This window comes from Cyanistes caeruleus, chromosome 1 (assembly GCF_971803275.1).
Source record: "Cyanistes caeruleus chromosome 1, bCyaCae1.hap1.1, whole genome shotgun sequence".
Classification (NCBI taxonomy): Eukaryota; Metazoa; Chordata; class Aves; order Passeriformes; family Paridae; genus Cyanistes; species Cyanistes caeruleus.
Genome location: NC_141701.1, coordinates 76,682,548 through 76,826,726, shown reverse-complemented (window position 1 = coordinate 76,826,726; position 144,179 = coordinate 76,682,548). Strand labels below are relative to the sequence as shown.

The 144,179-nt window shown below is 35.5% G+C and overlaps 1 long non-coding RNA gene across 4 annotated transcripts; it reads right to left on the bottom strand.

Moving 5' to 3' along the window:
- Window positions 1–83,988: 83,988 nt before the first annotated feature.
- On the bottom strand, window positions 83,989–138,239 carry LOC111925633 (uncharacterized). 4 transcript variants are annotated; one of them, XR_015289443.1, is made up of 6 exons: window positions 136,693–138,239; window positions 124,721–124,797; window positions 105,042–105,106; window positions 90,626–90,865; window positions 89,021–89,116; window positions 83,989–87,689 (listed from the first exon to the last, which is right to left on the bottom strand). It is a non-coding gene; the product is annotated as an uncharacterized LOC111925633 (long non-coding RNA). The 4 variants fall into 4 exon arrangements; XR_015289444.1 differs by lacking the exon at window positions 105,042–105,106 and having other exon boundaries at window positions 131,255–138,239; XR_015289442.1 differs by lacking the exon at window positions 105,042–105,106.
- Between the last annotated feature and the right edge of the window lie 5,940 nt (window positions 138,240–144,179).

Below are 144,179 nucleotides of genomic sequence, written 5' to 3'. Positions count from 1 at the left end.
CAAAACTGAACACACATCTGTGTCTGCAATTGCAGAGGTTTTCCATTCAAATGCAAAACAAAAGGGGGCAAACAAATCCTCTGTTTTTCTCAATGACTGGGATAAAGAATGCTACAGTTGTATGCAATTGTAGGATTAATGTAGAATGTTGACCAGTTGAAGAAAAAAAATAAATGTGTTCTTTGTTTAGTCCTTTAGATGGCTATAATTTCCTATTTTCTCCTAATTTTAATCTAGAGTACATCTGCTGCTTAAGAATTAAATTCAAAGTAAATTTCCAGCATATGCCAAATCCAAGCAGAAATGGTAAACCAAATTATCCAAAGCTTTTTGGAAGATATACCCAGCTTTGAGAAAGGGGACTGTTAACTTCTTTGTGCAACTCATTAAACAATACAACCCATTCCAATTTAAAGTCTGTAGGCAGGATGATAAGAAATAGAAGCTCTTGTAGTTTTTATTTGTGCTGGATATCAGAGGAATGTGCAAGTTAATGCTAATAGAGGATAACTGTCCTGCACAAGCAATTAGAGCTATAGAGATTCTAATCACCAAACAAAGTATCTGAATGTGAAGCTGTATTAATACTGAAGCATCTTACATTAGACAGACACAACCCCATTAAAGCAGAATATTTTTTGCTTGTGTTCAAATCTTTTCTGCAGCACTGGCTACAGTTTTACCAGTCAAAAGAGAATAGCTACTGAACTGTTGCCAAATTCATAGTCCATTGAAACAGAAAAATATATCTGTAATCTGTACATCAAATATGTAACTACATAATTTGGTTTTAATTGGTTTAGAAGTATGATTATGATTATATTTCTTGAAGAATACTTACAGATATATTTCAAAATCTGCCTGCTTTTCTTATGTTTTAATTTGTTCTACATGTCCTTGTCAAAAAGAAATTAATTTCCTCCAGTGTGTGTGCATATGCCCACTTCAGTTAGTGATAAATCAAAGTGGTATCTTTAAGAACACATGAAAGTTACCCAGATACCAACCATTCATCAGAACAACTTGAAACAGCTTAAGAAAATTTTCCCTTATACTGTCATATATATTGATAACAAGACATATATAAATATTAAATCCAGCATCCTAAGTTAAAAAACATTTAATGATAGAAAGCACTGCAAATCCTTCTAAGACAAATATTATAAATGATTGTAACATTGTATCTGCCTTGTAAGTTAGACACTTGAACTGTATAGAATTAGTATTTTTGCTTAATTTTTACACACATGTTAATCCAGTCACACAGAGCTTTTCTGTAAGTTTTAGTGGGTCAATATAATCTTCCATATTATTTTTTAAAATAAGAGATATTTTGCAACCACAAAAGATGCTGCTTTATTATCCATGTTCTCTTTAATTTAAATTTTTATACTGTTTTCTAAAGACACTTTTACTTGAAAGATTCTTCTAGTCTCTTCCTCTTTATTCTGTGTTTTCCTTGACTGGGTCAAAAACTCCTGGATTGCTTGGCACAGAGAGTGGTGGTGAATGTACCTACATCCAGTTGTGGCTGGGCATCAATAGTGTTCAGGGCTCAGCATTGAAGCCAGTCCTGTCAAATATCTTTATCAATGGTCTAGAAGAGGAGGTCAAGTGCACCCTCAGAAAGTTTACAGATGACATAAGCTGGGCAGAAGTGTTGATCTGGTGGAGGGTAGGAAGGCTTTGCAGAGGGATCTGGACAGGCTGGATCAGTTGCCCAAGTCTCATTGTATGAGGTACAATCAGGTGAAGTGCTGGGTCCTGGATTAGGGTCACAACAATTCTTTCAGTGCTACAGGAAGACTGACTGGAATGTGGCCTAGTGGTAAAGGACCTAGGGCTGCTGGTAAACAGCCAGCTGAACATGAGCCAGCTGTTCCCAGGGAGCCAAGAAGGCCAAGGGCATCCTGGACTGTATCAGCAGTAGTGTGGCCAACAGGAGCAGGGCAGTGATCATCCTCCTATCTGGCAGTGGTGAGGCCACATCTCAAATTCTGTGTCAAGTTCTGGGCCCCTCACAGTAAGGAGGACATTGAGGTGCTGGAGCTTGTCCAGAGAAGGGAAACAGAGCTGGTGAAGGGTCTAGTGAGTAAGCTTTAAAGACTGGAAAAGGTTATCTGTTTCCAGATATCTTGGGCCCTTGGAATGAGCAGCAGAGGGTGAGTCATATCTTGCTCTGGTGAAGTGGTACCCTGACCCTCATACCCCCCTGCCCCCATACCTCCCTACCCCAGAGCACCTGTCAGTCATGGCACACTGGAGGCAGCCCAAAATTAGAGGCAAAATTAGACTGCATAACCCAGTCCATGAGTAGACAAGACACTGGAAGTCTCTCCTGGGAGGAAGGGCCAGGATGGGCCAAAAAGATTTAAGAAGGGTCACCACGAGGTGAGCCTGTTGTGCTTTAACCTTACCTTCACCTTGGAGTTTTACATTGCTGGAAACCAGGAGTCGATAGCTATATGTCTGTTCTTCTATAGCCTTTGCATCTTTCTGCATCTCTTTTTTTTTCTTCTCTCTTCTCACAGAATGTTAACATCAAATGGGTTATAAGATTTTCTGTGTTCAATGTGCCCAGTCTATGCTGTAATAAGTATTTATTCTTTTGCAAAAGTTCCTTAATTTTCTACAATTTGCCAGTAAAATTTTGTGTATTTTTACAACTTCAGAATATTTGGTTTGATTTTTGTCCTTTGCCTATCCAGAACAAAAGAACCTTGTTCTGGCCCTGAACATGAGTGATGGGGGTGTAACAGTAAGTCCTATGAGGACCAGCTGAGGGATCTTGGTTTATTTAGCTTGAAGAAAACCCAAGGCTCAGGAGGTATTTTATCTCTCTCTACAACTACCTTAAAGGATGTTGTAGGCAGCTGAGTTCCAGTGTCTTCTCCCAGAAAACAAGAAACAGGACAAGAGAACACAACCTCAAGCACCAAGGGAAGTTGAGGTTGGACATCAGCTTCATTGAATGGATGATTCAGCACTGGAAAGGATTGACTAGGGAGGTGGTGGAGTCATTACCCCTGGAGGCGTTCAAGAAATGACTGTACATGGCACTTATTGTATTGTCTAAACCTAATGATTCTACAATTCTATGATTTTACCCTTTCATGAAATCAGTGATATGGACTTGGCAAGATAATATATGCAGACAATGCATAAATATACAAGCTATGCATCAGAGAATAGTCCCCCTCAGGAAATTTGCCATTGGCTGCAAATTACAATAAAAAGTGGAGAGAGAAATCTTACAACATTTTCCAAAATATTTTTAGTCTGTTGAAACTTTAAACACAGATTTCTAAATGCACAATTTCTATGAAGGTTGTGATTGAAATCTGGGACATTATCTAAGAAAAAACAATAAAACAAAACTACAAAATTAAAACAATAGGAGGGTGAAAGGATAGATGAGAAAGAGTCTGAAAGGAGTACTAACAAGAGAGAGTCTGAGTTTAGAAGAAGCTGTGAAATCACATGACCAACACAGAAACCAGGACACAGGACCAAAGGTACAAAGGGGCAGCTGATAAATAAACCACAGAAATGTGACATCAGTAAGATTCTGTAATTTAAGACAGTGTCATAAGAATGTTTGAAGATAAAATATTAAGAAGTAATAAGGGAATAAATATTTGCATTGAGAAGGAGTTGAGGAAGATGAGGGGACTTAAATGCCATATGTTTTTTACTGAAATAAATAAGCATATAAATATAAATGGTAGAAATGGTCAGATATGAGAATGGTACAGTGACAGAAGTGCTTATTTAAGAAAATGAGTGGGAAATAAAAATAAATAGCAAATAAAATTATATACTATTAAAGATCCTTAATCTTCTATTTTACCACATCCTAATAACATCTGTTTATCTGTGGTAAGAATTTACACTAGAAAATGTTCTTGTTTCTGTTGAATATGTATTTATAAAAGTCACCCATCAAAGTAAGTAACATTCTATTTCAATTATTTATTTACCATATGGGAAAGACTGGATTTCTTTTATTAATATTAAAAACAAACAAACCCAACCAACCAACTAAACACCAAGAACCTTGCTGTGTCAGTTGTCTTGGCTGTCTAGGCTGCATTGCAGAATTGAAGATTATATTGATTTAGTGCAACAGCCAATTATTTAGACTGCTAGGCTGCTATGAAGATCATGAAATGATCATCAAGTTATTACCTTACTATACCTCTCCCTAGCACAGATGCAAATCTGAAAGACTAGCAGCTGACTTCAGCTAGTTGCTTCAGTTTTTTCCCCCTTTTGCACCATGCCTTTCCTCAGTTACTTATGCTTAATTGCCAAATTTAATAAAATCTATTTAATTCATAGTAATTTTGTCAGGTTTTATGGTTTATATGCGGAGCTACTTGTGCAAGGTGCAAAAGGAAAGGATTCCTAGTCACATCTGCAGATTGGGAAGTGATAACAATAACTGTAAGTTCTAGGAAATTAATGACACCTAAGGAAAGCTGTACTTACTCCATACCTGAAATCTTCCCAAGAATAGGTCAGTAAGATGATATTGATGATATATCCATGGAAGAGGAATGAATCATAGAAGCTGAATTCCCAGACTGTATCACTGAAAGGGAAAATGGGCTCAGACAGTCACAGAAGCAGAGACATTTAGTTTCTACCTTCTCTGGGAGAGAAAGGATAAAAAAGAAATCTGTACAAAAAAAATATTATATCTACAAGACTATTTATCTGGCCCATCTGAAAGCTTCTCTAAATTATAGGATCAAAAATTCACATATCAGAATGAAGGTCTCAGAGACTGTTTCTCTCCATACTATCATACATGCAACATGTTATTTCCAGCTTCCTTACAGTTCTTTTCTTGTTTGCTCCATCTTGAGTTTAGGCTCTAACCCTTGTCCCTTCCCCTATTAGGCATCTCTGTCTATCTCCACTCACAAGTCGTATCTACTATCATCATTCTAATGTTTATTATTAAAATCATACCTATAGTTTGAGTTCATTTTCTCTAAATACTTTTGCTTTTTTTTTTTGCAAGCAATAGTAGCAGATTCTTAATGGGTTAATTGTGCAGAAACTATCTATGATACTTTTTCCTTTCTGAGATGATGTAGATGAATGCTGTGAGAACTGAAGATATTTGAAAAAAAATTAATTGCCACTTAAACTATCTTGCATTATCTACATGCATTTATATTAACAGAAATCATGCGATCAAGTATTTTTTTAACATGTAAAATTCTTGACCAACACACCAGTAGTAATTGGCCTAACACAGAACTACTATGAAGGAGGAATATAAAAAATTTCAGTGATACACAATATTTTTCAGCAAGCCATTTAAGTAAAGCTTTGAGTCGTGCAGAGTATGAAATCTGTAGTTAAGGTTGATTAGTCTTCAGATTATAAGACCCTTTTATAATTTCAGTAAATAAGAAACAAATTTCACACAAGAAACTGGCTAAAAGCCTTTTGCTGTCAAATGGAAGTGCAAAGATGTCTGAAAGCATAGCCACAAGGCTGATGTAAATCATGTTTGCCCTTTCAAGCTTAACAATTAAAATTGACAATGGTGTTAGCATTCTCATTAAATTTTGAATAAACACCTAAAACTCCTCTAGAAACCTGATCAAAAAACAAACCAGAGATATCAATACCACTAGGAAAAATAGGATTTTAAGGAAAATTCTTCAAAATGGGAATTTTTTTGGAGATGGTCTTGAGAAATTAAAAAAAAAACCTGAGAAAGAACTATAGTAGATAAAATTTCTCATATTATAGACATTCTTAAATATGACTAAAGTCTAGACAAAATCTAAAAGTAATTTTTCATTTTTAGTAGGTTTCTTGTCCTGTAAATACCCCTTTTTTTGTATCCTACATACTTCAGTATCTTTAACTTAATGCCCTATGCAAAAAAAAGAACATTTATTTATTGCTAGGCTAAATTTTTACTCAAAACAAACAAACAAAAAACCAAAAACAAACAAACAAACAAACAAACCCACAAAAAAAATCCCCCCAAAAATAACTAGCTTTAAAAAGTTAAAACTAAGCTGGGAAATTAATGTCATGTCATCTGGACATACTATAATACTTGGTATTATACCTACATTAATAAGTCCAGTATGTTGAAAAGTGACAACTGTTTCAGTGACAGAGGAATGTTAATTTATTTATGCAAGCTTCAGGCCATATCTGTCCTGGGATGGGTTATTTCAATGTACCTACCTGCCTTTATATTCACACAATGGAAAATATCCTAAATTGTTCAATGTTTCACAATTATATGTTTAAGTCTATGTGATAAAATATAACCATGTTAGCAATCTACATATAAATGGATTAAACCTGTGTATAAATATGGTGGAAGGCTGCTCAGAAACCCTGTCTTTGCACTAACACATCACCTAGCATTGACATATGCTGAGAACCTGAGTGATTTTGAGCGGTTCAGTTGATAACAAATCAACTACCAGAGCAGATTAAATCAAGAAGAGCATTTATTATCTTCCTTTGTGCATTTAAAACCCAGTCAGCCAACCAACCAACCAACCAATCAACCAACCAACCAACTAACCAAGCAGAAAAAAATAGATGTTTCTAAGACATCACAGTTTCTGTTCTGAGCCAGAGATGTATTATCTCTTTGCTTGGTGCAGTATAGCTTTCCTACAGAAAAAGGTGAAACAGCTCAGCTTTTGAATAATTCATAAAAGGATTTCCTTCCAGACCTCCAAATATTTCACTTACATGCATCAAACAATACATTTATACAGAAGTAGTAATTTTAAGCACTCCAAAACCTCCTGTGATCTTTGCACAAAAGTTCACTGCAGGTATAGAATAAAATGAGGTGAAATATTCCCTCCAAAACTTATAGTATTAATAAGAATTTTTATGTTGTGGCATGATAAGTTTTCATTACAATTCTCTTGGACTGGTCTGTGTTACTCACAGGTAAAACATACTGAATTGCATGACCTCTGCAGAGTAAGACAGAAATCATGGTGATATCCTTTGTTGCAGTAATGCATGCATTGCGTGGTATGCTATAACATATTTCAAGTCTTAAAATTCTGATGCACTTCTTTCATCCACTTTGCTTAAACTGGTACTTCCTGTCTGTAAAGGGGCTGGAGGTTAAGCTTGTGTTTCTCTGTATGTGCTATTTATTAAACCATGCCTACCTATCCATCCATTTCCTATAGTATTCAAGTCTGCTGATTACAATAATACTGGAAGAACACCTAGAAAACTCAAAAATAACATCTCACATTTTTTATAAAAATACGCTACTGGACAGAAAAATGATCATTATGGTGTTCTGTGGTGTGGAATATCCCTTTGGTAAGTTTGGGTTGCCTGCGCCCCATCAGCAATGGTGCCTTCCAGTTTCTTGCACCTCCTCAATGGCAGAGCACAAGACAAAGGAAAAAAGAAGTCCTTCACTGTGGACTACCGCAGCATTTCAAATATCAAGGTGACTGGTTTAACTACTTCCTCAGCTTGTTCCCTCAGGACCATGAGGTACATCTCATTGCACCTATGGGTACATCTGAGCAGGTGCAATGGACTTGTGCAGTTTTGAGTTTCTTTAGATAGTAAAAGAACCTGATCTTCTGCAACATCTGGTTTTTAATTTTTCCAGTCCCTGCCTTTGCTTTCTGTGAGTCAGGTATGGTGGCTGGAGAACTTACTGGTAAAGACTGAGGCAAAACAGTCATTGAGTACCTCAGCCTTGCCTATGTCCCAGGTCACCAGATCTCATGTTTTCTTTCAAAGAGTGTCTATATTTTCCCCAGTTTTCCTTTTATCACCAGCTTAACTATAGAAGCTTTTCCTTTTGTCCTTGACCTGGATGACCATGTTTAGTTCTATCAGGACTTTTGATTTCCTAACCTGATCCTTGATGGCTTACACAACTTCTATTCCTCCTAGGCTATCTGTCCTTGCTTCCACTGTAGACTTCCTTTTAGTGTTTCTATTTGTCCAGGAGCACATTGTCAATCCATGCAAGCCTCCAGGTGTTTTTGCCTTTCTTCTTCTTTGCTGGAATTCATCACTCCTCAGCTTGGAGAAGGTGATCCTTGAATAGTAACCAGATTCCTTGGACCCCTTTTCCTTGCAGGGTTTTAGTCCATTGAACTCTACTAAACAGATCCCAAAGGGGAAAAAGCATTCTCTCTTGATGTCCCTGGGAGAAAGCTTGCTGTGCACCTTCCTCCCTGTCCTAAGAATCTTGAAAGCCACCATTCCATGGTCAGCTGCCCTTGAACTCCACATTTCTCACCATCATGTCCATGAGAGCAAGGTCCAGCATAGCACCTCTCCATGCTGACTCCTCTGCCACTTGGAGAAGGAATTTATCCTCAGTGCATTTCAAGAAAATCCTGGATTTCGTACGCCCTGATGTGCTGTGGCTCCAATAGATATTGTAGTGTTTGGAGTCCCCTATGAGGACCAGGGCTTCTGAATGTGAGGTTGATTCTATCCATCTATAGAGAGTTTTATCCACTTTTCCACTTTATCCACTTTTTCCTGTATTCCTTGTGAGGTGGCCCATTGCAGATCTTCACCATAATGACACCTGTCTTACTCCTCCATTTAATCCTGACTCATCAGCTCTTGGTCAGCTCCTCATCTATCTTCAGGCAGTGCTCCATGCACTCCAGCTTGTCATGGACAGGGATGTCAATACTGCCTTCTCACCTCCCTGCCTGTCCTTCTAAAGAGCCTGCATCCTTCCAACCCAACTCCAGTCATAAGAACGATTCCATGATGTCTCTATGATACCAGTAGGATCACAGCCCTACAGGCTTGTACACAGCTCTGACTTTTCTTGGTTTTTTCCCATGATACATGTTTGCATAGAGGAATTTAAGTTGAACCCCCAGTGAAATGATTTATTGGATGGGGTGGCTAGAATTCTTTTGCTACTGCCTTTCAGGTGTAGTTCTCCTGACCTGTGATCCCTTTCCAGGCTCAGGGCATCACTTTCTGACAATAGGATCAAAATGGTAGGAGTGGGATGGATAGAGCCCACTTCACCAGCTTGGTGAGCCAATGGTGCTCTTCTTCCTCTCTGGCAGATGAACCCCACCAGACTGCTGTAGACCAGGTTTCTCAAAGTAAGTCCTAGGGTTAATTAGTCAAACTCCTGGCTGTATATTTTTAATGGTTAACAAACAAATGGTTAATCTGGCTGGCCTTTTCAAACTCTCTCTCTGACCAGGAGGATTGATGTAGACATGGAGCTTATATATGACACTACAAAAAGTTCAGAACACAAAAATGTTGCAGAGGAATAGGGATGTAAAACACACACTCAACAGAAATGTCATTTAGAAAGTGACAGAGTTATGGCTCCACTGGAACTGCATGCAACTACAGCTATAGCTTAAAAAGTTGTGTGTCATTTTTCCCCAGAAGTGAATGATTGTGTTAAAATTACTATTCAAACTCAATGAATACATAACTTTAGAATGTTGTTACTGTACAAAGCATGAATTGATATCAGCATCTCAGTTTCATAGGCTGGGAATGGATTCATGAACATTGTGACTTAAACTGTTTATTAATATATGGGTTGCTAAACAAAAATACGAAGGAGAATAATTCTCCAATTGCTTTGTGTGGTACAATACATTTCTGTGAAGAATATTTACATTTATGAAGCTGTGTTTCGCATTTGGGTTTGCTCTTTTCTGGAAAACTAACACCAAAAATGAGGTATAGAATTATATCTGTGGTTTCTGTTGGAGACCCGGTGTCTTTTTCATGGACAGATAGCATCTTGGGTTGTATGAAAACAAAGGACATAGACAATATTAAAGATTCTATGACTCAGATTGGTATTCAATTTATCTGCATTAATATTAAACTGAAAGTAAAAGTATTGTGGAGAAGAAGTGCCTTATAACTGTGTTTCTGATCTTCTGATCTAATATACCTTTTAAATAGAAGACAATGTAATCTCAAATTACAAGAGAAATTTCAAAAGAAATAGTGTTCTGTCATGTCATTAGAGCTTTCTATGAAATAAGCATCTTGTGGGTTACATCAGAGGAAACAGAAGTTACTCTCTTTAGAGCTATTAGACACAACTTCAGTGTTTTATGCCTTTCAGGAAACTACACTCATTTCAGGTGATCTATAACTGCATGTGTTAATTCTCTACACGTTTTTATTTCCTCTATCATAATATTTTTAATAAAAGTAAATGATCTTTAAAATTATGACTTATAAAGTGAAATAAAGTTATTTCAGGCAAAAGTATTTAAAATCATTTATCTTTCTATTCATAAAACCCAATTACACAATAAAATATAATCTTGATGTGTAAGCATTTAAATTACTTGAACAAAATGGTCATTAGGGTAAAAAAGGTCTCTGTTACTTTTAGAAATTAATTTAAAAGAAGACAGGGTCAAAGAATAGAATCCAAACACAAGAAAATAACAGCAATGTAATTTCAAAAACTTAATTCATAACCAAATCATTCCAAACATTGACACTTTGAAAATGAAAAATTGTTTCAATGGCTTCTGGATTTTGTAAAGAAAGCTAACACTGTATTATCTAAATTATCTAAATGAAAATGGAAAAAACAGTAAGAAAAATGCAGAACATCCTTACTCCTGAAGCAGGTCTCTCAATGTTTTGCTTTAATTTACAATTATGTGCCTTTCTGTTGAATTCATATAAAAATTTCAAGAGACCCTAGAAAAAAACCTCATGTTTATAATGCAAGGCTCTGTTGAAGAAAAATCCTTTTATGTTACACCAATGTTTTCACCTGATATGAAAGAAAAAAAAAGTGGAGAATATGTCCCAAGTCTCTACAATGTATAGAAAAGAAAAATAAAAGAGTAAAAAAGAATTAAGAAAATGCTTAGTATTATTCCTGAATGAAACAAAATTATTTTTAAAAACATAATGACCAAAACATTTTGCTGTATATTTCAAACCAAGTGTCAGCAAGTTCCAGTAAATTACATGAAAAATTGCAAGGGGACTGCATTACTCTCCTCTCATTCCAATGAGACAGTGTGGTGTTTTCACATTGATTGACATTTGGGAAAGGAGTAAGAAATCACCCACAGAAGTGATTTCTTTTAGAGAAGCTGCTAGGAGCTTCCTCTGTGCCTGGAAAAGGCCAATAGTTGGCTAGCTCTGATAACTGACAACATTTTGCACCATTTAGAAATTAGATCTGCCTCTGTGAGATCAACATTTTAAAAACCACAAGCCCAGGAACTCTTCTCTCTGCTCCAGCCTCAAAAGGTAGCAGGGCTCTGGTGGGACTGGCCCCTGTCCCTTGTGGCCTGTGTGGCCTGAGGGAGGCTGGACCGGACCCCAGCAGCTCCCGGACAGGGGATGGAGGCAGCGGGACCCTGGGTCAGGCCACAGCACTGACATCTCACTGACACTAAATACCTCCAGCCCCTGACCTGCACCAATGGCTCCAGGCCAAGCATTGGGCGAGATTTAACCCTTTCATTACACAAATGAGACCTGCAGACATTGTTCCTCTCTCCAGCAAGAGAAAAAGAGTGACAACATGTAGAAAAAACATATGAAAACACCAAGGTCAGTGAAGAAATATTCAAGCCTCAAATGGAAAGAGAATGAGGAAATTCTGAATGGGGTGAAATACTCATTTGATAGGGCCAAGGAGATGGACAATGATAAACTGAAATATCCCCTTTAATTACTGAGAGAGTATGGGGGGATGAATTATTCAAACTGTAGATCTGAGCAGAGGCCATTGGTGAAGCCAAGCAGATGTTGGAGTAGCTGTGATCCCATGAGAAGCTAGAACAGAAAGATGAGAGTGATGAAGACTCTTTGCCCCCAGGGAGAAAAGAAGAAAACCTCTGTTCCCAGAGATGATCACAGAGACAGATGAAGAGAACCTTTGCCTTTGAACAACTCATCCATTAAATAATACCCCATGAGTTCATGGCCCATGGACACACCTCTAATAAGTAGTGAAAATGGAGGAATTTCATGATGCAAAACATTTTCCTGGGCAGCTGCTATTCATGGGAATAAAAAGCCACAAGAGAACTGTTTCTTGTGGAGAAGTCTCTATGGCATGGCAAGAGAAAATTCCTCTCCCTACAAGAACTGGTGAAAGGCTATTGTATAGTTGCTACTGATTTAACATCTCAGATTTTGCCACTACGTTGTCAGTGGAGAAAAGCAAAAAGTTAAGTAGGGGGAGGAAAAGTGTTCTGGAAGTTTTATTCAGATGCTTTTCATTCTTGTATTCCTGTTAATAAAGTTTTTTATACCTTTTAAATTTTAAGCCTGTTTTGCCCTTGTCCTAATCCATATCGCACAGCAAGAAATGAGTAAGTGCACTGGTGATTTTAGCCAGCACTAAACCCACCACAGACAGTATTACTCCCTCCCCCATACCAGATGAGGCAGCATCAGTACTCACAGATGCTTTTCTATCCTGTTCCTAGGATGACTAGTGATAAAGATCATGACCCTTCAACAGGCATATTCAGTGTTTCAGTAATATTCTTTTTCCTTATATTTTACTTGGCTTTGTTTTGTTTCAACAGAAGTCCATAATTTTATGTTTCTAGCCATGGAAGATGTGGAGGATAGACCTTCCCCTTCCCCTTCTTCTTCCCATCAGATCAGCTTCTAACATGCTTGAGGATTGTTTCATCCCCTCTATAGTCCTTTTAATCTTGTAACAAATTTAATTCCTCTTCATGTGCTCTCAAAGCCCTGATACTTTTCAGTGGGGTTATTGGACATTTTCTAAGGAATGTCCAAATCTCCTCTTTCTCAATGGGCAGTTCCCAGTACTTTCAGTAGTGTTTTCACGAAAGCCTTACCAGTCCAGAGCAGACAAAAAGAAAATGTACTCAGCTATAAACATTCCTCTGCTGCATATGACACAAGCACAGTCCGGTTAGGATGAGAGATCTGCAAAGGGATACTTTCTAGGCTTTTCTAGGGAGACAGCGTCTGTAGAAGGGCTCTACATACACCTCTTTTTCATAGGAGCTTTCTCCAAATTTCTTGTGGAGTATCTTTTTGTTTCTTTTTATCATAATACAGTCTTTCTTCCTCTTTCAATATAGCTGGCATTCATTCACCTCCTTGTGACATCTTAATTTTCTGATGTTTTTGTAAATAATTGTTGCTCAGGCTGTTGCTCCCATTTCTGTGCTATTAATTATTCCTGTGCAAAGTATTTTGTACATTCAGCCTGTTTTTCAGGCTATTTCCCAAACTATCCAGATTGCTTTGAATTCTAATTTTGTTCTTCACATCTGCAGCTTTCTCCAGGTTTCAAATTCAAATTTAGTAAGCATATTTTATATTTAATTTATATTTCAACATGGCCATTAATACTAATGAAGAATAATACATGTGCAGAGAATGAATTTGACGGAGCCTTCTCTTTTGACAGTGATGCCTATTAACTCTCTGGAAATTACTTTTTTCAACAAGTGCTGCCTCTATGCTATAAAGCAACCAATAGAAAATGTCCTTTCTTTAAGAATGTCCTTCTGAGACACTTTCAGAGGCACTATTTAAGCTCAAGATTTGATAGCTTTATGATGGTGTAAACAACAGAAGAGGAAATCCTACAAGAAAAACTGATGAACATCTCTCTGAATTCCATTAAACCATTGCTTTGGAGACTTACCTTGGCATAAGGGAAACAGATGCTTACAGTAATTGCTTTATATATAACTTGCCACAAGGTTTAGCTCTGTCACCTAACTGAATTATGAGGCCTTTCAAATATATTCAAATAAGGGGAAAAATATGTTTCTTTGAAATTGTGGTTGAACAAAAGCCTGAAAAGAGCTATAATCCTGGATTCTTCTGCTATTCATGTGACATTACTGCAGTAACACAAATTTTATTCCAATTTAGTCATGTGAAATGCTACAATAAATCCTTGTGTACTTGAAAATAATATAAAAGACCCTTTTATACCCCAGGTCTAAATATTGACACTGCATTTAATTCATCAACTATTCCTTCTCACCCTAAACTAAGAAACAACCTAATCCACTGAAAGAAAATAATTATAAAAAATACCATATATTGCCTTTTATTCATGTGAAACACAGTCCATTTTAAAAGATGATAAAACGAACAATTTTAATAACTTGCATCATTTTAACTACTAATATTTTTTTTTTAATTGTTAAATAAATTTACTGTGTTTTCAATGATTAGAAAGGCTTCAGGGAAAAAGAAGTGCCAGGGTCTAAAAAATTCTGTGCTTTTATTCTGAATATTTTGTGTTGGTTTCAGAACAGCTCCATCTTATGCTATGAGTTCCTTAGGTTGCAAAGGAAGGAACAGATAATTTCATAATTAATGATAAGCTTCCATATAAAAACTCAAGACCTATTGAATTTGTCAATGCAGAAACACTTAAGAAAGTTAATCTGAAGTAACTTTTAAAGTGGATTAATTAAATGAATTAAAGCCATGTATTGATCCTTTTATTCAGATTTTCAGTGCCTTTAATTCAATGCAGTCTTCTTCAGACTTCAAAGTGAATTAAACTAAATTAAATTAGGGACATTTTAATTCTGAATATGCATCTACATTGGGACTAATGCATTTTAACACATTTAGCATTTAACATGCACGGGACTGCAGAAACCTTACAAAAACTCCTACAGCCAGTTTCTTACTTCAGAACAGCTGCCTGTGCTCACACATTTTCTCCAGAGAGGATTCAATGTAAGATATCCTTGTCTTGCAATGAGATGGCATATGCTGGTCATTTCTTCATATCTTACTTTCACTTGTTGGGTATGTCCCTCTTATTTCCACACTCAATTGATTTGGACAAGCTTTCTCAAGCATGCAAGGCAAATACTTTTTGATGCAATTAGGTCTGAAAGAGTTCAATGATAAACTGACTTCCAAACACAAAAAAATGTTACTTTGGGTTTTTTTTTTCTTTGTGTTTATGTACTGTTATTCTGACTCACAGGAACAGTTCATTTTTTTAATAATCTTAGAAAGACAGTTTTGATGGAAAATTGTTCACTACCCCTGACCATGGTAATGACAATGCTTGTTCTCTTTTGTGAGAATGAAAAGCATCTCAGAAATGCATTACTGAACTGACCTTACTGGACTTGTTTTGGAGAGAAATTGCTCTGTTAGGCAAGAAAGATGAAATCTGAGTGTTCTTAAGTGTTTCTACTTATGTCCTAATTTAGGAATCATAGCCCCCAGTTTAACATTCCCTCTGAGACACTCAAAACCGTGCACCATTTCCTCACTCCCCTTCCTCCCTCCCCCCGTGGTGGGCTGGAAGAGAGGATTGGAATTACAAAAGGGAAAGATCATTTGTTGACATAACAACAATTTTCTGGAAACAGCAATGAATTAAGAAAATAACAGCAACAATACTAAAGGCACATTCTACAGGAAAAGAGGTGAATTATTCACATGTGATGGCTCACCCTCCCTGGAAATTTCCTGACTGCTCCCTCCTCCACCCTACCCAACCCAGAAGGGAATTCAACATTTCTCTGTCCCCAGAAAATGATGCAGGAACCTCTGGGTCCTGGTCATTCCCCTTACTAGGTACTGCAAAAATTAACCCTGTCCCAGCTGCAACCAGGATGACTCATCAGAGAAAAAAGTAGCTTAGAGTTGATAATATTTTTATACATAATTTAGGAGGGGATTCAGGAAATGATGTAAGAAAATTTAGTATGAAGAAGAAAGAAGAAGAAAGAAGAAGAAAATAGAAGGAAAAAGAAAGAAGAAAGAAGAAAGAAGAAAGAAGAAAGAAGAAAGAAGAAAGAAAGAAGAAAGAAGAAAGAAGAAGAAGAAGAAGAAGAAGAAGAAGAAGAAAAAGAAGAAAAAGAAGAAAAAGAAGAAAAAGAAGAATAAAAGAAGAAAAAAGAAGAAGAAAAAAAGAAGAAGAAAAAGAAGAAGAAAAAGAAAAAGAAAAAGAAAAAGAAAAAGAAAAAGAAAAAGAAAAAGAAAAAGAAAAAGAAAAAGAAAAAGAAAAAGAAAAAGAAAAAGAAAAAGAAAAAGAAAAAGAAAAAGAAAAAGAAAAAGAAAAAGAAAGATATACTTGGTTTTTATCATGTTTTTACTCTACTGTAAATATCTCTTCCTACATCTGATATGTAACCAGTGCATTTGTAAACTTGGTAAAGTTACTCTACAGTTGAGATAATACTCTTACTAAAATAGTAGGCAAATCTGTCAGATTTTGATTTGCATACAGAGCATTAATTTACAGTAGTTCAAAAATACAAACATAGCCTCAGAACCAGGAAAGTGAAATTAGGGAGGAAAATATGTCAAGAACTGTTATAAGCAAGTATATGTTGTCATTCAGGTTTTCATATAGTCATATGTAATTTCCATTAGCAGTTGTCTGCAGTAAGTACTTTGAAATTTAGAAAGCAGAAATTGTTTAATTGCCAGTGCTATTGAACAAAATCTGACAGAAGAGCTGTCCTATTATAATATCTAAAGTCTCTCAGCTATGTCCTTTATATCTCTATTAATTAGATGCACATGACTAAGACTTGACTTAAAGCATATATCTATTTATTACCTTAATGCACTAGTTAATGCAGCTTCTCTACTGCTTGTTCCTTTTGTGCAAGACAGTCAAGAATGTAGAAAAACTTTTTCAAACAAATACATTCAACTAAAAACTGCCCTTTTCTTTCAAAAGCTATTGTTATATTTTCATTTCTTCCATATAATTATGCTTTTCTGCTGTCCATCACCTCCACCAATGGATTTTTTGGCCTCATAGCGACTGATTATTTGAATAGAGTTGTCATGTGCAGTAATGGAATGATTTTCCTGTGAATAGAATTTGTTCAGACAGCTGAATTGGTCAGTCAGCTTTAGATCTCTGAATAGAAGCTTTCATTTGCTGTGTCAGGATGATGGTCTTAAAATGTGTTTTAATGTGACAAAAGCAGACCTTTGCATTTCAGACAAAATTTTTGTGTAGAGGCAAGAAACTTACTACTGTAAATATTTTCTCTGTGCAGTTATTTGACTTTCGAAAACTAGGGATTGAAGTTGTGATTTTTAATAAAAAAACTGTTATCTTGTAAAATAAGAATAAAAATAGGACAGGAGTAATATTTCTCCTTACATACTTTGAAGGCATAATGAATTATTGAAATATTCTGTTCAAAATACAAGTGAGTTCTTTTTTTAATAGATTTTCTTTCCTTGGTATTACAGGAAACTTTTGGGAATCCAAAAGTAATACTTAATATAAAGGAGCTAATGCGCCAGCCACTGTCTTGGCTAACATACTACGTGAAGAACTTCCAGAATTCAAAGCAAGAGTAGATGTATCTCAGACTCAGATCCCAATAGTTCTTTATAATGATAGCTTTTGATTGAGACTTTAAGCAAGTACAACCATAATGGATCCCAGAACACAAAGCAGCAGGGGGCTGGTATGGTTTTGTCCAAATTTTTGTGCTGCTGAGAGTCAAGGTCATGTCTGAATGGATTCTTAGTCAAAAGGATTTGAAAATAGCATGTATAGTTAATTTCTGTTACTGTTTTTGCCAAGAGATTATTTCTTTTTAGTTGGTTATTTTTTGGCCTTACATAGAAGATGGTGTTTCTAGTTACATGAAAGAGAAAACAAAAACGCACAGGGTCACTACAGAAAGGTGCAGGAATTTGTTCTCATTCATAAAAATTCAACAGTGAGAGGCAAAAGGAAGAGAAAAATCTGTAAGGTGATTTTTTATCTTAAATTAGCTATTCAATGGGCAAAACAAGAAAGTTCAATGCTGTTCTATTGCAATTCTATTACAGACAGAGGAGGAAAAGTTTTTTCAAAGTGAAGAAAAGACTAATCAAAGCAAGAAAGAACCAAGGAATTGTTTTCTTCTGGCATTAATATTAAAATCTTTGCTAATCAAATAAAAATATTAACAAACAAAGGCTGTAAATACTCTAAAAATTCAAGTGGGAAGGTGTATTTCTTAATGTGATCTCCGGAAAGAAAAAAAACAAACAAAAAACCTTTAGTTTTGGAACTTAGCTTGAATAGGAATACTAAAATGTCAGCTAAAAACTCTTAAGGTGACAGCATTTCAACTTATGAGTTCTTATGCCTATACTTCTGGAATGTAATAGACAGTAAAATATGTACCAGTATAGATCTATATTTTTTTTATTTTTTTTTAATGTAGAGGTACATTTACCATTAGAATGGCTGAACTTAATTCTGTTTAATACTACAATGAAGAGACTGCATCAAACTATTTAGTTTCTGATAAACTTTTAAGGATGCTTATTTGAAAAGTTTCAACATTATTTTGTGTATTTTCTCCTGGTCTGAGGAAATAAGCTAAACAAACTTCAGCTTCCACTGAAAGAAAAGGTCTTAATTGAATACAATTCAGAACTGTATTACATAATTGGTTAGAAAATTAATTTTCAGAATAACGTTTGACAGTGTCATTTCAGATTTGTAAACACACCAATGCATGTTAATGGAAAGCTAAATCAAACACCTGTATTATTACCTTGTCTTTATTTATATAGCAGTCTTTAACTATTTTCATCTTGTAAACATTTAAAGCAGTTCAGACTGTGGTACAGAAGACATAAAGTTGTTGAGATCCACTAAGGAAACTGCACATGGACCCTAAAGAGTGGACAGGCTGCAGTTTGACCAAAACAAATCAATGAGCGAGCCTAGAGTGCTGGAGGAGCCAGCTGTCCTAAGGGAGCTTTCATTTAAGCCATGTCCTGCCTAAAAAATATTTGAAGTCACTGAAGGAAATCCTCTGTCAGAGCTAAGAGTAAACTGGAATTTCATAGAAGAAAAACTCTCATCCTAACCAGTTTAGGGAAGGAGGGTGAGCAAAGCCAGCCTGGAGCCAGCCAGCTCCCAGGATCATGGAGACTGCACGCTGAGAGGTACTCAAGGGATCCTAAAGCTAAGGGAGAAAAAGTAAAGAATTTATTACTTTTTCTTTTTCTTTTTTTTAGTATTTGTGAAGAATACTAAGTACCACAACTAGTCTGAAAATCCTGTGTTCTGTGTTTTCACTGATGTGCATATCTTCATGGGGGAAAAATAAGTAATCCCTCTGGCTGAAATACAGTGCTTTGTGGGAATGCCTGCCAGTAAATCTTTGTGCCTAGAATTGCTAAATTCATGCTTTCAGAAATCACAGCCTGCAATTCACCTTCTTTTCATGATGTTTATAAATGTAATTCTCTTGGGGTATTTTTCTGCCCACTTGTTGTTTATGTTTGGGGATTCATATATGCTTTCTCTTGTCTTATTAATACATTAAAACCAAAATAGTTATTTAAACCCAAAACACATTCAAATGTTCCTTTTGTAGTTACTGACTTAGGGGACCCAATAAGTTCAAGAATCTTCCAATATATTAAAGTAATAAAAGTTATTTATCCAGTTCAAGAACTTAAATTTAAAAAAAAAAATAAATTTCTTTTTCTTATCACTGAAAGACAGATAAATAGTCATTAATTTGAAAGAAATTAACAGACCAATGTAATGTGTTCTCTTTTCTGATAAAGACACAAGATCTACCAGATTTTTGTAAAGTTTGAGCTAATGTTTTCAGAACAGTATCTGTGTTTTATTTTCACAAAGAAGTTAATCTCTTTATGAAAGAAAAAAATATTTTATTTTAAATTAATTTAATTCTATTATTTTTCATGAAAGATCTGTGTGGACCATTTTGCTTTATCTTGTCCTTTAAGTAATGGAGTGGTATTTCAGATAAACTGATGCTTTCAAAGTGTTAATGAAAGGCTTTTTAAAATTTGTTTTCTGTAATTTATTTATCCTTTGTAAATGTCAAAACCATTACAATTTTCTCACAGCTGACTTGTAATAACATCTTCTTGGACTTCTATATCAGCATTGTTTCTGTTTGAACAGAAGAAAATCATAAATGCATTTTTGTGCATGATAATTTTGAATTTTGGATTTATTACTGTTTTTAATTATTACATTTCATCAGCTCAGATTAATGAATTGGACACACCTTGAGAATGCTTCATTTGCAATTTTTTTTTCCAGGTGTTTTTCTCAAAATTTAAGCTAGTTCTTTTATGTTCTCATATTGCACTCCTTAGAACATAAAAAGAAATGGGAGCCTTAGGGTTGTCCTTTGTGCCATGTCGTGGCATGTTGACTTCAGATGGATTCTGGGTGCCCATGAAGCTATTCTATCAATCCCCTTCCCAGAGTGAAGAGAAAAAACTAGATGAAAAGCAAATTGTAGGTTGAGATAAACCAGTTTAGTTAAAAAAAGAAAGTGAACATTTTCACACACACAAAGACCAAACAAATGTGTTTATTCTCAATTTTTCATCAGCAAGTGATGTTCAGTCACTTCCCAGGAAACAGGGCTTCAGCACATGTAGAGGATGTTCTGGAAAGCAAACACTGTAAATTAGGAATACTTGCCCTTCCTCCTCCTTTTGTTAGCTTTTATTTCTGAGCTGATATATGGTATGGAATATCCCTTTGGATAATTTAGGTCAGGTGGCCTGGTTGTGTCCCCTCCCAGGATCTTGCCCACCCCCAGCCCCTTGATGTGGGGAATGTTGAGAGACAGCACTGATGCTGTGCCAGTGCTGCTCAGCTGTACCCAAAACTCTGGTGTGTTATCAACACCTTTCCAGCCACCAATGCAGAGCACAGCACTGAGGGCTGCTGTGGGGAAAGGAACTCCAGCTCAGCCAGACCCTATGCACTGAAGTATCATCATTCTGCATCTAAGAGCAGCAGGAGTCCCCCCTTTTCTAGCTCTTGTGCTACAATTACAGGAGTCTAACCTGAAATACCAAAATGCACCGATGAAAGCAACCACATAAGAATAGGTGGAAACAAATGTCTAGCACCCAATAGCTATTCTACTGTCTGTTGTCACTGTCATTCATGTCAGTGACACCATTAATATGCACACTGATGGAAACACTGTGCTTTCTGACAAAGTAATTCTAATACATGCATCACATTAATACAGTTTTGCTTTCTCTAAACTGTAATTACCTTGCTTTTTAACTACCCTTAAGTAATTCCACTTTATCCTGTTCCTGTGAAAAAAATCTTCAAGTGAAAGTAGAAAAAGAAAACAAAGACTATTTTTCGTAGTTATAAAATAAAAAAAAAAAAGTGTTATTAAAAGACTGTGGGGAAATTAATCTTCACTTATTTAATATTGTATTTACCTTAACAAGTCCTTTGGACAGCTTCAAGTTTCTCATCTATATTTCATTTGAAAACCACTTGAAACATAAACAAAATTTTAGCTGCTTTTTTTGTTACCAATCTTCTTTGGTTAATGCTTCTACAAAATATATAAATTTAAATTGCATATCCCACTGCACCGTATTCTCATTTCTTCATAATTTTATTTTCTAAACAAAGCCAACATGGAAACTCTTGGAAGGTTTTATTTTCTCTGTAACTGCCCAAAATTACTTTGGATGAGGCTTACAAAGTCTCCAGATATATTCTGTGTGTACTAAACATTAATTCAAACATCCATTTGCTGATTACATTCCATTCTTTTAAAAATATACAAAACTGAATAAATTAGCACCTCACCATTTTTATTTACAATTGCAAACACAAATCACATGAAATGACCAATGTTACATTATAAAGTCTGCTAATCCTTGTCAGGTTTCCTTTATATTTTTCCTTAATCTTGCAAATTCTGCCCATGGTAATTTCCCCCTTTTTGGGAAGCTTTTTGAAAAGCAGACCTCCTAATCTGTTCTGAATGCCAGATATAAGAATGACAATTCTTTCCATGGTGAGGGATTAAACTTGAAAACACTCCCTCAGCAATTTCCATTACATGACACCTCATGGGAATACAAGTTTAAAAAAATAACACCTTTGAACAGAATTGTTATAACACCTAGGGAAAGACCTTGACCACAAAGAGTTTAAAAAGGGATTTTCATTAACTCTCATCAGTTGCCTAATAGTGCTGATTTTTAGATTCACGGTCCAGTTCACAGAATCTAATAGAAACATCCAAGACAAGGAACTGCTGGATATCTGATATATTAGGACTTTTTCTAACACAAACATCTTCAGATGTCTAGATAATGAATGGATAGGTAGCACACAACTTGCAAGATATCTTTAATGTTCTGTCTGTGGGAAATGTAATTGCAGAGGAAGAATCTTCTTGCTTCATAGAAGATCAACATACGGATCACAGAGGTTGCATTACAGTTACACAATGTTGCAAGAGAGAATTTAACTACAAAATATGCCAGGGATCAGAAAAGAGGGCTATAACATCTTAGCTAAGTGCAAATGCTGTTTATCTGAAGCTGAGCTAAACAGTTGCATTTGTATTTTTTCCAAATGTGAAAGTGTCATAAATTATACACCGACCTCTTCTATGAGAATAATTGGATTAGCTTTTACTATATCTTCTAATCATCTTCTCAGTCTATAATCAAGATATTACCTTTATTTATTTAAGTTCTTAGTATCTAAGGAGTTTCAGTTCTTTAATCTTTGCAAAATAAGCATATGCATCTTTTCAATGAATGAACCACCATAGTTCTGACAGGATTACAAATCTCCATGCCATGCACTGTTGTCAAACTCCCACAGTCTTACTTCATATGAGGTAGTCAACAGTCTTTCCAAAGATTTCCATGAACAGCTGGTGAAGATGAAAATTAGTAATTCTGGCCCAGGGAATTCTGTCTGACTGCTCCTGAACAAAAGGTTTCATGGGAGAAACAAGTACCCCTCCCAGAAGAGAGAGACACAACGCTTAAGCAGAGATCCTGCTGCACCAAAGGAGGGTATCCAAGGGCTTCCAGGAGCACTGGAAGAGTTTTTTGACCTGGGAAAAAACAGAGGAGCATAAGAATCGTAGTTGCAATTTTGCAGAGCAAGGAAGCTGCTTTGCCTGCCTTATTTTAAAACATCTTTCTGAAAGCATGTAATGAATATCTCTGGTGCTTCGTTAGAGTCCTGTGGTAATGTTGCATGCTTGCATAGAGCACCTGAAAATTATGTCTTGGACAGTGTAAAGACACCAGAAAAACTGTTAATATTTTTCAAATTACTTTTGAAATTATTTTTTTCAATATTATTATTTCAAAACTAGTATTATTACCTTCATTTTTCTGCTTTCAATATCATTTATTGGCAGATACCTGTGTCTGAAACTGGAACACAGTTTATATCACTCTGATGTGCTCGGTATGGTGTAAAGATGGTGTCATTTTTCACTTTGTTTGGTTTGGTAACAAACCAAATTATCTCCTTGAAAAGAACTGTGCAGCAAGGCTTTTTTATCCCAGGTTTTCTCTCAAAAGCAGCAACAATAAAAAAATCTCCACAGAACTACCAGGAGTTGCACTGGTTCCAGAGAAATTAAAGCAAAGATAGAGATATTGCAGAGTTATTAATAACACACACCCACACCCCCACCCCACACACCCCTCCCAATCCTCAGTTAGGGAGGGTTTCATTAAGTACTGCTTAAGCTTTCCTACAGAATAACTTTCAGTGTCTCTGATTTACCACATTCAAGAGACTACAGGACAGTCAAGGGTCTTGTCCTTAACGTGTGCATCAAAATATACAGAAGGAAATTATCACAAATGATCACTGCTAACAACTAAAGAATTTAATTTTCTTCTGCCAAACGCTTTTCATTTTATAATTATTTTGGGTTTATTAGTGGTTTTTCAATACTTTTCCAATAGATCTCAAAATCTTAGTAACCTCTAGCCTCAAGGAAGCCACCTTCCCTATCAAAAGAAGACATACTCCGGCACATTTCACAGCCCCATCACATACTCAGTATGAGAGCCTCAAGTCTAAAATATTCAGATATCAAATAATCAAAAACAAGTAAATATTAAATGGATCAATATGACAAACAAAGCTCCTGAACAACTGGAAATGAATTTAGATGAAAGCTGTTCATTCAAACTTTACTGGAAGTAAAAAAGTTTTTGTCTCCAAATTTGAAGAAAGAAAATAATAGGATGTTTAATGATGCAAGATTTTATTGAAATTCATGAAAATAAAAAGAGTTTTATTGGTTATTGAAAAGGAGAAAATTCCTATTTTGGTCAATAATTTTCCACTTTGAGATCTGTTGCTTCTACACCTTAATATTTTTATTTTATAACTTCAGAATTAAATATCTAAATATTAAACCACAAAATGAGGAATAAAAGGTAATATTACATTTACATGCACAATACATTGCAAAATAACAATCAAATTATAAAAATAATGATCGATATTATTTATTTATATTTATTATTATTTATAATCAATAAATTAAATAAAATAATATCAATCAATATAAATAATAAACTAACATCATTGTAATTTCAAAATATCCTAATCTTCTAATCTTTCATATGCTAGTCCTGTCTCTCTGAAATCCCTAAAGGGAATATTAGAAAGCTGTAGTAAATTTTGCTAAAACTATACTATTTTAAATAAAAAAATTAAGTAAAAACTTCAGCTTATTTTACATGGGCTCGGTTCAATTTTTTTCTCTATTTTAAGTTCCAAAACACTGCTTAACCCCCAATCCCTAAGGGAAAATTGAAATGAGTCAGCTTGAGAAATTGTTTAAATCTTTAATTCAAATTTAAATGACGAGTTGATCCCAATACTAGTGACAATTTAAATTAAAAAAAAAAAAATGTGTATGTTCTTTTCAATATAAAATTATATAAAGGAAGATAACCTTTCCTAGACTGTGAGTCCCTGTGGTCTAAAAAGAGACTAAAGCAGTTTCCCAAATTTAAGAGAATATTAATATACCAACATAGAAAGTGTTGAAGAAAGCTGAGTTGCACTAAAGCACGATGGATTGCAAACTAAAACAGGAGGTATGTGTTGAAGTAGACATTTTCCATATCACTAAGTATCATTCCCCCTTGATCTTATTGCTGTGCACTCGAGCACTGCCTGAGCCACCTCAGTAATCAGAAAGGAAGGTACTGGCTGTCTATGAATTATTTCTGTGTTCCTTACCACAATATCTTCTTAAAGGCTGTCAGAGTGTTCGATGTTTGGGAGCACAGACAGGCTGTAACAAGGTCTCATAATCAGCAAACTGTTCATGCGGTCTTTGATTAATAAACATTGCTTTACAAAATGGAAAAAAAAAAGCTCTGGAGACTGCAGAATCTAACATACTTTAATTTAACATATATTTTCCACACATCAGATTTCCTTATCTCTTTTCTTGTTTCCAGACATATGTACAACTAGAGTTGCCTTCAGTCAGGTTAAGTTTGCCTCAGGACAATATAACTGATTATTTAACTAAGGGTAGATGTTATAAAATGTATTTTATTGATTGGGCCCTATGCAGTTTATCCATTTCACACTGTTCTGACATTAAAAATGAGAGAATTTACATGTATTTCATACTCATGTCAAGATGTAAGCTTTGACTGAAATACTACACCTTTTGTATCAGTCTCTCAGGAGTGGAACCAAATTCACATATCTTGCTTTCTCCAGAAACTTGTACTGAGGAGCAGTATACCCCAAGTTCTCACAAAATCAATCAGCAGACCAGAGTCTTAAAATGTTTAAACTACTGTAATTACTTTGTGTCAAGGTTTTTATACACTGGCAGCTAGTTTAGTTTAGACACTAAACTGTAAAATCAATTAAGATTTTCAGACCCTGGTTTTAGTTGTATTCATATTTTGTGGGTTTTTTTCAGTGGCCAGACATGCTCCAGAGGAATTTGTACTGCAATTTAAGTATCCCAGGATAAAGCTGATCAGGTTAGAAATTCTCTGAAAAAGAATACAAAAATCGGTCCTCATTAAATTGTCCATAATGAGAGTTCTAGAATTCAACAATATAAAATTCAACAACAGTTTAAACTATTCAGAGCTAAAAAATTGTATATCTTATGTCTAGAAAGCAGATCCACATCTGCAGTCTGTAACACCCAATATCAATGCAAGAAAAGCTTTTCATGTCAGAGGACAGTATCACTGCCATAGCCATCTGGACCATATCTCCAGGTAAATTTCAGGCAGCTGCAACCTCTATGGATGTGATTTTTTTATTTTTTAAATTATGTTTCATCTCTTTCTAAAGATTTTATCTATGCTATGGTGCATAACTAACACATCTCTCCAAAATACATTGCCAAATATCAAGGCTGAATATAACTTAAAAAGTCTCCAAGTGGAGCAGGGTTTTTCTCAGTCACAACTATCCATATTCGTGAGAAGGTGTTGTTTTTCCAAAGTACATTGCTACATCTTACATGGGTGTTTCTATAATTTCTGCCCATAAGAATGCCATAAAACCTCTGAATTTCTTGTAGTCAGTGATTCAAAGCAGGAACAAAGGTTATGCAAGAAATTACATCATACTTTTTGTAGCTTTTTAAGATATCTTTTAATGATATCTGTGCAGCAGTAGCATGTCTGTATAGTTGTAGTCCTCAAAGTCAGTTTAAGGAAAGTGGGTGGTATCCAATCAAGACTAATTTTCCTGTGGGTAGATGATACTGGTAGTTGTTTTGATTTGAGTTTTCATTAAATGTATTTATTGAAACAACTTTCTCACGAGCAGGAAAAAAATGTTCTCAAAAGGATTTTCTGCAACCAGTACTTTGGGAGCTGGCTGTTACAACTCTGCCTGTGAGGAAGGAAAGAGATTTTTTGTGGGAAAAGAAGACAAGGATTAAGAAGCTATTCATACATCTAACTTTGTTTTTCTTAACAAAATGGTAGGACCGGGAATTGTATTAGTGAGTAGCAAATCAGTACAGGTAGACTTTTACTCTATCACTGTCCACCCTAGCTCTAGGGCCAGACTTCCTCAGAATATTCACATCAAGAAATATAGACAGCTCTTAAGTCACCAGACATCACAGCCAATATGGATGGGTGGAAAAGTGAAAATGGATATACACATTGAGCTGAATACTATGGCTATAAATTATTTCAACAGTTAACAGATGGAAAGCCTTCAGAAGAGAGGTACTTCAGTGGCACTTAATAAACTACCATGATATTACACACAGACCTTTGTGGCGACAGCTGCTGCTTAGCAACAATCCTTCTATCTCCCTTGCTCCCAAAAGAAGAGTAGACGTGTGCTAGGGATACAACCCAGAAAACAATACTGCTTGTCTTGTTTAGAATGAGTTCATTTTCAGAAGACCTCACAAGGTTTAGTTTCCTTGAGTTTGTGTTTGAGCAAAAGAGAATGCATCCATGTTAATTCTCACACATCTCATACCTACCTCTTAAGTAGCTGAAGTACCCCCATTTGGGAACCTATTTAGTCCTGCATCAGGTAATATATCAACTGAAAAGAAATCAGTGTAAAAACCTTCTGTCTTGTAGTTTCTTTGCCCAACCTCTTGGCCTGTCTTGAAGAGGATGTTTGCTTTTGACCATCCATCACACACCTGTCTTCATTACATGTAACCTTTCAAGTAGCAGGAGCCTCACATTAGCCTTGGTGAGCTCTGCCAGCATCACATTTGCTCTCATAGGTGTATGTTCAACTTGCTTGGGTACTCTATCCCTTTCTCCTGCTGCTCTGGGGAGTGTTTCATTCCCACGGTTTCATAAAAAGGCCCTGACCAGCCAGCCTGAGAGTACAATTTTCCTGTGAAAATGAAGGCAAATAAGTCAATCAGCATTTAAGCCCTTTCCATTTCCTTTGTCCCTAGGTCCCTGACCTCATGAGCAGAGGGTACAAATTTTAGCTATTTTTTGCTAAATGCACTTGGTAATATAATACCTAAGGTACCAAGTCTGGCACTGAGTTAGGAATTGTATTAACCCTTACTTCGGCTGTTAAGCATCAAATGGTCCATGATAACTCATGAACTTCTAACAAAATAAAGTGTGCTCTTTGGTAGTGTGATAGTTTAATTTTTTTACCGAAGTAAAGTGATGACAAAGACAGAACTGTGCTATTTCTTTTGTTCACCCATCCATTCCAGCCCAGGAAAAGAAAACTGAAAATCCTGTTGAGGAAAAGGTACTTTCATGTCACACTTCAAGACTTCAGCTGCTTCTACAAGGACAAGGAAGTGTATTCTTCTTCCCATCATTTGAAATTATCATGTTGACTTATTGAAATGAAATCAGTCCTCATCTTCTTGTGAAGGAAAAGGTGTTTAGCACACTTGGATAAAGGACCAAGAAATGACGTGCAGGTGCTCTGATATATGAATAGGTCTGAGGCATGGGGCTTGTAGTAATACCTCTCAGTGTCCCTCTTGATGAGAGCCTGATCAATAACTTTGGGGACAGGGAAGAATTTGAACCAACTTGAACCTAAATCAGTCAGAGCCATGAAGACTTTTCAGCTTTCAGAGAATGAATTGTCTGAGTTTGAATGGACTTTAAAGATCATCTAATTCTAGCCCCCTCTGCTGTGAGCAAGGACACCTTCTGCTACACCAAATTGCTCAAAGCTTCATCCAACTTGACCTTGAACACCTCCAGAGATGGGGATTCCACAACTTCTCTTGAAAACCTGTTCCAGTGCTTCACCATTGTCACAGAAAAAAACTCCTTCCTAATACCTAATACCCTCCCTCAGCTTCAGAGGCCATTTCCTCTTATGTCCATATTGATCATACTCATAAACATCTTTCACTAAAAGATCATGCTGAAGCTGCTCATTTGTGCTGCTCATGCTGTGTCTGTCTCATTTAACATATTTGCTACTCTTGCTGATACTGGTAATGTCTGTCCTTCCTCTATCTATTGTCAAAAGCATAAGGCTTCTGAAATGCTCTGGAATATGGAGTTTGATGCTAGCCTGGTCACTAGCATTGCTTAGGTCAATGAAACACATCCCTAACTGGGTGAACTGTGATTTTCTGTCATCAGCAGGGAGGCACATTCACAGCTGCCAAATACTGTTGAACTCTCCCTGGGAAATGAAACTTTCTGCACAAGATGGAATAAACTGAAAATTGTAAAAAAATAACTGGAAGACATGTGCTGGGCAAGTGGAAAACGCAAGATGCCAAGCTGTCTAGGAGGCTGGGTACATGTCATTGAGATCACTATCATTTTGAAGTAGTAGCAGAGAAACATGAAATTTGGCTTATGACTCAGACATGTGTATCTAAAAATATAACAGTAAGGCCAGCAGGAAGTAAATATTACTTTATTTTGCTGGCAGGAAAGCAAATTCTGAAAAGTACTCAATTCTTTGTCAAAGAGCAGCTCAACACAGAGAAAGCTGCTTCTTACTAAAAAATATCAAAAGAATATAGCCCTTAAAAGGAGTTCAGCAGGAAAGAGACACATTTTCAAGGCAATGTTTAGGTCTGAATATTTTGTAAACCACACATGGCTGCCTATTCAACCTGAAAAGAAAGTGCCTATACTCACTCCACATTTTCCTGCTGTCTCTCACCTTCCCTCAGAGCTGGTATAGTCAGCTTTGGTAGAGACCTTACCAGAGTGTGGTGAAGTTCCAAAGTAAATTCATATTGAGGTGTCTGTGGTATCTCATTAGGTAACCAAATGGAAAACCAGCATAAATGCAAAAGAATTTAAAAAATGAAACGTTAGGTAACTTAAAAATGAGCTGGAAGTAAAACCCTAAAATGAAATCCATGATGCCTTAATTCAGATCCTAACCTGTAAAAAAGTCAATTTCTCTCCCATCCACTGCAGTGAAATAAAATGACATCTACTAAGGAGCATATTATATACATAGCTCATATAATACACCCTGCCTTATTACTTCTTTATAAGGTGTCCATTTACTGGGCACTGTGAAAGGCATCACAGGAAAAAACTCTAGGTTTGAAATATGAATTTGATACTGTAGTGTGGGAAATGTTCTTTTTTGCTCATAAGTTATTATCCACAGAAGAGTAAAGAAAAACTATTAATATGGATGGTTCCTTTCCAACAGTTTTGTACCCTAAAATAATTATTCTTGAAGAACACTTTAGTAAAGTCTGGGTAAATGATATCCACAGCCTTTCTGTCATTCACTGTGTGGGAAATGTAGGTCATCAAGGGTGACTGTGGTAGGCTGATAGACAGATTAGATGATCTTGAAGGTCTCTTCCAACCTTGATGACTGTGATTCTGTGACAGAAATTGGTCAGGAGAGTCAAGCAACAGCTTCTCATAAACGCATGCTGAGTGGACCTGATCTCCTGGTTATCCTGTGTGTGCCATGTGATGGCACAGAAGATCGTCTGCCACTTGATGCCAATCGATGGCCCTCCCCAACACCACGGTCACACTGACAAACCTGGAAGTCCCCATTTGTTCTAAACCCCTTGCCATGGCCAAGGATATCTTTCACTACATCAGATTGCTTGTGGCTCCATCCAGACTGACCCAGAACACCTCCAAAGTAAGAAAATCCCCAGCATCTCTGGGCAATCTCTTTCAGTGTTCCATCACTCTCATAGCAAAAGCATTCTTCATTATATTTAATTTAAATCTCCACTCAGTTTAAAACAGTTGTGCCTTTTTCTGTCACTACAGACCCCGGTAAAATGTTCCACTTCATCTATCTTATAAGGCTCCTTCAAGTACTGAAAGGGTGCAATAAGGTCTCCCTGGAGCCTTCACTTCTTCAGGCTGAACAACAACAACTCTCTCAGCTTTTCCTTATAAAGAGGTGTTCCATCCTTCTGACTATTTTTGTGGCCTTCCCCTGGACCCATTCCATCAGGTCCATGTCTTTCCAGTGCTGAGGACCCCAGAACCAGATGCAGCACTCCAGGTGGGGTCTCACATGAGAGCAAAGGGGGAAAAAATACCTCCCCCAGTCCTGCTGCCCACTTTTTTTGATGCAGCCTAGGATACATTTGGCTTTCTGGGCTGCAAGTGCACATTGCAAGCTGATGTCTAATTTTTCACTTACAAATATCCTCAAGTCTTTCTTCTGCACTCATCTTTCTTACTGAATCTCAATATAAGGTGAATTTTTATAGCTAGCAGAAAAAAAAGCTTCATGAAACATAATACCTTCTAGTCCTTCATCACTTGACAATTCAAAATCACTTGAACTAATTGTCTGTGTATCCTGGAGGAAGAATTATAAGAAAGGATTACCTTTGAGGCAAAGCTGAATAACATATGCCTGCAAGCCAGGATTACTGACATTTTCTTGAATGTATAACCTCTTGAGAAGAAAAAAAGTTTAATGCACCACTTTTATTGGAATTAAAAAGTTGAATAAATTAGTTTCTTGTTTATGCATCACCTGTCACTGAGAAAGATCTCACAAAGTATAAAGATTTGGTTACATAATAAGATTATTGTGTGAATCTGAATAAATACTATTCTGTCTCTCATTCTATATGTAAAATAGTCAGTGATAACATTACTCATTCCTCTCTTCTTCATGTAACATGACTGTCATACAGCATGTGGATCTAGAGAAGCTTCTTCTAACAGTCACAAGACTCAACAAAAGGCCATAAGCCACTCAAATCCTGTGATTTGATCCACAAACACAAAAAATGCAGTAGTGATATTTATTCATTTTTACACTGTCAGAATGAATTAAATGACTAGTGTATTTGGAATGAGACCACCCAAATAGAATGAACCCAAATTGTATAGAGTATATATTAAAAATGTATATAGTGGTTTTGTTTTTACCTTTCTTAATCTGTTTTATCTCTTGTTTATTTCATAATGTAAAAACACCAATAATGAATATAAGTATACATTTAAAGAATTTTTGGCCCCATGAGACAGTATTTATAAAAAAAATTCTACTTCATGGCTGTTTGTCTGAATTGCTTTATTATCTAACAAAAGATACAGCAAAACTTTGAAAATTATTTGCTTAAGCCCTTGTTGCTCAATTTTTCTCTCTTTGATTTTACAAAAGATAAGAAGGAATATCGATTTATAAATCAGAGACTAGCAAAATAAAAATTTACTATTCATTTAGGAGTGGTATCACGTCTATTTTAGCATTTGTTTTACATTTTATGATCAGTCTTTATTGTTGAGAAGTTCTATTAAAAAATACATACAGATGGCTGCAGATTTAACATCAAAACATGCTTAATTCAGTACAAATTTGTATAAAGTATTTGAACACACAGAAAAAATATTTGAATGATTAAACCTGTTAGAGGCTCTTTTGGTGAAAATTTGTAATGAATCCAAATAGAGAAATAAACAATTATTGCACTGACAGAGGAGATGACACAGAAAGGAAAAGCAATTTAAGTCCCTTAAAAGTAATAAACACAGTGGTAGTGGAAACAATGTGAGGAGCAAATTAGATATGAGCAATGTGTTAATAATATAGGGTGTTAACAAGTACCTAAAGTTATGAGTCATGAATAAGTTTGTGATTTCATTTTTTTCACAATATAATGAAACATAAGCACTCATATCAGTGAAATCTCTTTGCATTGCTTTGTTCCCATAGTGTGTAGTAACAACTAAAGGTAAGCATCTTAAAGACCATTTCTTTAGATTAATTAATTACATAAAATTTTCCAATTTATACCGAATAACAATGGAACAATGAAACATAAAAATATATTTTCTAGAGGAAAAAAGCCCTGGTAAAACATAAACCTGAATAACTCACACTGAGAGGAATTACATGGATAGGCTGGATAAAAAGAAGGCATCATCAGTCATACTATTGGAAATTAACAAATACCTCCATTTTTTCATTATTTGCAAGCCAATCTCCTGTATTTTTCTGCCTGGCTAGTTAGGAGCAACTGTTAGTATTGCTATTCCTGGAACCAAGAAATCAGTCAATATTTGACACCTTCCTGGAATAGCCTATAATATAAATTACAAGACACTAATAGGTGGGTATAATCTCTTTGGACTCTTTGCAAGTAGCAGTTTTGGGTATTAAAGGGGAGTGAAGTAAAGGAAGCACAGAGAAATGATTCCCTGAATGCTAAAAAACACTAAACAGAAGCAGCTCCAGCTTTCCTGCTCAGAAATCTCCAGGTTTCATGCTGCATAATCCTCCATACTCAGAAAATTTTCTCATGGTGATGCTTATAGCTGCATATCCTGGCTTTCTGGTGGATTTTATTGCTGCTAACATCAACTCTTGGGCTTTAAGTTAAAATTAACTAGTATCTATTTTACCTTCTAACATCTTAGTATGAAGTCTACAAATTTCTGTTAGAGAAAGCCAAGGCTCTGTGACAACTCAAAGTAAACTCCCAGATTATGGAATGAAATGCGTGAGAAAAATCCCATTGCCTTTTCACTCTACGCCTACCAGGAAGAGGGCTGTGCAAGCAGCTAGAACCTGATAATGCAAAAAGCCTGCAAAGTATTTATGTAATCATACCCATAAATTACCACAGATAAAGCTTTTATTGATGCTGAACTTTGCAGTGATAGAAAAATGTCTAATTGCTCTTCTTCCTTATAACCTGGAAATACATGCCTGGCAATATTTCCTGCCTTTAACAAGGTATAAACGTACCTTCACATCCAAGACAGGAATTCCAATATAAGCATTTAAACAAGCTAGCACTAAGTAGTCATCCTGTGGCAATTAGCCATGCTTTGCCATAATATTCTGTGCACTTGCTGAAGTCAGGTTTGCAGCAAAGGTTTCAGTGAAGCAAGATGTTACAGCTCAGGGACTCTGAAGAAATTTGCAGAGGAAAATATTTGGTCTCCTTTAAAGATCACAAATGCCCAGAGCTATTCTGTGCCCTTGCAGTTAAGAGCCTTCCCAGTCCATCGGCCACTTCATCTACTCTTTTGATTGCAGAAGGTAGATTAATATGTGGATGAAGTAAACAAACCGTTATTACAAGACAATTTTACCTTTTCTTGGTTGGCAGATGATACAGAAAAGTCGGGTAAGGATGTTGCTGCTGAAAGCAAACATGTTAAAAAAGATTTATGGTCCAGAGAGTGCTTACAGCTGCACTTAGTGTTTCAGCTGCACACAAAGTGAAGCAAATTAGATGGAGCTGTTTTGTAAAACTAATGCTATGAGAGACTCAGCTGTATTTGAGCAAGGCATGCTTTGTTCCAGCACAGGTCAGTTCACTAGAGACATGCTGCGTGTGCTAGAGGGACTGCCAGGAGCCTAATGAGTAACATGACAATAATATTTCAGGGAAAGTCAAAGACTGTACACCACAAAGAATTCCCCATTTGACAACAGAGCAGCTCCAGCTCTGCAAATAGGTGGTGAGAAATAAGTGCACAGGAGGAGGGTAGGACAGGTACACTTGGACATATTTGACAGTAGTTGCTTCTCTATGGAGCTTCTGAAATGATCACAGGAGGTAGACAGTGAAGCTAAGATACTGTTACTGATAAGCTAGGGAATAATTTAATATGTAATCAAAACACCAAAGAAAACTGTATTTAGGAGTTTAAATATTGCAAGTATATTTTCCACATCCATCTGACCTGCTAATATCAGCCAGGGCTGAAAAAACAACTGAGGTCTTAGAAGACTCCCTAAGCAACATTTTAGAGCTATTTGGAACAAAAAGGAACTAGTTTGTATTATGTCAGAGATTCTCTCTTCTTGCAGAATATCTAAAATACCATCTAGACCATTCCCAAATAAAACCAAAACAATGTTAAATCCTTAACCAGTGAAATGGAGGATTAAGGTTAGTTTAGCTGTTGAGCTTTTGTACTTCTAAGGAATTTCCAAATGCCTGCTACCATTATCTGTGGGTAAAAGAGCACAGATGAACAGGAACAGTAATAATTTCAAATATGCATAGGATCTTAAAGCATAAGGTATTCTTTTTTCACCTTGTTCAGTGATATCCCATATTAATATATTTCTGTAGCTTATCCTTTCAGGCTCAAGGACAAATATCAAATCTGAGCAGGCTGTGGCACACTCAAAACCAAATATGTGAGAAAGAAGCAAATATGGCTTGCTGCAGTGCTTCTTTTCTATTCTGAAAAGAAGTTCTGCATTCAGGTTTCCAGTTTCTTGCTGTGAAAGTGGTGAAAAATATAGCCATATACTGCTTTAATGTTTCTTCCATCAATCTAGAACAACCACAAATCTGATATAAAAAGTAAGAAGAAATTCACAGCTTACGGGCAGCTTCCTCTGCCAGTGAAAGGAACTAATTCCACCAGTGAAGGCTTAAGACATTTACCCAGGAAGCATACTGAGTTTAATGTTGTTATTCTGATGTCTCACAGCCCATTAAGGCATGAATGATACACTTTTTATAGTTCTTGTGTGGTTTGTCAGGGCAGAGGTTCTGTATACTGGAAGACTAGCCACTACATAGATAATGTGAGGTCAGATTTTTAAACTCATTGCTGTTCTCACCACTTCTACATATCTGACTGACATGCAATGTAAAGTTCTGAATCACTGATGAGAAGGCTGAAGCACTAAGGAAGAACTATAAAATAATAGCTACCACAGCTTTTTCCAGAACGGTTAATACAATAGATCTTTAGAGTATGATTTTAAGTATCAACTTGAAGAACACCTTCTTTGTTCACAACCTATAAAAAAATTTTTCAGCTGTTATGCCACCTGTCCAGCTAACTGCTTTCAAAGCTGTATTTATAAAGCCTTAAATATATACAAGGCTCTATTATCACAGTAGTTTGAAAACACATGAACAGAGAGCAGGCATGCATAAATGTGTTTAGAATACTCTCACACACACTGTATTTATACACACACAGGTGACAAACGAAAACACACATAGACATGCAATATATTTTTAGAAATATTTTTTTCAAACCCACACAAAAAAATCATCCTATTATTTTGTACATCTGGCATATGCATTGTCTCTCAAGAATAAATATGTAATTATAGAAAAATCCAAGTGCCACTTCATATGTTTTATCTAGGCTTTTTTTATTTTAATGAATAAAAATGAATAGCTATTGTCATTGAAATGGATTTATAATTGAAATACTGTCTGTTCATCTGGATAGCAGTAAAGATGAAAATGCAAACAACATTGTTTTATTTATTTCTTTAAAATGTGGGAATTTTACAATACTTTCCACTAAATTTTCAGATTTGACAGCTGCATGGCTGAATAGCTTCAGATATTTTATCCTCTTTTCTAAATTTTAATTTTCAGCACAACTACTTGGCATTCTACCAATGAAAAATGTTAATTCTATGAAAGAGAAAGAGTGAAAGTAACTAATTATGGACAGTGAAAGTTATATGTGCTGTACCCCCTCAAGGAATTTTCAGAAAACTTTAAAGTCACTGAGTTCGCCACTGTGAGAAGTGCATAATGTGGAGAACTCATTTTTATATATTTATTTCTATACATTAACTCAATGGCAACAAATGGAAAAAAATAGTGCATTACTCTTAAAATAAACAAATAACAAAATAACTAAATAATAAACAACCAAAAACCGCACAGCAGTAACAAAAAAATTTACAAGGAATTTCAAGTTTATTACCTAATGGTATCTCATTGATGATCTTTGCCACATTATTTAATCCCTTTCATACAACTTTTATGTCCTTTGTCATTGAAAAGAATAGCTGGCACATTTTATTTCACCCTAAAACATGATGCCAGACTTCTGCAAAAGTTATGCAGAAGAACATGTTCAATGGGACAGACAAGCCTAGATTCACTATTTTTACACACAATATTTTCTAGTACCATATTTTCCTCACTCCTAATAAAGCATGAGCCTTAACCTTCTCCTTGACAGATTTTAAATTTAAAACCTCCAGCTTCACATCAAGGCTATCAGTCAGCCTTAAAATTCTACTGCTCATCATAAACCATATGAATAGCTATGTTCTCATTTCTTATGTCAACAGAAGCCTTCCCTTGAATCTCAAACCTTGAGCCAAATCTGAGATCAACATTTATTTTGCTTCTTATGTCCACTCTCTCGCAATCATTTCTCTAGTTGACAGGTTTCTGAACAACAATTTGGTGGTAATATCTGTAATAGAGAAGCCAAAAGTGTCCCTTCTGAAAATGCCTCTTGATATGACCATCAGTATTAATCAAGATTACTTGCAATAAATCCTGCTATCCACATTAAAATCAAGAATTGCATAGCCTTACATTCCTAAGAAAACATAGCAGTATTTAAAACATGCAAGTACAAATGTACATTTGACATACAAGAACTCATTTCAGCCCCTCCTGAAATGTCATCCTTATTTCCTTCTGTATTTAAACATATAAGCTATTTCTGGGAAGATTCCTGTACCCTTGAAAATTTTTCTTCATGATAATGAATTCCAAGATCAGTTTCTTCCATTAGCAAAACTTCTCCTAGTACTTCATATATGTAAAATTCCAAGGAATTCTGTATTAATTGCAGGCATTTGTCATTCATTTAAGAGGACTGGCCTATCTTAAATAATAAAAATTAACAGATGTTCAATGGGAACAAATAAGAAGAAGGGTGTCCATTCCCACTGGTTTCACCATGTCAAATTCCAGTCAATACAATACCCAAAAATTTGTACAGAAATATAAGACAACTGAGAAAAGACTGTGCTTTCAACTAATTCTAGTTGCATAGTTTGATGCAGCAGCTTTCCTCAGCAGAAGGAGAGGAGGTAAGATGAGATGAGCAAATTAATTGGTTTTCACTCTCTTTAGTCACCCCTGTTTGATGCTGTTTGCAACATGGCAGATGGTGCTGCCACTTTCTCTACATTTGCACATTTCAGAAAGCTTTGCTTTTATTAATCACAGTGGAAGCAGCTCTTAAACTTCCTGTGGTATATCCATGTTGGCTTAAGCATTTCAAAAACAGGTTCAGCTTTTCCATAGTGGAGTCAGACAGTACACCCATTGAAAAAGATTCAGCTACACTCAGAACAAGGGAAACTTATTTTTAGTGGGGTAGGAAAAACAACTGGGAAAAAAAAAGAAAAACAAGGCAACAAGTATCCATACCTTTATGTGTATCCAGCCTGGAGTATCCTCATTCTATTACTTCAGGTGTGCAAGAAACCTGAAAGTAAAAAAGTATTTAAAAACTGAAGTAAATTTTAATATAAGTATATAATTTTCCAAAGTCCTTCTGATGCAGCTTCCAACAAAATCACTACAGAAATTTTGTCTTTACTATCTTTTACAACTTGACTTTAAAATTCCAAATGAAATACATCTGCTTGATTTGCTAGAGGATTCAAACTTGTTGGCGGCATATTTTTTATTTTAATTTTCTTCTATGTAAAATAGAAAAAAATAAAAGGGAAAGAAACATTACAGAAATAAAAAGACAATATGCTGCACAGAGCAAATATATTATTGCTCACACTGTTATGTTCCAAAAGCAAGTTTTATTCTTGTTATATCTCATCTGAGATTTGGTTTAGTGTATGAGTTTTCTATTTTGTGCATCTTACTGTCTCTTGTAAGAATAGGAATTCTTACTACAGCCAACTAACTTTCATAACAAGAAAAAAATTACAGTGAAGTAGTACAGAGTTATAAATCACAAACTGAGTCAAACAAATTGCATTTTTGCACGATCATTCAGACACAAATTCACTGGTACTATATTTGGAACATAAAATTAAAAAAAAATATAGCAAATGTATCATCTTTCATTATCATCCACCTGGAAGATCTATATTTCATGCCAACATCAACAAGTAGAATTATCATGTTGACTAAAACAAGAAGATTGTTAACTATTAAGAGTTCAATAAATCTGTAATCTTACAATGTGGGGGAAACAATTATTTTTCTGTTCAATTTATTCAGGCTTCAGAGATATGAATTATTGCTGCATGTATTTTTGTAGGGCAAAAGAATTGCTTTTTTCACATACTATGACACCTCCTCAGTTTTTTTCCCTAGAATGAAAGCCAGTGTTTTTTAGATTTTCTTACGCTGTGTACTCTAAAGGAAACATTAAAGTCTAATCAACTTAGCATTTTGTAAAGATGGCATATGATAAAAACTGCACAGCTAAATCAATCTTTATCACTTTTCATACGAAATGCAGACTGTCATGTAATCTTGATGATGAATCCCATGATTAATTAAAAATGTTACAAAAATCTAAAACACAAGCTATAAATTCCAGTTCTATGCTATTGAAAAAAAACAAAGAAAAAAAGAAGCAGAAAAAAGAAAAGTATGTTACTCACAGAAAAAGATGGGGCTTTTTAGCTTTCTAAAATTTAGAAATTTTAGAAATTTCATTTAATCTAGAGGAAGAAAAAAAAGAAGTCTCCACTTTCATCCCATTTGGAGTTGAGTAGTAGCTCCTAACAGGCTATTTTTTTTTCCTCAGAATTGCAACCTGGTGATACTTATTTTACACTCATATCAGAACTCATCCTCGTAAAAGCACAAAATTAAGGAAGCAGACCACTAGCAATTTGTAACATTGCAGACAAGGACAAATTTTTAACTTCTTATTTACTTAAGACTTTTAAGATTTTACAGAGAAATCTTCATGGCATCAATTAAATTATTTTTTTTTTTTACATATTTTGTTTAATGATTATAAGATTTTTTTCCCCCCCATGGTAATGATTTAATGTACATAATGAAATAGCCAGCTGGAAAAAACAATTTGATGTGTTCTTAGATATCTTGAAAGAGGTGGAGTGAATCACACCATGGTTCACTAGACATTTAAAAGTTAGACTAAGTCATATTGTCCCAGTGCTTTCTTTAATGACACCTGAGAGAAAACCTTTCTCCAGAACATTTCATCTTATATATTTTAGATGCTTAAAATAAGAAAAGTTAGGATTAAGAACAACTCTATTTCATGCTACCAAAAATATTGAGAGGCAAAAGCAGCTTAAACTCAGGAAAACTTACTTTAGAAACCTAAATATAGTGATCAGTGTCTCATTTCTCTATTGCATTAGTTTTTCTAGGTATAGAAATTAAGTTGGTAACAACCTTTGGCTTGTTTCAAGGCCATGCTCCTAGTTACTCCATTTATTTCATTAAAAATGGAAAGCTATAGGGCTAATTAAAGGAGAAAATTTGTTCTGTTCTTAATGCTTGAAGAAAATGGAAAGTTATTTGTGCCATGATCATCAAGCTTTAAATCAGCATGTTTGCTCTACCACAGACAATTTTACCTTCATATATCAAATATATACCATACCTTTCCTTTCTTATCTAAGAATTTGCTTCTGTGTATTTATGCATTTATTCTTCTCTGCAAACCTGCAGTATGGTGCAGGCAGCACTGTGGTTCCTCATCTCTGGTTTAGAGATACTTTGGGAAAGAAGATAGTAAGGAGCAGAGAAAATGACTCAATTTAAAATGAGACAACATGGTTAAAAAAATAAGAGGGCCACTGATGAGACATGTCTCTTTCTCCTTTCTTTGTGTTCCATGCAAGATCCTCCCGAGAATAAGAGAAGAAACATTCTCCTTCTTCTTCCAGTAGTCTCGACTGATTGAATCCCCATTTGCATGTTGCCCTAGGGAGGTCATAGGTTATAATTGTTTTCTCCTCTAGTAATATAATTCAGCAACACTCATTACATTTGTTGAAAAATTAGGTTTCAAATGTAGAAACTGTGGTAACTTAAGACAGTGTACTTATTCCATTCCAGAAGAATATTTCTCATTGTCTTAGTTTAGGGCAAATTAGGAAGGAAAACTTGAAATGGGGATTTTTACAGGGAAATGCTTTTCTTCACTAGCAGGTCCGGGAAAAGGAAAAAAAAATTCTGTGGAGAGAAGTGGAAAAAGCTGTTTATTTAACAGAAATTGAATAATATTAAATAATAAAACCTCTTGCTGTTCGATGGGATGGTAAGTCTAGGAAGAAAAGTCTTTTTTCATGTGGTGTAGCTCGGCTCGCTCAGGTTCTTATCAGTCCCTCCGGCGCTGGAAAAGTGCCGAGGCCCAGGCCCCGGTGGGCCACAGGCGTGAGCTCCCGGGGTTTGGCTGGGTGTTCAGTCCAGAGCAGGCTTGCACAGATCCAGGAAAAAAGGGAAAAAACAAAGGTTCAGGGAACTCCTCTGCCTCAGCTAGCTAAAACTAACTAAAAGCCAGAGAGAAGCTCTGTCCCGCTGTCTGTCCGTGCTGCAGACACCACAGTCCAGGAGCGGGGTGTGTGGGAGTGATGTTTTCCTTAACACACTGTGCGCTTCTTCTTCTCCCTCTCTTGCTCTCAAAGACAGTCTTAAAGGTGCAGGACTTAATATATAACATAAACCAGACGATTGGGGATACCAGTATCATAAAGTCACCCCAGGACACCCATTTTAATTGTATGATACCCACAGCAAAAAGGGAAAAAGAGTTCTCTTTTGAGAATAAAACCCAGAAAGTTACTGGACAGCGACGAAGTTGAATGAAACCTGAGATTACATAGAAAATGAATTTAAACCGTCTATTATCTTCTCCTAGATATTGATCTAGGAGTTAAGTGGAGGTTGTGCCCCGAAAATCCTAGCCACTTGTGTTTGTAAAATCTATAATGACTGAAAATACAGACATATCTTTGACTCTATCATATGTGAGAACACATTCAGACGTTGTATCTTTCTATGTATTTTGGGAGAAGTGCTGCAAATTATAGAGGGGCCAGGCTTTTTACTTCATACAGCAGGAATATTAAAATTAAGCATAAGGTACAACTATTAAGCAATTAGTTGTGAGAAATGTTCATTGACAATTTTAGCAACTTAGTCACAAACAATTATTCAAGAAAATTTCCCCCACACTTGATTACCTCTAAAATGAGTAATCTGTGATCATTCACCTGGATGAACATTATGCAAGTTAACTATTAAATCAATAACTTGGAAAATTCAGATATGATTGAAAAGTCCTTGAAAATACTTGAGATTATTAAAAAGTTCAGCTTATATATAGTCAGTTTATATAGAATTAGCATAGTCAAAAAAATTATTGGAAACATGCCAAAAGTTATACATTCAATGTCAAGAAAAAATCTACAAACACTTAGCATGAAACCAATATTGAGGAAGGACTAGGTTTCTTGAGGAGATAACAATATAAATGATATGTCACTGCAGTGGATGAGTAAAGAATGAATAGACAAAATATATTGTTAACAAGGAATTATGGAACTACGTGTAGTGGGACCATCCAAACTGGATTTGTTGGTGAAAAATAAAAAATTACTATTACTAAAACATGGCAATATTAATCTGAATTGTGAATATTAATCTGAATTTTTCTCATTTAATGTAATCTATTTGCCCTGGTTCCAGACATTAATTATATCAGATGGGGGAAAGTGGGATAGTCAGATACCTGCTTGCTTTGTCACTTCACAGTACTCATATTTTTATGGTGAAAGGGATTGTATAGGGATGACTTGTTATATCACAACTCACAGAAATTGGTATGAAATCCTTTTTCTAACCATTGACAGCTGATTCCCAGCATGGCTTGAGACTGGAGGGTCAGCACCGTGCCATCTGTGTCCCTGAGAACCAGAGGGTTTGAGATCAACAACTTCTTCCTGAGCATCAGGATGATGCTGCACCAAAAATGCTTAATTATGAAAGCCAAGAGCTTTTGGTTTCCCAGTTCTGCTTTTCTCCAATATATCTACAAAAAATGGCTATTCAGATTTAGCTATGTTACTTATTTACCATTCAGTTACATGCTGTTTCACTGTCTCTCTCCCTTTCTGCTCTCAGTTTCTCCCTTTTTCCTCCTACACTGGTGGCTAAGCCTCTAATAATTCAGCTTAGAAGACACACTCTCGGGCAGATACTGTAAAAAATCAGTGTCTTGTTCTGGCACCATACAGAGCAAAGCAGACCTGCGAGAACTGTGAAGTTGATGAAGTCAGAATGGTGCTAGGACAACACAAGCAGAAAAAAATGCCAAATAGAAGAACAGAGCTGTTAATATTGCCAGAATAGCACCCCTCACTGTCAAGCACTCCACCAAAACCCATCCCACAAATATAACCTGACCTCCCCAAAATCCCCAACCCAGCAAGAACAGCTCACACCCTTCCCCCACCCTCCTCACCCACCCCCCAACTGTTTATGTTCTATTTTCATCTCTTTTTATGACTTACAGGCACCAAATATTGATTCAGTAATTAGTTGCTTTTTTCCACAAGTTTGGGGTACATTTAGATAAAGGATCTTCACAGGTTCCTTCCAGCCTCCATCATCCCTTTGCATTGTATTGGGAGAAAAAAGTATAGGAAGTGGGAATGAAGAAATGAAGCTCACCATGGGAAAAAATGGAAGGTAGGGTTAAAGGTGTTTTGCACCATCTGAATCTGTTTTAGTTGTCAATAAATTAAATCAATTTTGCTCAAGTAAACAAATTTTTCCCAAGTTGATCCTGTTTTCCCCATGACAATTGCTAAGTGATCTTTCTGTGTTCATCCTGTTTCCTGCACATGTTCCTCTGAGGAGGTGAGTGAGGAAGTGACTGGGTGGGCATTTAGCTGTTAGCTAGGGCTGAATCACCATACCACAGAAAGAAAGACCCATGCCCATGCTCAGCACACAGGAAAAGATGAAAGGTGTTGAGTTCCATCAGCCTGAAAGACTTCAAAGGAAGCAGCAATGTTGGCAGCCCTAATAAAGACATCACTAAGAGCATTGGCAACTCAGATGAATCTCCTGGAAATGCAATTTACAACACTGCAATAAAAAATAACTTTTTTGTCATTCTATAGCACAAACAGGGTTAATAATTAAATTGAAAAATAGATCTGAATTCATCAGTTTCAGTACAATCAACAAAAGAGATGCAACAAGTTATTTTCATATATGGATTAGCTTCTTTCCTTGAACCTCTTTTCTTTGCCTGCTGTAGGAACTGTTCTGTGTGCCTCTCACTTTCTGCACCTATGAAGTTGTAGCTTCTTTTTTTTTTTAAATGTGTAATCCCATATTTGAAACCTTTCAAAAAGAAAAAGCTTTAGATGCTTTTCTTCCTTTTGTTACTTCTCTACAATAGTCTACTGAATCTAGCCATTTGGGCAACATTTGTGAAACAAATATTTACTTAAAATGAAATAACATGTATTATCATTTATTAAAATACACATTAAATCCAAACACAACATTTATTTTCATAGAAGAGGAATTTCAAGCCTCTGGTTTCATTGGAACAGACCAATGTAAATGAGGAAGCTGCTGAGACTATCTGCTGAAAACATATGTCTCACTCTAAAATATAAAAAGGCCTAGAAAAAGGCCACCCATGACAGGGTTTAAATGGCTGATTCCTTGTCCTTAAGAAATGGATGAATGAAGAAGGAGAATCACATTTCCCTGGAAACAGATGATTGTTTGTTTCTCTCTTAGAAGAAAAGAATTGGAAACACACACGAGTCACTGATACGAAAAAAGAGATGAAAAAATGAAGAGTGAAAGTGCCTAGGACACATCACTGTCTAGCAGCTGAACACTCTAAAACCACAACATACTGTTTTTTGTATAAATCATATGTAACAGAGGACCATAAAAAATATAATGAACCTAAAGAAAGAGGAAGAAATATGGAAAAATATAGAAAGAGAAAACATAGCTGTCTCACTGAAGTTCTGAATAGTTAATTATCTTTTGGCTAAAACTCACACTTTTTCTATTCATCTAAAACACTGAGAGGGTTTTTTATGACTCACAGTCAAGCATATTACATTTTGAACTAAATTACTGTTTAAATATTTAATATTGCAATCAGAGATCACTATTTATTTTTTGTGTGTGTGTTCTACAATATTAAGTATCTGACATAAAAATTAATGTGCTTGTGTGAATCTCTTGTGAATCACATTTTGGGAATTTAGGGTTCATAATATAATCTAGAAAAACATACAATAATGTATCTAATATTATTTTTTCAATACAATATTATGATTATTGAAAAAAATAAATATTACAATATATTTTATATAATGATTCATATTATTGTATTTTACATAATATGCAATTATTATATGAAATATGTATGTGATATATGTAGCACATGCTTGAAAAATATAATTGTCTTAACTTTGATCTGAAAATTAATCATGCTCCTCTTTAAAGCCATGCAGTATTTTGACTGCTTTTCAGATAATGAACTCAGAGCAATAAAAACTAGTTATAAACATGACAGGGTATTACTGAACAGAGCAGTACATTTCTTGAAATGAACTCACCATAGTAGTGATTTCTATAAGGGATAAAATCTTTGTGTCATAGAGAAAGTAGTGATTTCTATAAGGGATAAAATCTTTGTGTCATAGAGAAAGACACTAGAAAACATGAAGAAACAGTTGCAAACAAGAAGAGAAGCAGCAGACAGAGATGACTTTATTAATAGTTGATCAAAGTTAGTAACTTTGCCTAGTACCTTGTTCTCCTGGCATTCCTGGAAACAAAAGGCATTTATATTTCCCATTCATAAGCAGGATCACAGAACAGAGTATGACAACTGTTTTTTCACCTTCATAAAAGAACTGCTCAAACTGTTGGGCAAACAATATTAACAGTGGAACTCTACTACTCTACTTGGGAATAATCTGCTTGTAACTGGTGATTTCAATTATATTTTTTATTGAGTTTGTGTTTACTTTAATTGACAGCATACTAGACTGCAACATTTTGTTCTGTGAACATTTGTATAGATTAGAAGATTACATCAGAACTGGTAATGGAATTTTAACTACAGGAATATAAGAGAGCTACAAGCTTGCATTGGTAGAACTGCAATACATTAAACATTCTTTGTTTTATTTCATAAGTAGGAACACAGACACTAAAATGCAAATGTGGTCATGAAAAAGAGTTTAATTAAGACACACTTCTTTAATATCTGTTTAAGATATACTGCAAGTCAATGACTTTGCATATGCTTGCAAAATGCCTTGTTAAAAACAATTTGCTTCCTTGTGATTTGGCTTTATGAGGTGCCCTCTATGGATACATCTTCTAAAGAGGTACATTTTTCTACACACGATCTTTCAGACTGTTTGCTTATTACAGTCAGCTGTTAACTGTGTATTCACTGTCAACTGCTAGAAGCTGTGACTAGCTGAATGCAGGAAATCATAGCAAAAATGAATTGAAGTAATGATTTTGGATGGTCCAGCCCACAGAATAAAGGAAAGATGCACCCACTGAGTAGCACTCAATCCCTCTAGAACCACATTTATGTTACTAGCTCGTCTTTCAGGGTCCCTAACTCTGCCCTTATGACCAGCTCTGCTGCCTTTCCATAAGCCACTGCACAGCCAAGTGCACTCCTGTTTTGGATATATTCAGAGTGTTGAATATTTGAGCATAAGATGAGTATGCTGGCAATTTGGTTTAGCCAGACTTGTAGCATCTGTAACCTTCAGTAAAAGAGCATTGTATTATTGCACATGAGAATTATAGCTCTTGAAACCTGAAGATTTTATTTTTCCTCAAAATTTTCTCCCGAGTAACTGGTATTTTCCTGATTTGCCTACACAGGTCAAAGAAAAGGTTAATATTATAGAAAATTTGGACCTTACAGGGGATATATCTTTATAGCAAACATGTAGACACCACTTTTCAAACAAATATGATATTAAATGAGATAAATCTTAAAAGAAGGTTTAGCATTTCCTGTTGTTGAACACATCAGGACAGAAAGAGAGGCAGCAGAAGCATTTATGAAATCATGCACATTTCCGTATCAACCCAGTAGATATTACAGCCACAGAATGAGAAAACAAATGGCTTTGTATTTAAAAGATTTATTTAGGGCTCTATCTCAGAATTTTATGGATATTTCTACTTAATTGCTTAACCACAAGAAGCAGTTAAGTAAGATTAATTTTCATTTGCCTGTTTTTATAAGGAAACATGGAAAGAAATTTAGCAAGAATGGGCCATAAAAAGAATATTTTTCTGATTCTGTTGGCATTTTCAATCACTGTTACATTTACAATATTTCTGTGACCTTTTTCTTAACGTGATAAAAACTAATGCCATAACAGGGAACAGTTTTACCTGTAAGAACCATATTTTAATAGGTTAGATTAGTTCTATTTACACCTGGCATCCCTTGGACCTCTATAAGGAAAATAAAATTTTAGATTAAAAATTTTTTACCATTTAAAAAGAAATCATATGTGTAAAATTCCATTTGTACTTTTAATTTGCAACTGGGAAATTTTTTCAGACATATGAAGCTAAATATGTTAACAAAAACTCTTTTTTGGAAATCTTTGAAAAAATCAATGGCACAATGTATCACATTGTCAGTAATAATTAAGGAAGAAAAAGAAAGTACTTTCCTAACAGAATTATTGGTATTATAATCTCACAATTGAATGTTGTTTAAACAAGAGATAGAAAGCAAACCATGACATATCACGTCTTAGCTTATCAGCTACAGAAGTGCTGGATCAGATTCACTGAAGCAAATACTTGAGACCATAAACTGTGTTTTTCTGGCCCTTCCAGGAGTTCAGAAGCAGCAACCCTGGATTTACTGCCCAAATCCATCAGATAGAATGAGTCCTAGCTTCTCAAAGACTATTTGTGCAATGTGCTCTCTGGAATAAGAAATTATGGTGATATGAAACTCAGCTACTGTAGATGTGAGAAGTTCATGCATGCTCATTCTGGAAAACATACTTATGTGTAAAGAGATAAGCTTACAAGTGAGGCAGATGTTGGTTTAATGTATATCACTGTGAAAACTGCTATAAACCACCTTAACAGAGTGACATTTATTGGTATTCTCCACGTATGTCTAAAGGTATTTACCAACACAGCATGGATGGCATAGCCCTGGCAAAAGCAGCACTAATCACAGACATCAATGCAGGAATAAAGCGTGGCCAATTTCAAAATATCCGGCACATTGTGGTAACCTGCAGATCCTTTGCATATCTTCTTTCTGAAAATCAGTAAGGCAATGCTTTTTTACCAGTTTATGCAAGTGGAGAATGAAATTGCGAAGTCTTGGGTAGAAATGTTACCACCATCCAAAAAACTGAAGACCAGATATAAATCAATTTCCTTATATTCTTCTCCCCACTTTCCCCTAAAGAAGGCAATCAATTTAGTCTGAAAAGAACACTTGATTTACAGCAATAGAGATGACTTACAATATATATCTATGTATAGCCAATGTATATCAGGCTGTCTGCAGTAAAAAATCTGAATGCTTTATACATTTTCTTGCTTTAAAACTTCATTCAATGTGTAATTGTAATTTTCTTCAGAGTTCAGACCCTTTTCAGTGGCTCCACAGAAACAAACCACAAGCAGCTGCATGAGATTTTACTGAGTGATCAACAAATCTCCCCCTTGCATATGCTTTTTACTTCCTTTTGTTATGCTCTTCATACCTCATGATTTGCACTGTTTGACACACAAATGTTAGTACTGCTAAAGAATAACCTGCCTTTCAGATTCCATCTGATTTAATACCACCCTTCTGAGCAGAGAGAGAACATCAATAACAGGGAGAGATAGTTTATCACATCTCAGATCATGCACAAAATTATTTTGGAGGTTGCCTAACAGTCAGTGAGATGTGCTGTCAAGGAGAAAGGCTAATAAAAGCTGTGACAACCCGGTTTGTTCCTGTCAGTTCGGAATGTGCAGAGAATTGCTTTACTTCAAAGACACTGTTACAAACTTAAAAATTGTTATTCAATTTTCTACAAAATTTTAGAAGTCCCAGAAATCCACAACCAGATTCTGGAAACCTACCAGCGTATTTGGGAAAGGAAGGACTTTCAGCACTTTTCAGTTTTCAAGATATTACTGCAGGAAGACAGGATTATGTGTCATAGGTGCCAAAAGCTTACTCTTGTTAAAATGTTGTATTTTTCATGAGCCACCATTTTTAAGGATAGAAGTAAAGGAACTTAATCTTCAAAAGGACCAGTATAGTATATCATTTTAATAAGGTAGAGAAGTGGGAATTTTGACCAAAGATTACTATCTGCCTTTTACCTTACAAATTCTCACTGTACTTTCAGTAGAGGTTTCTGCTCACCACTTATTTTCAGCTTCATACTGCAAATACTTGTAAAGTAATACCCTGTACATCTCCTGGTGAGGCATAATGCAGAAGACAAGTTTTAAGAAGACCAGCTTAATTTAGTTTTCTCCTCCTCTGATGATATTTAAATTTCTGACAATATATGTTCAGCTCAGGACTATGTGACTATGTGACTGACTCAGGTCACATACTCCTCATTCCCTTATTTGTTTCTTGTACAGGAGATCTGACACCCTACCTCAACCCAGATGAAATTATTTTCCAGTGCAAAAAAAGAGATAGGCTAGCCAGTTCACACTTAGATTCTCCTACAGCTGATACTGTCTCAATAGGCAAAGAATAGAGAAAATGGATGGTAGGTGGGTGGGGAAGTGCTGTAACTGACCCGGCCATTCCCTTCCCAAGAAGCATGTTGGCCAAGACCATACAAATGCCAAAGCATATCCTGGAGGCTTAGGCTCTAGATATCCAGGCTGTGGACCTGCTCAGAATAAGTACAGCTCTCTTACAGCATCTGAAACTCTGGTTCAAACTGTGTGTGTGTGTGTGTCCATCTGTGTCTGTGTCTGTATGTTGTGTGTGTGTGTGCAGAGGACGAGGATAGACTGCTGAAAAGTCCAGTTTTGCTTCAGTAAATATTCAGGGTAAAATTCATAACTGAAAGGAGGACCAGTGAAAATTTATGAAATTCTTTTCCTAGCAAAGTAGAACTGGACCAGCTAACCTTTCAAAGTTGCTTTCAATCATTTTGTCTGGAGCTCCATAATAGTTATATTTTTGTTTTCACCAAAAATGATTTTAATGAAAAACATAGAGTATTTGAAAATGACAGCTGTATGGTTCTAACAGTCAAGGGAGAGCCTGCAATGACAAAGCGTAGGAAAAGTACTCTGTTTTAAGAAAAGTAATAAATTAAAATGCAGTCTAGATTATGGAGAAACATAAAGATCTCTGATGTATGAAATTCAGAAAGCAGATATATCTGAACATTTTTAAATATAACACTGTTACTTTGGCATAATAGGAAACTGGCTGATATGCTATTTATTTATTGATGAAGCCCATTCTAATGGGTTTCAAAATGACTGCTGTTAGATAAAATTTCAGAGGAGTGAATTATTTAATGTTCCTAAATGGCACACTTGACTGCCTGCCACATTTTTGCAGTAAAACATCCAAAGACAAATATACTACTTAATTATACCAAAATCAGCAGATGAGAAAGAAGCCCTTATTTGATTAAAAAAAATTAACTCCATGATGACAGAAACTGTATATTGAGTAGCAATATAATGAAAAATAATCATTACCTGAGCATTAAAATAATGAAATCTTAATATCAATAATGATAACAATAGCAATATGAGTTATGGGAAGACTTTTCTTGTTGCTCAGATGTTGAGCACAGCAGGAGCTGAATGCTTCTTAGATATTATGCAGCTCAGCTACAAGATATATCAAAGCTAAGATTCATGCCCATAGAGTTATGATTAGATCCCATAATCCTCACTATTATGAAGGGACATGAATGATATTACACAAGAGGATTTAAGCAATAAAGACTTTTAACAGTTCTGATTCCCTTTCAAAGCACAAGTACATAAACAGCTTGGTAACTACAGCCACTTCTTAGCAACAGGAATCAGAGAATAATGGCCCACAAAGACAAAGCAGTAAGATGAGCAGTAACAAATACAGCACACAAAGGTTGTCAGTAAAGCAGATGAGACTTTTAATATGTGAGCACCTCCTGCCACATATGGGGAGCTGGCATGTAGACATGCAGGGAGAATGTCATACAGTGTGCATAGAAATTACCCAACATTGACTCAAAAAGCAGAAAGTTTAATTTGTTCTGTGTCATCAAAAATGAGCAAGTTCAATAATAGTCAGGAAATATTGGAAAATGTAAAAATATTTAAACGCCCTCTCAAGAAATGAAGAAATTAAAGAGAAATGGAGAAGGCAGAGGACAAGAGAGGAGGGCAGGGAGATGGCCAGAACTGAGAAGATTTTAGAGCAGAATGGATAAAGGCAGTAGTGTTCAGGTCTTGTTCAGTTTAGTTGTCCATGGCTCATGGTGACATTAATTTGTCCATGGAGCTTCAAAACATCATTTCCTGTATTTGTTCCTTAAGGGTTAACTTCCTCTCCTTCACTGACCCACTGATTTTCAGCAGGTGATTTCATGATACATTTAAGGGAAATGTTTATGACTGAACATGAAAATTGTACAGGTTAGTGGAAATTCCTATACTGAGAAGGGGCAGACAATTCTAGTCCATTCTTAAGTTTTTAAGCCATTTTATTTAACTGGAACAACTGGAAATCCAGATGCAGCACAGACAGCAAGTATGATATTTACATTCTTCAGCTGATTTTCATCATGCTTTACTCTTTTTAGGTTTGGCCTTGATTCTTTTCAAAATGTAACATTCTAAAAATCGTCACTGTTTCTTTGATCCCCAGATCTTACTTTGAACTGTACTGTCTCTTCTCCAATGTGTTTGGTATAATGCAATCCCTAGGACATTATACAACAAATAAAGACAGTGTAAATCCTTCTAATTTTCAGGGGAAAAAAAAAACCAAAAACAAAACCAGCAAAGTTTGAGGAATCTATAATAGGATAATTAAAATAATACATAGAGTGGAAAGCTACAATGAGGCTACTGCTATCTGACAGGATTGTTTTACTTTTTTCTCCCCCCCACCGGGATCAGATGGAAAACTCGGAAGCATGTGGCACAGTCAGTACTAAGATGCAGGTAGTTTTGTTTTTACAACTACACATCTCATAGTTCATAAGAGGAAGGAAGTGTGGAAGGAAGGGAGGGAGGGAGGGAGGGAGAGAGGAGGGAAGGAAATGTGGAAGGAAGTGTGGAAGGAAGTGTGGAAGGGAGGGAGGGAGGGAGGAAGGGAGGGAGGGAGGGAGGGAGGGAGGGAGGGAGGAAGGAAGGAAGGAAGGAAGGAAGGAAGGAAGGAAGGAAGGAAGGAAGGAAGGAAGGAAGGAAGGAAGGAAGGAAGGAAGGAAGGAAGGAAGGAAGGAAGGAAGGAAGGAAGGAAGGAAGGAAGGAAGGAAGGAAGGAAGGAAGGAAGGAAGGAAGGAAGGAAGGAAGGAAGGAAGGAAGGAAGGAAGGAAGGAAGGAAGGAAGGAAGGAAGGAAGGAAGGAAGGAAGGAAGGAAGGAAGGAAGGAAGGAAGGAAGGAAGGAAGGAAGGAAGGAAGGAAGGAAGGAAGGAAGGAAGGAAGGAAGGAAGGAAGGAAGGAAGGAAGGAAGGAAGGAAGGAAGGAAGGAAGGAAGGAAGGAAGGAAGGAAGGAAGGAAGGAAGGAAGGAAGGAAGGAAGGAAGGAAGGAAGGAAGGAAGGAAGGAAGGAAGGAAGGAAGGAAGGAAGGAAGGGTGAAAAAAGATGCAATAAGACAATTACATTCAAAGAGACGATGAGTCATCCTGAGGCAACTTACACAAATAATTTACTCCATTCTGCCAATGTGTTGTTACTCCTATGCTGAAGCTTAAATGCCGTAAATGGTGTCCTACTTCTTAGGAGAGGCAATTTGTGTGGTGTTCTCTATGCATTAAAATACTCTTGCACATTAATAAGTATGTCACATAGTAGCACTGAATGATCTTTTCCACTGTCACTGGACTGTTACGCATCCCGCAGTTTCATCAAAAAGCGAAATGTATGTATATATAAAGATGACTCACAGAAAGACAGTAGCAGACAAGATGAATCTGTGTCCTTTTTAATACACTTGTACAACTTTGTGGTGGAAGGAGAAAGGATTTGTCAGCAGGTGAGATGAAAATAAATCCAGTCAGATACTACATACTTCAGATTTATCCAGGTACCACCTTAGATCAGTAAGGACATTTCTTCCTGCAATTCAATATGGATTCACAAATTCTGTCTCATTCCTCTCTTGTCTGGCTTTAAACAGGGGTTTCTGGTCACAGCTACAACAGGATACTCAAAGAGATAAAACCAGTAAGCTGACACCAGGTACCTGTGATTATTAGAGTTTACCTTGAAGATACTTGAGGATACTTGCTCTGATTTTCAATTGAAAATGGGCTGCCAGGTCATACAGGTGAACTCACTGCAGCTGCTTGCTTCACTCAATGCTCTCAGCACTAAGAATTGAAGTGGCTTGCTAGGATTAGTTGGGACAACACCAGTCAACCAATTTCATTCCATTGCAGAAACCTCAAAGAAGTGAAATATTCTTCTCCTAGTTTTCTAATTGTGGTTGTAACCAATCACTTCAAACTTCTTAGGCTTTTAAGAGATGTGCACCAGTACCCCTTCTCAAGCAGTTCTAGGTCAATAAAATTAACATGGAGGAAGTTTGAAATATGATTTTTATCTCTGACCTCATTCTGTCTCTTATAGACATTTCAGATATAAAAAAACATACATTTAAAGACAGAACTGAATTGGAGTTGATGTATTTAATTGCTTTTTCAAAATATTTTTGGTTAAACTGTTCTCAACCATGGAAATGTACAATGAACAGTTTCAATACATTTGCACAGAGTAAGTTTGTACTGAGGACACTTTAAATTGAGTAAAGCATGCAATGACTCAGGGGTGCTATACAAAATGCATGAAACTGGATTGTAAAAGTTGTGGGAGGGAAATGTGTCGCTGAGATCCTCAAGAGCTAGATGTTGGTAATTGTGGGAATCATAGGGCAGGACTGGTCAGATAAATAATAACATAGGCCACTGCTTGGTCTCTAATAATTAAAAAGAGATTTATATATATATATAGATAGATATAGATATTTATATAGATATATATAGATATATATATACACACATACATATATTAAAATTAAACAGTTTGTATGTGTAAGAGTTATGCCAGGATGTAGCTGCAGGATTGACCAGGAAGGAATAGGAGGATTTCAGGAGTCTCTTAGCAATTCTAGCTGCAGTCACCATGAAAAGGTTACCTTTTGAGAGGAAATTCTTGTCTGTAGTATTCCACTTGCTCTGTCTTACATTACCAGGAGGGTAGATGAAAAGCAAGGTTTGATTTTTTCCTACACATACAGAAAATCTTTAGTACTAATGAGGTTTGCCAGATTGAAAGTTGGGGAGAATAATTTCTGCACTAGTAAATCCAGAGAATTAATATTATATCAGAAGCAGGAGTGCAAACTCCCTTAGACTAACCCATCCATGTGTCTCAGTCCTGACCTGAAGGGGAATACCTCCAGAGATGGAAAAATTCAGTCTCATTAAGCATGCATGTCTCAGCCTTTTTGTTAGAACTGCCAGTCTTAGTTATCAAAGTAATGGAGATGACATTCAGGATCACTGAGAACAGCATTATTAACAGAATTTAGATAAAGTAAGCTGCAAAACAGAGATTACAAAATAACTTTGTTGCATCATCTCCTTTTCTATCTACCAAATGTTTAAATAGTATTTGCATTTCTATGATGTTCACTTCCAATATTACTGCAATTCTAATAAAAAAAATCTCTGCTAAAAAGAGAGTAATTAGCTCAATAGCTTGTTTGGAAAATGAAGTTTTAGTGTTCCAGAACACCTGAGTCTTTGAAATCTACTCCAGCAAGACTGATTTACAAAATCACTTCAGGGAATTAGTTGACCTCTATTCAAGCTCAAATTTTAAGGCTATCCAGGCTTTCCAGTACTACTATTCCTATTGGAAAGATATACCCTAGACTGTCATTGCTCTTATAGCAAGGAAATATCAAACATTTGGGCAGTTTCCTCCTGCATTTTTCTTTTCACATCACCATTTTTCAGGTTCACAAACAGTAGCCCTCCTTTCACTCATGTATTTATAATTAGGTTTCTATGGCAGTATAGATAAGACCTGTTATCACAGCTTTTGTAACAAGATATTCTATTACTCAGAAATTATACAGAAAAAACTGAAAATTTTTCTAATCTAAACCAAAAAGCAAAAATAGTTTTCTAAGAAATAGCCAAGGCAATGTAAAGTCACTCTGAACAGAGAACCCAGTCACTCAGTCACTTAGATATAAAATGTGATATACAGGGAAATTAAAGTAATAACAAAAAATACTTGATTTATCTCAAAAAATACAGCAAAAAGCAAATAATTATGTTCACTGCTAATAGGAATTAACTTACATTGCTCAGAAAGATTTATTATATCAACGTACCCCTCTACTTCTACTTCAAAAATGATGTGCCAAGCTCTCTGTATTCTAAGTCAGCATGGTGACAGTCATGAGAACACTATAGTGATAACTAAGTACTAGAAGTAGTGCTACCTTTATATTAATAGTAGTAATACTACTAAATACTAGTAATATTACTACTGCTAATACTGAAACTATTTAGTTATCACTATAGTGTTCTCATGACTGTCACCGAGCTGACTTAGAATACAGAGAACTTGGCACGTGTTTTTGGAAAAACCCTCTATTTTATTATAGAGGTTTTGTTTATACTCACTACAATTTTTTTAAAATCACCCTCAAGACCCATGGTTCACTTTCTCCCAAGTTACTGAATTCGAGAGAAGAGGCTCTTAACCAGAAATCAATTTTTACACAATTTAAAATTATTTTTGAAATCTCAGGAAAATTCTTCTTTGTCATCATTTCTTCCCTGATTCTATTTAGTTACCATGTATTCATGATTCATTGTTCCCTTGCACACCAGCCTTTAGGACAAAATTTTTCTTAGAGGCTTGAGAATTGATTGGAAAGAGCATTAAAGAAAGTCAAAGTGTCATAGAAGTTATTCATGCCTCAGTTATCCCAGTATTCCTACATTAGTTGAGAGCATACGTGGATCAAATTTTTAATTAATCTTCTCTAAACTATCTAGACCAAACCACAGAAAGTCTGCATTACACTCACTAGCTTTTGTTAATAGGGGGAGGCCACACCTCGAATCCTGTGCTCAGTTTTGGGCCCCTCACTGAAAGAAAGCTTTTGTGATGCTGGAGCTTTTCTAGAGAAGCGCAGCAGAGCTGGTGAAGGATCAGGAGCATAGGTAACAGGAGCACAAGTCTTATGAGGAGCAGCTGAAGGAGCTGGGGAGGCTTAGCCTGGAGGAAAGGAGGGTAGTAGTAGTAGTAGTAGTAGTAGTAGTAGTAGTAGTAGTAGTAGTAGTAGTAGTAGCAGTAGTAGCAGTAGTAGCAGTGGTAGTAGTAGTAGTAGTAGTAGTCTTTACAACTACCTGAAAGGAGGCTGTTCAAGGGTGGGTTGTGGTCTCTTCTTCCAGGTAACAAGGTAGAGAACAAGAAGAAATTATGTCTAGTTGCTCAAGGGAAGGTTTAGACTGAATAGTAGGAAAAAATTCCACACAGAAATGATTGTCAAGTATTAGAACAGGATGCCCAGGAAAGTGGTGGAGTCATCATTCTTGAAAGCATTAAAAAGACATCTAGATGTGGCTTTTAGGGACATGGTTTAGTGGTGGACTTGGCAGTGCTGGATAAATGATTATACCTGATAATCTCAAACTTCTTTTCTTACCTAAATGACTCTCAGATCCTCAGTTATTTGTGGAGATCAGACCAGGAAAAAAAAAATGGAGAGAGACTGGGCTTCAATATGTACATGTTTTCTGAATGGGAGAATTAATTAAGTCCTCTGATAATTAAATAAAATATGAACATGGATGGTTATGATGAAAATAATTACTGTTACTATTATATATTCATCAAATTTTTGATTTTTTGAAAATGCCAGCTGCTTGATTTTCCAATATACTCAGAGTCCAAATAAGTAAGCAAAGAAGAGCATGAATAAATGGACAGATGGAAGAAATACTCATATGTCATTTAACTGGCAGTGAAATGTGTGGAGCTACATTACTTTATATGTACCACAAAAATAGGTCCAGATTGTTGCACACAACAGTCATAAGAACAAAGTGAGAACTGATAACAACCTACAAACACAAGTATAGGGTGAAAAAAAAATGTACAGGGTACAGGGTGAAAAAAAAAAATAGAGACCAAGGACTGAGCTCTGATCATTCAGAAAAACTCTCATAGGTAGATTCTTATAACTATAATACTTCTCATTTTTTCCAACTGTGTTAACTGAGGTTTTTATTTCAAACTGACCATTCATCTTGACAGAGATGGGTAAACAATCTACAAAACAGATATTTCAAGATGCCTTTCAAATTGGTTTAATTGGCAAATACATACTTTCAAAGAAAAGAAATGAAAGTCTTCTGAGAAAATAAGATGACAGTGTTTCAAAAATAATTTTATATTTTTAAATGCAAACATTTCCATTCTGAACTCTCAAGGAATCAAAAAAATGAAATAAAATGCCAAGAAATCCATGGATTTTGAACTTTACCATCTTTAACTCTTTAAAAATTTATAGACAGATGTTGATAATGTGTTAATGATTAACTGTATTCACTGTAAAATGCCATGTTAATAATATGCTTTTATACCTTCACCCAAGAATAGTTTTCAGAAGAAGTGAGAGACCTTGAAAAAGGAAAAAAAAATAGTCTTAGTTTTATAATATTGTTGCTGTTTAAAGAAAAAAATATTTAAGGATGTCTTATGTGAAATTATTTTAAACAGTTTCCCAAATCCAATTTGTTCCTAAGATTTGACAAGAGCAAAATTAGTTCCATGATAAGATCTACAACATTGTAGAACAATGAATTTAACAGAAAAGGACAGAAGCTTCTTAATTTTTTTGGCACATGATTTTAGATTTTAATCTACAATAGCTGTTTTTTTAAATATGATCTATGACGTAAGAAATGTAGAACTAGATGATAAAAGAGTTTTAAAAAATAATCAAAGCTAATCTAAGCTGATTTTTTTTATTCTACAGTTAATGTACAAACTAATAAGAAACTCAATCCAAGCTGAAAATAAACTGTGCAGGTTCAAAGGAAAAGTTAATTCCATATTTATGCTGCCATGAACAGTTCTGGGAAAGACCAAACTACAAGTAAAGTACAAACCCCACAAGTCTGGGATTTTCCTCCCATTAGAACAAGAGAGTAACAGAGATTTGATTAGAAGTCTTCATGAGGACAAGGCAATTCAATTAAATATCTGTATCTTATAAAACCTGACATGAGTTTATCTATTGCCTTTAGTAAGTCCTCCCCTCAGCAGTGTTTCACAACAAATGGTGCTCTTGGCACAGTGTATTTATTGTGTGTCTTAAACTATTGTAGCAGGCAGTTAACGGGCAAAAATGTAATAGTTATCTGTGCTCCCTTTATTTGGCAATTATGACCAGCAACTTCTAACAAGTTTTATTATTTTTTTTCTGTGGCGTCTCAGTAGTAATCACAGCAATCTTTACTGAATAAAGCCTCTGTTTCATTATAAAAAGCCTATTGAATGATAGAGGGAAAATGCAGGTATAAATATTTCAGCACTATTGCCTGAGAATTCAGTGAAAGTTTCAATAGATTTTCTTCATTTTCTTTCTAAAGGATGTTTGCAAAATCATGATTTTCAATATTGCTGTGATTCAAAATTTGAGATATGTTGCACTTCTAGGATATTTGAGAAAATAAGGTACTAAATCTGAGCAAAGTAAGCAGGTGGATATGATTAAATTAAAACAGACTAAAATGCTGAATTAAAACCAGACATTGCAAGCCTATCCTTTCTAGTTTTTGAACTTCCTATGAAGTACATCATCATTCTTAGTTCTGTTTGGGATGTGAAAGCTACAGAGATTCTAGTGATTGAGACTGCTGCATAACAGGATCTTGTACTGCTTCTGCAGAGTAAAAACAGAGGAGAAGAAGAAATTGGAAGGGTGGCACAAGATGAAAAAGTAGATCAGGGTAGAAAACAACAGCAAAAAAATTAGTGATTCTCTCATGCCTTTGAACAAAAGGAAACTGAATGGAAATGAATGGAAATGGAAAAAAATGGAAACTGAAACTCATTGGCAAGGTGCTAGTGACAGCAGCCTTGCACTTAAAGAATGCAATGAATTGTCCCAAACACTGACAAAGGAGGAAGTTCCCACAAGCTAACCTACCCCAAGAGTCTCAGATGACATAGAGAAAGGTGTTGATTTCAGACCTATACGGAGGTGAAAGATTTAGACTTAGCACACTGGACAAGATTCCACTGTGCAGACTGTGGGGAAAAACTCTGACAGGCCTGGTGAAGCAGATCTGGGTAACCTATTCAGACAAAAATTCTCACCATGGCAAACTGTAGGAAAGGAATGACATTCCAAGTTGTGAGAACTTCAGGTAAGGCTCTAGCTCAGTCTCAGAATGTGGACTTTATAAAGTTGTACTCCCAGAAAAACACTCTGAGGACCCCCACGCCCAAGAACACCAGAAGAAGAGCCATCAGGACACTCCTGAAACTCATATGCTGGTGGTTATAATCTCTCTCTGTCTCTCTCTCTCTCTCTCTCTCCCTCTCTCTCTCTCTCACATACTATTAAATAAAATCCATGTTATTGACTTTGGCATCAGGACTTGCTTGCACTTTAATTCAGGCAGAAGCATCTCTTAATTATTGGACCCTAATACTATTTCAGGAGTGAGATCCTAATATTATTCCAGTAGATCATAAAAACTGCAAACACACTAAATATTAATCAGCTGTGACAAATATGATATTGTTTCAGTGTTCAAAAGCTGAACCTTATTTCTGTCACTAATGTCCTGTAAGTGATATTTTTGTATTGAAGGAAAACAGAAGCTATCTCCTAGCATATTCAGCCTACCATCCAAACTTAGCTCTTCAGCATTAAACACCAAGCAAATGAGTTTTAATTGATGTATTCACTGAATTGAATATTTTACATTATTTCAGGTCTTCTTGTGCCTATCCTATCAGAACATACGAAAAAGACTTCATGGTTTGACATCCACCAGGAATAAAGATATTCTTTGTTACTCATTGTTTCCAAAGTTACTAAAAAAAAATTAAATATTTAATTAATTGCAGATCTTTTTAAAATCATAAAAATGTTTAAATCACTGTAGAGAGAAATCCTCTTTGTGTCCTGATTTTTTCTGTTGATGTTGAAATACTGCTGTTGAACATTCTGAAATATTGTTGAGACAGAAAACACAAAATGATCTTCCATTATGGCAGTGTCATCTGGTTTTCTCAAAATAAAAAAATTATTGAAAAATCTTGCTCTTTTTTAATTGTATTGTTCGACTTAAGAAATTAATCTACAGCAGTATTAGGATTTTTTCAAACTTTATTATCAATCTGGTAAACAGCTAAGACAAAGTTAACAAATACCTAAAGGAATTTAAAAACAATTAAATGGTGTCATAATTTGTCCCTCTTTGTTGTTCTGATCCTTTTATAACTGTCCCCCATGTTCTTCCCAATCATGCTGTTTTCTTTTTCAATTTCTGCTTTTCCTTCACCTTCAAATTCTCCTGATTCTGAGGGATTGAATGCACAGGAGAGTGTTTAACCACCCCTATTTTCATGCCCCAAAATGCAGATTTTTTGACATTAACTAGGAAAATATTCTTTAAGAAAATATCATTATTGCAGTCAGCTTCAGATTCTAGGTGGTTACCCATAATTATTTTCAGTTCTGCAAAATTAGAAGTTAAAATATTCCAGCCTGTGTAGGGTTTATTTTGTTGTATTTGTTTCTTTATTCTTATATAGAATTATGATCAGAAATGAAAGAGACAGTTTTAAAAAAAATCCTGATCTACAAGTATTTTGTCTTACTAACATGAAAAAGAAGCAACAGAATAGAGTATTAAAATTTTAAGAATGATGCTTAACTTACAAAGAATGAAGATGGAGGGAACAATGTTTCAATCAAACTCATAAAGGACAAATAGACAGAGAAGCGTAGACAATTATTAGTACTTAAAATTCAAAGCAAACAAATATCTAAATGCATTGTGTTCTGTTTTTGTCTTCTCAGGCCAAGGGAAGTGGATTGCACATATGAGAGAGGCTCTGATTTTGATACAGATTTAGCAAAGCATTAAGCATAGGCTTGCCAATTTTCTGTGTGGTTCTTGAGTGTAGAGAGAGGAAATTCTTGGAAAGGATAATATAGTTTTACCATCTTCTTATTAAAGATATAACAGAAAATCCTCTTGAAAAATAACTAGCAATAAGGATTTCCTTCAGGGAAAGTGTATTAATATATTCCTGTTCATTTTTATTCTTAATATGACTGCACTCAGACTCAGTCATACATATTTTCTAAGGATGTGTTCTTTTTTTGTTTTATCATAGCGTGTCAAAAGTATTCTTACATAGAATTATATGAGTCATGCAGAAATGATGTCCTAATCTCTGAGACCTAGAGATTTTAAATGGAACACAGTGGTTCACTGAATGTTGAAATGTACCTTTCATTTTGAACGGTTTGAGAAGAATTTGGGACAATGAAGGTAGTAATTCATTACAGAAACTCTAGAAGATGACACAGAACAGAAGCATTCTGTTCTATCTTGATATGATCTATCTATCTATGAGCTGCCTTCTACAATTATGTTTCGATTTGATGTACTCGGGGAATTTGGTTTGTCTGCCATTAGTTTGGAAAGCACAAGAATATATATACACATCTACTTGTCCATGCATCTGTAAATGTTTGGATAAACTTTGACCTCAGGAGGTCACAGTTTGTGACTTCCCATTCCAAGGAGAAAATGCAAGTTTTAAAGGCAAGCAATCAGCTGAGTTCCATCAAATGTATCACAGAAGTGGACCAAAGACTACGCATGAATGCCAGCAAATCCTCATTCTGGAAATGTAAAAGTAATATCTTCAGGGGGTTCATTGCTACTTATCATCTCTTTCATTTGTGGAGGCCAGTGGGAGCCCTCATCATGAGGACACGATGTTTGAAGTCAAAGGGGAGAGAGAGACTAAACAGAACAGACTGTGATTTCTAGTAAGGCAGGGAAATGCCAGGAAGGTCATAACTCATATTTCTCCAGCAAAGAATAAATCATGTCCAAAGACACACTCAGCAATATTTTATCACAAAGACATTCTCAAGCAGTGGTTGTGAGCATGTAGGTGATGGAAGCAAGATGACCATGACCATGCCTTCCTGCTCCTGGGGTTAGAGGTAGAAACTCATTCAAAATGAGGCAGTGTAATTTTCATGCAGCACTAGATAGCCCAGTGTGAATATGTGTTAGGCAAAGGTTTGAAAACAGATCACCTCTGACAGAGCTGCCCTTATTATAATTTTGTTCTTCACATGCTATTGCCCACAATTTTTGATGAATAGAAATATATAGCTTGAATCAGTATTTAAGAATTAATCCAGCACCTTTAACATGAAGAAAAGCTTTAAAGTCCCTCCCTTTAGCTTTCCTCAACTTCAACCCTTATCTTTGTAAGAACACATGATTCATCGTATCTAATACATGTTTTTATTCCTACTCTCTTCCTGAGGTTTTTAAAAATAGTTTGGATTTTTCCATTCATGCTGTGATGAAGAAAAAATAATGTTAAAGCAGTGCTGCAGTATCACAGTGGTTGTACACACAGCAGAACATCAAATTAATTCACAGCATCTGTAATGTTTGATCACCCAAGGGGAGAGATACACAAAGAAAATCAGTACCATCTAAAAGCAATTTCTGAAGCAATTCCTTCTGCAGAGATTGTCATGTAAGAGACAATGAATTTGATAAACATCAACACATTATCATCATACCATTCAGGATATGAGTATGAATAAAGTTTTAAATTAGAGGAGGACCAGAAGAGAATGCTAGAAATGTGTGTACAGAAGAATATGAGAGATGTCTGGCATAGATACTGAACAGAGGCAAGTGTTCTAGGTTCTGCAACAACAGCTTTTTCTATGAAATTGTTGGTGCAAGACAAGGAAAAGTCCACCTCAAGATCACATTATAATAGTTTTGTCCGTCTATGACAAAACTAATAGAACGACACTTTTTGTCTAGCATAAATTTTCTTTTCTAAACAGCAAAACCAATGCATTAAAAATTCTGAACCATCAAAAACATTATATTGTGTAAACTAAAAAATGTCATAATTACTATTTGCATTACATTCTGGTAATAAACAAATACATGCAAAGAATCTGGGCATTTGTATGGTGCATTCATTTGCTAAATGGGTGAGTGAAGCACAAAAAGTTAGGATTTCAACATAAAACAGGAAATTGGAGGCTAAACTTGAATATAATTGATTATGATAGGAAAAATTTTCAACAGATATTAATAGGGAGTTTAGACAAAATCTAAAGGGAAAACAAACAAACAAGCAAACACAGAATCCCCTCTTGGAAACTTAGGTACTTTAAAAAACCATTGCTGCCTCTATTTGTGTCAATTATGTAAGCAAGTAAAGCTGCACCACTGGATATATTGAAGGCAATGTTACTTTAGCTGTTCTGAGAATATTAGGCATAAGTTAAATCATTCAAAATGCACAAAACAAGCCTCCACTTAGATAAGTCCCCCACAGGGCCCTATTTAGAAAATGTATTCAGAGCAAAATTAGTGTATAAAGACAACACAGATTCTGGTATCATGCATAAGAAGAGAGGCCCCAGTCATTTCAAAGCACAACAAAGAAAGAGAAGCAAAAACCAGAGACCCTGACTCTGTGGCCCACTGATGATAGCATCTCTGCTGTAAATAGAAAAAATTGTTTGCTTCAGGGAGTGCTTATACAGCTTGTACTTATCAGCCATGGGGTAAATTGCAGTATATATAAGCAAGCACTGGAACCAAACACTGTAATCTAGGGCTTTTTGCTGGCTAAATGCTCTGAAAACACATCACTAGATCACGAATTTTATTTTGGGTCCATAAGTCCAACAGTCTTAATAGCACAGCTTCATCACCAAAATAAGCCTACTTTCACCAAAAAAGTAAGCCCACTGTTGGACCTTCATTTATCAATAATGGGATGGGACTGCAGGTAGGCACTCCTTGAGCTTTTTATTCAGCATCAGTCTCATCGGTACCAGGTGAGACATGAAAGATGTTGAAAGCTCATGTCATTACAACAACAGACAAATTCTCTTGCTTACAGTGCCTTTTTTAAAACTTTCTAGCCCATAGCATCATGTTAAAAGCTTACAAGCATTTGCTTAAGCCAATCATTAAAACTACACATACACTTTGTTTCTAACAATGCTTGTTATATTTTAAAAACAATGGATAAAGCTTCATTATTAAACTTATATTCTTCTATTATCTTGTTTATTATATTTTCTAAGGCCTATCTCTACACAATTCAAAATCTCTAGGCCTATCTCTAAGCCCTATCTCTACGCAGTTCAAAAACACGGCCTTATTGTTTCCTGTACTTGCATATCTGTATTCTTGCATTCTTCTGTTCTGAAATCTGCTTTCACACAGCTTCTGAGAGTTTTCTACCTTTTCCATTTCCCACAGTCCACCTCTGTTTTGGTACCTGTTCTTAGTTAGGTGATAGGTACTACTGGAGAAAAAGGTGAGGGTTTTCTATGTCAAGGAATGCTCGTTTTCTAATTCTCTGGGATAAAGGTGATGACCAAATTGCTATATTGTAAAGACAGTAGAAACAATAATCAATACAAAACCCATCTTTTTCTTCTTCACTAAACTCATGACCTGGCGATCTGAATGAGCATCCTGCTTAAAGACATACGTAAGGGCTAGTGTGTTAAACTATATGTCCAAACAGAGATTTGAAATGCATTAAGCATTTGATTGTTGCATTTTAAAACAGAGATTAAACTCAAGTTCAATGGAAATTCTGAACTTATATAGGAACAGTGCAATACTGACTCTTCTTTACTGCCCATGTGAAAAGGGCAACCGTTTCCACTATAGGCAGATCAAGGACTTCAATTATGAAGAAGAAACCTTAACTGTTAAGAAACCTTAATTATCCTATTTGGAATGAATCACTATAATAAACATAGTGAGTATTAGAAAACAGCAACGACTTTATTAGGAAATATTTAGGTTAAAGAAATCAAATGAAAGCCTAGATTTAGGCATGAGAGACATGTAACAACTGGCTTGACATCTTGTAAGAGGTGCTATGAAAATGGCTATACAGGAAACATCATGACTTTTGTAAAAGTCACCCGTACAGACCTACTAGAATTCTCTGAGGGGTCCAACAGGTGCAGGAACAAAGATCATCCATTTCACACAATCTACCTGATTTTTCTAAAATATCTTCACAACTTGCTCATGAAAGGTTTTGAAAGGAACTAAACAGCCCTGCTCTAAAATGAATATACAGATAAATAATTGATTAGGATGTAGGGAAGTAAAGTGCAGGAGTGGAGGAGGGCCACTGGGCAATTTTCACTTTGCTTTGCTGTGCTTAACCCTTGGAAAACAGAGTGAGGAACAGAGTGATGAAGTGTTCTACTAAAATTATTTTTTTCTTAACAGAAAAGAACAAATGAGAAAAACTAAAGGTGAGAGACTTATGAGTTGAATGAATACACAACTAAACTTCAAGTAAAAGTCATCATTAATGAAGAAATTCCATATGGGAAAAAAAGTATTTACTCCACGAAGAAAAAGGAAATTCTGAGACCACCTTGGAAACGTGATAATAAAATAGAGCTCTATGAGAAATGTCAATTTCTTACTGTTTAACATCAATCAAAACACCCAAATCAAATCCTTTCATTTCAATCCAAATCATTTCAAAAAAAAGAGAGAAAAAGCAGAATGCAATTATGGTTTATAATAAATTCCTCATTTACCTGCCTCCTGATTAATTTGTGTAGCTTGGTTCCATCTCAAAACTTGTGCAAAAGCTTAGAGAGGTAAATTTAGGGCAAGAAGAACGATCAAAGTTATAGAATTTTTTCTCACTGGGAATGACTAAGTGGACTGTGCTTTTCCACCTGTAAAAGAGTTGAATCCTAAATAAACAATAGATTGAAGAGAATTGGTTTTCTATCTCTCATCTAATAGTAGAATTTATTGTATCAAGATAGTAAAATCCAAGGTGAAGAGAAAAAAAAGAAAATTATTCTGAAGGCAACATGTGGATGAAGCAGAATTCTCAGGCACAAGATTTTTTGAGTGTCATCTGTTTGGGCTTACAAACAATCTGCATCTCTATCTGCATGCAGTGAGAGTTACTTTATGAATATCTAGCTCAGAAATGCAGATGTGGGTTTAACATGTGTGAGTGCATTTGCATATATAGGATGTATATGTCAGGGAAAGGGTTGAAAGGAAACAAGTGGAAGCGGGAGTCTCAAGTGTCAGGCTGCATAAAGGGAAATATAGGTTGGATATTAAGAAAAACTTTTTTATGGAAAAGGTGATAAAGTATTAGAATGGTCCGCTTGGTGAGGTGGTGGAGTCTCCACCCCTGGATGTGTTTAAAAAAAGGCTGGATGTGGCACTCAGTGCCATGATCTAGTTGAGGTGTTAGGGCATGGGTTGGACTCAATGATCTTGAAGGTCTCTTGCAACCTAGTGATTCTTTGAATTCTGTGAATATATATATATATATGTTTTGGAATGAGCTATAATTCTTTCTAAAAAGCTCACATGCATAGAAGCAACAATATGTAGATAGCTTCCAAAAGAATCTGCCTCATTCATCCCATGTTAATATCTCCGTGGGAGTTCATTTCCATTCTTCCTTTAACTTTATTAATTTTGAAAGTTGGCAAATTTACCAGATGAAACAAAAATCCTGTCAATCACTGTCAGCCCACATACTATTCCAAATTTTGAACAAGCAGCAGAACTGCATATCTCCAAGTTCCACCTTCTGTAAAATTCTTACTCTTCTCATTTTCTCAAATCAGAAAAGGAAATTATTGCCTTTCTTAGAAAGTCAGACAGTTTTCTCCTCAAAAGTAGAGGTTGGGCACAAGGGAATGGACAAAACCCCATTCTAAAAAATCAGTGGTGGGGCTGGAGGTTTATCATCTTTGGCTTTCCCTTACTCTGTATGGATTGATTATTATTTTATATTGATCTCTGTATAAAATATTTACTCAGAACTGTTTCTACCAAATTTTCACTAAAGTATTTCAGCCATGACATAACTACCAGCCTAAACTGCATTTGCAGTCATAAGCATCATAGGCTTAGAACCATATTTAAGTACAAGACAGCTAGACTTATAAATTTCCACTTTTTTCCTTTTCTTTTGGTTTTTTCAACTGGATAACTGATCACAAAAGCACAAACACATGTTAATTTTCTATTAAATGTCCTTCATGTTATAGCCAGGAAATGTGTCTATACTACCATCTGAAAGATGTGAATAAACACACAACCAAGATAAGATTTCATTTGTCATTCAATTATCTTTGAAAATCAGTATTTAACACGCCATGCCCCTCTAAAACATATGGTTGAAGATGACCTCCAACAGCAAGCCCAGGTGTAATTCTTAATTTCAAATGTTTCTATAGTGTGATGAAGATAGATGTTGGAGTAGCTGTGATCCCATGAGAAGCTTGAACAGAGAGAGATGAGAGTGATGAAGACTCTTTACCTCCAGGTAGAGAAGAAGAAGACCCCTGCTCCCAGAGATGAAGATGATCTTGGGGATAGATGAAGAGAACCATTGCTTTTGAATATAATCCTTAAAATAATACCTCATAGATTGACATGGCCCATGAACTCAGCTGTAAGAAGGCTGTATAAGATGGGAAGGACTTAATGACTGCAGATTTTCTGGGCAGCTGCTATCCATGGAAATTAAAAGAGAACTGGTGTTTCTGGTGGAGAAGTCTCCATGGCATGGAAAGAGAAACTTCTCTCCCTGCAAGAACTGATGAAAGATTATTGTAGAGGTGGTAACTGAAACCCCAGGTTTTGTCTGTACATTGCCAGTGGGAAAGAAAAGAGGTTGTGGGGTGAGAAGTAGAAGTGTTCTAAAGGTTTTATTGTGATTCTTTTTACTCATTTAGTTCTGTTAATAAAGATTTTTTTATACCTTTTAAGTCTGCTTTGTCCTCCTCCTAATTCATATCTTACAGCAGGACATGAGTAAATAATTCTAGTAGGTGCGCTGGCCATTTTACCCAGCACTAAACTCACTACATCATTTGGTGCATTGGCTGGGAAACTCAAATTGGTGAACCAAAACTACAAGCTGTTAAAAAATGTCACATTAGGAAAATATTGGTTACAATACTGAGAATACCCTTAAAGCAAATACACAAATCTCTACAAAAACAAGCCATGCCTTCGACTCCAACATCATAATGTTTTGTAATCACCCATCATGTTAGAAATAGAAGTGTGCATATGCATGCAGGTGTTTTACTGTTTAGTTACACACATCTTTCATCCTCCTTTGGATCTATCATAGGGAGAAGATACTAAAGTAATATTTATTCTAAACAAAGTCATCCAACAAGCCATTTTTGCATAATACATACTGGGCTACAATGTTGTATGGTAAATATTTTTATAGTTTAAGTGTCAAAAAATCTGTTGCATAGCAATGCACAACCCACAAAATAGGAAAAATGTAGATGGCCTACATTTTAGTACACTAAAGAGTTGAAAGGAATTGCTGGAAGACAGCATTATTCAGAAATCATTATAGATTTTCATTGTTAGCAGTTATGAGGATTATCTCTCAATTTCTCATTTTATGATTCTCAACAGATCACAGAAATAATAGGTTCATGTTAATATGATATATTTACATATAGATATATATATATTTATTAGGTTAGTACTGATACATTTTATATAACCATAAAAATAAGAAAAAGTATTTCAGCCTGATGCTGTCATAATTTTTTTTTCTGTATAAACAAGCAGTTATTTTTCTCTAGGGTTCCATTTTAATCAACTGTTTTCTAGATCTGCCATATTCCAGGGATCAAAAATTTTCACCTTGTGAACATAATAATGATTACCACACTTCATTGTCCTGCAAAGTGAAACTTGAAAGAGTCAGAAATAAATGAAGAACAAACTGAATACTCCATGTCTTGATAGGCACATGGGAATGGCAAAACTTGAAGCTAAATAATACTAGCCTAAGGATATTCTGTTTGATATTATAATGTGTATTTTATATATTATCCACTTGGCCCAAAATATCAACCAAGGAAAAAGTTAAGTTAAAGGCACAAAATTTTCTCTGAAGTATAAACTCTATATAATACAGAGACTGAATTTGTCAAGTCAAATTATATGAGTTGTCCTGATTATTGATAACATATTTTTGCACCATATTTTTAATATGTGAGGGGTCTTCTGTTTTTTATCTGACAGTTAAAATCTGTTTGGTATGGGAAAGAAGAAGAGAGATATTTAGTAAACAAGGGTGAGGTAGACAATAAAGGTTTACTGAGATGAACATTAAAAAACAAATTCATAAACGCCAAATAAAACAAAGCTTAATTCCCTATATAGGAGCTAGTTTTTTTAAGCTTATCAATCACATATCCTATGCTAAGGTTCTTTCATTTGTCCAGTGAGTTTTTTTTGTGGTGCTGCACATCTCCAAATTTGTGGCCTTAAGGGTAAGTTAGGCAACCTCAAGAACAGCAACTGTTGGCTTCTGCTCCACAGAAACATTTAGTCTCTTCTGAAGGTAAGATGTTTTTATCTTGTAACTTCTGCTCACACTGAAATTTTGGTGTGCAGCATATAGGGAGTGTTAATCAGCTCCAGCCCAGATCATTTTGTGATGCAAAGTTAAAAATGAAGTCAGTTTTCAAATACTGAGCTTCCATTAACTGAAAACATTCTATTAATTTATTGCAGGTCCTACCAGATCACAAGGAGAGATGGCAGAAAACAAAGAATAGAAACAAATGAACTTAAAGGTTCACCTTTTAATAGAGAACTTATATATTTTTTTATTTTTAGTCAATTTTAGAGGACCCAGAATGGTCCTATTTTGCCTCAGATTTCCATAGTAATTAAACTCAAATATTACAGAAAAACAGCCTGATCACATTTCATTAGAGACAAGAGAGTTAAGTTAAAGTCAAAATTAGAACTGTTATGAAGACATGAAGAAAACTGTCTTTTGATCAATTTTTCCATTATAGTTCTGAGTTATTCAAGTCGCATAATAAAGGCCAAATACCAAAGCACCCCAATTAACACTGTAACATTTTTATTCATTGCAATTTAGCATTCTATTTCTGAAATAGAAGGTGAGCACTTCTTTCTTTTTTACTTTTTTCTCCAAACATGATCAGTCTGAGCCTATGGCAGCAAACCTATTATAAATTGTCTGCAAGTAGCTGTACTATCTTGAAAAGAGAGCAGGAGAATTGTCTCTCTGAAATTTATTTCTCTGATTTCCTTTTGCTCTGGGGAGGTAGTAAATTTGCTGTGACCTCTAGTGGCACAAATTATGATGTTAGTTTAGCTGTGCTTGTTTTGTGATTTGGGTCAGAGTGGCATTTTCTCTGCCTCTCCTGCTGACTGCAGTGCGTGGATAGCAGCGGCTCTTTTATGCACCCTGTTCATGAGGTGTAAAGAATTCAGCCTCTAGCCAGGTTTATTTTAATGGCATGTAAAATAAATGACAAGAGAAATGTTAAGAATTGTGTTGCAGCTAACGAGACCGTGTACATATTCACAATGCTGACACACCAATGTCTGTTTTTACTGTCATTGTCAGAGCAATGCACTTTTTAGTAGGGGTGAAGACAAAAAGTATTAGCTACAATGAAGACATGAAAGAAATAAAAGTGCAGTAGGAGTCTTCAGTATTGCCTGCAAGATTATAAAACATTACTTCTAGGACTAAGTCCAAATATATCATAAATCTGACAGGGTTAGCTATGACAAGCCATTGGAATACACAAGAAAAATTGGAACACTCTTTCCTGACACGTAAAAAAAAGGGGTCCTGCAGGAGTACCTTCAGATCCACTAATGCAATGTAATAACAATTCTTTATTAATGGAAAATGTACTTATTTAACTTTAATTTGCAATATATAAACAAGATTTTAAGAGACAATTCTTTGGTTTGGGGAAAAAAGCTTAAAAATATCAACCCACTGCAGGACTGAAGAATCAGGAGTTATTGTTGAATATTTTCTGTTTGGTGGATGAGGAGTAGGTTGCATGGTCACATCCAGGGCATAGTGGTCAATGTTGCAATGTCCCAATGAACACCAGTGATAAGTGGTGTCTCTCAGGGGTCAGTACTGGGACCCAAAAAGATGATGCCTTCATCAGTGGCATTGGCAGTGGGATAGTGCACTATCCCACAGCCTCAGCATGTTTGCAGATGACATCAAGCTGAGTGCTGCAGCTGACAAGTCTGAAGGATGGAATGCCATCCAGAAGGACCAGGATAAACTTGAGAAGTGGGCACACGGGAATCTCTTGAGGTTTATCAAGGTGCTGCTCCTGGGTTGGGGTAACCTCTAGTATCAATAGGGGCTGAGGGATGAAGAGATGAAGAGCAGTCCTGCCAAGAAGAATTTAGGGATGAAAATGGAGACTTGTCATGACTTGGCAATGTGGACTCACAGCCCAGAAAGACAAACGTGTTCTGGGCTGCATCCAAAGCAGCCTAGCCAAGAGGGTGAGGGAGAGGATTCTGTCCCTTTGCTTTGGTGAGACCCCACCTGCAGCGCTGCATCTGGGGGCCTCAGCACTGGAAAGATATGGATCTGTAGGAGCAAGTCCAGAGGAGGGCTGTAAAGACAATCAGGAGGCTGAAACCTCTCTGCTACAAGGAAATGTTGAGAACTGGGATTGTTTAGCCTTGAGAAGGCTTCAGTGTGACCTAATTGCATCCTTTCTCCACTTAAAGGGGGCCCTATAAGAAAGATGGGGACAAATATTTTAAAGGGCCTGTTGTGACAGCATTAGAGGTAAAGGTTTTAAAATAAAAGATAGTTTATATATAAGGAATATATTTTATATAAAATATATTTTACAGAGATTGTGGTAAAACACTGAAACAGGTTGCCCAGAGAAATAGGGATGCCCTGTCCCTGCTCATTGCAGGGCAGTTGGACTAGATGGATTTTAAGGTTCTCTTTCTGCACAAACTGTTTTAGAATTCTATGATTCTTAGAACCATTCATGAATATAACTCAGAATTTTAAAAGACCATTCAAATATACTGATTGATATTAGTGACATTTCCATTTTTTAATTTGCTATATCAAACACTTAGAGATGTCTGACTCCTATAATGTCATTGTTTAAAAGCATTTTCACCGTTTTTTTCTTAATCAGGAGTTTCATGTTACTCAATTTTATGCACACTGTACTACCAGACTTTGCAGCCTCCCCACATAGTCAGTAAAAAATTAGTCTTATCTATAAAAATTATACGGAGCAATACACTGGGACTCCTGACCCATCTAACTACTAACTCTTCTAACTTCTCTTGGCTGTCTGCTGTGGTAAATATTTCAGACTGAGGTTTCTATATATGTATTTAATTTTCCTGCAAGTATTTGCAATCAAGTAGATTTTGTGGGACAAAACTCTCTGGTAACAATTATTACCTTTTTTTGGTAGGAGTAAGGTCCCATTTCTATCAGCTTCAGAAACAGCTCAATTTAATAAGGATTGACTGAGCTTTTAAAGTCTTTTGTAATGCCATCTTCCAGGATTTTTTTTTTTTAATTTTGAGTTTAAGAAAGTTTTATCTGAGAATAAGCCATTCTTCTGAAGAAATTTTTTTCACATCCGTAATCAGAATTAGTGCTAGAGGAGACAAGGATTTTTACTATGTCTAAAATATAAAAGATTGTATTTTTAAAATGTACAACTAAAATACTTGGATGAACTTCAGTATCATATTATGTATTTCATATTCTCAAATAGATGCATCTTAGACAAAACCACTATTGGTTACAGTTAGTTATACTATAAAAACTAATGAAATTAATTAACCCATTTCCACTGCTGACAACTACAGAAAATGAGTGTATTCCAATAGCACTTAAGATACAATTATCAAGAAACTGAGTATCTTTGGATTTTTTGCCTGTAAAAGCAGGTGCAATTAATAATAGTTTCATCTGAATCAGATGAACAGATAAACTCTCTCAAAATGTCCCATTCTGTTACCTGCGATACATGCAATCTCTATTCCAACAAATTATTCCTGGGTTTTTTGTTTTGTTTTGTTTTGTTTTTTAATAAAAAAATAATTTTGGAGCAAGCTTTTTGGAAAACTGATCGATATCAGCTCTGGGAAGTCTGTACGGTGAGTCAGCTGGCTGCCACTGCTTTGCTTGGAAAAGCTCTCTGTAACTGGGGAACAAACCTCCCGAACGGCGCCAGTGGCGTGGCAAGGCTGCCTTGCTTGGTGTTCAGTGCCTGCCCTAAAGACAACTCCTCACCCCCACCCCTTTCCTTCAGCACTTTCTTTCAGTGACAGTGACAGATGCCGTGTGGCTTCTCACACATTTAGTGGATGATCTATATATTCTGTTAACACTTCATCTGGGTCACCAAAGGAGTGAGGATGTTAAAATGAAGGTCCAGCAACATAACAAACACATTTTTCTTACTGTTACATCATATTTCTGACTGTCACTTGTAGAAGTATTTGAACTTTTGCAGTGCTCTGCTTCCTCATCAACTTCCTTTGACTCTTCGCAACAATGAAAAACTGTTCAGGTCTAGGCTGAACAGATATGTCAACACCTTGTTGCATTTTTTCCATCTCTATATAATTTTATAAGCTAATAATTGCTTTGTTTCTCATGTAATTTTCTTGAGTCCAACATAAGCTGAGAGTAACAGAAAAACGTACACATTCTTCCACTTTTACAGGTGCTGATATCTCAATTTTATTATCTGCTGCCTGGTTTCCACGTTACTGCCAACATATTTGGTTTTTTTCCTGTTCAGTTTCTTTATTCCAGACTTCATTCAGGGTGAAACAAAAAATCTATCTCTTACTACAGAACATAGATTAAAAGAAAGCATTCCTAGCCTAAGAAAATCATAAGGAAGGAACCTTAGAAAACCTAAAGACCAAGAAATATCTCTGACTTCACTGAAATGTCTAACAACTGCCCATTGGCAAGATAGAAAAGTCTGAAAATTCCTCCTCCACGATACATTTGCTTTTTGGTAAGAAGTCTAATATTTTCTAGTCTAGTAGAAAAAGTAGAATGAAAAATCATTTCACTAGACACAACTTTTAATGTCCATATTCATGTCACCAGCTGACTTTTACTACTTGCTTGCTGCTCCTTAATGTAACTTTGAAACATATGTGAAAATTTGACCAACAAATTTGTTTGTAGACTGCCCCTTGAGTGATTCCTCGAGTATTATTGAGCAGTAGGGGAAAATTATCAAAAGGGAGCAAAATATATTAAATGTATCACCCTCTTTAAATGCCTGTAGAAGTATTACTAAAATATTCCATGTAATTCTAGATTCAGTAATTTAGTAAAACTCAGAAATAGCTCATGACATGATCAGAAAAGTTTATGCTGAGCAGTGGAGATGCAAAGTAATTCATCCTAATAGTGAGGAAATTACTCTCAAAGATTACCAACCTAAAATATTTCCAATTGCGTTAATACAATGTCTTCCAGACAAAAAGGAAATCAAGCTTTAATGCATTGCAAATATAATCAGCATTTAATGTGCTATAGCAATTCTGAGTCCTCATGAAAATTTTTAAGTCTGAGAAGGTGATAGTTTGAAGTTATTCACCAAAGAAATTATAAAACATTGTCTAAACTATTCCCTCAGTACTTTTTTCCTCTGCCTTCTCTATGCCACTTTTAAAAGGAAAGACAGAAGAGTCAGGTTGCCATTTGAACATTGATCAATAGACTCCATTGTAAAAAAACACAGATAACAAAACTTCAGCTTTAAAAAATGTCAAATTCTTGTAACCTGGGGAAAAATTACAAAAAAGTAAACAAAACCTAAAACACCCCATAATGTTGTTGTATCAACTTAATGACAATTTTTCAATTTTAACAGAAAAAAAAAAGTTGTCAAAGTGCCTGAGCTTTCCTGCCTTTCTCCTTTGGTCTTGGCTATTTAAAACTGTCTCACCACTTGATGCCTCTCTCGATCATCAAGAGATTTGAGCTCTTTCTGTTTTTCCCTCGTATCTTTCTCTCCACCCCACCTGAAAATACTCATCTAATGAGTTGGAAATTACTTTAAGACTGAAATAGAAAGCAGAAGGAAGGTAAAAAATCGAAGCAAGAATGGAAGCAATAATTACAAGTTGATTTTATGGAAACCTGAAACAGACATTGTAGTTTTAAGGTGCAGGCCTAGATGCTGATTGTTACCACTGCAGGAAGGAGGTATGGAACTTGAAGCAAAGATCTTGGAAGTGGAATATTGTCTATAATTGCTGAATAGCTCAAGGAGGTGAACCAACCCACCCTTTAGAATTAACTTTTAGGAACTTATATCTACAGTAAATTAGTGTGACAGCTGCCGTTGGCAAACAGTTAGGAGGGGAATTGTTAAATAGTTTACAGTGTCAAAATACCAGGGGAAAATCATTATAGGCAATGCTGTGTAAATGCTGCTAATGCATACAAGACAATTTTAAATAGACTGCAGTTTAGAAAAGGTTTGATAATTTAACACAAGTATACTTCTTTCATGCCAAAGCTGAGCAGTTGATTATCTTCCAGAAGACAACATGCAATGTTACCACTCAGTACTACAAATCAGAAGTTAGAGAATTCCTGTGAAAAATGGAAATATTTTCTGTGCTCACAGGGTTTCTCATTGATATGAAAAAAAACTTATCTGTGTCAGCTTGCATGAATGGGCTGCCAAAATGAAACTCAGCATTTCCTGAGTATTTCATCTAGATACCTTCAGCTGAGATTACATAGACAGCTGTGTTCAAAATATATTTTTCAACAAGAAATAAAAAAAGACTTTAAACAAGACAGTTTCTTTTCTTCCTGTTCCCTGAGTTAAGTTGTATGTTGGATAGGTGATTCTCATGATATTCACCAATAAAAACCTATAGCCAAAAGAAGCAGCAAAGTTCTTACCTCTCTCTGTGTGTCAAGAAAAGCCAATACATTTTGTTTTCATATAAATGTAGTCTACATTACAATAGGGAAGAATAATGTTCAATACTAAATGATCAGGTTCAATATGACAGCCTACCTTATTTCCTGTCTAGTATATGAGCTTCCTAACAGCTTTGTTTCCTCTTCAAAATATTATGAAAACTGTCTCACTTCAGTCAGGATTCTAAAGCTACAAAGGTAAATACAATGAAAGTGTATCCAAATACAATTATACATGCATCAGCAGCATTTGTGAAAAAGAGATACTACAGATCCAACAGCAGCAGAGAATATATGGATACAGCTAAGAATTAGGGTCTGATTTTTAACAAGATTTTGCTTCTACAAAAGAGTGCTATTTTATCCTTTTAGGGTTTATTTTTATGCTATATTCTCATAGGTTATTTTAATGGGGAGGCAAAGAAACCCTGTAATGAAACTTTCAGACTTCCTGTCCTTGAATTCCTTCCAAAAGTCTCAGAAAATGTAAGTTCCCTGTACCTACTGTAAAGCCTTATGACTGCATATGGAGCAAAAAACTAAGAACCGTCAGTACCTGATGGCAGTACAAGGAAAAAGTAATAGAACAACTAATTAGAATAGTATTGCTTCACTACAACTTTTCTCTTGTAAAAACAACTAGTGCAGAAGGGCAGTGGAGTCACAGACCTCACATCACCTTGTTTACACTTTATTTCTTTTTGCAAGCACTGCAAGTACTGTGGATTCAGCTTGCTACTACACCTTCAGTAGTCTAAGCTTTGCTTATCAAATTAGATACTCAAGTACCTAAACACAGAGGACACAGAATCCCTAAATCTCAGCAAAAAAGACACAGATCCATAAATCTATTCTGTCAATTCAAGGATCTGTTGCCACATTTGTACTTTAGGATTTGAATGTTTAGTATTTTTGCCCACCACCACTATTTTCTGTTTAAGAAACCATACAATCAAAACATACAAATTTTGTAGTACTAATGAAATATTGGTAATTTATTCCCGAATTGTTCCATGAATATTCAAATCTGTAGAAGAAAGCACTCCTAGAAGACATTTGTTTTTCCTCTAAAATTCATAATCTTTAATTTTCCTCAGAGTACTTAAATCAAATTATTCTGAGAGTCAGGCACAATGCAGAAAAAAAAAAATCGAAAACAGGCTTCCATTATACGGTTACTTCTATCTCAAAATACCTATTATACATCTAAGGAGAAAATGCAAAACCAATAAAAAAAAGATAAACACTGATATGGAGTGAAAAAAAGTGTGGAAATGAATAGAAAAGACAGTTTAAAAACTTTCTCACAGGAATAAGATGACAGCTTTACAGAATAACGATATTGCAGGCTATGATGATATGCAATATACCTTGCATGTGGAATAAATCCTATTTTTGTCAGACATCACCTGGACCAAATTAAGATTAAGGATGACATGCATAGTCATGTAATATGACTTTTTCAGGGGAAGACTGTCAGAATAAAACTCTGTGTTGTTAAGTAGATGATAAGGTTCATGCCTGTTAACTCTACTCCACATATTTTAATATTTTCATAGATACTACAATTAATAAATATAAGAGGCATGGTCTTGTGTGAAATTTCAAGACTTGTTTGCCTTTTGAAAGAATAAAATATATAGTCATTACATGAATCCTCAATATAGGTGTTATCCATGAGTATCCAAAGCATGAAACATTATAGAAATGTATATTTACCAATTTTTTTTTTCAGAAAAAAAGTAGAAGCTGGCAACATGAGTCTGACTGTCATTTAAGGGATTCATCGTTTCCTTCCAAATTGCAAAGACATTAGGATTCCCTGGAGTTATCTAAAGCCTAAAGAATTATGAAGAGTCATATCAGGCAGTAAAAGGTGTAAAGGCCACAAGAAATAATGACTGAGTTATTAAGGCTGGAATAGTTAATAGGAGTATGGTATTGGGCATCATTTCCAAGCAAAAGTTTCTGGTTAGATGGAAAATGTTCCTTGAAGTCTTTCAGGATGAGCAAGCTGCTCAATGTGGAATTTATTTCTATTACCTTTTCAATAGATTTGACTGTCTTTTTGGGTTTTGAGTCACAAAGTATAAACCATTCAGAGAACAAACACACCCAAATAAACCAAACAGTCCTGTGAGGCTTTCCCAAAACCCAGTAAAAATATAATATCAGTAAACTGTAACGGATGAATTAAAGAGGATAAAGTAAATACTAAACTGAAAGAGGATGGATTTATGTTGAATATTACAAAGAAATTCTCTGCTGTGAGGGTTTTGAGGCACTGAACAGGCTGTCCAAATGACCTGTGGATGTCTTGTCCCTGGAAGAGTTCAAAGTCAGGTTGGATGGGAATTTGAGCAATCGGGTCTAGTGGAAGTTCCCCTGCATGCAGCAGAAAATTTGGAACCGAATGATTTTTAATGCTCCTTCCAACCCAAATCACCCTATGATTCTGTGTTCTTCAAGACAAGCAAAACTGATGTGTCAGTGACAGTTTCCATTAAAAGACATTTATTCAACATTCTTTTATGAACTGTTGCAATGTTTTTTCTGTTAATTTTAGTATTATATTCACAGACATACAATACCTTTACAATTGTGTTTGTCTGCAGATGAAAACCATCAAATTTTTTGAAATCATGAGATTTCCACTGAGTTTCTGATGCTTCAGAAAGACTGCTTGATGCTTGTAGCATGCTTATTACAGGAATTTTCCTCAATACTGAGATAATGGTAATAGAGTAAGAACACAGAGGATAACACAATCCAAGGTGCAGGAAGAGTAGTACCTGTTACATTAGTTTTGGACTGAAGTAAGCAGCATGGTTCCATTTAGAGCAGCAATGTTCCTGGGGACATGAATCCTTCCCAGACCTAGACATGCCTCACCACTGACAGCATTCAGCTTCTGCCACAGCCATGGCTGTTTTAACAGTGTGAGGGTTAGAGAGTGAGAGAATGGGGGCTTGATCACCAGATGACTCTAGTCCCTTGCCTTCTTCCCTTTAATGGGGGCAGATTGTCACCTCAACTTCTTTCAGTGTTCTGCATCTTAATTGCCATATCACTCTTCCCCATCTATCATTATAATTTGTGTACAATAACACATGGTTCTTGCTATAGATAGCAAGGGAAGTATACTGGGTCCCTGTTTAAAATTGAGCCTTGAATGGCTACTAAACTTTCACCAGTCTTATAATGATGCATGCAAATTCACACCAGCCTTCTGATATAATTTCAGATACATGCAGTTATTTGCAAAAATGTAATACATACGTAAACACACTGAGTCAGAAGTACACATTAAGAAACATATATTATTAACAATATCTGATTCTTCTTTGTAAATAGAGATTACTAATTCTGAGGAAAATGGAGTTAGTCTTGAATCATTTGTTGTCTGATACATCCAATATACTGAATAAATTTCAAACCGTGTTGATCTCTAAATCAGACACCAGTTGACAGACACAGTTATTGTAAAAGAAAAAGACACCCATTAAAAATGACTGTGATTATTCTACTTTTTAAATCGTTATAAACAGTACTGAAACTGTAGTATAACAGTGGTATAACTGTAATAACAACAAATAAAAATTATGATTACTATTCCAACTAAAAGGCCTGTTTCTGTGGGAAAGAGGTAATAAGTACACTTGTTGACAAGAAACAGTAGATAAAGCTAAGAATAATACCATATATATAATAAGCAAAAATGGGGAGAATAGCAATGTTATTAAAGTACACAATCAGTTGCAATGCCAGCTAAAGGACTGAATGATCAATCGTTAAAAGACAGTTTTATAAGGAATTTCTCCATACAATCCTTTAGAGTTCTAAGTAATGGGAAATAAATCCCTCTTGGATTTTATCCTTAGTCTTTAGATTTTATCTGGCTAGATTTTCATTTATTAAATCTACCTTTTTTTTATGTTTAGCTTTATTGCTCATCTCTGAAATTTGTGTATTTTCATAGAAGAATAGAAAAAATTCCAAGCCATGTGGAAAAACTCTAGTATATTTGAATTTTAATTAACTCATACTCTGAAGTGTCAGTTTTAAGAGTGAACCACTTAAGAGTTTCTTGGAATTTAAAGCTAGAAAAGATGCTAATGATGGTTTGAAAAATTCAGATAACATTCTGACACATTAATTTCACTGTCTGCCAAAGCCAATCATGAAGAGTTTCTAAATGACAACACAGTCTAATTTGTTTTTTCTTTTTTTTTCTTCCTTTCCTTATTTAAATTCTCATCCAGGTGATTGTACAGATCTGATACATTATGCATGATGTAGAATTGTTACTAGAAACAGAAAAAAACCAGGAATACCCAAAGCACTGATGGGCTAAACCTGTCCTTTCACATCTTGGGATAAATCAAAACATGTCACTGTCAGCTAACCTGATTATAACAGTATGTTTCCTCATAAAAATCTTCCACAGGTTAGTATCTTCTGTTAGGTTAATATTGTTGACAGGATCTAGAGTTCTCCAGTCTTCTTACTTAGCATTTACCATGTATAACATACCTGAAAAAGCCTTGAAAGCTCTCTGTGTATAATTTGAAATAGGCAGTTTCTACTCTGATTATCTAGAGCACTGTAATTCCTGACATTCCTTCTCATTACCCAATCTACTTTATCTACCTATATGACTTTCTGAAGAATTTTAGTGTAACCTTAAATGAATGTCACCACAATATGCATACCAACAACACTGGATTCCAAAGGCTGAATCACCTGAAACATTTTCTATACTGTTCACTCACGAAATAATAATTAGCTACTGGAAACACAAGTGACACTGATGACCTTTAAAAATCCACAGCAAAATTCTGGCAGTGAGTAGCAACATAGCAAATTAAAAATGTAGAAAAATAAGTTTCTGGCATGTTGTACTGGAGAAGCAACACTCATGTTTTATAGAGGAGATGGACCATGGAAGACAAAAAATTATGCAACACACATTTCTCTTTGTAGGAGTCAGATATTTCCAAAAGACCAGATTAGATTGGAAGAAATTCAAGCAGACTTCGAAAACTTGGCCTTATATAAAAAGCTTATTATGCTTTTCTGAGTGAAGAAAACTACATCAGTATTTAATCAGTCTAATATTCTTTAAATCAAGATAATTATTTAGTGTATACTACTGTTACTACTGTTAAAGATGCTCTAGAGTAGTGTGGTCGTACTTGTATCTTTTATAACCTTTCTTAGATACTAACCACTGATAGTGATCAGAAGGAGTAGGTAGGGCAAGAGAAAAGGTGAAGAAAAAAGAGGAAACACAGCTACCATTTATACCAGTAGTAGCAGACTAACTTCTGTAGATAAAACATTTCTTAAATATGAAATGTATTTTGAGGGAGGAATATCTTACGTATGTATATAGGATCTATTTGCAATTTTCTTCAAATGGCACACAAGACATTAAAATACAGGGGGGATACATAAATGAAAAAAACAAATTGAGAAGAAAAAGCATGGAAGTAAGTATGTATGTGAAGGAAGAAAAATCTTTCTATTGAAATGTTGTAGGAGGATTTCTTGTCCAATTTCTAAATATGTGGATGTTTTTGAGAATATTCATTCCATTACTGAGTGAAAGCTTCCTCTCTTTTGATATTCAGACTAGCTGTGACCTGGGAGACAAGGTCAGCACAGCACACTGGGCACATCAGAAGTCCCTGGTTGCTCTTAGCACAGAGAATGAGCTCCGTGCAAACAAATGAAGGTATTGGTGCCCCTCTGAAGCAGATGTTGATTAAGCAAGTTCATAGTAACTTGTATTAAAAAGCAGTAGAGCTGCACAAGCTGTGTACAGAAAAACCTTTATGCTGTAAAACGTGCAATTCAAGAACTAAAGAGTAGGAAGAATCAAGAAAGACATCTGTCAAAAGCAAAAAGAGGAAATTAACCACCTGGAACAGGTACATATTCTTCTATTCTTTTGAGGATGCAAGAAGTATGAAAATCTCAACTAACCAAAAAAACCCAACAAAAAAACCCAAAATGAAAACAAACAAAAATATACCCCCAAAAAAACAAACGAAGAAAGCAAAAAACCCCAACCAAACACTGACTGAGGGAAAGAAATGAAGGAAAATTATGTGTATTTTGTATCCTGCTCTCAGGCCTGAGGGCCTCAACCTCTGTGGCTAAGACTAATGAGGACCAAGACAAAAGTCACCATTGAGAGCCAGCATAAGCCCTGATGAGCTTTACTCAGTACAATACAAGATAGTTAAGGACTGATTCTGTGAGCATTTAATGACTGATGGTCATTAGAAACAAACCACTGCTCACATGTTCCCTTAATGAACATCAATCCAGTAAAGCACTGTTTTAACTTTTGTAACTGATTTGATTTGTCAGTCTTCCAGGCACCCCCATCAAGACAATCCCTAATTCTCTGATGTATATATACATATATACACACAAAATATCTATCTATCTATCTATCTATCTATCTATCTATCTATCTATCTATCTATCTATCCATACATATATATAAATATATATATATACATATATACACATGCATTCAGTTACAACGCACACCACATTTTTAAGTCCAGAAAACACTCCACGCTTCTTTCACAGTGTTGTTATTTGCTCAAAAACCTTCCAAGGATAAAGCTACAGATATATTAATGCTTGTTTTGTTTCCTGCTGAGATGTTGGTTTATGATGTGGAGAGGGCTGTTTATTCAGAATGAGCTGAAATATGGATATCTTCTGGTTGCCAGCTGTGCAGTTGTTAAATATGGCTGGCCATGACTTGACATTTAGGCATTTTATATTGACATTAAATTTTAAATCAGATGAAATAAAGATGTTATAAGGTGTTACCAAAGATTTAAAGAGAAACTTAATTCAAAGGAAAAACTTATGGACATGTTCATTAATTCTCTCTTCCACTCATTTCTAAATAGTCAAGGGATAAGACATTTTAACCTATCTTTGATAAGCCTTATTTCTCAATTAACCTATTTAACATAGTCCAGTGATGATACACATGAGTGTTTTAATAGTATGTGGAACTGAGTTTTATAATGTCATAATTCACAAATGTTAGGAGGAGATCACTGATGCTGGTTACTGAAGAATGTTTCAATTACAAATTAAGAGAAAATTAATTAACCAAGTTTTTACTTTGCATCATTTGCATAGAATACATGCTTCAGGAACAAATACTGACTAAATAATCTGGAGAGAATACAAGTTGTTACCAAGAGGTACTAGAGAAAAAAAAAATAAATTAAGGGGAGTAGGGAAAAACTGAAGGCATGAAGTATTTTCAAACATATTCAGAAAAAATAATATACAAGTATGTAGAAAACAACATAACATAATGCATGAAGGCTTTACATATACCATGCTAAATTAATATGCTACATCTCTTGAATGAAGTATTGCCTGAAAAAAAAAATCTTTATCAGTGAACCATGGTGGGTCTAGAGTATAAAACTATCAGTGGTCAAAGCTGCACAGCAGCCTGAACTTAGAGAATTAATAATAGATTCTGAAAATATTTTTTTTGTCACTGACAGATAAATTCTTCTAGGTTATTTACTCCATTCATATCCAAAGAAGCGCTCAAGGTCTAGTTGTGAGTATTATTGGACCATCTCATTCTACAGATATATATTTATATAGTGATATATGGCATTGAATGTGCATTTTTCAGTTTGTACATCTCCATCCCTGATCAGATATAGTAATTTTGTTTATTGGTCTATCATAGCAGCATTAAATGTAAAACTCCATGTTATTTCATTAGTAACAATTAAACATATTAAGACTTTGTGCTGACATTCCTGCCTTTGCTTGGGCCTTTGTTGGGGAAAATGCCAAGCCACAACATTTCTTCTATCTCCTTCTGTTGGGGACTGAAATGAAGAAAAAAAAAAAAAAAAAAAAGCTATTACAATAAGTTTAACCTCACTTTTCTTGTTAACACAAAACCTTTCAGTTACGAAGCTCTAGAGTTAAAAATTACAGAACAGCACTGAACACAATACATAACATAGGATGACCATAAATTAGTGTTCTGGTGCAGTTGCAAAGAGGACAAACGAAATCCTAATATCAGGATAATTATTTTCATCAGAGAGCAAGAATCACTAAGTACAGGAGGTCTTAGAGAGTTTTATTTGGAATTTTGAATATTTGGTCCAACTGTGGGTATGCATGTTCATCAAAGACAAATACAGAAAGTGGAAATCCTATCCTGTAAGTGAAGATCAGAAGAACAGAACTGTTTTCATTTGGAGAAACAAAAGGTGACAAGGAAGAATTACTACAAAGAAATATGGCAAAAATAGGTCTAAGCACAGAGGGAGTATATAACCTCTAACCTGGAAAGGCAGGAGTAAATGACATGCAGAACTTGCGAAGTTTAAGAAGTGGGCTGGAAAACTAGAATCTAAGGATCACTTTCACTTCATATGTGCTAATAATCACTATTCTGAACTGCCAGAGAGATAGAACGGAGTAATAATTTTAAAAGAAATAAAAAACATAAGCTGTCTTCTGTAAGTGGCGTGCAAGGCTTAGAAAGACTGACTACCTTACGATTATGGAGGAATTAAATTTATTTTGATCACAGATGATCACATATTAAGTATTTGATTAATATTTAATGTCTGAGAACTTTCTTGACTTCTACATCAAAATGTCTGCTAAGCAGTCCTGGTGGTACCCAAAAATACAGAATTCTGCAGAAATGGCTTTTCAGACACTCCTGGTAGGTCAGGGGTAAGAAAATTTGCTATATTTCTTTCACTCAGTATGGAATACCTATGTGCTGATTTCAGATATATATCCTTAAAACAAAGAAAAAAAGAAATCAAGAACTGAATAACCTCAAAATTTTTTTTTGCCTCTTTTTTATTTTTTGCCATAAAGTGACATCAAAGCACAATAAATTAGCATAGATCTATATGTGCTTTCGTAAGTCCAAGAAAGTTCCAATTCTTCTAAATATTTTCTCTAGCCTTCATATGAATACATATTCTGAATTAATTATGCCTGGACTTCAGACCCCAAATTAGTTATAAAATATATTTTTGCAATAGCACCAAATAATTTAGCTTTTTCTCACCTGTTTTTATGGTATTCTTTCTATTTCTAGATTATTACATTTTCTGTACTAATTTCTTATAATTAAAATGAATATTCAACTATTGTTTTCCTACTGTGCCCGACAAACTTCTAAAGGTTTCAACACTTGCCATCAATGCTTCTCAAGATATAAGAAGTAGATTTATGTCCTTAATGATTTATAATTTTTTAGAAAAATAACACAACTTCCTTATGTGAGCTTTAAAATTTCTATTATTAATATCTAATACATTAAAAGTTTGCTAAATCACTGTCATTCTTTAAAAGTATACAATTTTTTTTAGTCTGGTATTTCTGACAGATATGCACTTCTCTGCTGATATTGCATTTGAAAGAATTAATTAAAGGCAAGTATGTTTACAATATTTTGATACTCATTGTATTCTACAGTAAAAATCTATGACTAAAATCTAGTGGTTATACTTAAAGCTAAAAATATTTTCAAACAACATTGGGTATAATTGTTTTTAATTCCATGTAAACAAAACATGTAAATGTAAGTTGTTTGGTAGCATTTGTTCTTTCTGACTTCATAAGCTCCAAATCTTGCCTGGGCATGGAAAAGCATCCTGGGCAAGAGAATATTCTTCCTTTTACAGAGATGTTCTGCCATCTCTCTTAATCCATGTCAGTTCTTCATTTGTACTTCAGGCAGTTTCACTGTCAAGATTTTGATTTTTGCTAATGAGTCTTGTGATTAGGAGACCACAATTCAATATTATCAGCAAAGAGCATCTTCATTTTATGTTTTTTCTCATTTTTCTCAGTGCTCTTCATTGTCCTCTTCATGCATCCTGACAAGCTGCGTGGATCACACAGTAATGGCACTACAGAGCCCACTTTTACCAGCATTAGGGAATTTTCAGAACATTTTGTGAGATTGTTGTTTACTGAATAGCTCCAACATTACACTTTGTCAGCACATTACATATCTGGGGGATGTATCATGACTATAGACACTGAGGAAAAAATTTGTTGCTGAGGACACCAACATGTACCAGGGAATGTAATTTCAAATGACAGCTGAGAAAGGCCACATTTCCTTTCAGCGCTTGAAGTCCAAGTTTTCCTGGTGAAGTATGGGTATTAAGCAAGACAAAGTATCTTTGGCAAGGCCACTTTCCATGCACAGAGTTGCTTATGTAAAATCATTAGACTCAAACTAGTTGTGTGACTTATTAAAATATTGCAAACAAATATACTTCACAGAATGTCTACTTTGGGGAAATGTATGAATTAAATAATTTAAAAAAATGCTGCAATGTTACTAGTAACTCTCTGGGAAAGCATTCTTTGCTACAATAGTCACAATCAATGTTCATAAACTCTTGATCTAGTAATAAAGTAAAATCCATGCATAATCCTCATTAGTTTTAATAGATTTTGACTAAATTAGTAATGCAATATAAAATTTTAACTCTAGAAATATTATCTTTGCAAGAAACCTAAGATCCCTCAGTGATTAATTTATTTTTGCTATGTTGCTGTAATTGTAATAAAATTTTTAAAATTCCTCTGGCACAAATACCTGAAAAGCAATTTTTCTCATTTTGAATGGGTTTTCACAAACAAGTTTTGTCAAAAAAATATTGTTCCAGACTATTAAAAAATTCTGACTCTTTTGGTATTTTTCTGAGCTCTACTTCAGTCATTTGTCTGCATCATTTTAACTGTTTAAGATCTGGATTGTTTCAAAACTAATCTCTACTTAAGGAATTTGGATCTGTTTCTGCTATACCAGAAATCAATGTCACAGTGTAACTGTCTCAATACAGTATTTTCCTCCAAATCAACTGTTAGTCAAAGGGACACATAACTGACGAAATATTGTTCCCTTTATTCCTCTCATCTTTAAATTTTTGTATTCTATATTGATGTGAAATGTTAACATTAGCCTCATTACTGGCTCCTTTATGGTCTTTCCTGATAGAATGGGGATTGATTAAATGATTTTTTTTTTCCCCATGGAAGTGCTGATTATCATCAAATCACCCACTAATCTTCTTAGCAAACATATTCGCTTAATTTTTAAATACTAAATTATTAGACATATTTTCTAAATTTTTAACTGTTTTCATGAACTTTACATAGTGAACTTATTTTTCAGCCATCCTCCCAAGACAGAAAAATTACATGAATCCCAAAAGCAAAAAGTTGCTATTCTCTCCATTTCATGCATTGAATAAGCTAAGACTGTTTTTCCTGTAAAAGTACATATTTTACAACTGATGACTTTTCCATCAAAAATGATGCCCACATTCAATGACAGTATTCCTACTTTTCAAGAATGGAAAAGCAAATACACTCTTCATAGTTCTATAAGAATGATACAAGAAAAAGCTTAAACATTAATTTTTCCAGCAGTAACTCAAAAACTTGAGTCTTGTTTTGGCTTTTATTTATTGTTTGGCTGTGGTTTGGCATTTGGTGGTTTTTGGTTTTTTGATTTTATGGTATTTTTTCCCATAAAATTTAAGGTATGACACCCCGTTCTCCTGGGATTCCAGTCTCACTGAAGCTAGTGTAATTTCCTTGTTGTGTTCCATTTGTGTTAAGGGAAATCCACGTCTGAAATCACTGAGTACCCTTTCTTAACTACAGAAAACTTCCAGCTTTCTTCCCAGGTGAAGGTTACCATTTAATTGTTTCTCAAAAAGGTGCTTAATTTGAAAAGAATCCATTAATTCATTGCTAGTCATAAACATCCTGCAAGATAGACAGAAAGGCAAATGATTCAATTGACATAATAACAAAAAAACCTGTTATTTTTAACTTCTAACCAGTGCTATGTGCAGCAGAAAAGCATTACAGAGTGGAATATTGACACTGGGAGCATTGAAACTTTGCCTTGAAACAGAGTTGGATACAGGTGCTGCTGAAATGGTTATCAAACACCCAAGATGTTATTTTGACATTTCATTTCATGTTCTTTCTCTCCCTCATTTGACTTCATTATCTCTTCCTCAGAAAACACATATTTCTGAAGAAGTCTTTGCTTTACTTCTACTTTACTTTACTGTTCCTTGAGTTTAGATCAACAGAACTCTGTACACATAGTTTCCAAACAGCCAGAACTGCATCATGAATACCATCCTATTTTCAGAATTCTCCCACCAAGGCTGCCAGCAGGAGCTTTAAAGCAAGCGCGGTCCGTCCCAGGAGCCGCAGGGAAGGCCCGGCCCGCCCGGGGTCTCTCCCGGGCCGCAGGCCCATCCCTGCCGGCTCTCTGCCGGCCCCGGTCCTGCTCCCGCTGTCCCCCCGGGGCTCGCAGGGCTGTTTGTGGCTCGGTTCCCCTGGCTCAGCCCTGGCTGCCGGGCAGCGTTTTGCCCTCCCTTGGCCAGGCCTTCCCCGGGGTTCTCGCCCGCCCGCCCGTGGCTGAGGGGCTCAGCCGGGCCCAGCCCTGGGGCGCTGCAGCCGCCGGCACCGCCTGGGGCCGGGCCGGGCAGCCCCCGGCAGAACCCAACCTACTGTCAAAACTTGTCCCTAATACACGGGAAAATGCCGACTTCCAAAGATTTTATGGTTATTCAAGTACACTACTATTCTGCCTGCAACTAACAAGAAATATCAAAGTGCCTGTGATTTTGATTATGTTTGTTCTTTGTTTTTCATTACTTCATATCAAACAATTTTTACATGGTTCTAAGGTGGAGTTGTTTGAATTTTTCCAAGATATGTCAAGGGCATCTAATTCAAGAATTAGGTAAAATTCAGTTTAGGACTGAAACTGTAAAGAAATACACTTATATAATGATCAATTAAGTATGTGACAGTGACTACCTTCTAAGGCTTTTTTAAAAACATATGTCTGTTGGTCCTGAACTAACAGCCAAGGTAACATGATGTCTGTCTTAATTTATTAATAACCTGTCATAATGAAATGAAAATCACTTCTAAAATCACATCTAGATTTGTGAGTTTGTGACTTCAACAAAATTTCTTGAAACAAGAGAGTTTGTTTTACCAACAGGATATTTGAAGGAAGTATTCGGGAAGTATACAGGAGGTATTTCCCTAGATACCAGGTGTACTCTCACCTGCTTCCTAGCCCAGGGGAAGGATCTGTTCTCTTCTGTTATTTCACATCTTTTCTACTACCATGAAGCAAAAAGAGTTTGTCCACAGGACTCTGTCTAAAGGACAGGAATGGTAAATGGAGAGAATGTCAGAACCTGACTTCAAACATTTTAGTTTAATACCTCCTGGTCTTTATTTTTAAAACAAACTACCATGAGCTGAGTTCTGATGTTAAATATGATGATAATACAGACGAATAAGATATTTTTCCACATCAGAGCATTTCAAACTTCATATTTTAATCTACTTCACTCCTACACACTAATTGTTATACATTTAATATACACTTAACACCTACCATTTTATCATTATAGACACCTACTCAGCTAATCACGGAGTTCAAAAAGTTCCCATTGCTTTGGGGAAAAAAATGAAGCATATCAGCATTATCCAAAGAAAAACTATAGAAACCATTCAAATACACTCTGCTTACTACAGTAACAAATCAAACTCCATAATCCCATTGGAATTTAAAGTATTTAAGCTTAAAGCCCTTGCTTAATATTTATGGTCAAAGTGGTTTAAAATATAAATTACAAGATTTCACATTTTTCATCTTCTGATATGAATTTTGAACATCTCTCATGAGAAGCATTCATTATCATTGTAACAAAAGACATGATTGCAAAATGAGCAAGTGTTTCCTGTCATGCCATTAGAACTTGACACTACACAAAGCTTTTAATGCAGCTACTTCAGTTTGTGTAAAGACAGAGGGCACATAAAGTATCAATTGCATAGCAAAGTGCATTTCAAACACGGATAAAACAAAAAAAAGTAGAAAACAAAAGAAAAAGAAAAAATATCCAGCTTCAGTTATGACCAGGGTTGGTAAAAGAAAAATTGTATGCACACCTAAAAATACCTAAAATATAAATTTTTCCACAGGTTTTATTTTTTTTTTTTTAATTTTATTTTAATTTCATGCTAGTTCCCTTGCCTTGTTCCTTGTACCTTCAAAAACAGCACAACATTAAGGACAATCATCACTAATTCACTTAGAGGCACTTTTCTCACTTCCTCCTCTTAAAAAACCCCACAAATACAGATTTGGTAGAAAGGCACATTAAAATACAAACTCTCCATGTTGATTTATTGAGGTGAAAAAAGTGAAGGAGAAAAAAAAAATTAAAGCCTCAGTTGATTAAATAAATCTTAAATAAATACTTGAACCTAAATTTCAGGTTTCCCAGAGGCAGAAAATAACACCAGAATCTGTATTTCCATTACAATATAAACTACATGCATAAAAATGCTAAGTCAAAAGCTTTTGTCCAAAACTTTAATATTATTTACAATGTTGGAATTAAAATATTAAACATGAATCCTCCATTATTTAGGTCAAAATTATATTTTATATTTCCAATTAAAATATAGGTAAAAAATCTGTTTAATAATGGATTTGTTGGAAGCTCTCTCAGTTAGACTTCTCATTTTCAGAAGATACATTCTCTTGATATTTAATTGCATTTCCTCTTCTTAATTAATTCTGCAACTGAAGTCCCTATAACAGGAATCAGACAAAAAACACAATGTGTCTACTGTAGTAAGAAATGTACTCTCACCTTCTGCTACAGAAACACACAATGGCTGAGGTTGGAAGGGACCTCTGGAGATCATCTGGTCCAATCCTGCTACTGAGAAGATGATATTCCAGAGTAGATTGACCAGCACCATGTTCACTCAGACTCTGAATATATCCAAGGATGGAGATTCCAAAACCTTCTGGAGAAATCTGTACCAGTATTTGACCAGGGTTGTTTGTGGTTTTTTTTTTCTTTTATTTTGATAGGATTTCCTGCAAGCTGAAAAAACTTCTGCTAGTTACTTTTGTCACCTCTGCTAGTTTCCTATTTTTTTTTAGCTTACCGTGTTTTTACCAAGAATTCCTTATGTAGACATACTCAAAGTCATATACACAAAAAATAATTTATTTATATTGTTACATATATAATATTATCCAAAGGATTTCAATAAAAACACTATTTAAAACTCTAATTTTGTATTGCTGTTATTATTATTGCTGTTCCTGCTTTTGATATTTTTATTGTTAAAGTCTAATGCCAGCCTATGTGTTTTACCTTTTTCTGAGTCTCTTCCCCATCCCAACATGGGTGAGGGTAGGGGAAGTGAAAAAGAAGCTTCCAGTTGGAGTTCAACCACAACACATGTAAAATAAATTTCTCAGACCTCTATACAGAATCTTATTTTTGTACCTTAAATCAGTATTACTAAAGTAACTATGGAGAGTGGAGAGATTAGAGTTACATATTAGTCATGGTTCTTACGCTTTCCCAGAATAAAATGTCAGAGGCTGTTAAAAGATTCTTTTATTTCTGGGCAAATTCATATATTTTCTAGTTGCAAGGTGAGACAAACGATGCGTAATTACTAGGGAAACATACCAAATAACCTGGAAGAGTAGTAAAAAAAATTCAATATAAAAGCTGCTGTGTAAGGAGAAAATAATACCAGAAAGGGACTTTTCTGTATTTGTTCTTGTTGAGCTTTTCCTTATGTGCAGGGGCAGAATAGAAGATGGCAGGAGAGGTTGTGGAAGAAATTAATAAAAAGGAAACAAACTGCCAAGACCAGGTGGTAATCACCTAGGGATCTTAAAACTGAAATAGCTTAATGGCTAACCCCTTCCCTTTCAGAGCAGAGAACTGGAAAACAGCCAAAGAGACTCAAGAAACTAGGTTTCTAAGCCTACATTCACAGTGGGCAAATCATAATAGAAGGCATAAATTATGAGACCAGAAATCTGGTAATCTGACTAAAAATGATATTTTAGGGAAGAGACCACAAGTTTTTGTAAAAAAGGAAAAAAAAATTGTCACAGAATCACTGGATTCTTCTGCAAATTTCAGCAAGCGTAGAAATAATGAAGATCAAAATTAATAGAGACAGACTGAATTTATAAGAGACTGTAGTTGAAAGCTTTCATTGACTATTCTTTAGGAAGGAAAGAGCCTTTGGCCTGAGAAGAAAGAATCTTGCATGGATAAATAATTGGAGAAAAGACAGAAAGTGGGAGTAAACTGTCTGTTTTTACCATGGAGAGGATCACCACCAGTAGTTATGAATTTATGCTAGGGTCAGTGCTGTTGCATACACTGTAAAGAAACAGAGAAAGAAGAAGAGTAAGATTATAATTGCTGATAAAGCAAAGTAATTCAGAAGAGAAAAAATGCAAGGCATCTCTGAAGAAATGCAAAGAACTTCTGTAGGATTCAGTAGAAGACTAAAAGCCTAAATGTGAAAGAACTAAAGGTGAAAAAAACAAGTCATGTTACCCTGAAATAAGATTGTGTTCTCTTAGATAACCCTTGATATTAATTAAAATATCAATTCAGGATCCAGCAGTGGTCTAAGAAGAAAATCAGGTTTTAGGGACAATTGGGAAGGAACTTTGTAAGAGATAGAACATAATTTTGGACTTGCTTATCTTTCCAGTGGCTGCAACCTCTAAATTGTGAATATTGTCTTCCCAGTCTTCAACAGGATGCAGCAGAGTAGATAAAGCTTAGAGAAGAGTGGAAAAGGATAGCCAAAGTTAGAAGAAATTATATTGTTGTCTAAAGATATCAGTTTTTATATATTTTTTTTATATATTTGTAGCTTTGTAGACTATTAATACAGGGTAATATAGCTGCTGGTATTTTTCCTACCCTTTCTCGTAGATCTTAGACTAATAAGTTAACCTTCTAACACATTCCTGAAATACTCTTAAGTCTTATTTTCAAGAAGAGATCTTACAAGAAGAACATTTATTTTCCCATTCAGAATCTGAGAAGACACAAGAAATGGGGCAAAGAAGCCCTGGACCAACTCCAGTGGGACAGTACTCAGGGGAAAATTAAGAAAATTATGTAACCAAGCACTGTTCTAATTGGACAATATTTGTTAAATATGCTAATTTGTTAAACTTATAAAGATTGTAGAAATCCAGTGTTGTGTGTGCCCACAGACCATAACTAGGGAGGCAGCTGGGAGCTTCCAAAAAGAACTGTTCTTTTATCTTACCATTTTAATACTGTTGCAAGAGTTTTTGTCTTTTGATATTAGGCAACACTGTACATCCAAAAATAAAATCACAGAAGTTTCTTCAGCCTAGGAAAAAACAGCTGATTGAGGAGATAGGACAGATATTCACATTCAGGCACCATAATTTAATTGCTTCACACATGGTTTATTCAACTGTATCCTAATGTCACAGTCAAATATTTAAATCCAACTTTTTCTAGAAGATGAGTGGATCCTTAAGAAGCATTTCCGAATAACAACTCTGTGGAAAAGCATTCTCTTGTTACTTGTGGTCATCACCAAGTATAAAATGCTAATTTTTGAATGTGCAATTGGCAAACATATCAATGAACAGCTAAAAATAGACCTCTGCTTTAAAACAAGGCAGGTTGGCTGGTCAGTTACTAGTCTAAATTGTGTATTACAGATGTCCAAACTCAATAATTCTCAGTCTGTTTTAAAAATTAAAAAACAAAATTGAAAACCTCTAGAATTATGCGGGGCCATCAAAAAATCCTGTTATATTCTATTTAATATAATAATAAAATAAATAAATAATAACCAAGTGAATAAATAAATAAAAATAATTTAGCAGCAATGTTCATTCCAGTAATAACTATCAAAAATCCACTCTTCCCCTCAGTTCTCTCAGTTTATAAAACCTCACTTAGGAGCAGGTGTTTGCAGTTTAAGAGAAAAACTAGAAACACAGGGAAAATAAAAGCTGCTCCTCACTTCATGTACACTAAATAGGAATCAACAGTAGATGTACAGCAATTGTAGAAAGGTATCTATCTAGAGAAGTCCTTAAAGTTTCTAAATGCAGCAGACATCAGTACAACAAAAAACTTAATGTGATTCTCACCGATGGAGTCACTGGTGGAATCACCAGGTAGTTATGCACATCAAACAGACCAGCAGTTAATGAGCTTTATAAAGGTAGCATACTAAGTCGATTCCACCCCCAGATAATTGAAAACCATCTCCTAAATAAGCATAACAATGAATAAAGAGACTTCCCTACAACATGAAAATTTTTAAGTTCACTGGACTCAAATGAAATACAATGAAAAAGCTCCTCAAAAAAAAATGTAAGGAAATATTACTAACATCAGAATCATCACTTCCAATACTGAAAAGTGACATACAGCATATATAGGGCTATAATGAGCAGAATTACTTCTGATCAGTTTTAAAATTAGAGTCACTAACAATCTTCAAGCTGCTTCATTTTTCTGAGACAAACGTAATTTAAAAGTAGACCATCAAGTTTAGAAAGTATGGTCAAGGAATTAAAAGACACACATAGATAATAAACAAAATGATTCAGCACAAACACCCCATACAATAAAAAAACACATATAACATTAAATAGGTTATAAGGTCAGTGTCATAAGCAATATATCCCCATTTATCTGCAACTCGCCTTTAATAAGCCAGTGCCCATCTCAGCTTTCTGAGCATCTACAGACTGACCTTCACACACCTTGAAATAGAAAACGTTTCCCACCAATATGGATATGGAATATTCAGAAAAAATATCTTCTACAGCAAAAGAGGAGCTGCCAAGTAGTGGAAATTGGAAATGATTTTACAAAATCCTACTGATTTATGTAATTAAATGTGAATGCATGTGAATGTAAAGCCTCTCAGAAGAACTGCAAAACAGGATGATTAACATATAGCTTTTTATAGAGAGATTTGGGTAAAACACAATATTGGTTTTGTTTGGCTTTTTTTTCACTTTTTTTCTTATTGATTTCACATAGCCTGGGCTTTATTTTCAGTTTGTTCCGTGTAGTATTATGCAAAACCAAGGTAATGAAAATTCTTCAATCTTTGATACAAATTACTGCCTTAATGATCAGCTTGTCATCTCTTAATGGCCTCACACAGTAATTTTAACTGTAGCACAGAAATATCAGTGTTTGCTGTAAACCAGATGGCCTGAAAGGGAGAAATAGTTATCCATGGCTGTCTGAACATATATCCTGGGCAATTTAACCAGAGATTTTGTGCACAGATGGCAGCTTCTCATTCTTGAGCTAGCTCCTTAGAAATTAAGGGAGGGAACTCAAACACTGCACTGCCAGTAGTTTTATGGAGAATTTCATAATGACAGAAAGGCCTTAGCACACATTGGTTCAATGTAGGTTCAGATTGGCATAAATTATTTAATATTGGCAGGTGCACTCCCATTGTTCCCTGCAGTGTTCAGAGACCAAAACACAGATGGCTCCTTGCACTGGAAAATTTCATCTCACTTCATTTAGACTGTGCAAGAAATCTACACTCTCAGTCACTTAATGTTGAACTTAATTTTCACTATGTTGAAGGCCAATATTGAAGTGGTTTGATTTGAGTGGTGTTCTAATTTTATTTATTCTGTGACCCAACAATGTGACCTCTGTTGGGGCATTCAAAATATGTACTGCCAAAAAAAATTCATTACTACAGGACTACAGACTATTTATTTAGTATGTAATTTGATTATACTAAAAAAAAAGATTTTGTCATTAAGTAGTATGGCTAAAGCATAAAATAAGATTAAAAAGATGGGTTTATTTCCCAGTAGATTGGTTTCCTGTTGGCCAGTAGCAAATTATGTTCAGTTAGGGAACACAATAGATTTATTTCCTGCATGAAACTCAAAACTTTTAAGTAGAAACATAAAACATCAGTTATTAAGTGATTTTGTATCTCTTGTGGTGAAATAACCTGCTGCTTAGTGTCCAGTTATACATCCTGTATTTTAATAGCACTGCAAGTCATGAGCACACCCTAAATAATACCAAGTGCATGAGTGGGTAGAGGAGACTGTGGGAAGCAGAGAGAAATAACTAGACAATGCAGGTCTAAAAAACATACCAGAGTTAGGAGTTAAATGGACTACACAATCCTTCTTACAAACACTGGACAAGATACTTGCCTTATTTATCCTAGCATGCCAAAAAACCCACTTTGGGACAGCTACATATGAACTAAAAACTCCATGCTGGGGAGTATCTAGTCCTCTCACTTCAACAACCTAAGAAAAAATTCATTCTAATACTCTCCCACATGGCACTTTTTCCTTGAAAAGTGACATATATCAGAGACATTCTCAAAAATAATACAACTCTTTCTGGGTTTACAGCAAAAGTGTGCACTTATTCTATTGTTAGAGTAACCGATGGAACTCTTGTCTCTATTGTTCTCATTAAATTCTTACTTTTTGTATTTGTGCCATTTTTTGACCATTTAGAATCTTAAACAGTAATTCTTCTGGAACAATAATTTTCTCTTTAGTAATATGCATAGACAGCCATTCCCACTAAGAAAAGAAGGAAACTTTAACATAATTTCAAGACATTTATTGAAAGAGAGAGGCTGAAAACAAGACTCAGTTATAAAATTATCACTTTTGGCCTGAATTTAGTTGTCTATAACACATTTTCAAATTCATGCAAAAGATGTGTTGGGAGGAAGCATTTCATTTTATTTTAACCAGAAAAAAATAATAGTTTATGAGGATGAGAAAGTTGATGAGGAAGTTCAACAATCTTTCCCTCAAAGCTATAGCCCCCTCCATGAAGTACCAGATTTTCTACATCTATATTAATGAAGTATTACATTCCAGGCATCTTAGTGAGTTTTTACTAGTCACCTGAACTTAATTGTTTCAAATAAACATGTTGTATTTTGTGTTGGTGAAGATAATAAACAGCTCGATTATTGTGTGTAAGCCAAAGCAAAGAAATGGTGCCACTTAAATATCATGCCGTATTTGAAATACTTATAAAATACTTTAGGATAACTGTGACTATTTTTCTCATTTCTGAGAGACATAAATACATATAATACATATAGAACAGAGACAAGATTATACTTCAACCCTCACATACACTTGAGTAGGAAACACATCAGGCATGACCCTAGTTCATGTTATCTTCCAGGATTTATGCTACCAAATAGCACACAAAATGCTGTAGAGGCCACTCAAGTAAAAGTAACATCAAATCTCTATTCCACAAGGCAGAGTGAAAAAACAGATATGTAAAATCGCTTCCTATATATGGAATTTGTATGCAAAATTAGCCATTTTTCCTATTGTTCTTTCTGACCTAGACCCACCAGCTGACACAGCATCCTTACTCTCAACAGTGCAAGTGACCAAAAATTTCAGTCAAGCCACACATTTCCATTTCATTCTTCCATTGGCTGCATGTCTGAGAACATTGACAGCTATACCTTGAAGGCCTATAAACCTCCTTATAAAGGTTAGGAGAAAGAGAATTAGGTTGACTGATATCTGAAATTTAATATGCTGAGAGTATGAGACACTTCATCATGTATAGGTTAATACTAGGAACAGAGCTTCTGGATGACAGTCAACTTTCTTCAGTGGCACAGGAAGTCCTTTATAAATTAACTGCTCAATGTACATTCTAAACTAATTCATCTGTGCTGGCAGGTAAGATATGACTCCTTAAATGTCACTTTGCTTAAAATATTATAGTAAAAGATTAATAGGGCAAAGTGAATTTATGAGATCATTTAGCATAAAGTATGTCTTTTGTATAAGACAAAAAAAACCCCAAAAAACTTACTTACATCTCAAAATAGATAAAGTAGTCTCTTTGTCATTTTGATGCCAGTTTTGTCAATTGAACTTGAAAGACCTGCAGTTAAATGCAACGAAGGCTACAACCATCATTCTGAAGCAGGTAACAGAGGAAGTTTATTTCCTTGAAGTAAACTTTGATGATAGCTGCTTTGAGTCTCAGGTTTTTTTCTGATACTATATTCTGCTCAAACAAGGAAAGACAGTTCATAATTGCTACTTGCAACTCAATAAGGACATATTCATTCCTTAGCCTCCTAAAGTAATATTTCAACTTCAATCACAGTAAGTAGGATCAATATGACAAATTTTTCTTAGCAAGTAGCATATGACTGTCTGTGACCAGAAAAGTGCTTACAATCTGAGAAAGAGGCTTGGTACTCTGAAATATATAACTTGTGGACATAAATTGTTTTTTAAGTAATGAACTGACAAAGAATTACACACATTTACTCCTGTGGGAAAAAAAGATAAAAGTCATAATAGAATGGCAAAGACTGTGATGTGGCTAGAGGACAGCAATTCAAATATAGATTTTCAAATAGATATCCAAAAGCAGAAAAAAAACCAGCGTAACTAAACCATGTATTAGTATTGTATAATGTTTTTCATTACAGGGTTTTATTTGTGTTTGGTAATGACTGACATGTTTTGGCTCTTCTGTTTATATTGAATAAGCTAATTTGGGGCAGCCAGGGGAAGCAGGGTCAGGTATGTGATTCCTGTATTTCCTTCCTGTGAAGAAAAAAGGGACTCCATTAATTTGTTAGAATTCAGGTTTTCAAGACCAAGGTTGAGGTGGGGGTACAAGAAGAAAGGCTGATAAACAGTGGACAACCTCCATTAGGAGAAATATGGGTTTTGGTATAGGTACTGCAGTTTAGCCTTTGAACTTGAGTTCATGTCATCTGAAATCTCCATGTTCATTACAAATGCATACATTTGAAAACTATTAAGACATGCTTAAGTTGAGAAACAAAGAATTACTGAAAACTTTCTCTTCCTGACCCTGTCCTGCTTTATAGTACAGACCAGTAATTTATGAACTGACCATATAACTCCATACACTCCAGCCCCAGACACCAGGAAGAAGCAAGTGTTGTAGATCTGTAGAGTTAAACCTGAGACCCAAGGTGCATACTTGTCTTTGCCTTAATGTCCATTAATCATAACTCAAGCTGATTTGGAGGGAACTGGTTTACAATATAAGTGCTTTGAGCATTCCCATAATGTAGATAAATAATAATAAAACACTGTATGAGAAACTAAATGGTGCCATTACCAAGAAAAGAACTCACAGAACAGAACAGAACAGAACAGAAAAGAACAGAACTTAATAGTTCCAGAGAAGACCTAAAAATATTAAGTAGTTCAACTGCCTGACACTTCAGGGCTGACCAGCATGCATTAATCAAGGGTATTGCCCAAATGCCTCTTCAGCACTGACAATCTTGGGGCATCCGTCACCTCTCCAGGAAGCCTGTTCTACTTACTGGTTGACCACCCTCTAGGTAAAATAAGTGTTCTCTACTATCTAATCTGAATCTCTAATCTGAACCTCCCCCTTTTTGAGCCATTCCCGTGTATCCTATCACTGGATACCAAGGAGGAGAGCTAAGCACGTCTCCCTTTCCCCTCCTCAGGAAGCTGCAGAGAGCAAAGAAGTTCTCCCCCTCAGAATCCTTCTCCTCCAACTAGACAAGCTCAGAGCGCTCAGCTGCTCCTCAAAGGACTTCTTTGAAGCCCTTTCACCAGCTTTGTTGCCCTGCTCTGGATGGAATTTTTCAGGCAAAATTGGTAGAGATTTTGGGAATGTTTTCTGGGTTAAGCAAGCACTTTACTTGCAAGACATTAAATACATTATTTTGGACAAGATTGTACTGGTTTTGGCTGGGACAGAGTGAGCTTTCTCCATATAGCTGATACAGTATTGGTTTGGCTTTGTTAGCAATTTTGTTACCACACTGATATTTTAGCTATTACTGAGCTGTGTTTTCAGATCATCAACATCTTTTTTGGTTTCTCATGTTGCCCCACCACAGAGCAGGCTGGGGGTGTTCAAGAAGCTAGGACACAGCTGGTGGTCTTTTGTTCCATCTGCCTGTGCAGCTTAGTCATATCCTTGTTGGTACAAGGAACCCCAGGAGGGAGCTGGGCGAAGACTCTGGCTGCACCTGGGTGGTGATGCTGGGGGTAAGGAGTCCATCTCCATGGGGCTTCTGTGTTGTTCTTCATCCTCCCTGAGGCTCCCTACCTGCTCCTGCAGCCCCATGCCCTGGTGACCCAGCCATACCTCCTGCAAACAAGGATACTGTCACACTCTGCCCCCACCCCAAAGGACATCAGCACGCAGTAGCCACTTTGTATTTAAGATGCCCACCTGAGTCCACCTCTGCAGATGTGACCTTTCTTTCCCTTAGGGGAATTACATTGCTTTAGGATCATGCTTCAGTACTTACATTTATGGCTTTATTCCAGGGATATCACACACCAAATATTATCATGCTCAGCAATTAAAGTTGGAAAAAGAAGGAAGGGGGGTTATATTACGAGTTATGCCATTTGCCTCCTTAATTAACTGTTATAGATGATAAAGCCCTGCTATTTTGAAGTTATATGATGATGTGAAGTAGTCAATAAATTCCTTATTTTGCTTTGATGCACACACAGTTTTTGCTTCCCCTATTAAGAGTTATCCTTACCTTAACCCACAAGTTTTCTCATTTACCCTTCCCATTCTCTCCCACATCCTACAGCAGGGGGAGTGAATAAGCAGCTGTGTGGGTTTTAACTGCCAGAGGGATTAACCCACAATACATATGAACATTTCAAAAATGCTATTGCTGCTTTCTCCAGTCCAATCTCCTTTTCAGTTTCATTAGAATACCAGATAAATGTCCATGCATTCTATACTTACATAAAATCAGTAATGGAAAGGAAGTTGGAAAGCTAAAAATTGATAGATCCAATCTAAGTATTTCAAGATGCTAGCTCTTACCTTAATAAATATGTATTGCACATGCAACATTCAAACTTGACTCTACATTGGAAAAATAATTTAAAAGAATGATAATTAATTATTATGCATGGAAATCATTATCAAATCTAAGGATTTTTTCAGTGCTGGAGACAAATTTGGAATATTGCTCTTCCCTTGTTTTTCTTAAGTGATATTAAAACTAAAACAAAAACAATCAAATGCTGGAGGATTTAAAGCAAATATTCTGTTTGATGGATTATCTTCCATGGTTTGATGGATTATTTTATTTTAAGGAACATTCGAGTCACATAGCATGCATTTTGTCAATCAGAGAGCCTCACTGCAAGTCAATAAAAACTGTGTTTGATGGTGACTCAGGCAATATAAGTAGTTTGTGATCCACTGGCACACTCCATTGCCAGTACATCACTCACTCCTATGTGAATCTTTAGAGAGCAGAAGCACAGTACATGAACAGACAGAGTAGGGTGCCTCTTCATTATAGAAAGTCAGATTTAGAAAGATAAAGAGTATGGAGTGTTGCCTAAATTTCATGCCACAGACAATTCAGTATAATGCCTTTCAAACCCTATCCATACAAAGAAAAAATCACCTGGGAGTAAAATCTCAAGGAGGAGGAAATTAAATAGAATTTAACCTCAGTTATAAGTTGTACACTATAAGCTACACAGTTGCAATGGCCATCTAAGGAGATAAATAGCAGCTTCAAAGCTTTATTCTGGAAAGTTAACAGTTATAGTCTTTTACCTTGGAGAAACCTACTTCTTTTTCTTTTTCAGAAAGGAATGATCTGGAGAAGGAGATGATCTTTTCATGATGTAATCACAAGCATTTAAAAAAGCCATCATAATTGATAAGAATTCCTCATTTGTCTCCAGAAAGTTTTAGAACACACATCACTATTGACACAAAATCGTGAAATGGCAGCAAACATGCAATTCTGAGAATGCCGTGGATGCTGTGAAAGCAAAATATGCATGCACTGTTTTTTCTTCATTGCCTTTGTCCAATCTTAAATAAAATCTTTTGCCTCACCTTTACTCCCTGCTGGCTAGAAAGCAGTTTAGGGGATGAGACTGCTTTACTCTTTTATTGGAATGTATCCTAAAGCAAAGTCTAGGTACTTCAAAGAAGAAATGCCCTCATAAATGTGTCACAGAATGAACTATCTGAATAAAGAGGAAAATGAAGACATAGCCAATAAATATTTTTTGCTGTGCTGGAAACTAAAGCAGTTTAGACAACATCATAATGGCATTGTCCACAGTCAATGTGCAGAAAACCATTTTTGACATCATGCAATCACTTCATGCCATGAAAACAAAAAAATCTAGCATGCTGTTTATAGATCCAGCCTGAATACATTATATCTATGGTTAGATTGACATGACTTCTGCAACTACAGAATTTTACCAGTTTGCTGATTGCAGTGAATGCTCAGTCTGTAACTCTCCTAAAGTCTAAGCTTTAGGGCACAGGAGTTCCCCATGGACTCACTGAGCAGTAAGGGGAAAATGTAGAATTTGCACCTTAAAATTTGCAAAGAGAGTTCCTTTGTACCTTCCTTCAGATATACTGGATGACTTAAGTCATTTCAGCCTTGCTATCTAAGCAAAAAATTGATAAAATTTAGGCCCAGCTGGTTTTGATATTCAGGAAAAAATTAAACTTCAAACTAAGAAGAATGGTGGGAAATTGTTTTCACAGTCTGTTTTTTGGCCATGTATGAGACTGGTCATGAACTGTCACTTATAAATGTCTGAGGTCTGCTGCAAGTTTGGCATTTCTCTTTTTTCTCAGCATTCCTGACTAATTCAACATTGCACTAACAAAGAGCAGGGGCTGCCAAAAACTGAACTCAGCGTATAAAAATTTGGAGAATAAATAACCTTAAAGCCTTTTGGCTTTGACTGCGTAACAATAAGGATGAAACAGAATTTAAAGGTTTCATGTGCAGCCATGGAATAATATTTTATTCACAGGTGAGTTGCTAGATAATTTCTATTAAATGTCTATGTACTTTACACTAGGAAGTCTCAATCTAGCAGATTTAGTCCAGCATTCTGTTCATCTTTTGAGGGAGCCTCCAGCTTCATGTCCCTCCACTGGACCTGCTTCAAAAGATCCATGTCTTTCCTGTACTGAAGACCCCAGAGCTGGATGCAGTACTCATGGTGGGGTGTCACCAGAATGGATTAGAGGGGCAGATTCCCCTCCCTCACCCTGCTGGTCATGCCCAGGATACTGTTGGCTTTCTTGGGCTGTGGATGTATCTTGCTGGGTCATGTTAAGTTTTTTTTAACAAATACCCTCGACTCTTTCTTCTCAGGATTGCTCCCAATATGGTTGCCCTCTGAGAAGAAATTATAAGGGGAAAAGAACAGTATCTTTCAACCTTAATTAAAATAATAATGGGCTTCTCTAAGCATTACAGTTGTTTAGAAATGTTTTAAATGCCTTCATGACTTATTTGGTTTTCACAAACAGTAAAAATTATGGCTGTTTGTTAAAAACTATAACACATTTTAAATGGTGCTTATGGCTCTTTATTCAATTCTAGGAGAATCTAATTGATTCTTTGGCTTATTTCCTTACAGACTCTCTTAAAAGGCCTGTATTTCTATTAAGGAGAGAAGTCTATCCATGGTAATTGAACTTGCTGCATACTAAACAGTTTTATCTCTGCCTTAATACAGTTTTTTCCTTCCTAAAAGCTGTAAGAGATAAGCACCCCTGAAGTTTATGTGTTATTCAAATAAAAAATAAGGTAGATAAATGGAATGAGCTGAATAAATGGAAAGAAATTTACTATGAAATTAAGATATAAACTGTAACTATGGAAACAGCCTTTGTAATTAAGAATGATTTAGAAAGGCATGGAAGATGTTTAATCAGTATGTAAATTAACTGATGATTTTTTTTGAAAGGTAATAGAAGTTAATGCAATAAAATCCTTTAAAATTTTCTTAAAATAAAAATAAAATAAAAACAGACAAACAGACAAACAAACAAAAGACCCCCAGAACCTAGCTTTAAGTTATTTGTAATTTTTCACAAGTACATGGTTAAAAACCAGGCCTTACAACATTTTCAATACGTGTCTTAAACCCACTTTACAAATTAAACCAAAATTCTCTTTTGATATTTATGAACCAGCATTTATAAGCCACAAACTTTTCAGTGATTCTAGTGAATTTCGCTGAACTGTGGTAAAACACTTTATAAAGGAAAATAATAATACAGGAAAGTAATGTTACTTTCTAAAAATTAGATGGGAGGGAAAATTTAAAATGTTCCAGCTCAGCCAGCATGTGAGAAGCACAGTTGAGAAAGGTATTTTGTTTCTAGACTAGTCATGTGGTCTAGGTCATGAACTGGGATGCAAAATTTTATGAAATAACACTTAATGCCTTATTTGAAATTATTCTGAATGAAGCAGCAGAACTCCAAAGTGAAACACAGACATGAGCTGGAGCCAGCCTGGGCTTTACACAGTAATGGTAGAACAGTGACTTCTCAATAAATTTGTTTTAACTACGTATTTTTAACACACTTTCCTGTACCCTGTGTGTGTTAAGCTGTTTTTTCAATAATACTTCATCATAAGAGACTCCAGCCAACAACACATCTTTGCAACTTGAAGTAAGCTGGCTGAAGTGCCAGAACCATTGTAGCCTTATAACCTTTAAATCCACACTAATAAATCTCTACTTAGTACAAGAGATCCTCACTTCTCTACATGCATTTTGTTGTGTATAGGTTTGTAAATTACAGACTAGGTTTTGAGCTCATCCTTTCAGGCTTTACTTCAGATATTCTGAAAAGACCTATCAATAAGACAACAGATTTCTGTGGCCCTAGAAATTTGTGTGAGGAAAACCAAAATGAAAAACCTATGTTTTGCTAATACGTATTAATTGTCGGTTATGAACAAAGCAATTGACTTATGCCTGATTTTCACAGATATTTCAGATGTACTGAAATACTCAAAGATGTACTCAAAGAAGTACAGACCTCCTATGCACACCTGTTATATCTCCATACTAGTACCTCATGCATCTATTAAAAATATCATTATCAGTTAAACTGCAGGTATGCTAGAGAGTTTAAACTCATACTATAATGTTACAGCATTTCCAAAACTTCATGTTGACAAAGGTCTGATATAAAATCACAGCTAAACCTTACAAATACACAGGGACAAGTTACAGATAGAAAGCATATCTTAATAAAATCAGAGAGAACAGTTACTCTGTAAACATGAAGTGCATTCTACCTATTTCTTCATTATATTAACAGTTACTTTAAAATGCCAACATTAACTGATTCTATGGCAGTGAACAAAACTCACCTTTGTAGTTCAGCTTTTACTCTTTCTCTCAAGGCTAAGCTTCAGCTGTCACTGTCATAAAAAATCTCCAAAACAAACAGATAATGCTTAACTAGGCATCAAAGTTCTTTAGTCTCTTATATTTTAATACTGCTGTATGTAAAATTGTATTTCATTTTCTCTTCTACTGAACTATAAAAAAAACAAAACAAAAAACTTGGCAAAGTTAAAAGTTTGATCAAGTTAACCAAAATTTAAGTTATTTGTGCAAATTTTGTGGGGTTTTTGTTATTTGTTTCTTTAAGATGGGCTTCTCCCAGAAACTTCTTAAAGAGTAAGTATATGACACAGGGTGGCAAAGAACCTTTCCTGTGTATCATACGTCAGTTTTATCTAACATTCAACTGCTCCAATTGTAGAAATTACCAGAGGCACTGAAACATGTGAGGACTAAAAGTCTATGATTAAGCCTTTAAAGTCCACAAGTAAGATGCTTAAGTCTGGCAAATAGCAGCACCTTTTGGCTCAGCCATCCCTCAAGAGCAACAGTAGACTGAGATGACCACTGTCACAGTCAGAAGAAGGAAAGGCTGCCCAAAAAATGTCCTTAGCTCTTTATAAAGACTACCAATATAGGGAAGAAAAATATGTTAAAGTGTATATTGGTTTCCTACATAAAATCACCTTGTGATTTGGATCAAGGGAAATATGATGTTAGAAAAACTGCTGCTATTCCAGATGGTAAGACAAAGGTACCCTGACTGCTGGAAATCAGGGTTAGACCTTGTGAATGAAAAGCACATGAGGAACACTACTGATATTTTTCCTAAATCTAGTTTAGGAAAGTGGAAATCTATTTTTATCAAATCTAGTTTACCATTACCCAAGATTATAAAAACATCTACACTGGTTTCAAAGTAAACACTGTGGACCTTATATCTTATTATTTGCTTAGCTATTTCTTCATTGTTTTCAACAACTAGACAGATACTTTAACAACTTTTTAATCTAAGAAGTGGCAGACAATATTTTTCAACATTATTGGAGACAGCCTAGCTATTATGTTCTAACTTCCTGTAAATTTCAGAGCTAGTCACAAAAAGTAGCAAGCCCAGAACTCCACAACTTAAAAACAGAAATAAGGCAAATTTTGATTAAAAAATTTCATCAGGAATCTGATAAAACAATAAGTCAATTAACAAAGAAACTACAAACACTGTGTTTATGGAAATGCCAATTAGACAAGAAAAAGTAGAGTTATGAAATTCTGTTTCTTTTATCAAGAGCCAAAGAAAAAGGATTTTCTCCACTTTTCTCTGGAGCTTTTCCCCAAGCTGAAGATGATGCTACCCTTTCTTCTACTCTTCTAAAGTGCTTACTGATGTCTGTGATAAACACTGAACAATTCTTTAATAGATTTCCAAATAGAAGCATAAATAAAAATATTTCTCTGTTGTTTTTGAGAATTCTATTGACTTGCTTTGAGCAATTCTGGATGATTTGACTAATAAACCTAGCAATACACACTCACAGCTTCAGGGCCTGAGGTGCAATTGTCTGAGCCTTTCTTTTAAAAGCTTCCACATCACTCCACAAGAAGTGAGGTTTAGAGGGTAGGATAATTTTCAAAGATAATGGATTTCCAGAGTAAGTAATTAAAAAGCTAAGACCGAGACTGTCAAAATCTAATTAGAGTGAAAAAGACTGAATAGGAAACCTGAAAATCAAGTCTACGCTTCGATGACTGTGTAGAAAACCTGTGTTTTTTACACATATTTTTTGTCCCTTCTGCTTGCAGTCCACTCTCTCTGGTTACCACAGATAATGCATTTTGCTTACTACAAAACCATGTCCTTAACTCCTTTGCTGGCTTCAAATTAGTCCGTCCATCTGAGACGAGCTTGCTCAGTTACTCTCAGGGAAAGGCACAAACTTTTTTTTCCTTTTGCAGAGGTTTTTGCTATGACGAAACATGTCTGACACTGACTTTTTTTTTTTTGTCTTTTCCAACACTCTGCATCAGTTAAGAGGGATAACACTTCAAACAGTGAACCAGTTAAATGATGTTTGTTGTATTCTCCCTCCTCATTTCTTTTCAACATCAATAGATCTAAACATCAATAAGATTTTTGCAGTCTTCATGGAAATATTTGTGTTCAGTTACAGATTAAAAATCTGTTATTCAGAGCTTCAAAAAATGGGTGCTTTACTGCATAAAATTTTTGATGGAGTAATATATTTAAGGAACAGCAGCACTGCCAATTTAGCTTAGACTTTGCCATATACAGTTAGTTTTGTAATATTTCTTATGCCATTCTGCAACTGAGAGGTTGTTTAGTCTAAAACTTCCACATAAATCCATGAATGTTCATAAAAAGTTCCTCAAAGAGATGTACTCCTACTCACTCTAACTATCTACTCTATAGGTTTTCATGAATAGGATTTAATTCACACAGACACTTTGAGTATCCACATTGAAAGCTGAAACCCATCTAGACCGTATTTTTACACTATTTGTCATTTACTCTCTTAAAGTGTTTCCTTCAGCCATTTACTTAAAAAATAAAAATGCTAGCTCAAAGTAAATTATTTTATAGTGGTGGTTCACAATTTGACAGCAACCTACAGATTGAAAAGTTATTTTTCTGCATTATCCATAAAACCTTTTGCACTGGTAACATACTCGTAACAGATGTAAAAGCATGTTTTTCTCTTTTATCCACTCAACTTCCTTTTTCTCTCTTCTCATTACACAGGGCTTTTTTTCCAACTTAAAACCTCAAAAACAACAATATCTTTCACAAATATTTATTTTCTGTGCATGATCAAATTTTTCTCTATTAATTAAAATAACACCACTAGAAGTGTTTTTGTTGAGCTTCTCTTGTCAATGACCATAAGCAGGAGGAAAAGCTTGCCAGCATGTACCTCTCTCTTAACACAGATTTCATGAAAACTGGGGAGTAAAACAGATAACACAAATATGATCCATCTATCTGGAGACCATGCCCTAGATCTGAGATTGAATAGAGACCTGTGCTTTATCCCCATTTTATCTCTTATACAACAAAATATAGTAATAACATGCCAGAAACTTTGACACCTGTTCTGTCTTCTGAGAGCATGTAGGATCCTAGATGTTCCCTTTCCCAGAGGGACCATGACTGGCTTGAGAGGTAGAATGAATATGAACCTCATGAAGTTCTGCAAGACTGAGTGTGAGATGCTGAACCTGGATTGGGGTGATCACAAGCATAAATACAGGCTGGGCATGACCAGGAGTTTGAAGGAGATGATTTTCCCAACTCTTCTCCAATACTCTGAGACCCCACCTGGAGTGATGTGTCCAGCTCTCTGAACCACAACATAGATAACATGTGGGTCGGTTGGGGTGAGTCCAGAGGAGGGTGACGAAGATGATCAAACTGTTGGAGCACTTCTATGAATACAGGCTAACAGAGATGGGATTATTCAGCATGGAGAAGAGAAGGCTCTGGGGACACTTCATTGTGGTCTCCCACTACCTAAAGGGGGCCTGTAGGAAACTTTTCACAAGGATACGTAGTAATAGGACAAGGGTAATGGCTTAAAATTGAAAGAGGGCGGGTGTAGACTGGGTATTAGGAATAAATTCTTCACTGCGAGGATGGTCAGGCACTTGAACAGGTTGATCAGAGAGGCTGTAAGTGCCCCATCCCTGTAAATGTTCTAGGCCAGGTTAAAAGTTTTGAGTGACCTGGTGTAGTCAATGATGTTCCTGCCCAAGGTAGGGGATTGGAACTATATGATCTTTGAGGTCCCTTTCAACCCAAGTAATTTCATAATTCTATGATCAATTTGGCTTAATTGTCTTGAAAACTTCATTGCAAGCATGCAAATAAATTAGTGAAAATCTCAATAGCTGTTCATACTTCCTTCAAGAGCATGCATACTTTCAGATAATTAAATTTACTATTTTTGCAAATTCAATTTTAACTCTCCAATGATTTTTTTTTCCTGGATTTTTAATCTCTGAAAGTGTAAAGAAGCTATTTAAGAGTAAAAAATAGTTTCATGTCTGGAAGAATAAAACAGTGTCTTTGGCAAATAAATAATCAGACATCTACACATTATGTTCCACAGCTTTTAATATTGTGATGAGGAGAAATGCCTCAGATTATGCATTCTTTATCACCATAACACTAGGGTCTATGGCAATATTGACAAATTCTAAAAGCACATTTTTTTGCTTTAAGATGGGCATCTCCCAGAAATTACCTGAAGAGTAATTATGTGACACAGGGTAGCAAAGAACCTTTTCCACTTTTACATATATATAAGGAAAGTATGGCCAGAGAGGGATTTTCATCACTATTGTTAATTATACCTCTGAATTGGAATTCATTCATGTGTAGCACTCTCAGAAGGATAATGGGTTTTTTCAAAAGAACCAGGGAAATGGAGAGGTGGGACTAGCCATCACTTATAACTGGGGTATAAACCTTATTGTTCACAAATTCTGCATACTAACTCTAAAGCAATTAAAAAAACCCCACAGACCCAAAAGATCCTTTTTCTCTAGTATGTAAATAGCTTTGTTCTTGAGTGGTGCGTGTAAAAAATCAGTAAGAGTAATTCCTGAGCCTTATGCCCACTAGTCAATGATCTTTCAGTGATCTCAGTTAAATTCATATTTTACAGAGTTCCTACAGTGAAGTCCATTAATTTGGGAGGCATAGATTGTCTAAGAGTTGAATGTATGTGTAAATCACTATTTTACCACTTCTGGAGGTGCTCCAAAGTATTATATTCCCAAGAACACAATAAGAAAGTCTATCTGAGCAATTTTATATGCTCTTATAAAGTGAAAGAGGGATTGTCCATATTAGTCTAGTACCTCTCTCACTCTAAAACTTCATTAAAATATAAAAAGGAGATTAGATTACCATAGTCAGTGTTTTGTTGATCACAAAGTTGGAAAATATTTCAAAGGTAGTAGTCCTTCAATATGCTAATCAAAGAGGATAGGAGTAGAACAATAATCAAAATTATTTCTAAACATATTTAATGTAGTCCCTTTTTCTGTGGGAGAGAACTTCTGGCTGCTTCTATTGAAGGATTGCATACATGTTCAAAAAAAGAAAACTTACAAATGTTTACTGTGTTCCTTGACATTTTAAATCAAATGTGCAGCAACCAAATGCTTATAGATGCAATTAATCAACGATGAATGTTCTCACATTTATGGATGGATTAAGCACACTAAGATCTAATTAGCTTATGCTTAAACAACATGAAATTATAAATAGCAGTCACATTTCTTAATTTACCTCTCCTACAATTTTCATTCTACTTCCAGAAAAAAATTTGATGTGTTAGTTTGAAACAGGATAAACACAACAGAATGTTACATAGGGAATGGAAAATTTGAATACATTTTCCATATATACCATGCAAACTTATTTCATCAAAAACATTGGTACGTCTCCAGGTTTTTAATAGCTCCTTATCTGTGTACAAATAAGATGGCAGAGGAAAAGGATGTAGCCCTTCATGTTGAAGATAACAGAAACACAAAATAGCTTTCAATTTTTTTTCTCCATTTTCATATTTAAAGAAAAGCTTAGTAACAAATATCTTTAAGCACTCCATCTCTCCAGATGTATTATTTCACTACCAGCTAAAGAGGCTAAAAGGACAAGAATGTGAAAGATACCCTAAATCCCTGAGAAAGGGTTTGATTAAGTCCAATTTCTTCCCCTGACAGAGATAACTATACTGTAGTCACTGAGACAATTTTCCCGTGTTTAAAATTCTTCAACAGTATATGATAAAAAGGAACCAATACAACATATTATAACAGTAAGATCTAAAGAGAAAACACTGTTTGCTTCCTGTGCTTTGCTTTCTCACTTTTAATAACACCTAGATTCACAAGACAAGAGAAAATATTCTGCATTGCAAATAACTATGAAAGATAAGAAAGTATTTGTTCAGTGCCTTAATCTTAAGTGGAAAAGGTTAAGGGATGTCCAGTCTAGTTTGTCCAGTCACAATTTATTTAAATTTTCAGTTTCCTTTGAAGAAAAATTCTATTGACTCCTTTTCTCCTCATGTGACATTTCTACTGTTTGCGGAGGCAATTAACAATTACAAAGCAGCCATCTAATGAGATAATATTCACTGATATAAGCTAGGGAAACCTCCAAATGGAGAGTGATGTTTGATTTCACAAATATGCAGCTGGTCACTGATATTCTTTTGGTAGATACTATGCTCCTCTGATAGATGGGTAAACCACTCACAGCTGATTTTCAAAAGTTCTGGCACATGCATTTCTCAGGGACTAAACTAGGGAGAGTAGTTGAACAAAATTCAGCAGAGGAGGCAGGGGAAATAGCATTGTGAATGAAATAGCAAATGAGACAGAGATGTAACAGAAGAAGGATCTATGTCCTCATTTTCTCTCTGGTATAGCCAGTTTCCACAGTTAAATGAGCATGAAGAAAATGGAGGACATAGCTGAAATTTGGAAAGCTCCACTGGAAACTGATTAGATCTCAGGAAGCAGTTTGCTTAAAGTCTTTTACTCCGTAAAGTTCACAGATAAGACAGCCAGCTTCTACAGATAATAAGTACTGAATCCAGTGATGGATGATTCCAATTTGCATTTGGATAATTCTCAATTCCCTGCTATGAAATACTTACAAAAACACTGATTTTCTAAGCTAAAGACAAAATAATTTTGTATAGCTACAGATAGTAGAGAGCATACAGATAGCATTAGAGGGACATTTTCTTATTCTAGTGTTACAAAGCATTACACTGTATGGAAACAGTGATAAGAAACACGTCACAACTGAGGCTCAGCAACTACAGCAAAATTTTTTTCATTAACCCAGGGAAGCAAAGCACATGTGATACATTAAAGACTTCCAACACAGCAAAAATTATCTTTATAATGTATTCATTAGCAGCGAGCCTCCCATAGCTTTTTTTGACTTCCCATCTTCCAGAAAGTTAAAACTGAAAATAGAGAATGTATAATGTGACAATATGACAAACTCTGTCAGTATACAGGCTGCCAAAGAAGAGAGATTCCCAAGGAACTTAACAGAGGGTGCAAAGCCAACAGAAGCAGAATCAACATTACTACACACTGAAATGCAATTATCTTCATATACAGAACAAGCTGTGTAACTAAATAAGCCGTGACTGCCCACTGTCACTACCTAGGTAAAGGGACAAAGTGAAGTAATATAATTACTCTTTGTCATCTATCAAAAAATTGGTCTGCTATTTATTATGTAATTTAATATCTATTTGATCCTGATTAAAATCACTAAATAATCTAAAATTCAAATATTACATTATTAGCTGTCAGATATTTCCCTCTGTTATTTTATTCCTTCAGTGATGATTAGTGAGCTTAAATCCCCCTGATTTTTCCCTTCCCAATAGAAAGATTAAACTTTCCCAACTTAGAGGAAAACTGCAAAACCCCAGTACACCATAGCCATTTGCCTTCTTGAAGACTATTTAACTGGGTGATGGAAATGGAAAAAGAAACTCAGAAACCTGGAAAATTCAGAAAATTCAGCCTCTTAGTATTTGAATGAAAACACATAGGTATCATCAATGGAAGTATATCTGTATTCTAGCCTAACAATTAGCACATGATCCATAGCTGGCAGTCCTACTGTTTCCTGAACACCATTCTTCCACTCTCCACTCCTGAAAAAAATTGAAAACAAGAATAAAACTACACCGTCACTGCTAATGATAACCATCCGACAGCACAGTTTACTTTTGACATAACTCATTCCTACACACATTTTCACATCCTATTTGGCAGTGGAAAACAGCAGATAAATTTGGGAACTTCCACTATATACTGGTTGCTTATTCTAGGTCCCTCGCCTCCATAATGTGAAAACACTTTAAAATTACGTCACTTATTATCTTTGGACATACCAAGGCAAAACACAGCAACCTGTTCATAAACAGAATTCTTTGCATTCAGTTCCATGAACAAACTCCTAAACATCAAGCTGACTTTTTCTGGATCATCTGTGGCAACTTTAAGGAGAGACATAGATACAAAAGTAATACTAAATACTTATGGATATCCTGGTTGTAGTGGAGGAAAGAGCTAGGGGTCTGCCTACCCTGCCTACCTACCCTCTGGATACAAGGAAAGCAGGTGGCATTATCCTGGCAAATATGCATAAATCATCAGGAATACCTTGGAGGGAAAAGTGCTGCCCATGGATGAATAACTTAGCATCTGTTCACAAAGGATTCACCATGGAGTAGGGCAATTTACAGACTATTTTCACACAGGGTACTCTCAGTGAAGGATTTAATTATGTTGGTCCAGAAAGGAAGAAGTGCACTCAGAGCAAGCTTGTAGATGTGAAGGAGTGTTTTGCCATGCAAGGAAATAATCTTCCTTGCTCCAAGAGTTGCTTGTGGGGGACATTATGACTAAAACCAGTGCAATTCCTTTACACTAGCTAAATGAACTCCTATAATAGGCAAGCATTTAATTGCACCACTAAGTAGGTGTGTACAGAAGCAGAATGGGGCGCTGAGCAGTTTTAGCAAAATGCAGAAAATATAGGCAAATATAACTTCCAAATTACTGCAGCATGCCATCTTATATTTCTAAGGACTTTTTCATGGTTCAAAAATCTGTTCTTTTTCTCTGTTGAGCATTGGTATTCCTTAGAAAACTTGGCTTAACTAGCTGTTCATCCGGGACCTATTAATATAATATGTAGTAAGTCCCGTTACTTCTCTGTCAGTCAGAACCTCCCTTGTAAAAGGAGAATAGTTTTGATTTATTTCCAGAGTTTTAAAGAAATAACTCTTATCAGGAATGCTCAGATGTTTTGGTACCACAAAAGAACCTATATCAGCTGGATATTTCACGTGAAATGTAATAAATTCTGCAATTAAATAGCAAAAGTTGTCTAGAGTACGTTTTTGTAGGAAATTAATGATATACAAGTTCTTTTAACTCAGAACAGTAATCAATATATGAGACAATCTGTTACAGCTCAGTATAAGCTAACACTGCAGAAAGGTACCTTTGCCCTCAATTTGTCTACATTGCTGAGAAGCGTTGAACCAGTTCAAGTGGCCATGAAGCTGGTTTAATTATACTATTCTCTGATCCCATTAGATTCATTGTAATGAATGATTTCCCAAACCTTTCTATTTTGATAATTTTATGGTTTAAATTCTGCCTAACAGGAAAGCAAACAATTCATAATGAACATCTCAGCCATTGCAGGGAGGGTGGGAACCAGGTGGTCTTCAAGTCCATTCCAACCTCTTAGCAATCTATGATCTGTGACTTAGTTCTTTATGTAGGAGATTGTTCCTGCTTTGACACATTAATAAAACTGGAGTGAGGGATGAACCAGATCCACTTATGAGTCTATTTAACAGTTAATGCTTATATTTTTTAATGGTCTTCCCATGTTTCATTAACAATGTCAAGCATGCTTTACATGCCACACAAACCAATTTATTTGGAACCAGGTCACACAATCTCAAGGAGACACAATTTAAGGATGATACAAGACTGTAGAAGCCAGAGACCCTCTGCATTGAAACAGTACATGCATACAGTTCTGAGCCTTACTACTTCATTGCTTTAAAAGCTGGAGAAAGATGGGGACATTTACATCAGCTAGAAAGAAAAATTCTTCTAGTAACCTCAATCAATTAAAAAAAACCTAACCCCCCAAAAAAAACCCCCAAAAAATAATAAAAAACCCAAATAAACCAAACAAAACCAAATAAAAAATAATATACCCACAACTCTACATCTATATTCCAGTCAGCACCTTACTTTTTTTTATTTTCTACAAATGAATAAATATTCCCCCCCAAAAATGTTAATATTAACTTCTGCAGAAGATATTCTTCGTATTATTCCTTCTGTAATGAACACAAATTTTAAAAGCAGAATGGTCATCAACAATGATGAGCTACAGTTTAAAGCTGAATAATGATACCGTGAGGATGCAACAATCTGTAGCAGTCTTGGCCATAGTAAGCATGAAGTATTGATATGAAGATCCCAAGGGCAAAGAAGAAATAAAACAGCAGATCCCAGACCTCAGGCATCAAGGAAACAGCCTGAGGCTTGTTCAGGGAGCAGGCAGGTGGAATCAAACAGGAAGAGCTCAGAAGAGGAAAAACAAGGGAATCTGGAAGGTCTTAAGTGCAGCATTCTCCAAAAGTTCCATAATATCCAGTCCAGCCTGAGGAAAATATATCCAATCTGGTTTTATGCCCAGTCTGAAACTACTGCCTTAAATTTACAAATGTAGTCTCACATTTTTTGCTGAAAATTCACCATAGCACAGAGCTTTGATTGTGTGAATTGTTTCTTTTCAACCTCCTTTGTAGCCATCTCTTCTTCAATTTGAACAGGGCTTTGGTGCCCCACTAAATTTCAGGTTACTCAAATTTATTAACATTTTTTCTTCCTTTAGGGTGCCTGAAACCAGATACAATATTCCAGAAACACTCTTAAAAGTGCTAAAAAAGTGCATTAAAACTTCCTCCAACATAATATTATCTGTGTTACTGTAAATAGAGCTCAGATGTTTTGGGGGGTTTGTTTATGTTTCAAGTGAATTACTGACTCACATAGTATCAGTGAAATAATGCATTCCATCTTTCAGGGAATGTTTATTATGATAGAAATAGCAGTCCTAGAGGACTGTAATACTATCAGAGGACTATTAGAATTCAAATTTATCTGAAGCTTGAAACAGAGTATGCAAAATTAAATGAAATTGATTTTTTTTTTTTAGGATTAAAATGAGATTTCTGTGACATGCTAGAAATAGTATCAATCACAGGCCCCAAAACATAGATCTTTCAGGGATGCTGAAACCTAGGAGTCAGCAAGGGAGAGTGCCTCCTAATTAAAATTAGCTCATATATTAAGTCATAAACAGGAGGCATCTACATCCTGCTGAGTTAAAGGAAAAAGCTACTTCCAGCACTGAACAAACAACATCAGGATAACAAAGTGGGAGTATTGCAAATGAAACTAAGGGAGAAGTTAATACACTTAAGCGGAATGGTCAAGTTTGATAATGTACAGCAGGGAAGAGAAAAAGAATGCAGGTATTTCAGGTGATCACCAACTTCAACTAAAACTGAAAAAAAAGAAGTAAATATCATATGAGATATAGAAAAGGAAAATGGACATCAGATGTTGAAAATTCCAATGTTCTCACTGAGACTAGAACAATGAGGAATAACTAGCTGCAAATATTCTAGAACTTCTGCTGTTGGTGAGAAGGCCCAACAAACCTCTATTAGAAACAAGGACTAAAGAAGTGAAAAAAGAAAAAAAACCTGAAACGTGAGAAAAGAAAATGAAAACCAAAACAGACAGATGACTTTTGAACCCAAAAACTCCTTTCATTCCTTCCCTTCTTATGAAAGGAATAAAAGATATATTAATTAATTTCTTGAACAAGAAAAGGCTGCATTTCCACTATAATCTATATCCCATATAACACCTCCTTGATCCAGGCTTGATTTTCTAGTCTGACCTTTGGCCTACCTCATCAGTATGGACTTTTTGGGTGCATGCATGTAACCGATTTAGTATGCTTTAGCCTATTCTCCATAAGACTTCTGCCATATCTTTTCTCCGCATACTACTTTGTTAAGTCCCTAAAGAAGTTCTATCACCACATCTACCACAAAATAACTGTGGAAAAGCAAAGGCAGTTTCTAGATAAATTTCTATTTTTTTTTTCCCTGAGAATTTAAAAGACATTAAGAACCTTTGTCTTTCCACTTTTAATAGCAGGATGTACCTACCCAGGAATTTCAGGATTTACTCACACAAGGATTTAGGAACAGGTGAATAGATTGTAAATTAATTCACTGTTGCTCCTAAGAACCCACATATACACTTGTGGTGTGCAGAGACCACGCCTGCCTCATGTCTATAAAAACACACCTCCCAGCAGGGTGTTCACAGATGACTGTTTTTCCCTGTCCATGAAACAGTGCAATCTGCTTTTATTATTCGGGCTCCAATGTTTCCTGTAATTAAGCCAGCTCATTCCAAACTAGATTGAGTATCCCTGCATTACATTGCAGTCTGAATTGTAAATATGGTCCTAGTTAGTTCAGTTTTCTATGAAAAGTTTGTGCAAATTTTTTGCCAGGTAGCCAGAACACAGTATATTTGCACTATCCATGCAGGGTCCCAAGTCTACACTGAGTTCTTACTACGGATGACTCCTTAATAAGGATAATAGCATTGGCCTTGGGGTTTCTGCTGGTCATTCTGCATATTTACATCCTCCCTGCTGTTTTAGTGCCTAAAGAAGTTTCATTAGCCTCAAAATAAAACTAAATTCACTGCATTTTACCTCATCCATTCAATGGATTTTTTTTTTCTCCTGACATGACCTATAATATTAGACCAAGTTTTTGAAGCCTACCTTTTGAATTTTCTTTGGAATCTAAATCTAAATATAAATACCCTCCAGCCCATTAAACAATTATACTTGAGGACCCAAGCTATCTTTTATGGTTCCATATTTAACAGAAATAGACTTAAAATTAGTAAAAGACCGAGCTTTTAGTAGTTCATTATGAGTTTTCTTTGTCTTATTTTTCTGTGATTGTGTTTGTACAACTCATATAGTTTTGAGGATTATTTATTTGGGCACATTAACAGAGATCAAATAAAATAACTATATTGGACTGAAAGTAATTTATTAAAGAAGCTCTACAGAATTAGGAGAAGAATAATTTCTTGGTGAAAACAGAATTTTAATCTATATTCCAGGGAATCATCTCATGAGAGCTTATATTATATTGATAGAAATAGAAGAATGAATCCTCATCATACAAATATATATTTTTATATAGCAGAGACATCATGTTAATTTCTGGTGAAAGCACCAATTACACCAGTTTGTGCAATAGAATAGTTCTTAGTCCTCTGACATTAACATTAAATGGAAAAGTTGTCCAGCATATGCAAACTCCAAAAAAAATTTCAGAGCCATTTGACTTACAAATGTGCTAACTAAATAAATATATTACAACAAAGCAAATAGATTTTTGCGCTTGTAGGAGCTAAAGTCATTAGACACAAAAAGATATCTTTGCTCTTCAAACATTATGCATTAAACAAATTATATTAAATGTTCCCAGAATAAAAATTATTTATATTGCATTAAGACACAAGGTTCTATAACCATGAGTTATTGAATTCAATATTGTTCACCAACTGATATAAGAAAGAATTATCCTCCTTGTACAAGTCAGAAATTGTCATTCTGTAGTTCCAGGAGATCAGACTCATTGAAAATAACATTCTCCTTTTAGAGAAAGGAGAAACATGCTACAGCCTGTAACACCATCCTGGGACTTGAATAGCCCAGCCCAATCCGAGCCCCTGCATAAAGTAGACGGAGACAAGGTCCCAGCAGTACATCTCAGAGGTTTGTTAGGAAAGACAGTTTGGATCAATTCTACTTCGAGTACAGACAAACCCATTCGTGGAGTTGTTTTTGCTCAAGGACCGGGTTGCACATGGTGGATAATGCGGAAAGATGGAACAACACAATGTGTACCTCAGAGAGATCTGATGGTTGAGTGAAGATCATGAATGAATGCCCTTGTCTGTATATAATGTATGTGTTGTAGAGTTAAAATATATATATATTAATTTTGATAATAAGTTGATGATATGTGGATAAGGGGTGGAATGTCCTGGGGTGACTTTATGATACTGGTATCCCCAATCGTCTGGTTTATGTTATATATTAAGTTCTGCACCTTTAAGACTGGCCCTGATAGCAAAGCAGGGGAAGAAGAAGCCGCAGTTTGTGTTGAAAGAAAACATCACTCCCCCACATTCTGCTCCTGGACTGTGTTGTCTGCAGCACGGACAGACAGTGGGACAGAGCTTCTCTCTGACTTTTAGTTAGTTTTAGCTAGCTGAGGCAGAGGAGTTCCCTGGACCTTTGGGGTTTTTTTTCCCCTTTTTCTTGGATCTGTGCAAGCCTGCTCTGGACTGAACACCCAGCCAAACCCCAGGAACTCACACCGGGGCCTGGGCCTCGGCACTTTCCAGCGCCGAAAGGACGGATAAGAACCTGAGCGAGCCAAGCTACACCACGTGAAAAAGACTTTTCTTCCTAGATTTGCCATTCCATCGAACAGCGAGAGGTTTTATTATTTAATATTACTCAATTTCTGTTAAATAAACAGCTTTTTCCACTACTCTCAAAAGAATTTTTTTCCTTTCCTGGACCAGTTGGGGGGGAGGGGTCATTTCCCTGGGGAAACCCCCATTTGGAGTTTTCCTCCCAAATTTGCCCTAAAATAGGACAGGTGTCTACTTCTATAAATCTATGAATAAATTTTCAAGCATCTGCGTGATACTTAAATGTTTGCTTTCAGTATAGCCACAGTGCTATACTGAAAATATACACAGTGCATATTATTTAAGAAATTCTTCATCTCCTATTGGAGTGCTTATCAGATCACAAGATATTCTGAGTTGAAAGTGACCAACAAGGATGATCAAGTCTAACTCTTCAGTGAATGACCCATATAGACATTCAACCTATGAACCTGCAACCTCGGTCTCATTAGCACCATGCTCTGACCAACTGAGCTAATCTCAGCATCCAATGTTAGGTTCCAGACCTTTATATCTGCTCTGAATTTGTAGGAGTTTTAAGTCTGGAGTTCTTTATGGTTTTGGTTTTGGTTTTTTTTTGGGGGGGGGGGGGCGGGGGTTGTTGTTGGGATTTTTTGTTTGTTTGGGGTTTTTTTAAGAGTTCTAAATAAAACTTTTTGAGAATAGTGTTTCATATTTTATCACTAAATCTCAAGACAGTCAGAAATTTAAGCAGTGTCTTCAAACATGCAAAGTACATTTTCAAACTGTTTTCTAAGAATTAACCTGTACACCTTATAAGAGTTGCTGAGGTATTATATACGAGTTGACCTTTGCTGGATGCCAAGTGTCCACCAATGCCCTCTACCTGTCCCCTTCTCAGGGAGACAGGAAACAGAAATGAAGATGAAAAATCTTGATTGTTTAGACTCAAGAAGTGAAGCAAATAAAGGTAAGAAAAAGTACTGAAGATATTTCCTTAAAGGACAAACAAACAGACTAGACTGAAGAACTGTTGATTCTTTGTCTTTATCAGATAATTCTTCTCACAGCTGATGTACAATACGGTGGTAGCATTGAAGTGTGGAAGCTGATTATTATTTTATGACATTTTCAGTAATCTGTATCATTATACAGTCATTGTGTAGCCTGACACTATCTCTAGCAACTGATTCTTTAATTCTAATGATGTGACAAGTACTAAGGACAAACCTGGAAGGGCTGAGGAAAATGAACTTCATTGGATCAAATTCCATGCTAAAGGCCTGAGCAGGATACTCTGGGTTCATTCAGAATATTGTCAGATATTGTACTCTTGTTCTCTAAAACAAAGGTCTTGGCTGGATATTTAATATAACAATAATCCAACACTCCATTTTGGTTAATCCCTAGGATAGTATGATAAAATAAAAAAATATGGCTTAATTGATAGTGCTCTAATTTGTGGCCAAGTGAGGATTTTGACCATCTTGGGTGAGGAACAGGAACTGCTCTGTAAGAGCTGTCTCTGTTCTTTCTCTTAGGGAGGAAGAGGTCTCAGGCAAGAGATATTCTGGGTAGGAAGACTAAACTCACATGAGGAATAGCTCATCTGGTTCCCAGAGCAGAAGAGTTAATAGAAATTTAACACTAGTTAACATAATGACATGCCACACTGAATTTCTTTAGTATTCATTAACAGGACAAGAACATTTGAAAGCAATGTAACATTACAGTAGTTACAATATATCATCCTGTATCTGCACGTGTTGTGAAAGTAAGATTTATAATCTTCTGCTAACTAAGAATATTTTGAAAATTTATATCTTGCTTCCATAAGTTTAAAATTTTACAAAGCTTAAAATGCTCTGTTTGTATAACTTTTGGTTTTTTTAAAAAAATATAATCAAGGTATCTAACCATTCTCTTTTCTGTATGTGAATATCTTAGTCATGAGAGGTTTCTCTTTGTACTCACTTAACTTTGTATTTCTGCAGAATTTGGTCAAGAATTTCCCATTCATTTCTTTTTTAGAACCGGGTATCTACTCTGCTTAATTAAAGGACAGGCATGTGTTTTGATCTGCTTTAGGTTACGATGGGGCTCTGAAATCACTGGCATAGTGTAAAGTTTTGCTGTATAATGAAACAGAAGATATAGAGGCTTAAGAGCAGTTCATTTTCTTTCTTGCTGCTTCCATGGTTTATAAATGGGAAGAAGGGGCTGTCTTTGGAAGATAAAGATGATGTCCAGTTCTAGGAGGAAGCAATGAGGCAAAGACTTACAACAGTGAATGAACATTTTTTTCTGTCCTCAGGGCTGGATGCTTCTTTCTTCAGCATTTCCTTTTTCAATGCAGTGAGTTTCCTTACCTACTTGGCACTTTGGCCTTATTGACAAAGATCTTTGAAGAAAACTCTCGTCTGCAAGGTTCAGTTTGAGAAAAAGAGACAGTAAAGTTCAGTGTCATAAGCATCAACTGCATTTTATCATGTCCATATTAATAAATTAAACACTGCCAAAAGTAAATTTAATTTTTTTTTTCTGTTACTTTTATATGCATGTGTATCTTCAAAGTGTTTCAACAGTCCCTGTCATGATTTCATCCTAAACAAGCTAGCACTCTCTCAAACTATTTCTGGTTGTGCCTCAAGAGCTGTCACAGATAAGGACCATTCCCAACAGAGATTGGCATGCTTGGCAGAATGGTTGACAGCCATTCCATGCCAGATGACAGCAGCAGCGGAAAAATACCCTGAGAACGGTCAGTTTAGCATTATAGACATAGTGATTTGATTCCTGGCCATTTAAACAGTTTAATTCAAATGTGAAAAGGAGAGCAATGTTATGGGAATTGCTAAAATCAACATACTGCAGCTGGTGTGGATGGAACTGACTAGAGATGCTTCTGCCTTGTGTGAAAGGAATCAAGAGTTTTGCCATAACGTTACACTTTTCTGTCAAAAAGAAATAGAGAATTTTCTCCTGATGTTTTCCCACTTAATGAATCAGTCTGTTAACAAAAATGATCACTATTGAAACAAGTCCAGTTCAACATTAAAATGGCTAAAACAGCCACCAATGCAGATAGAATAAAACCCTCGACAGTCACCTGAATTTTGCAGGAAAGGTGCATGAAAACAATATGTATATTCACCAATGACTACTAGGATGATCCATTTCACTTATATGAATGGCCAATTTAAGGAATTTTTGGGCTTTTTCTGGATTTACTGTCTCAAAAAGTAAAAGGAAAAAAAAATAAATCAATGTTGTAGTATTTTAGTGGGCACCTTAAAATCTGAAATACTAGGGTTGTTTAAGGCTCTACTATATCACATTTTCATCAGGTCTAACAGTATTCTGATTGCTATAGGAAAACAATGTAATGAAAATGGGAGCTGCATAAGTCACCTCCTATGAATTTTAATGGTAATGGAGCTAGTCATCTCTGTACTTTTACATTCACAGCTGTTGGTATCGTAACTGGAATCAGTCCTTCAAATTAAATTAGTAATATGCAGATTGCAATGAATGTAACATTTAGCAGGTACACTTGAGTTTTAAAGAATATTCTAAGTCAGATCTCAGTAGTGCCTGTGATAATAAGGATACAGTATGGATGAATTTCAACTTCTATTATAATTAAACTCTTTCAGCTACTGCTTCATTATTATGCAAAACCTTTCCAGGTGATATGTCCCAGATCTGATCTCAGTCAAAAAACATTTAAAAGGGCAATCAAAATCAGTGCAAATGTTGCTGAGAGTTTTGAGTGCATGGAAGAAGTGGATGGTGTTTTTCAACAGATATTTTTGACAAATACTACCAAATTGTTAAAATTTTTCATAACCTTCCTGAAGCACAGTTAGATATATGGATATGTTTTTAACCCCACACATTCCCAAGGAAACACACTGATGCAATCTGAAATGGAGTGATAATTTTAACTGTATTTTAATTTTATACAATTATAGGTTAATGGTTTTTCAAAGAGTAGTTAAAGTCCCTAAGATAAATACTCCCTTCTTTGTAATAAAAACTACATATATTCAGCAGTGATTTGATTTTTACATATTTTACTACAATACTTATGTTATTAACAACAAGCTCAGAAAAGTAGGAAATTAAGATGAAAAGAAAAAATTTGAAAAAAAAAATCAGCATAAAATTTTATGCCAAAATTGAAAATGAGGACCACAAATTTCTTTCTAAAAGTAAATTAATAGCTATACAAAACTGGCCTCTTCTCATGATCAGAGAGCTCATAAAGCGGCTTCAAACAGTTATAGACTTCAGGAAATAATCTGATAAGAAGATGCACACCCTATGACAACATAGCCACAAAAATTCTACAAGGGAAGTATCATCATGAAGGCTTCTTAACCATTAATTGTAGGATGGCCTGTTTTGGAATCATTCTAAATTTGCAGCTATACTTAAATAAAACATTCTTGTATGTTTCTCAAAAAATTGCCTTTCGCTATTTGCTTTTAGGCAAGGTGCATTAAAAGACTTGTAAAATGTGTAGAAAATGTACTTCTATACTATATTATATTACAGAAATTTCTATATTATATAAGTTATATACATATACACACACATATATTTAATTTATATATATTATTTTCATATATATGTATTTCTATACACAAATTATTGATGGGATGAACTTTAGAGGCATGATAAATTATATATATTTTATCCTTCTGGCTTGATAAAAAAAAAAATAATTATACCTATAGCATATTGAACACTGACTTATTTCAGTATTAAATCTTTTAAAGGTTTTAAATTTCAATGAGAAAACCTCTACCTAAGAAAAATTTCACTATTAAACATGAAAATAATTTTTCTCTCCAAAAAAATTTCTGGACTCCTGAGCAGGGACAGGATTTTTTACTGAGCCATGCCATCACATAGTATTCCACCATGAAAATAGATACAAACATATCCTATATTCCCACTGTATAAAATGCATTTGTACTTCAATATTAAAAACATATTCTGTTTAATATATCTTTTCCCAATACAGCTATGTAAAATTCTATTCATTAAAATGGCCGGGTGCTTTAATTTTCAAATGTTCCTACTGTATACCCTAATTTCCACTTTGCTAAATTCTCTCATACTGCTCCTTGTTGAGGGCAGGTACTTTCACATGCAGTGCAGAACTGGAAAGAGGCAGAATCCCATTCTTTGTCTGCTTGAATCTTAAGTACCTTTGAAGCAATTACAAGAACAAAATGCTTCAGAAAGAAAAAAAACAAAACATTTTAGAGGACAGTCATTATCTACTGAAACATTTTCTGAATGACCATGATGATTCTTGGAAAGTTCAGCCTTTATGGAAATTTTGCTTTCATCATAATTTCTCATTTATTTCATGTCTCATCTTTTGGACCTATTCAAAATGGATGGATATAAAAAATCAGAATACTGCTGAGGAACATGGAAAGAAATTAAGCATTACTGAGAACAGACAGGAAGCCAGGAAAGGGATTAAGTATAAAGAAAAATTGCAACAGGAATACTAATAAATAAAACCAACCTCACTGTAACTCTGTCACAAGCCAGTGGCATATCCCAGCAGCTGGTCTGAACTGCCATGGCATCCATTCTGGTAATCTAAAAAGACAGTGTCAGAATCATTCTTGCTGACCTTTCACTAACAATGCCATAAAGCTACCCATAGAAATTGTATAATGATTCAATAAACATAATACCAAATGCTGAAATACTGTGTCAGAAAAGACACTAGAGAATGGTATGCACTGAGTACAATTAATTTTCCGCCTGCACGGAAATTCCTCATAATACTGCATTGTGCATAATTCGTGAAAACTGAGCTAGCAACTATTTTCAATTTCACTTCAGATTTCATGACAGTTCTCATGATGCAAGACATTGTCATTTCTTTGAAAATAATATATTAAAAGTAGCTTGCCTTGGGCAGATTGTGTCTACTATACAATATTATCATCCCATAACAAAGAAATTACACTTTTCACTTTATTTCTTGCTTTCTCTTCAAAATATTTATGGTTTACTTCTGCATTAGAAAACTGAAGTGAAAGCCAATATTAAAGCCCATGATACCATTATGTTACTCAGTTCTGTAAGAAAATATAAACAGGAAGACAGTGATTGGTAAGATTCTATAAAGAGACAATTTTCCTAATTCTATGTCAACCCAAAATTTCAGGTAAATTCCATTCTTTGGTGCCTCTTTTTGTTTTTAGGTAACAACATGTATAAGTATTCATCCCTGTATCCAGTCTTTTAAGTCAGGGCATAATGTTTTGCATAACGTGCCCACAACCATGACTTTTGAATGCAAAGGATACAAAAGTTAAAAATACAAACTTAGCAGTAACTGTTTTGGAAGGGATAGCAATAACAAGCATAAGGAAGAAAAATAATGATAAAGGGAGCTTTACATTTCCCATCCTTTATCCTTAGGAAAAAATATATATATATATATACACTAAAACCTGCAGGAAAATAATGTACTCTAAGCTTTATTTTCTTGTTGTGTTACTATTCACAGGCTAGTAACTTATGAAATGGTTTTAAGTCAAACTTTAGTTTTAAAGGTTATTATGTGGTTCATTTTTGAAGTCTAAGCTTGTTAAATAATCTCAAGTGACTCAAGTATGCATAAGCTTCCTGCAAAATAGGCAATCATATCAAAATAGCAAAAGTGTTTGAGTGGGAGAAATAATCCAGAAAAAAGAGAGGAACCAGTCTTAGGAACAAGTGGCCTTTTCCTTCAGTGGATGAAGTCACTGTCAGCCTTCCCAGAGATATATCCTGTGACATGTTGTCTATTATATCAAATAATTTCTAGATAACCTGAAAACAACTAGCAATGTCCAATAAATGTATTGATGAATGAATTATGCAGGGTATGAAGAATGAGAACCAGGCATGAAAAATTGCAGTAGGACCCTAAAAGATGTATTATTCAGAAGCAAAGAGGCAGATGAAATTCAAAAGAGTGATGCACATAATTCTAAAAAATTAATATCTTAACTTCAGAGAATCATAGAATGGCTTGGGTTGGAAGGCAGCTTAAAAATAACATCAGGTTCCATGTGTAGGGACACCTTCATTAGGCCAGTTTGTTCAAAGCCCCATCCAATGTGACCATGAACATTTCCAGGGACAGGACATACACTACTTCTGACAACCTGCTCCATTGCCTCACCACCTTTGCAGTAAAGAATTTCTTCCATATATCTAATTTAAACCTACCCTCTTCCAAGTTTAAACATTCCCCTTTGTCCTCTCAATACATGTCCTTCTTAAAGGTCCCTTTCCAGCTTCCTTGTAGGCCTCTTTAGGTACTGGAAGACTGAAAACAGGTCTCCCCAGGGCCTCCTCTTCTCTATCTGAACAGATTCAGCTTTTTCAGGCTGTCCTTACTTACAGTGTTCCAGGCCTCTGATCATCTTTTCGGCCCTCCACTGTGTTCACTCCAACAGGTCCCAGTCCTTACATTTGGAGTCCCAGAGCTGAACACAGATTCTCTATGGGGTGTGTTGAGAATGGAGTAAAAGGAAAAGTAAAAAAATCACCTCCCTGATATTTGGTAATGGTTCTTCCAATGCAGCTCAGAATACATTTGGTTTTCTGTGCTGCAAGAGCACATTGCTGGGTCACATCTATGTTCTTGTCAGCACCACCCCAAGTCCTTCTCCTCAGGCATGCTGTCGGTCCGTTCTCTGCACAGCCTGTATTTGTGCTTGGGACTGTCCCATCCTGACAGCTGCAGGACATCACACTTCATGAGGTTCCCTTGGGACCACCTCTCAAGCCTGTGGAGATCTACGTATTTAGCTACTATTTACTATTAGCAAACCACTACCAGTTAAGATAGTTAGGGAGTTTAATAGTTTAAGTTCAATAAAAATACCAGTTTCATATTCCATATGCTATTAAAAAAAATTAGATGTCAATCTTTTGTGGTGAGTTGACCTTGATTAGCTGCTAGATGCACACCCAGACGCTCTCTCACTCCCCCTCCTTTACAGAATGGAAGAGGATGGAAGAAATCAGCTGGAAAAGTTTGTGGGTTGAACTACAGAGAGGGAGATCTCTTAATGATTATTTTCATGAGCAAAATAGACTCAACAACTTTTTAGGGAAAAAGGTATGGATATGTTATTTTCTGCTGTTCCCCATTTATTCAGTTTTCACCTCAGTATCAGGGAAGAAATGGGACTAAAGTTGCTTTCCTTGGGTAGTGCAGAGGTGCTGAAAATTTGCTGCTCCTGTAATTCCTCTGAGAAGTGATTAATTGAAAACTAAGCAGCAATGAAAGAATAAGTACAGTTGCAAACACTGCAAACAATCACATAGGCATTTAAATCACATCTTTAGAGGTGAAAACATCAAGACCTCTGCAGAAACAAAGACCTCCGTTTAAAATAGGTTATTTAATGATTAACTTCTGGTTGTGTGACTGTGACTATAATGCATAAAAGAAAATGCAAATCCAGCAACAAGACCTGTGGGAGAAAATAATAAGATATCTCCTCACACTAATAAATATACTTCATGTTGTTCTTCTGTTCTTCTGTTCTTGATTTATTCTAGATGATAAATCAGCAGCAGTCTGACCTTCTTTAGCACAGCCACATTCTAATTCCCTAACATTTTTTTATCTTAGTATCCTAAAGGTAGATGGGAAGTATTTTGATGATCTAGCCACTAGTTTTGTGTGACAGACATCGTATTATTTAAACCTACCACCTTCTGCTTTTTTTCTTAATGTGAGTTTAGATAGTATCTTATATCATGTTCGTCAAGCTTGGCTGACTACTTATAGTTTTTGCTGGAAAAATTATTTCAAACATGACTTACATTCCTCTTTTTATTGATACACATCAGTGAATTCTACAGTCCAGTGTCTGATACTCAGCTAATAAAGATTAATGGATTCATTTACCAGATTGTTAGAACACTATTAAAATGCAAATGGTTGGTTTCTGTTAATTGTTCAATATCACATATAATTAATATGGGGACTTGTACACTTTCTTGTGGTTTTGGTACAGTTCATCTGAAAAGCTTGAGGAACAGAAGCAAAATCTGGATTTTTTATCCCAAGTTGCTAGATGAATAATGGCACTTAAAATGTAGCAATTGTGAGCTGGAAATTAATTGGCGAATTGTGAGGTTTAGATGCAGGAATAAATACAAGATGGACAAAATAATTATTAGAATTGTTGAGAGAAAAATATTTCTGCAAATGGAAGAGAAAAAGAAATAAACAACTTCCCATTAATAACAGCTAGTTATCAAGATTTTGATTCTGAATTTGTGAAATTCAATTTAACATGTTAATCTTTTGCCTGAACCTTTTGCAGAGCCTGGCAAAGACTTTGGAAGAGTAAGTCCCAGATAAGTCAGCATAGTTGCTGCAGCTGTGAACTCTGGAGCCAAAGGCCAGAGGGCTTATTGTATCTAGCAGCTATTGTGTTCTACCCTGAATGTATCTTATGTCCCCTCCCTACTTCTGTTTTTCACCTAAAGTACTTCAGACTCCTCTCCTCTCCTGAAGGCACAAGTGGAACCCTTCCACTAAAACTCTGGTAGTAGAAAACACAGGAGTTTGCAAATTCACTGAATATATATTATATATAATATAATACAGTATAATATTGCAATCATTTGCACCCTTGTACCCTTGCTAACAGAGAATGAAGTAGGAGTATCTGCCCTTTTATACGAATATGTTTTTGCTCTATGTAAAAGGGATCTACAGTGTGCTAGCTCTGTTTCTTGCAAGATTGCAGCTGATGAGGAGTTATGATGCTTTTTAATTTGAAATGCCTTTGAATCAAATTCCAAATCTGCACGTTGTAGTTTATCTAAAGACAACAAAATTTCAAACCTCATCACCTCCACTGAAAAACAATAATTTATGTTTTGTCACTCTCATTTTTAAAACCTGTATTTAGCATTATCTTTAATTACTAAATATTTTTTTACACATTTAGCTATTTGTTTAGTATACTCTTCTAAATATGATAGCATAAATTCACAACATATTTGCAGTCTTAGAAAATAGACCTTTTTTTAGAAATCCCATTTTATTTTTCAGGTACTTTGTACAGACAATAATCCCTCTATCTTGGCTTTGAGTGGTTTGGTTTTCTTTACTATTATTATTATTATGTTTTATTTCTGAGAGGAGTATGTGGATTAAAAATATTTTTCTCCTTTGTGTGCATTTCACTTCTTGGAACTGCAGACAACCAAATAAAACCGCTTCTTTCACCTGTTTAATTACCCATGTCTTCTTTTTCTCTGAATAGCAGTCTTATCAAAAAAAGCCAATTATGAAACCCAAGTTTGGCTGTCAGGTGAATATTAAGAATTATGAAACAGTGCTGCTGGATGACTATTTTATTGTAACTTCCTGATTTTTTTTCTAGTGGTTTAGGTACGTTTCCCCCTCTTCAAATGGTGATATTTGTAAAGGTTAAATTGCCATGTGAACCTGAACACAATTATGAGAAGTTCAAAAAGGATTCTACTGATTCAGCTGAAGAAATTTAAAACGAAATTGACATTAAAATGACTCAGAATTAAAATGTAAATATATTTAGTATCATCTGTATATTAATTCAAACAGAAAGTGACAGTTTCATTATAGCTTTCACTAAGAGTTTAAGTCCGAAAATTTTTGAAAGCAAAGCTGTGTAAATCCAGATTTAAGAGACCTGCAGCCCAAAACATAATGGCAGCAAAGAGTACATTGATAGTGTGTTCCTTGCTGCTTTATAGCTGTTAAACTAATGATGTGAAATGGAAATATGCCAACACAATATGCTACTTGTGTTAAATTACTCCTAAATGATGGCTACATCTACATATTACTATTTCTTAATGAATACATCCTGTCTACTAATTTTAGGCAGGTTTAATATTTAATGGCTTTGTGCTTCTCTTACCCACAAAAATTACTTAAACTCCCTATAACACAGTTCTAAATTATCATTAAATTACAACCCATCCACTGCACAAGAAGGTAACATACTCTAAGGCAGCCGATACTACCAGAAAATCTATCTGGATGGTGTTAAAGAGCTGTGACTAACAGCTAGATCACTTCTACTTAGCCACAAGCCCAGTCCTTCATATCCCCTCCATTTCAATTATTATATCAGCATTAGAAAGAGTCTGGTATATACTATTATTGAATAAATCTAATATCATTTTCTTGTCACAGTAGATCTACTGCTTTGTCAATTTTCCATCACTTGTTTTGACATTTCTTTGATCCGCCTCCTCCTTCACATGATATCAAAGAGTTTCAAAGATCAAAGAAGTAGGTAAACACAGAACACTGGAAGGGAAGAAGAATATTTTCTCTCAAGACCTCACCATTAAGCTTTGTCAACAGAGTATGTATGACACAGCAAGTTCAGTAAATCAGAGGATTGCCTTAGAAATAAAAGCTAAGGAGCCCATGTATTCAAGGTTCATAATTTCTTATACTGATATGAGCCACTGAAAGGAATAACCAAATGCATGTAGAGTGAGCTTCTAAAATAATTAATTTCAGCTGGCCTGCCTTCATCTCTCTCTTTAATAAGACAAAATGTCATAATGAACCCAATACAGAATAGTAAGTGTCTCCAGAACAAAAGTTGCAGAAACACTTCAGGTAATGGCAATGCCATCAAACGTATCCATGCATTCTTAGTGTGGCACTGAAGCACTGTAATGGTTGTCAGGGATCGGGTCTGGCTGACACTGTGGTAGCACATAAAGCTATATGATCTCTTGCTAACCCTATAGCCTGGGGAAGGCAATTTGGTACAAGAGAGGAGTTCCTGCAGTTTACACACAACCCACCACTTTCTGGAGCAGTTGCAAAGCTGTGGAGAGTCTTGGAGACGCCTGGTCAGTGTACAGTGCCTTGAGAACATTTGTGACCCAGTTGGGATTTGGGTATTCCTTATGGAATCCAATAGCCAATTTCATCAGTCAGCAGAGGAAGGCTTCAGGGTATCAAGGACAGAACCACTCAGGACAGAGTATGGGGAGAGGGCCAGAGTTCTCCACATACCCAGTATCCAGGTCGCAGCTGCATACTGCCTGTGGGCAGACCCACCTTGCTGACCTCCTTCTGCCTCATGCCGTCTCCCTTAAAGAACACAGAAGTTATTGACTCCTAAAATTGCTTATATAACACTCATTGAACTGTTCTGGGGTCTGAGTCCACCCAGTCTACTCGCTGCTCATAAATGGTGACAAACATTTGATCATTAAGGGCATAATCCAGCTAAATCAGGTTTCTTTCCTGATGCATTATCCACCAACAACATAACAACCTAGTCCTTAATATGTGGGGAAAAAAAAAACAGAGGGAAATATTTCTTAAAAAATTGGGAAAAAGGAAGGAAGCAAGCAAGTTGGCTTTCCTTTAGGCTTGTATCCATTAATGAATATCAGTAGGACACAAAATTATATTTTTAAGGTGGTCCCATTAAATCATTGTCAGATGAATTACGTACAAACAGAAACTTGAGGAGAGAGAAAGAATCACCTTCTACTGACATAGTGATAATTCTTTCATATTATAAAAAAAAAAAGTTGACTATCAGCTGTCAGCTAGATGCTAAATAACTCATCTTCTGGAAGAAGAGCTGGATTCATATTTTTAAAAGTGCTAACACAAGAAGATAAATGAGAATAAATATTGAATTACACAACAGGAAAATATTACTCTTAATAATTCTGTCATCCTAATTTTATAATTTATTACCAAGCACAGAAAAGAGAGAAATATACAGGCATCTCCCTCAGAGATGGGGATTCTAGTAAAAGGAATTTTTATTATACATATGTCATTAAAGCGAAACTCATTAGAGTCACATAGTGATAGCAAACAAATTAAATAAGCAAGCTTCAGTAGACAAAGTGGTGTCAGCTAGAACTACTTTTACAATTTTGCTTCAGTCCTGTATACTTCAAATGTGCTTGTAAAAGAAAGTTTTATTCTCACAATTATTCAGAGTTATGCTCTTGGTATATATGTCATCAGGAAAAAGAATGGAACATGTCTTTTCCTAGACAAGGAGAATTGTTATTGATGTTATATTTTTAGCACTCTACGTTAACTTAGTAAATGAGATGTTGTCTAAAACATATATAAGATTTATTGTCATCTTCTATGTCTTTCAGAAAATATAGCAATTTAAATGGAAGTCATAGTATTTTGATTAAACTCATCTTCCTCCTTTTTTATCTTATCCTCAGCTTCTTTCGCTACATGAATTAGTTGATTTCTGGGGATGCTTTGTTTCTTTCCAAGGAGCATCATATTCACTGAAATTTAGGTATCAATTGCCTTGTATCTTTTCTTATTGTACTATAAATATAAAATAAAGACAAAATAAAATTGGAGTGATAGCAAATTAAAAAGGGAATAAAGGTTTAGAACAACACACTGACAGGTTAAGGAAAGACAGGTTAAACTTTGTCAAAAAAAGAGACACTTTTAGGATATAGAATGTTTAAGTTGAATTACTATTTTATTTTTTAAAAAGTAGTACTTCAAAATACAGATATTATTCAAATGTGTTTGGGGTTTTTTTCCTTGTTTATTATTTTTACAACTAATTTTAAATTAATTTTCTCTGTGTTATTCTGTGGTGAAAATGATAGGAACAAGACAATTTTACCACTCAGACTTTCTTAATCCCTCCTTCCCAATGCTACAGCAATCACATTTTAAAAATTTTTACAGCAAAGGTCCTCAGGGGTAGATTTTATTCAGATAGTTTCATTTCCCATCTCTTTTCTTCATGGCTGAGAGGCACAAGATACAGATGGAAGGTACCAATACAAAACAGGTGACCAGGTGTGACACAATAAAATACCTATGTGAAATCTTAAATTTTATATCTCCTTCTATCTGTATGAGGTGAACACCTACTGCTTGGCATAAACCTATTTTTGGTACTTGGATTTTGATGAAGTGCCAAGACTGAGCTTCATTTAATGTGAAATAAGATTTCAAACAAGTGGCAAGAAGATATAAGCAGATTTACTTGTGATTACATTCTTTATCATCTGCATTTACAAATTCCCAAACCCAACATAAAACAGCTTAAGAAAACTTATGTCTACTTTTTGTCCAGATAGGAACTTGTGAACTTTTCTGTCTATGTCCAACAACAATTCCTCTGTTTGGCTCTGGCCTGTAACTCAGTTATTCCAATCTGTGAGTCAGATGTTGGAAATAGAGGGACACATCTTGAGTTTTTATTAATGGCCAGTAAAAACTAAACAGAAAACAAAACCAAAAACAAACAGAAAAATTAGCTATGTATGTAGCTTCAGTTCACTGGAGCTTCTCTTTATCTTCTCCTAAATATATAACTAACCCCAGTATTTTGCTGCGCAAAGCTACCATCTTCAGTGAAAAAAAATACTTTGAAATAGATGTTAAAAATGTTAGCAGGGACTATTAAAGATGGGATTGACAAACTGGGAATAACAGTAAATGTGAAGTTAAGCCTTTACCTGTGTTTGTAGAAGGTGTGTTTTGAAAGGAATGAATGTACATATGTACACAGAAAGTTACTTACACAGAAGTATGAAGTATCAGTGATCATAATGGCACTTCAGAATTTGTTTTACCTTCTTCCTGCTGGTGTTCAACACAATGCTGGGACATTACATGGAACAGCCATATGGAGGTAAAAATGCTTATTTGAAAAATTTATTTTAGAAACTAATAATATAGGACTGTACAAAACCAAGTTTACTTACAAAACTGTTTGCTTTACTTTATTTCAAATCCTACTTTTATCAGAAATTGGATCTTAAGAGTTTTTCCCATGAATGATTAAGGGAAAGTATATTTGTGATTAGTTTCTCTTAATGCATTTAAATTACAGACTCATTTTGTCTAAAAACTTACCAATCCTATTAATTTTAAGAACGTTTTAAAATGTTTTCAATTTTGATCAAAATCTGATTTATGTCTTCATATCTGAGGATTAGATGTGAAGAAAGTTAGCATATCTTCTTTTAAAAATCCCAAATTCTAATAGAAAGAAATAGGCTTTTTTCTGTATTCACACTGATCAGAGATATTCAAATTGCATATTACCTAACTACCTAATAAAATCAATCTTCTTTTCCATTTAATACCCTGCGTATTTCCCACTTACAATATTATCTCCTCTTTCTTTGCTTCTTTCTATGAACACAGCAGCCAAATTTGTATCTGTAGGACAATTCCTCATCATTCATCAATCCTGTGTACTATACACAAAAGTTGGTGATTATGACTTAATTGAATTTTAGCTCTGTTTTTTGACAACCCAACCTCACTTCATCAATTCACATCCTGCAGAAGTATCTTTCAGTAAAAATTTTCGAAAGCTTTTTTCACTTTCATGATCAATTACTTCATCTTCAGTAACTAAAATGAAGCGACAAACATTTCAATCAGGCATGGAAACTTGATAGCCTTTTCAATGTGGAGCTACCCTTTTTTTTTTAGTTTTTCAGATGTCTTTTAATCCCTATTTGGCTGAATGATTTGATTATGTGGGACATACAATTAGATTTTTATTTCCTTATAAAAGTTGTGTTTTCATGCTGTTGAATTATTGTTCAACAGCCTGTGTTCTCAGCCTATATTACAAATAGTCAGGGTAACATAGTGAATAACAATAAATATCTTTGTAATTATGCAGTCACTTCATGAAGCCAGCAGTCTGATGTTCAACTTGGAATTAAATCAGCTTAAGGGTAATGGGTTACCTTTGAATTAATTCAGAGTAATTAAGAAGAGTAATTCACTTAATACTTTCACAACCCACAAGCTCATTCTGAAAAAGTCGTTAACAAGTGAGGAGAAACACCTTTATCACATTAGACTGCTGATTCTCTAGCCTAAGAATTCCTTAAAAATCACTCAGTCTGTGAAACACACATCCCAACATAAAGACAAAATAAAGCCTTCTTGTAGTAAAAAATTCACAACTTATTTTAGCCATGCAGTCTTCCATAGAGCAACTAACTAAAACATGGTCTTTAGGCTATCATAAAGAACTTTGTCTACTACATTTAACCTGTTATTTATGAAAAATTATTCCACAATATCTTTATAAATCCATGGTGACAGATCACGCTAAAAGACTTTGAGAAAGACAAGTAGTCTGTATTAAAGAAATTCAGTTCCTGTTGTCTTAGTTCATGAGAAGAAAAATTGATTTACAATTGATTAATGCCCTGTCAGACATCACTAGAATTCAACCTGGCTCAGTATTTACCTCTGTGTAATTCAGGATAACATTCTAACTTGAAATCCAACTATTTAACGATAAGCCACTGAGTTTAAGATCTCCCACTCTATCTAAAGTACTTCCAGCTCTAGCACCAGCTGGGAACTGCCTCCAAACATAAATGGATGTTATTTCTAGCTGCTAGTAGTGCTAGATATAAATCATTCAAAGTTCATGTTGATAAAAGTGGCCAAGTTATATACAATGCAGAGCTTCGTGCCCTAATTATCATGCAGTACAAATTTGCAGAGCCTGTGTTTCAAATATCTCTGAATTAAATCTCCTCTGAAATCAGGAATGACTAGATGATTTCCATATAATTTATGCAAAAGTCACTTTTCAAATTACCACAACATAGAAAGGACCTCAGAAGATAATTTTTAGAAGAAGAAATATGGATGAATTATCTTTTTTGAATATACCAGAAACTCAATAGTAAAAAGATTTAAAGGGAAACACATGCAGATCAAAATTAACTGATTTGAAAGCTGAAAAGAAATACAAACACTTTTGGGAGCAAATGGTATCAGGAGCCAGTTATTCAAATTAAATAGGAAGCTGAAAAAAACCCAAAACAGGAATGCTAAGTAAAGTTTCTTCTTATGCTGTTCTACTTAAAATGTTTATGCTTAACAAGAATAGAACAAGAATTTGTATATTCTTATATCAACCAAAATTTTCTCACTAAAGAGATATTGAAACTTCTCTGGAATATGAACATTTTGAGTTTGCTTTCTTTTTAAAATAAAGTATTATTTTTCTCTTAACCTTGGAAGGAATTTTCTCATACGCTGTTAATATGAAAAGGTATTTCATTCAAAGATTATGCAACCAGGTAGAGTATAAAACTATCCATTTGCCAAGTTTCTGTCCTTTTCATACTTTTAAGCTTTGCTTTTTAATGATCTTCATTATGATTTAAAGTACACAGATCTCAGTTTCTGTAATACAGACGTGAGATACTAATTTTTCTTCTGTGTCCAGTACAACAAAATGTGCATATTTTTTTATATATGTAGGTAACTCCATCTGAATATTTGCTTGTCAGATAGTGAAATCTTTGCAAAACTCTTCAGGGAGCTGCACATGCCAGCTAGATTTCAGGTTTTGAAATGAGATAAACAAAAAACAAAACAAAAAACACAAACAAGCAAAAAAAAAACCCCAAAAACCAGAAAAAACAAAACAAAACACTTGTTACGGTCAGTTGTTGGCCTCCTTCCTCCTCTGAACAGGGTTTAAGTGCCCAGGTGCCAGGGCTGCCCGGCCCGGCCCCAGGCGGTGCCGGCGGCTGCAGCGGCCCCAGGGCTGGGCCCGGCTGAGCCCCTCAGCCACGGGCGGGCGGGCGAGAGCCCCGGGGAAAGCCTGGCCAAGGGAGGGCAAAACGCTGCCCGGCAGCCAGGGCTGAGCCAGGGGAACCGAGCCACAAACAGCCCTGCGAGCCCCGGGGGGACAGCGGGAGCGGGGCCGGGGCCGGCAGAGAGCCGGCAGGGATGGGCCTGCGGCCAGGGAGAGACCCTGGCTGGGCCGGGCTTTCCCTGCGGCCCCAGCAGGGACCTCAGTTTACCTGCAGCCCCTGGGAACGATTCGCGCTGGAGGAAAAAGCATCAGGAGGAAGGATCGGAAGAGCTGAAGTGTAATGGAGTGAGCACAGCCCCTCATTCTCTTTCCCTTGTGCCCTTCTTGGAGGAGAAGGCAGAGGAGAAGCTGAGCCTGTGAATGGGATGAAGAAATAGGGTTTTATATGTTGGACGTGTGAGATCTGTCTTTTTGTTTACTACTACATGTAAATGTTTATTTTAATTGGTAATAAATTCATTTTCCCCAAGTTGAGTCCATTTGTTGCAGTAAGAAATGTTCCTGTATTTATCTTGACCCAGAGCTTTCTTAATTAATTTTAAAATATTGCATCCCCTCTTCCTGCTGAGGGGAGAGAAGGGAGTGAGCAACTCAAGCTCAGCTTTTAGCCAAGATTAACCCACCATGCCTTCCTTCTTTGAATTAGCTGCAGTTCCTTTCAGATAACACAGATTTGCCTTTAATATTATTACTAAAAATTATTTATACTGTAACAATGAAGCTGGTGCAGTGTGAGTTCTGTTGGGAACATGTGAGTCAACTACCAACATGAAATGAAAGATGAGGGTCATAAATAGTTAATTTTTTTTTTAGCTTTGCAGATCACATAGCTTCCTTTTCCACTTACGACTTATTACCAGTTGTCCAGGTAAAATGCAAGGTGATTTGTACACTGAAGTATAAAATCTCCATCTTGAATTTTGATTTAGTAAGGACTGAGAGCACTTGAGTTTAAAATCAGTGTTTTGCATAGGTTCACAGTATTATATTTTATTGTCTACTCTGCGAACAAAAAAGATTTAAAGCCATAGTGAATCATGTCCAAAACAACTAAGAGACTAGTTTTTGCATGATCACAGCTTTTGAAGCAAAAGGTTCAAATGTCAGAAGAAATTAATGACATTTGATTGAAGAAGGACAAGGAGAGGGGCTGGAGCTAAAAGTTTCTTCAAGGTCAAGGAAATTAGAATCTGACATCTAAATAGAAAAAAAAATGGTTCCATATGGATGCACCACTATCCTCAAAGCACTGACAAGCCTCTATCTGAAAACAGACGAGTCTTTCTGGAGTGATCAAGAGAGGAAAGCAGTTTCCTATGATTTCTGAAATCCCAGACTTTTACTGTTTAAAGCATAGAACAAGTTAATCATGCATGAGAAAGGAAAAAAAAAAAAGTGGTGATTAATTCAATTTGCCTCAGTAATAAAACGATATTGTAGCCCAACATTATTTAAATTAATAGAACAGCATTTGTGCTGTGGAATTGCAGTTCAGTCTTATTGGGACTTATGCTGACAACAGCCACGTACAATGTGCTATCAATCTTATTTTCTCCTTTGTCTCGTTATAACAGGCAAAAAGAGTTATGAGTTCACATGATATGAAAGAATGTGATATTCTATCGGTTGATATCACAAAACTATCCTTTTCTTAAATGGGGAGAGGTAGAAGTAAATAAAGAATAGCAGCCAGAAGCAATTATGTAAAACTCTGAGCAGTATTCCCTAGAGAGAAAATATGTACATTTTCCTGTCTAGTTTCATTATGTGTATTCATTTCAAAACTAGACACTTCCCAATACAAACAGAGCAAATTCAATTTTGTTCAAACAGCATTCCCTTCTAACACTTCATGTGCCAAGTGAGAAACATAACACAAAGCCTTGAACAAATTAAACATCTCTTTTAAGAACAATGTAAATGTTACTAATTTACTTTCAGTAATGGGAGTTTTTCTGATTCGCTGCATGACTGCATTTGGGTGTTACAAAGAATAAGCTGTTTGTTTCAACCTTAAATCTTGTTTGTGTACAAAAAGATTTTGTCAAACTCATGAATGTCAAATAATACATTGTAAATACAGCCTTTGTTAAGTACTTTCACAAAGATTTATGCAGGCTTCAATAAAAAGGGAAAAGATAGGAGTAGGTGAATCCATCATATGTGCCTTTGCTGAGATGGAGCGATACGGCCATTTTATTCAACTTACGGGATCAACTGGAAAAATGCTCCCAACAAAAACCTGAAAGACATACATATACAAATACACATGCACTTTTCACCTAACTGCTACACAAGTGGTGATTGCATCCCTGCTTGATTGAAGAGGAGCTCCATGATATAATTACTGACCACTGTAGAGAAGGCATTGAATGAATGAAGACATAAATAAAGCATTAGACTTTTCTTTATATGCATATATTTGGAAGTTTATGATTTGATAAAGAGGAAAAACCTTGGAGGAATTATCAATGAGAAGGTGAACTTGCAAGGAACAGGGGAGAAAGGTAGTATGGCAAAATGACGGTAGAGACAGAAGTGCCAGGGCATTCACTTAGCGCTTGCTATTGAGCTTGTCTCTTATAAATTAGGATTTTCCACTGCAACCCAAGGATGGGAAAGACCAGGAGTGTTAGGTAACCAAATGGGTGAATATGAGTCATGAGTACAATATAGAACTGAAAATTTGAAATGATCCCGATCCTGATGTCAAGTATACAGACATGTATAGGGGTATTAACATGAAAAAATTCAAGGTATTTTTATGACCCTAAAATGGACACTGAGCAATTTTGATAAACTGGGTTCAAGAAGATGAATTTAAACAGGAAGGGAGGAAGAGAAAATAGCTCCTAGCATGATGAGAATAGAGGATTCCGTCCATGGAATGAAATTAAGAAAATTCAATTTATACATCTTGGCACAATAAAATGAAGAGGGAATACACCTCTACCTAAACACAACAGAATACAACTACTGAAAAAGACAGAAACTATTCCGATCCAAGAACCCACTGGCTTGGAAAGAACAGTTGTAGAGCAGTCTGTCTGTATGAGTGGCAGAGGTAGCAGAGTGGTCTAGCTCTAACATGGATATGATTTTCTTTAGTATGAAAGGACAAAACACTGATCTGATTATAGTTTCAAATGCTTCTGAAAATTCTATAATTTGTGTTAAGAATAAACTAATTAGGATTGTGCTGAAGTCTGTATCAATTAGAAAGATGCAAAGAAACTAACAGGGTATACAACCTGATGGTTTGCAAAGAAGGGGAGAGTATTTCTTTTGTTACCTCTATCCTCTGATATGCAAGAGAATAAACAGGGACACCATGTGAAAGTAAGATATTAATCCTTGAGGCAATAAGGCTGCAGGGACCAATCACTCAAAGAAAAGAAAGGACCTAACAGCATTTGCAGAGTCAGGCCAAGACTGTGATTAACAGCTTTAAGTCAGTGGAGTGCAAGAATACTTACATGAGAACATAGATATTTACATGTTTATATTTATATATACACTGTTATATAAATGTATATACACTCTTATAACCTTCAGGCATTTGTTCCCCAGATAATTTCTAAGTACTGGGTGACTTTGAATAGATTTGTTTTGTTCATAAATATATTCAGGATCCTTTTAAACTCCATGAAGGTTACCAATATTGATAACATCCTGTGTCTATTATTTTTTTGAATGACTTAAATTTGTGGTAAAGACTACTTATTTTCCCTTGTTCTAAATTTGGTACTTTATGAATTTCTTTAGTGGTCCCTAATTTTTCTATTAAAAGAGGAAAAAAAACAATTAAACCCTGTACACTTTTATCCCTGTGTCTCAATATATCCATAGGTGCTCCCAATATTCGTCTCATTTATTTCATTTCCAGGCTGAAGTGTTCTTTCCTTAATTCTTTCTAGCATAGAAATCTCTTGCCCTGATCATTAATAAATCTGCTTCCTCTGATCCCAGGGAAACAGTGTAACACATAAATCATACACTGAAGTTCAGAGATACAGTCCATAAGATATTTTGAACATGAATCTAAAGCAAAACAGAAGAATCATATTTTGAAGGATGACAATGTAAATTTTTGAGGAGTTTGTAATTTGCAGACTTCAAAAAAATTGTTTAAATACAGAGGGAAGATTTGGAGACATAATGCAGAATCAAGATTTCAGAAAATAATGAGTACTTTCTAAGGACCTTTTTCTTCCATGCTGTTGTGTGTTTTCCATACTGGAAAAGAGGGGCCCTCAGACCCTTGGCATAAAGACAGCAGCATTCTTTTCTGAATATTTGGCCAAATTAAGTGGCAATACATCATAATCACACAGCTAGAAAACACCTCTACCAGTATTTTGTTACATCAAGACAATCACTTCTTAGCCCTGATAGCACCTGTTGCACTAAGTTAAACATTGGGGAAGCCCTGGATGCCATTAAAAACAATTCTGAAATGCAAAGTGACACTAATAACCACAAACACGTAATCCATGAATCTGTCCCATCATCCTTCTTTCAAGAAATGCCAAAATAGTTAGAAAATGCAGTACTTTAACAACTAGCCCAGAGATACAGCTAAAATATTTAATAGATAGCTTCAGATTTTTTCAGTTTGTAACAGTATTTGGCAAGTATAAGCAATAAAACAATGACTGAGATCCTTGTCTTTATTATTCATCTGCTACTGGTTAAGCAGGAAATTCATAAATATATCTGGTGTAGTTGTGTCCAAATCCCTATCTGAGATAGCATGCTATTTTAGCAGATCTTTTGGACAAATAGATACTGCATTAGTGCATTAATCTCCAGCAAAACAGCTCGTCTGAGTGACTGAAAGCTGGAAGTGAAGTGCTGTGTGATCCTATGGAGTGATGAGCTTAGTGGGATTTGAAATACCTCAGTATGTTGTTTGTTATGAAGATGCATTATTATTTCAGGAAAGAATAAACTGCATCCCATGATAAAATATCAAATTATATGAATAGAGGAAAGCTCACTCTATTGATATTCATAAATTTGGGCAATTTTTTGGCACTTCTCAAGAGCACCACTGAAGTTACAGCTTGAATTTCTCCATCTCACCAAAGAACAGGTCTCTGAACTGAAATAATTTGTTCACCAACAATATTGATATTCTGGGTTTTTGGTGGTTTTTTTTACAAGGAAGATCTGCCCTCCAGGCTCAAACAAAAGCAGTTGATTTAAATACCTCTCTATGAGTATGACAAGTGACACAGACAGAGAGACTACAGCATGTTCCCATGCCTCAGATGAGCTTTCTCTTATTCTAGTCAGCTTGTGTCTGGAGTAGAATGGTATCTTCTTAAGACGACACATCTCTTTGGTCACAGAATGACACAAATGTGTTTCTGAGCTTCTAAAACAAAGTGATTTAAATAGCAAGTTAGCAGAAGGGATTTCAGCAAGGCAGAACTTACCTCCTTCCCTGAGTATTTTACCCAAAGATATGTATTTTTAAAAGGGGATAAAACTAAAAGAGATTTTATACTTGCTAGCAGCTACTAAATGCAGTAGTCCAAGGTGGGAACAGTTCCCTGTTCCCAGGTCCCCATGAATATGTATTTACAGACACACCCTCACAGCCACAACCACCCACATCTCATATCCATATATATAGGCACAGAGATCAGCACTGACAGGAAACATCATTCACACAACCACAAGCAGCACAAATGACCTCATCCTGTTCTGCTCTCAGGCTGGTCAAAATGAGGCCTCTTAGTGGAAAATACACACATGTATAGGATATGGGTCACTCCAGTAGCTGGTCTATCCAATAACTGCATCCATTAATAGCATTAATAGCATTTTAATAGCATTAATAGTGTGCAAACTCTAGAGCCCACACCCCAATCCAGCTGCTAGTACTCAGACCTTCTCTTTGACAAGGTTATTAGAACATTAAGCTTCCTTTGCATGTGTGTGAATGGACCTTTTATAACAACCTAACAGTACTTTGTTCTTGGCATACTTTTTAATGTCTGCCCTGGCCATCCTGCTGCTAGCCCAAGGCTGATAAAGCATCACACATTGTAGATTTTTGTGGTTGCCACTTAACTAAATAAATTGATGATGAGTGTCTTCCCCGCTCTAGGATCTTCATGGTTTTAGACTGATCCTAGGATCAGTCCTGTAATGAATAAATCTAGACAGTGTAGCTGAAGGCAAAAAGTAAATTCACTGGCTATTAGTTCTTTATACTGTCTCTGTAAGGCTTAATATCCTTCTCATTATTTCTTCTTTTTAGTTTTTCTTGGACTAAACTCCTTTGATTTAATACTAGTCAGACAACTAGTATAATATTACACAGTTTAAAACAAGGCACATAAAGCATGTCTGAGCTCAATTCCCCTCTTTCCCCAGCTAACATTGCCTTCTTGAAGTTAGATTGTAAAAGAAAAAAAATGCATTCTGGTCTCTAAATAAAAAAATACCTTGTTGGTTTTTGTTTTGTTAGTTTTTTGTTTTGTTTTGTTTTAAATTACTACCTTATTTTTCAGAAACTAGGAAGTTCAAAAAGCACTGCACTTTATTCATACCCAAGCCAAGTGAGTTCTCCCTTTGCCAGTGATGGGGTTTTAAGCTTCTATTTAAGCCAACTTTCCTGTAAGGAATCATCTTTATACCTACTGGAGGAATAACCAGAGTTCATGTAAAAATTTTAAGAAAGGTATTGTTCCATGTCTCTCTCCTTTATAAAGAGGCATCAGCCACTGAGGTTTATTTATCTTTTTTTGCGTCTGCTCCTGTTTCTTGAAGATTTCCTTAGAGAAAATTTGCCAATAAAGGACTAAACATTTATTTGGAAGATAGCAAGAAAATTGAATTGCAGTCTTCACAACAAGCCTTAAAGTCATAATCTAAGACTGAACTGACCTATAAGAAGGAAGCCATGCCTTGAGGGAAGGAATAGCAGCAGGACTGCCCATAGGACTTCCCATCCTTATGCTAAGCTGCTCCACAAGGTAACAGAAATCATATACGCCAAATATCAGGTACAATCTCACAGCACTCTAACCTGCAGTATTAACACTGCTAATATAATGCATGTTTACAGAATCTACACCAATTATTTTTTCCCATTATGTGAGGCACAAGCATGAAGCTGACACAATAAGCTTCATGAAAATCTTTGTGGAAAAGATAATAAATTATTCCTTACTTGAAACTTTATGTGAGTGATTCCATAATCATAGGAGGATTTGGATTGGAGGGGACTGGTGGGGTTCATCTGATTCAAACCTCCAGTCAAATCAGGGCCAAGTTTTAATTTACTATCTTGAAGGGTATTTGAAAACATATAAT